At 37.9% G+C, this 144,179-nt stretch overlaps 1 protein-coding gene across 1 annotated transcript; it reads right to left on the bottom strand.

The window, feature by feature from the left end:
• Window positions 1-53,227: 53,227 nt before the first annotated feature.
• RSPO3 (R-spondin 3) lies at window positions 53,228-129,417 on the bottom strand. The gene is made up of 5 exons (XM_057739151.1): window positions 128,969-129,417; window positions 98,401-98,592; window positions 96,677-96,823; window positions 91,830-92,027; window positions 53,228-54,460 (listed from the first exon to the last, which is right to left on the bottom strand). Exons 1-5 carry the CDS (start codon window positions 129,063-129,065, stop codon window positions 54,273-54,275), a joined length of 822 nt encoding a protein of 273 aa, XP_057595134.1. The 5' UTR covers window positions 129,066-129,417; the 3' UTR covers window positions 53,228-54,272.
• Between the last annotated feature and the right edge of the window lie 14,762 nt (window positions 129,418-144,179).

Genomic DNA, 144,179 nt, shown 5'->3' with positions numbered 1-144,179 from the left:
TTTCCAAGACTAACTCAGGCTGTGTAAAGATGTCACATGTTCTTCAATTCTCTAATATATTTCTCTGTGCTTGTTAGGCTGGGTTGATTTTTGTTTCTTGCACCTAGAATTCTAAGTGATACACGTTCTACTCATGATTTCATTATGATGTAAGTGTGCTTTTTCTCTAGATTTCCTGTTACTCGTTGCATCTATCTACCAGGATACATTGATTTTACCAACACCAGTCACCGATCTGGTCTACTTTCTCATTCTCTTGAGGTTCTGGATCTATCCCAGGATGAGGCTAAGATCAGATCATGCCTGGAATGTGGTTATTGAGGTGAAATAACTGTCATGACTCATTTTCAAATGATAATACTTTCAATTTTACTTTTTCATCGCCTCAAATCAAACACACTCTTTGAGTCCCTGATGGAAAGAGAAAAAAATGAGTGAAAGTAATGACCAGTGATGTGGAGGGTCTCCTTACCCTTGTCCTTGCCACCCGGCAGGAATGAATGGACCAATGCAGGTATAATCAGGGCTGAGGTTTATGAGTTCTGGGTGAAAACTTGAGTTTATCTTTGGAAAAGACACGCCCTTTTTTTGTGTTAGACTTCTTAAAAATGGCTCTTTAAGTCTCTTTAATCTCTTTAACCAAGGTCTAAAGCAAAAACACACCTGTGAGACAATAGAAAAAAATTATGTATATGCATGTGTGTGTGTGTGTGTATGTGTATACCCTGGGTTCCTGGCACAAAGCTCCCCAAATTCTTATAATTTCCCAAGTGATAAAAGAACTAGGAGTGTCCTTTGTTCTAATATTTGGTGTCTGACCATATTCCTGACACAAAGTTCCTAAATTCCTTGGAATTTCCTGGGTGATAGCAGTGTCTTTTATTCTAATGCAGTGACTCTTGGTGGGCTCCTCAATGTGGGCTGGTCACTAGAAAGACTGAGACATGATTAGAAGTTTGGAACTTTCAGCCCCACCCCTATCTTCCAGGACGGGGAGAGGGGCTGGAATTGAGTTAATGATGATCATGTCTACATGATGAAGCCTTCATAAAAATCCCAAAGTTACCAGATTCAAGGAAATTCTGGATTGCTAAACAAAGTGGAGGTGTTGGGAAAGAGATGTGCCTGGAGAGAGCTTGGAAGCCCCATGCTCCTTCCCACACACCTTTCCTTATGCATCTCTTCCATCTGGCCATTCATCTGTATTCTTTGTCATATTCTTTTATAATAAACTGGTAAACAGTAACTAAACTGTTTTCCTGAATTCTGTGAACAGCTGTGGAAAATTAATTGAACCTGGGTAGGTGGTTATGGCAATTCCGATTTACAGCTGATCAGTCAGAAGTACAGGTAATAACCTGTACCCTAGACTTGCTATTGGCATCTGAGGATGGGGGCAGCCTTGTGAGACTGAGCCCTTAACCTGTGGCATAAGATGCTGTTTCTTAGTAGATAGCGTCAGAGTTGAGTTCAATTATAGGACAGCCATCTGGTGTCACAGAATTGCTTGGTGTGAGGAAACCGCCCCCATAGCTGGTGTCAGAAGTATTGTGAGTCTGATAGTAATGTGAGAGTAAAGGAGAAACACAGGGGTAGTATAGGTTTTCTTTGCATTACCCATTATTCTTGGAAAAACCATCTTTATATTTATATATTGCATGTTTTACTCTTCCATGTGATTTTTAGGATTATTTCTAAATTCCATAAAATCCTGTTGGGATTGTTTGGGATTATCCTGGGTGAATAGATGAATTTAGCATAAAATTATCCAATAAAATCCAAAATGCTAAGTTAAATTTGAAGTTCAGATAATCAACAGATATATATATATATATTTGTATAATTATTATATACATATAATTTTTTTTGGTGTGAGGGCATCCCCTACAATATTTGGGACATACTTACACAAAGCAGTTTTTTTATTATTTATTTAAAATTGAAGTTTAATTATTTTTATATTAATTTGATAACTCTGGCAACATAATTTAGGAAGAAATGACTTCTTTAAAATATTGTCATCCTTTTCACACTCTATCCTCTCCATCTATTTAGTGTTTATATCACTAAATCATTAGGGTTGTATATCTGCCTTATTTTGTTAGATTTATTCCTAAGTGACTAAATTTTTTAAGTTATTGTAAATGAAAAATTTGTTATTGCAGAGGAATCCTATTGATTTTTGTGTAGTGATCTCATATATAAAGTATCCTAAACTTTTCTATGTACAATAACATCACTTAAAAAGAATTTTTCTTTCTTTCTTTCTAATCCATATCCTTCTATTTCTTTCATTATTTTACTGCACAGTTAGGATCTCCAATGTAATGTTGAGTAGAAGTGGTAATAGCAGGTATTTTTATCTTGTTCCTAATTTTTAAAAAAAATCTATAGTTTTATCAAACTACTATGTTTATTGAAAGTTTTTAATAAGTAACTCTTATTATGTTAAAAATTTTCTATTTCTAGTTTGCTAAGAGTTTATTATTATCATGAATGGATATTTAAACTTATTAAAAATACTTTCTGTACCTATAGAGATCATCATATGGTATTTTTCTCCTTTAATTTGTCAGTGTGGCAAATATAGTAACTTTTCCTGATATCTCAACTTAGTCAAGGCACACACACAGACAAACACAGACAAGCATTGGTGGATTCCATTCGTTAACAGTTTATTTAGAGAGTGTTTATCCCATGTGACATTAGCTTATAATTTTTCTTTCTTGGCTTTATTGGCTTTATACTATGAAATCACTAGAGAGGAATTTCTGTTTTTACTGTCCTCTAAAATAGTTTGTATAATTTTAGGCTGATCTTTTCCTTGAAACAAAATTCTCAAACTTCAGCCTGCATCATGTACAGATTGATCAGCTCACACCCAGGATTGCTAATTTAGTGGGTATGAAGTGGAACTTGAGATTTTGCTGTTCTAACAAGTTCTCAGGTGATGTTGATGCTTATGTTCTGAGGGATTGACTTTAAAGACTACTACCTTAAGTAACTGGAAAATTTATTTATAAAATCTCATGGGCCAAGTTCTTTGTTTCATTTTGTTTTCTCAAGTAATCAGTGAATTTGAAACTATCAATATTAATTTGCTATCTTAATGATCTAATTCTAGTGTAGTTTCCTTTTGGGTTGATTTGGTAAGTTATAGTCCTCTAAGAAATTGTCCACATTTACACTATGTTGACAGATTTATTCAGGATATTCTCTTATAATGTTTTTTTTTTTAATTTAAAATGCAGTATTTAATTTTTTAAAGCTCTTTATTGGAATATAATTGCTTTACACTCTTGTACCAGCTTTTGAGGTACACCAAAGTGAATCAGCTGTATTTATACATATATCCCCATATCCCCTCCCTCCCGCGACTCCCTTCCACCCTCCCTGTCCCAGTCCTTTAAGGCATCACCCATCCTCGAGTTGATCGCCCTTTATTATACAGCAACTTCCCACTAGCTACCTATTTTACAGTTGGTAGTATATATATGGCTATGCTACTCTCTCACTTCGTCCCAGCTTCCCCTTCGGCCCCCGCCCCCTCAACCCCGTGTCCTCCAGTCCATTCTCTTCATCTGCATCCTTATTCTTGCCCTGTCACTGGGTTCATCGATACCATTTTTTTTTTTTTTTTTTTTTTAGATTCCGTATATATGAGTTAGCATACAATATTTGTTTTTCTCTTTCTGGCTGACTTCACTCTGTATGACAGACTCTAGTTCTATCCACCTCATTACATATAGCTCCACTTCATTCCTTTTTATGACTGAGTAATATTCCATTGTATATATGTGCCACATCTTCTTTATCCATTCATCTGTTGATGGGCATTTAGGTTGCTTCCATGTCCTGGCTATTGTAAATAGTGCTGCAATGAACATTGTGGTACATGTTTCTTTTTGGATTATGGTGTTCTCTGGGTATATGCCCAGGAGTGGGATTACTGGATCATATGGTAGTTCTATTTGTAGTTTTTTAAGGAACCTCCATACTGTTCTCCATAGTGGCTGTATCAATTTACATTCCCACCAACAGTGCAAGAATTCCCTTTTCTCCACACCCTCTCCAGCATTTAGATTTTCTGATGATGCCCATTCTAACCGGTGTGAGGTGATACCTCATTGTAGTTTGGATTTGCATTTCTCTAATAATTAGTGATGTTGAGCAGCTCTTCATGTGCCTCTTGGCCACCTGTATGTCTTCTTTGGAGGAACGCCTATTTAGGTCTTCTGCCCATTTTTTGATTGGGTTGTTTGTTTTTTTGATAGTGAGCTGCATGAAGTGTTTATACATTTTAGAGATTAATGCTTTGTCTGTTGATTCGTTTGCAAATATTTTCTCCCATTCTGAGGGTTGTCTTTTCGTCTTGCTTATGGTTTCCTTTGTTGTGCAGAAGCTTTTGTTTCATTAAGTCCCATTTATTTATTTTTGTTTTTATTTCCATTACTCTAGGAGGTGTATCATAAAAGATCTTGCTGTGATTTATGTTGAAGAATGTTTTCCTGTTTTCCTCTAGGAGTTTTATAGTGTCTGGTCTTACATTTAGGTCTTTAGTCCATTTTGAGTTTATATTTGTGTATGGTGTTAGGACATGTTCTAATTTCATTCTTTTACATGTAGCTCTCCAATTTCCCCAGCACCACTTATTGAAAAGGCTGTCTTTTTTCCATTATATATTCTTGCCTCCTTTGTCAAAGATAAGCTGCCCGTATGTGTGTGGGTTTATCTCTGGGCTCTCTGTTCTGTTCCATTGATCTATATTTCTGTTTTTGTGCCAGTACTATACTGTCTTGATCCCTGTAGCCTTGTAGTATAATTTAAAGTCAGGGAGCCTGATTCCTCCAGTTCCATCTTTCCTCCTCAAGATTGCATTGGCTATTTGGGGTCTTTTGCATTTCTGTACAAATCATAAAATTTCTTGTTCTAGTTCTGTGAAAAATGCCATTGGTAATTTGATCGGGATTGCATTGAATCTTTACATTGCTTTGGGTAGTATAGTCATTTTCACAGTATTGATTCTTCCAATCCAAGAACATGGTATGTCTTTCCATCTGTTTGTATCATGTTTGATTTCTTTCATCAGTGTCTTATAGTTTTCTGCATACAGGTCTTTTGCCTCCTTAGGCAAGTTTATTCCTAGGTATTTTATTCTTTTCGTTGCAATGGTAAATGGGAGTGTTTCCTTAATTTCTCTTTCTGATCTTTCATTGTTAGTGTATAGGAATGCTAGAGATTTCTGTGCATTAATTTTGTATCCTGCTACTTTACTAGATTCATCGATTAGTGCTAGCAGTTTTCTGGAAGCTTCTTTATTATACATAGCTTCTATGTATAATATCATGTCATCTGCAAAGAGTGACAACTTTACTTCTTTTCCAATTTGGATTCCTTTTATTTCCTTTTCTTCTCTGATTGCTGTGGCTAAAAATTCTAAAACTATGCTGAATAAAAGTGGTGAGAGTGGTCACCCTTGTCTTGTTCCTGTTCTTAGAGGGAATGCTTTCAGTTTTTCACCACTTAGAAGGATGTTGCTGTTGGTTTGTCATATGTGGCTTTTATTATGTTGCGGTAACTTCCTTCTACCCACTTTCTGGAAAGTTTTTATCATAAATGGATGTTGAATTTTGTCAAAAGCTTTTTCTGCATCTATTGAGATGATTATATGGTTATTGTCCTTCAATTTGTTAATATGATGTATCACATTGATTGATTTGCATATATTGAAGAATCCTTGCATTCCAGGGATAAACCCCACTTGATCATGGTGTATGATCTTTTTAATGTGCTGTTGGATTCTGTTAGCTAGTATTTTGTTGAGGATTTTTGCATCTATAGTCATCAGTGATATTGTTCTGTAATTTTCATTTTGTGACATCTTTGTCTGGTTTTGGTATCAGGGTGATGGTAGCCTTGTAGAATGAGTTTGGGAGTGTTCCTCCTTCTGCTCTATTTTGGAAGAGTTTGAGAAGGATAGGTGTTAGCTCTTCTCTAAATGTTTGACAGAATTCACCTGTGAAGCCATCTGGCCCTGAGCTTTTGCTTGTTGGGAGATTTTCGATCACAGTTTCCATTTCCATACTTGTGATTGGTCTGTTCATATTTTCTATTTCTTCCTGGTTCAGTCTTGGAAGCTTGTACTTTTCTAAGAATTTATCCATTTCTTCCAGGTTATCCAATTTATTGGCATATAGCCTCTCATGATCTTTTGTATTTCTGTAGTGTCAGTTGTTACTTCTCCTTTTTCATTTCTAATTCTGTTGATTTGCATCTTCTCCCTTTTTTTTCCTGATGAGCCTGGCTAGTGGTTTATCAACTTTATTTATCTTCTCAAAGAACCAGCTTTTAGTTTTATTGATCTTTGTTATTGTTGCCTTCATTTATTTTTCATTTATTTCTGATCCGATTTCTATCCTTCTGCTCACTTTGGGTTTTTTTTGTTCTTCTTTCTCTAATTGTTTTAGGTGTGAGGTTAGGTTGTTTACTCGAAATTTTTCTTGTTTCTTGAGGTAGGATTGTATTGCTGTAAACTTCCCTCTTAGAAATGCTTTTGCTGCATCCCATAGGTTTTGTGTCATTGTGTTTTCATTGTCATTTGTTTCTAGGTATTTTTTGATTTCCTCTTTGATGTCTGCAGTGACGTCTTGGTTGTTCAATAGTGTATTGTTTAGCCTCCAAGTGTTTGTATTTTTTTTCAGTTTTTTCTGTAATTGATATCTAATCTCATGGCGCTGTGGTCAGAGAAGATGCTTGATATGATTTCAGTTTTCTTGAATTTACTGAGGCTTGATTTGTGACCCAAGATGTGATCTATCCTGGAGAATGTTCCATGTGCACTTGATAAGGAGGTGTGTTCTGTAGTTTTTGGATAGAATGTCCTATAAATATCAATTAAGTCAAATGGTCTAATGTGTCATTTAAAGCTTGTGTGTCCTTATTTATTTTCTGTTTGGATGATCTGTCCATTGGTGTAAGTGGGGTGTTAATGTCTCCTACTATTATTGTGTTACTGTTGATGTCCCCTTTTATGGCTGCTAGCATTTGCCTTATGTATTGAGGTGCTCCTATGTTGGGTGCATAGATATTTACAATCGTTATATCTTCTTCTTGGATTGATTCCTTGGTCATTATGTCATTATGTAGTGTCCTTCCTTGTCTTTTGTAATAGTCTTTACTTTAAGGTCTAATTTGTCTGAGATGAGTATTGCTACTCCAGCTTTCTTTTGACTTCCATTTGCATGAAATATCTTTTTCCATCCCCTTACTTTCAGTCTATATGTGTCCCTAGGTCTGAAGTGGGTTTCTTGTAGACAGCATATATAAGGCTTGTTTTTGTATCCATTCAGCCAGTCTGTGTCTTTTGGTTGGAGCACTTAATCCATTTACCTTTAAGGTGATTATTGACATGTATGTTCCTATTACCATTTTCTTAATTGTTTTGGCTGTTTTTGTAGGTCTTTTCCTTTTCTTGTGTCTACTGCCTAGAGGAGTTCCTTTAGCAGTTGTTTTAAGACTGATTTGATGGTGCTGAATTCCCTTAACTTTTGCTTGTCTGTATAGCTTTTGATTTCTCTGTCAAATCTGAATAAGAGTCTTGCTGGGTAAAGTATTCTTGCCTGTAGGTTTTTTTCTTTCAAGACTTTGATTATCTCCTGCCACTCCCTTCTGGCCTGCAGAGTTTCTGCAGAGAGATCAGCTATTATCCTTATGGGTTTTCCCTTATATGTTATTTGTTGCTTTTCTCTTGCTGCTTTTAATACTTTTTCTTTGTGTTTAATTTTTGTCAGTTTGATTAATATGTGGCTCAGTGTGTTTCTTCTTGGGTTTATTTTGTATGGGACCCTCTGCACTTTTTGGACTTGGTTTACTATTTCCTTTCCCATATGGGGAAAGTTTTCCACCATAATCTCCTCAAATATTTTCTCAGACCTTTCTTTTTCTTCTTCTTCTGGGATGCCTATGATTTGAATATTGGTACACTTAATGTTATCCCCCATGTCTCTGAGACTGTCTTCCATTCTTTTTATTCTTTTTTCTTTTTCCTGCTCTGTGGCAGTTATTTCCCCCATTCTGTCTTCCAACTCACTTACTTGTTCTTCTGTCTCAGTTATTCTGCTGTTTATACCATCTAAATTATTTTTAATTTCAGTTATTGTGTTGTTCATTACTGTTTGTTTGGTCTTTAGTTCTTCCAGGTCCTTATTAAATGTTTCTTGTATTTTCTCTATTTTGTTTTCAAAATTTTGGATCATCTTTAGTATCATTACTCTGAATTCTTTTTCAGGCAATTTTCCTATTTCCTCTTCATTTATTTGCCCTTGTGGGTTTTTATCCTGCTCCTTTGCCTGCAAGGTGTTTCTTTGTTTTCTCATTTTGTCTAATTTATAGTGTTTGCTGTCTCCTTTCCCTATGTTGCCTAGTAGTAATTCCTCTTGTCTCTGTTTTGTTTGGCTTGAGGTATCAAGCACTGGAGCTTTCTGGCCTTTGGTTGGATTTGGAGCTTTGTGTTGAGAATGAGAACTGTGGGGGAGCACTTGCTGATTAATATTCCATGGGGTCAGGAGTTCTCTGGTGGTCCAATGTCCTGGACTATGCTCTCCTGTCTCAGAGGTCCAGGTTTGACCCCCAGCTGTGGCACCAAGACCCTAGAAGCTGCACAGCACGGATAAAAAGGAGGTAGAAGGAGAGAAAAGAAAGAAAAGGAAGGAAAAAGGGAAGAAGGAGAAATGACAGACAGATCCCCAAGACTGGTGGTAAAAACAACTCTAATCAGTCAAAATCACACAAGAAGATGTGCATACTTGCAATTGCAGAAAGAGTAGAGGAGGACTTACTTCCTAGGTGGCACAGTGGTTATGAATCTGCCTGCCAATGTAGGGGGCACGGGTTTGAGCCCTGCTATGGGAAGATTCCACATGCCGCAGAGCAACTAAGCTCGTGAGCCAGAACTATTGAGCCTGTGCCCTAGAGCCCGTGAGCCACAACTATTGAGCCCGTGTGCCACAACTATTGAAGCCTATGTGCCTAGAGCCTGTGCTCTACAATAAGAGAAGCCACTACAAAGAGCCCTCACACCACAATGAAGAGTAGCCCTGCTTGCAACAACTAGAGAAAGCCCGTGTACAGCAACAAAGACCCAACGAAGCCAATAAATAAAAATAAATAAATAAATTTATAAAAAAAATAAGTAGAGGAAAAGAAACCAAAGAGAAGAGAAAAAGAGAGAGCAAAGAAAAGAAAGAAAGGAGGGCTCATAGCAATTACAAGCAAATCCACATACAAATATATACAGTAAAGATTAAACTAGCAAATACCTAAGACCAGAAACAAGACAAACATACCAAAAAGTCCTCCAATACTTCTAGGTAGGGCTCTGCACCTGCTGTGGAGAGGACTGTGGAGCGCTCAGACTGTGATTAGTCCTGTGTGTATTTGTCCCCACAGTCCCCAGTTGCCCCCTATGTCTACAGTTTCTATTGTAGAAACACTCGTCTATTCAGGTGATCCACAGATGCAGGGTCTATCAAGCCTATTGTGAGTATTAAATCTGCTCCTCCTGTGGCTGTTTCCTTTTCTCTTCTTTGGTCCTGCAGTCCTTGGGGATCAGTTTTGGTTTTGGTCCCTTTTTTGCACGTGGGTTGCTCTCAGGAGTCAGTTCCCTGCCCAGGCAAGAGGGGACGAAAGAGGGTGATTGGGGCTCGCTTGCAACTTCAGGTTGGAGGCAGGGGGGATATGGCAATCTAATTGAAATCTGCAGAAGTGCTTGTAGCAGCAGAGGTCAGCGTGAGCCTGAGGTGTACCATGCATTCTTCCAGGGAAGTTGGTCCTGAACACGGGCTCCTTGGTGTTTGTGGGCTACACCTGCTGCTAGAAGGGCGTGGCCAATGACTTGCCTTACACACAGGACACTTGGCAGCAGCAGGTGGGGGCGGTGGGGCCCGGCGGTGCGTGGCGAGGTCGGGGAGTGAGGCAGCAGGCAGGCGGGCAGGCACGGGGTGGACGGGCGGTGTGGCCCGGCGGCGCAGGGCAGGGAGGGGGCTTGGGGTGGCAGGCAGCCTTTTTGATCCAGCAGCCATGGGTATCTCCACTTCACAGCCTGTGAGTTCGTAAAGAGGGAAGTTCCTCCCACGCACTCCAAAACAAAAGTCCCCTGCCTGTCTGTCTGGCCCAGGATTTCCCCCAAACTCACTCCTATCTTGCTGGTGCACCTGCCCCCTAGGCTGTTCTCATGCAGTCAGCCCCAGCTCTCTCCCTGGTGCCTGTTCGCCAAAGCCCAGTCCTCAGGGCCCAGCCCCACCACTGCCGCGGGTTAGCAGATTAACTTCTCTGGCTGGGGAGTGCTGCCTGAATCCTCCATGAGGGATCGCTCCACTCTGCCCTCTGCACACCTGCTGTTGCTCTCTTCTGGGGGCTCCGAGGCTGCCCCTGTCCTTCCCTGCCAGCGAGGGGGCTCCCCAGTGTGTGGGAGCCTTCCCCCTGCCACAGCTCCCTCCCAGAGGGGCCAGTCTCCTCAGGATTCCTTTGTCTCTTTTTTTCCCTTCTTTCCTTTGAGCTACCCAATTATGTGGGAATTCTCTTGCCTTTTTGGAGATCTGAGGTCTCCTGCTAGCATTCAGAAGGTGTTCTGGAGGAGCCACTCCACAAGTAGGTGTATTTTTGATGTATTTGTGGAAGGAAGGTGATCTCTACGTCTTACTCCTCTGCCATCTTTTTCAAGGTCTCTTATCATGTTTTAAACCTTTAGTGCATTGTGCTCTTTTTTTCAGTTCTAATATTATTTGTTTGTGACTTCTCTCCAGTGGTGTGCTGGAGCTGGCTTGTACCAGCTTCCCAGAGCCAACTCTATGTATCTCTTCCCAACATGTGTACAGTGACATCATGTCGGTATGTTGCAGAAAACCGATCCCATGAGAGACCAAGCATCACACTCAGAGGGCTGGAGAACTCGGGTTTATTGAGCCGGCGGCCCCAGAAGAGCTATAGCTCCAAAATTCTGGGCCCCGTTTCAGGGGAATCTTTTCCTTATATAGGTTAAGGTATATAGCTATAATTGGCACAGACTGATTGGTTGGTTTAAACAAGGCTCTAGTTGCATTTGGCACAAACTGATTAGTTACATAAGTACTATAGGTTACGGGCAGTTACAGAGCACGGGAGTTGCTATGGGTTACATGCAAGGCGGGGGCAGTTTTCAAACAGAAACTTGCATGAGAAGGGGCAGGACATTCCATACTTATCAGAACATCTTAAGGTTACAGTTGATTATTAGGTCATCTTGTTCTTATCTCAGCCCAGCAAGCAGATTTTACAGAAACAGAGCTAGCATAAAGTTATAAACTTAAAAATGCCCTCATCATTCCCCCCTCTTGATGTCCTTTAAAGTTTTTATAAGGCATCAATTTCTAAATCTTCTGGGCCCATGGGTTGATATCCTCTCAGAGCCAAGAGGTGAGTGATTGCTCTCCTATCTGCTACAGCCTCTGCCAGGCCAAAGTCTAGCTTCAAAAGTAGTGGCAGGAGGCAAGGTAAGAGGAGGCAGGTTCTGAAGAGGAGCAAAACTAGTCCCACAAGGGTTTTAAGTCCTCCCAGGTATGAGAACCAAACTCCAAATAGCCCTTTAGGATTCCACCCTTCCCATGTCTGGACTAGGACGTGAGCTATTTTGGTCATTTTGTCGGTTATTTCTTCTATGACTTTGCCTGTTTCATCTATTTGCAGGCAGCAGTTACTGAGATTGAATTTCCCATAGATGCTCCCCTTTGCAGCCAGTAAGTAATCTAGGGCCAGGCAATTCTGATAAATAGAATTACACATCTTGGTTTTTTTGTTTTGTCAATAAATTAAGAGCCTTGGCCTTTTCATTAGTAATGATTTCAACTACCGCCTGGAGCCGGATAATTCAGTTAAACATGTAAATTGGGGCTCGGAAGCCCCAGGACCCATCTTCCGCCCAAGCAGATGTCACCATGTAGGGATTTAGTGCTTTTCTAGATATGAGGAGATGCAAGGGTTGGGCTCATAAAATCAGCTCCTGAAAATATCTAACTATCTAAAGACCTGTTCCACCCATCCTCCAGAGCACAGAGTGCCTCATTTCTGGTCTCCACCCTGAATTCCCTTCAGGGGATGTGGAAGGTCAGCAGCTACAGCAGCACAAAGTGATTTAGTCCTTGTACAGGCAGAGGGCAAGTTCCAATTTATAGTTGACAGGGGCCCCTCACGGTCATAAATTCGACCATGCTTTGGGAGGCATTTCATGACCATTTTGTCCCACAGTGCTAGGAAGGCTCATTCCTAGGTCTGATGAAGATCTCGCCGATAGGCCACTCAGTGTGCCAGTACTGGGCTAGGTCTTTGTAACAAAAGCCAAAGCTCTCTGGACCACCTGTATTCCTAATCTGTTATGGTCCAGGAAAAATTCCCTCTTGTTGAATCTTCCCATATTCAGAGTTACACTATTACAATCATTGGTCACATACAGAACTATATATTTGATCAACTGCATCAAGTAGCCTAGTCATTGTTATTTTTGTTGGAGGTTCAGTCACACGTTTGGTAATACAAGAAGCAATAATCTTGAAAAGCAGGCAAAATACAAATAATATAGCTAGTAGCGTCAATAGAGTTACAAGTAAATACTTAAGCCATGAGCTTCCCACGCCAAACCAGTTTTTGAAGAGGTCAAGACTTCGGAGTGGGTTGCAGAAATCTGAACAGGTATTATTAATTGGCCAGGAGAGGGGATCCCCGAATAGGACTATAATTTTTTTCTTTTTTAGAGCAAATTTCCTAAGGGCCATCCAGTTAGAGCCTTGGAGGGGAGAAACCCACCAAGGCAACCCAAAAGTACTAGTCATAGGTAATTGGCCGCAAACCCAAAAATTGGATTGATTTTCAAAATTGCATAGCATTGTGCTCATGATAGAAAAACATTTGATTTATATGTAAAGGTCCAAGAAGTCAAGAAAATATAAATGCTCATACGAGTCAGGTCCAGCATCTTGCGCTAGCTGTCTACTTCTGATGTTGGCTTCTTCTTGTCCTAGTGTGAGTGTAGTTTCTCCTTCGATAAGTGTCCTTCAGTCTAAGTTGCAGGTTGTCCTTTAAATTACGTCCTTTTAGTATCCATAATCCCCTGGTTGCAGGTTATGGGGCATCTGGTTTTCATCCAAAGATAGATTACTGAGATAAGCTTCAGAAACAAACTTAATTAGAGTGTCCTTTTAAAAACATAGTTGGAATTTACTATAGCGCAACAGCAAGGAACTATCCAGGGAATGAATCTTAGTAAATACAGACCTCCATCAGCAAAACTGGCACTTAATATTTATTGAAACATAATCTTCTTCTCTCTAAAATTACCCTTATTTTTACCTAATATAACCAGATTAAGGTTAATTTGTTTGCAAAATAAGTCTGGTCTCAAAAGAAACCTGGCCTGATAATTTATGTAACTATAATTGATCATATAGGCTTTTGGCTTTGTTGAAACTTTTATAAGGAGCCTCAGACTGGACTTTTAAAAGAGCTTTCAGGGCTAGGAAAGCCATGCCAAGGGCTTGGGCTTATCACAGATTTTTGTCTAACAAATGTAGGTGAATTCCTCCCTTTTCAAGGTTCCCAAAATATCTTAAATTTTCTATACCTGTTAGTGAGGTAGCCTTTCTAATTTATCTGATAAAGCTGCTGGGAACCTAAGAGTTTCCAATGTCTAGAGGGAACAGATAGAGAGAAAAGATTAATGTTTCAATCCTGCTTACAAATGTACAATTTACCAAATTATTGTAAATCATAATTAGTTTGAAGGGAAGGTTTTCCTTATACCTGGAAAACAGATTTAAACCGGTAATATTTTTAGATAGAAACCATAAAATTTATAACCATATTCACCAGTTTACTCAGTCCTATGTAACATCCTTTTGTTAACAGCTTATGAAGCCATCAGGTTTTTCATTAGGATTCTTCCATTTTTTTACCCTGTTCAGCATTATGGTCTGAAAGTCAGAAACTTGTATTTATCCAAAAGTCCTTTTTATAAATCTTCTTGAAGAGGAAGTATTTTGCAAAGGCATCAGAATAAAACCAGAATCATCTTAAGACATAAGGCTTAAGAAGGCGTGTTTAAAATCTGATTGCAAGGTCAATCAATTTGATTATTATTGTGTCATACAATATTTTAAGATAGTAACTAGAATTATGACTGATAACATTTTACCAGGACATATCAGAATTTTAGGAACTCCATATAATTTCTAGAATATCTATATTAATAACAATTACCATGTACTAAAATCTAACATTTATTATTTATTTGACAATACTTTCTATGTAACTTAATGTACCAAATGAACCTAGTTTATATCTCTCTTTGGGATATTTCAGGGGCCCTTTGAAGCATCTCAAAGTTAGCTAGAGGTGAAAAGGTCTTCATCAGAATTTGTTTTAGGAAGTTTTGTCCAAAATACCCAAAAAGGGTTTAGAACACTCTGTCAGATAGGCTCACAGGTAACTGTGAAACAATAATTAGTCACTTAGCCAAAGAACAGATCACTTAAAAGGTAAGGAAACTTAAAATCTTTTATCAAAGGGTAGTTCAACATTTTAAGAAAACTTGTCCTCTTAACAGAGAGAAAAGCCAAATTCAAGTTTTGCACCAGCTTACTTTCCAAATTAATTTACTCAACTAAATTTATCTAAACTTAGTCAATCCTGATCATGCACAAAACTCTTTTCTCAGGGTCCACTTTCCACAAACCTTCTTATTTCCCATTCAGTCACCTGTTAAGTCAGACCTACTTTCTTTTCCCTTAATAAAATGTAATTCCATTCCTCAGGCCTTCTTTACTGAAAACACACATCCTACTTTCCTTAAGCAACCATGAACTGTCCCTTGTGCCAGCATTGTGTAGATTGGTGAACATAAATACCAGTGGTATTTTCTAAAAACATTTGCTTTCTTTACAGAATGTGGCACCAAGCATATTCATCAATAGTCCTAAATATCTTTTTGTCTCTCTGTAAGAGGAGGACAATGTCCAGTAATTTATGTTTCAGTATCTTATTTTATTTGGGAATGATCCAGCTAGTCAATAAACTTTCATCACTTAATTTAGGGCAACTACAGAATTTCAAGTTACCAGGATCTGGAGAGACTATTTTAGGTAGATATTCCTAAAGCATAATTCTTGACAGAGTTTATCTAAAAGCTCTTATCTCATTTACATTTTCTTTCCTCAAAAGTTTCTTTACATCAGGTCACTTTCCTTGCTGACAAATTTGTAACAGATATAACAAGACTTTAGCTTATATTATATCTAGGCACAATAAAAATTTATATAAAAATTATACTTAATGTTGATGACTCTGAAACATGTCTATATTAACCAAATCAACAAGCTTAAGCCATCTTCAATACCAGATATCAGTTTAGTACTGAATTTTCCAGATGTCATGAACCTGAAATTCATTCTGACCAGATTATTTTCTATTTCTGAGTATTTATAAGCACTTAATAATTTTTTAAAGCCAATTAGAGATCTTTTATGAATTCTTTTGGCAATACTATACACAGACAACGAACATATAGATACATATGAACACACAAACAAAATGCAGAGGTCTCATAATTCTCATTCTAAAATTTCAGTACTGAGTCAGGTACAACACAAAAACCATCAGTCACAAGGTGTTGGGTTTAAATTGGCTTCTAGCAGACGGAACAAATCGAGGTCACCTATCTAGAGGTCACCTATCTAGATGGCTAAACCCTTTTACTATTTGCAGAAAAGACACAGGATTTCTATTTATCTTTGACAAGTCAAGTTTTAAATTATTTTATTTTATTTTTTAATCTGCATTTAAAAAGATAGCAGAGATAAGTGTTCCTTAGATGACCAGATAAGACATTTACCTCTCAAAGGTACAAGCAAGTTCCTCCTAAGATGACTTTGTTTCCCCATTGTTGACAAGTGTAATTTACCTCTTTGACCAGGAAGGAGAGGGGCGTGCACGGAAAGGACCTTGTCTTAGGGCCTTATAACCCAGGTAGCACTGATGTCACCACTCCTGGGAAGCCCAGTATTCCCAGACAGCACGATTACGTGCCTCCTTGAAGATGGCCACGATCATTAAATGTCTCAGGGAGACGAGGCTGAAAGGAGGCGGTCCCTTGTAATGGGGTTCGCAGAAGAATAATTTCAGGTGGGGCTCCGGAGGGGGTCTGGGGTGATTGACCCTCTCAAGGGCACTGAGCAGGTGGAGGAGTAGTATGTGTACTCCTCACCTAAGTGAAGAGCCTGAAATCCTTGGGGAATCAGGGGATTATGAAGGAAAGGTGACGGAGGAAGGCAGCCTCGTAATGAATCCAAAAGTATACAAGAACACATCAGAGTGTGCAGCTCCACACAGACCAGCCCAGGGGACCTAGAGAGAGAGGTGCAGATCTGTCTGGCAAAAGGGGCAAGTCTTTTAAGGAAAACCTAATTTCTCAATAAGTCGGCTCAAAGAGTCCGCTGATGGAAGGGGAGAGTGTGCCTTAAAATTTTAAGAAAACTTTGGCGGAGGGCCCTAGGGCAAAAGGGCCGTTTGACACACACAATTGCTAAATCAAATCAGTAACCAATTCCCCCCCTCATGTCGATGACGCAAAGACAAACAAAGAAGCGTGTCCCCTCCGAAGAGGAGGCCACTCAGGTGCCTACCTGGCTGTGTCCCCGTGGGGAGATTAGGTGCCTCTTAGCTTTGGTGGGTGGTATAGAGTCCCACTTGAATCTGATTTGTAGAGAGGGACTGGGTGCCCCAGAGACAGATACTGCCCTGAGCCATATGAGGTCACCACGGAACCTCAGGTCAGGGCCAACTTGGACTCCATAGCCGTGAAGGCCGTGGAGCCACACAATCGCCCTGGAATGAGGACGAACCAGGTGCTCACTCACACACACGTTCACACCAGAGTTTACCACAGTGCCTCCCCTCTCTGGGAAGGCCCCTAACTGGTGGATACCTTCCCCCCTGGGAAGGCCCCGAGACCGTAGGAGGTGATCACGCTCCTCTTCCGTCCAGAGATGGGACCTGACCAGTTTCAGCACCCCGGGGTCTCACCTGATCCTGTGGCCATTCCTGGTGACCTGGTCCATCCCTCCAAAGAGTCTGGTTGGGGCCTGGCCATCCAGAGAGTCGGAGCACCAGTCCGAAAAAGAACTCAGAATACCATCGGGTGGCGCGCCTCCTCTTTCATCTAGGAGCTCCTTCACCCCGACTGGGCCGAGCCACTGGTCCGGCAGCTCAAGGGGCTGGCATGGTTGGAATCTCACTGGGGCCTCCAAAAATGTTGCAGAAAACCAATCCCACGAGAGAGCAAGCATCACGCTCAAAAGTTTGGAGAACTCGGGTTTATTGAGCCGGCGGCCCCAGATGAGCTAACGCTCCAAAATTCTGGGCCCCATTTCAGGGGAATCTTTTCCTTATATAGGTTAAGGCATATACCTATAATTGGCGCAGACTGATTAGTTGGTTTAAACAAGGCTCTAGTTGAGTTTGGCACAAACTGATTAGTTACATAATTACTATAGGTTACGGGCAGTTACAGAGCACGGGAGTTGCTATAGGTTACATGCAAGGTGTGGGGGTGGGGGGGGTGGGGGGGTGGTTTCCAAACAGAAACTTGCATGAGCAGGAGCAGGACATTCCATACTTATCAGAACATCTTAAGGTTACTTAACAGTTGATTATTAGGTCATCTTGTTCTTATCGCAGCCCAGCAAGCAGATTTTACAGAAACAGAGCTAGCATAAAGTTATAAACTTAAAAATTCCCTCATCAGGTAGATTAAAATTAGCCATAGTGGGAATATTTATACTATGGAAATCAGGAATCTGACAAATTAGAGCCTACCTCCATCTTCAGAGACAGCTGATTTACCAGCATAACTCCCTCCCTCTCTCTTTCTTTCTCTCCCCACTCCCTTCTCTCCCTGTTTCCCTCTTGTCCTCTCTTCCACCAAACTTGTTATATATTTTTCTATTTTTTATCAAAAAAATTTTTTTTGGTTTTATTTTTTATGGTTTTATTGAAAAATAATTTTTTGGATTATTTGATTCTCTGGTTTGTATCTTTGTTTCTTATATTAATAGATATTTGCTCTTAGTTTTACTATTCTCCTTATCTATTTCTAGGATTGATCCTGTTATTATTTTTCTAAGTTCTTGGATGGATAACTGGCTCATTAACTCTTAGTTTTTCTTGTTTTGTAATATATATATTTTCCTCTGAAAACTGTTTTGATTGCACAAGTTTTGCTATATGGGAGTCTAGTTGTAATTCATGACAATATTTAATAATAAACACTGTCTGTTATGATTCCTTCTTTGACTCATGACTTACCTAGAATTGTCCTCACTTAAATGTCCAGATATTTGTTACTATGATTTTGATTAGTTTGCTTATTTTTTAGGGTACACATTATTGGTTTTTCATTTTGTAGCAGAGTAGTTATGGAATGTGGTGTATGTTATTCACTTTGAGGGCATTTGTTGAGAATACTTTGTTGTCTGGAGCCCAATCAACCTTTGAAAATGTCTTACTTGAGCTTAAAAAGAATGTGCATTCCTTAATCTCTAAATTATTAATTTTGTTGCTCACATCTTTAAAAAATGTTTTAACATTAACTATCAGTAACTGTGCATCAACTGTCAGTTTCTGGGAGAAGGGTGTTAAAATTTTCCACTGTGCAGGTACTTTGTCACACTCCAACCTTTCTCTTTGCCTTCGAATCCCAGCCCCTACTGATATATCTGGCTGAATACTCCTTGGGCCAAGACCTAGCTTCACCTTCCCTCTCTAATATTGCTTTATTTCTGTGTTTATGGTTTCTGGAGTTTTCTCGTCTTCCTTTCAAGCTGAGAGTTGTACTAAGCCATTTAAAAAATATTTCATTCAGAATTTTCTTTATAGTCAGAGGGAAGCCATCTATACCAGTTCACTTCACAGTGTTTGTTCACGCTCTTCTTCTGCTTTCCAATTCTGCCTTGAATTTCTTTTAACTAAGATAAAAATTCCAACTTTCAGCTTTATCAATTCCTTTTACCTGTATCTCTCTTATTTTCATTTACTATATTCTTTTTTCTAGTCTCTTGGATTGGACTGCATATTTTCTTGTCATTATTTTGTACTAATTTTGTAAAAGCACTCAAGATTTTGCTTGTCCAAAATTAATTCAACCAAAACAACTTTTCTTATTACACAGATGGTTAAAAAGGCCATATAATTTCTGCAGATTAGTCAATACATAGCTATTACATAAATCTTATTAGTGAAATTATTCAGTTATACCCTATATTTATAATTTTTTTTAATCTAATTGGCCTTTCATCGCTGAGAATGACATATTATGTTTAGGCTTCTGAAAATTTTTTCTTTAACAATTTTGTGTTATACTTCTAATGGTATTTAAGTAAATGGTATTTATTCAAATAGTAGTTAAATAAATTAGTTTAAACAGTGGTGTGATATGTAAGAGATCAATGATATGTAAAGTCGCATGACTATTAAATAGTCATTATGGCTTTTACTTTTTATTACTATATTTCACTATTTTCCTATGTATAATTTTTTCACTTGAATAGTAATTTGTTTTTTCAAGATACTACAAATAAAAATTTCAATCTTTTTATTTCCTACATTTTCCGTTTATCTATATGGTTTATTTAAGATGATATATATTTATGTAAGATGATCAATTTTGAAAACAGACCATATATACATATCAGGTCTGTAATACACTCAACTGTGTATCTTTTGTCTATTTCCTCAACTGTAAAATTAAGATAGGTGTAGAATCTATAAGGTTGTTTTAAATATAAATACTGTATTATATGTGCAGTGCTTAGCCATTGTATTATGTATAAACCCTATATTATCTATCATCTATTTATGTGTGTATCAACCATGTGCAATATAGCACTTGAAAAATAGTGAACATTCAATAACTGTCAGAGCAAAAAATGAGGAAAATATTCCTAAAACAAATATTGACAAATTAAAAAAAGAAAACAAAAACCTAAATAGATCCCAGTTTAATACCTTTGAGTCTGTCTCATACTATTAGTGGAAATAAGTTAAGGGTTTTAAAATTTAGGCAGAATATAATTCTATTAATAATAACATTTGTTTTGTGTCATAGTTTATAAGATAGATCAAATTTTTAAAGTTTTAAGTATATAAGCATTAGAAAGCTATCTTTCAGTTTTGAGCAGGATAATATGGTGAAGATAGTGGTAGAGAATAATCTATATGGCGCTGATGGGCAAGTGATCTGGGTTTGTTTTAATCTAGAGTTATATGATAACAAGAGAGCTGCAAGACAGAATTGAGAAAAAATGGGAAACACCACCAAGAAATATCACACACATCTTTATTTTTTAAATTTTTTTAAAAAAGTTTTGATTACCTTTTTATTTTATTTTATTTTATTTCATTTATATTTTTGACTGCATTGGGTCTTCATTGCAGTGCATGGGCTTCTCATTGCAGTGGCTTCGCTTATTATGGAGCACAGGCTCAAGGCATGCAGGCTTCAGTAGTTGTGGCACACAGGGCTCAGTAGTTGTGGCTTGCGGGCTCTAGAGCATAGGCTCAGTAGTTGTGGCGCATGGGCTTAGTTGCTCCAAGGCATGTGGTATCTTCCCAGACCAGGGACTGAACCTGTGTCCCCTGCATTGTCAGGTGGATTCTTAACAAATGTGCCACCAGGGAAGTCCCACATGCATCTTTTTTTAAAAAAAAAAATTATAGGGATATAGTAGATTTACAATATTGTGTTAGTTTCAGGTGTACAGCAAAGTGAATCTGTTATACATATACATCTTTTTTTTTTTTTTTAAATTATAGGGATATAGTAGATTTACAATATTGTGTTAGTTTCAGGTGTACAGCAAAGTGAATCTGTTATACATATACATATATATACATCTTTTTTAGCTTCTTTTCCCATATACGCCATTACAAAGTATTGAGTAGAGTTCCCTATGCTATACAGTAGGTCCTTATTAGTTATCTGTTTTACATGTAGTAGTGTGTATGTGTCAATCCCAATCTTCCAATTTACCCCTCCCTCCCTTACCCCCCGATAACCATAAATTTATTTTCTACATCTGTAATTCTACTTCTGTTTTGTAGGTAAGTTTATTTGTCGCCTTTTGTTTTAGATTCCACATATAAGTGATATCATATGTTATTCGTCTTTGTTTGACTTACTTTACTTAGTATGACAATCTCTAGATCCATCCATGTTTCTGCAAATGGCATTATTTTGTCTGAGTAATATTCCATTTTTTATGTCTGAGTAATATTCCATTGTATGTATGTATCACATCTTCTTTATCCATTCCTTTGCTGATGGACAGTTAAGTTGCTTCCATGTCCTGGCTATTGTAAATAATGCAGCAATGAACATTGGGGTGCATGTATCTTTTCAAATCATGGTTTTCTCTAGATATATGCCCAGGAGTGGGATTGCTGGATCATAGGGTAGCATTTTTTAGTTTTTTAAGGAACCTCCATACTCTTTTCCATAGTGGCTGTACCAGTTTACATTTCCACCAACAGAGTGGTAGGGTTCCCTTTTCTCCACACATTTATTGTTTGTAGATTTTTTGATGATGGCCATTCTGACCAGTGTGAGGTGATATCTCATCGCAGTTTTAATTTACATTTCTCTAATAATTAATGATGTCAAGCAACTTTTCATGTGTTTGTTTTTTTTTTTTTTTGATTTGTTTGTTTGTTCTTTTGATATTGAGCTGCATAAGTTGTTTGTATATTTGGAGATTAATCCCTTGTAGTTTGCTTTGTTTGCAAATGAAATATCACATACATCTTGGTGAAAATTAACAGTTTTCAGAGTTCCAAGGTAAACTTTAAAAACTAAGTCCTTCATATATCTATAAATTCTCAGAATTTTAAAAGGGGACATTAACTTTTATTTACATTTTAAAAATTTTATGAGTACATAATTATTTGTTTAAAAATACACTTTAAAATTTTTAACTAGAACTTCCTCTTCTAGTCAAGATAAAGTAAAAGAGACCAGATTTTAGCCATGTCTATTGTCTTAAACAACTACAAAAAGAGACACACAGGAAATATAAGTTTTTGGACACTGGACAGCAAATAGCACAAGACTATGACCCCTGAGAGAAGGGAAATAAACAGTGCAAGGCTTAAATTTTTACCAGTTTATTACCCAGAGACAGTTTTCATGCTTCAATACAGTTATAGGAACCTGAACAGCCCAAGAGTCTTGCTAAATTGAAGAGAAAAAGAAGGAAGAGTTTAGGGGGCTGAGTTGGCTAGAAGTTGCTGGTGAAATTTCTAAAGAGAAAAACTTCATAAAGAGTTCCAGAGATTTTCAAAGGGATTTCTTGAGTCTTTAGCTGAGAAGTGACCTACACATAAATAAGAGAAAAATTATCTGAGAATAATAGAAAGAATCACCAAGAAGGAGTAGGCAGAATAATTTCTGGAAATCACTCAGGGTTGGGAATTGTTCATATTCCTATCAACAAACATGTAACGGTCATACGATACAAAGTTCATCAGATAGAATTCTCAAAAGAGTATCACCTTAGTGGGACCACATTTGCTCTAGACTGAAGGCTGCTTTGGAGACGGTTCTGATGACCTCCTACTCAACCTGTTGATGAAGGAGGGTATCCTTCACCCTAAATAGTATGAGGTGGCCAAACACATGCACTCAACAATGGGCAGAGGAGATTGGCAGAGGTTTATTGGCCACATATACTCACAGCTTGGGAGTGAATACCGCATGGTCATGCAGGTTCACGTGGAGGCTGAGCTTGGGGGACAAAGTAACCCCAAAGGGCCAGGAGGAGCAGTTTTCAGGCCATGAAGAAAGGAGGAAATTGTTAAATTGATAAACATTAACCACAAAGCTCACTCAAGCAGGAATAGATAATTTGAATACCCCTGTATCTGTTAAAGAGATAAACATTGTAATTATAACACTTCCCACAAAAATAGTTGCAGGCTTACCTTGCTTACCTGGTGAGGGAAAAACAACATTAATTTACACAAACTATTCCAAAAATTAATGAGTAAGGAATACTTTCCAACTTGTTCATTAAAGTGATACCAAAACCAGACAAGTCATTCCAAGAAACAAAACAAAGCAAATGAATAAGAAAAACTACAGATCAATATGCCTCACAAGCATCTATACAAAAATTCCAAGTAAAATTTTAGCATATTGGGCCCCTAAATATATTAAATGGATAATACATCATAATCAAGTAGGCTTTATCCCAGGAATATAAAGCTGGTTTAACAGAAAATAAATCAATGTATTCACTAAATTACAAGCTAAAACAGAAAAATCATATCAAAACATCTCAACAAATGGAAAAAACACTTGACAAAATGCTACATCTATTCCTGATAAAAATACTCAGCAAAGAAATAACATAAGCTTACTCCCACAACCTGAAAAAGGAAATCCATAAAAACCTACAGCTGACATGACACTCAATGGTAAAAGAACAAATGTTCTCCCTCTAAGGTCAAGAACAAGACATAAATGTTGGCTCTTCCTAAATGCATCACTGCAAGGAAGGGCTACATCATGATGGAGTTGCATATCTGGAGTGAAATTTCCCTTGTTTATAACTGTGAGAGTACATGCAAGTGCCTGATTGTTTATTGCTCAGTGATAGAATGAATAGAAAGGTCACATACTGCAGGATTCCTTCCCAGCAGCCCAAAGAACACAACCTTTCCATGCTTCTTTTTATTCAATAACTTTTGGTTAACTTGACAATTTGTAACAAATGACGGCTATATTTTGTATCTCAATTTCTACCTAGCATTGATTCAAATTCTATATAGTATCAGCTCAAACCCTTTTTGTTTTGTTTTAGGAGAAAATGGTTTTTTTAAGGAGATTACAGTGAAAAAAATGATAAAACACTGGTCTGGAATCAAAAGTTCTGATTGTGATTTTGATTCTGCCTTTTAAGCAATTACCTTATCCCTTCTTGACCTCAATTTCTCATCCAATAAATAAGTAAAGGGCTAGACTAAAAGACTCGCTAATTCTCTTCCAGGTTAGAATTGGATTTTTTTAAAAAAAATAAGTACTTAGAACAGTGTCTCTCATACTTTAGCATGCATCAAAATCACCCAGTGAATCTGTTAAAACACAGATTCCTGATTCCTGCATCCAGTGATTCTGATTAAGTAGATCTGTGGGATAGCCAGATACTTTGTATTTCTGACAAGTTCTGAGGTCATGATGCTATTGCTGGTCTTCAGACTACACTTGGAGTAACACTGGTCTAAACTCTAGAAATTATATATACTAGTTGCAATTCTGTTTCAAGACACTTGATGATATATTTTTGGATTAAAACTAGTCAGAAATATTCCACTAAAGATATGTGTGTTAAATAGTCCATCATAAAAAAAATTTCTGTTGCTATCAAAAGCCAGTATTTATTGTTTTATATTATCATCTGGTTTTGGTTGGTTAATGAAGTATATGATTGGCTTATTTGTACATGTTAGCAAATTAATATCTTTTATTGAATAACTTTTACGTACCAAGTCTTTTGATTTGTATTTTTGTTTGTATTTTGAACATAGGTTAAGAGCCTTCTATCTTTCATGAACTCATTAGCAAGTGGGGAAGGCAGGCAAAAGCACAAACAACTTTACATAAAGCGTCAAATTAAGATGTTAAAGTAGTTCTTAAAGAAAACACAACATATCCCTCCTTAAAAACAAGGGAGAATGAAGGAGACATGAATTCTAACTGGAGGATACAGAGAAGAGGAAACAAATATGTTATGACCTGGTGACCAGATTCTGCTAATAAAGAAAATAGAAAATGCCAGACTAAGGGAACATATAAAATAGATATGGGGACCTATTTTAAATTCTCTTCTATATTAGAAGACAGCTAACCTATTGGGAACTTTCGTTTGCAGTACTACATGCATTTTTCAAGTATATTACTTTCTACACTAGGAATAATTAAGAAATAACACCAAACACTCATTGTGGTCATAAAAAGTCATTTTAAAATCTATTACATCCCATTACAGTAATATTTTCTAAATTTTCGTATTCATGAAGAATGGATAAGCAAACATAATTAGTCAAATCAGACACTGGTCAAATCAAATTTACAATAGAATGAATGACATTTCTAAAAATAAATTTTGGTAAAAGCCACAATGTAACATATTTTCTGATTTAATGACAAAACATAATCATATGAGTTATACATACAAACTATTTGCATAATATTTGTGTGATTATGTGAGTCACACACATAAAGAAAATATTTAGAAATTAAGGTTCCAGAGGCAAAGAGGTTTAACCAGATCCTAGGGCTGCACCTATGGATTTTACTCTTTTATTCTAGCTCCCTACTTGCATTATGATATTGAGTTGTTATGATATTCATAACAATTGCTACAATTTGTTGAATAACTATTATGTACTATCCACATAATATACATTTTCTTGAATAATCCCAACAATCCTAGAAAATAAGTAGTACTAACTTTATGTTAATTATGGAATAAATAAGTCACCTTTCAAATGGTATGTTAGGTTTATACTTGACACCAGAGTGAGTACTTCGCCCACATCAATTACTTCGTTTCGAACTACTCTGTTTTTGCCTTGGAAGAAGAAAATTCTGCTAATTTAATTATTTCTCTATCAGTCCTGTTACCAGGCACGTATCCACTCCTTCCTTCGTGTCTTCTGATTAGCAAATCAAACAGGAGCGTTGTCCTGATGGGGCTGTATACTATTAATGAATCGCGTGTGCCCAGATATATTTACAGAATGAAGACATATCAGAAACACAGAGGACAATGAAACATACCAGAACTGACAATCTTAAAGACATGGCTGTAGAGTCTGAACCAGAAAGCCATGTAGGAAGTCAAGCCAATAGGCACGATGTGAATTTGTGATCTAGGACATGAAGACAACCTTTTGGGCCAAGTAACGTAGCATGTTTAGTTAGTTCTAAATGAAGTGTAGGACTATAACCACACAGTGTGTCATTTTTTTTCTTTCTTTTTCCATAAGTATGCAACCCTCAGCTTTACTAGATGCCTCAGAGACATTTTCTGCTCTTAAACTCTAGCTTCCCATGACACTTCCTTCTGGAAAATGTCCAAGGCTTGAGCCTTTGCTGGTTTCTCAGACATCTGTGCGTTAGTAGCCTGTTTCTGCTTGAATGGTGTGACAGATGAATGGCAGCCACAAAATTTTTGACGCTCCTTCTCTCAGGAGGTAGGGTCTACTTGCCCTCTTCTTGAATCTGGGCTGGCATGAGCTTATTTTGACTAATAGAGTTCAGGGAGAGAGACCATGGCAGTTCTATACTTTGTTTTTAGGAGACTGGTAGCATCTGCTTTGATCTCTTGAGGCCCCAAACCACAAAATAAGAAGTCAGGCTACACTGCCGGAGAGACCGCATGGGAAAGCCTGTGAATGCATGGAGAAGGATGGGGTGGTCTAGGTGAGCCCAGCCCTCCGGTTGACTATGGCAAGATGCTAAGAATGACAGTGAAGCTACCTTAGACCTTCCAGCCCGGCCTAACCCAGTCCAGCCCAGCATGAGGGGAAAACCAGTGAGTCAGCACCCTCTGGAGCAAAACAATTGCTCAGTTGAGTGTACGCAAATTCCTGACTCACAAAAAGATGACATATAATACCATGGTTATTGTTTAAGCCATTAAGTTTCAGAGTCATTTTAGCGGTAGATAATGGATATTCTGAATCTTGGACTTAATTTTCCCTTTTAGGATAGTTAATGTCAGTTCTCCTCCTCCCTCTATCCAGGAAGATGGATGATTCCCTTCAAATCATACCAACAAAGCCATTCCTGCAATAGGTAAAGGCCTGTCTGCCTGAATTCTAGTTCTGTCTGCTTTAGCTGGCCCATCCCATTCTTCCTGAGTCCTGCTTATTTACATGTATGCCCTTTCCTGCCTTGGCTTGTATATTGGTCTGTCTTTATAAAGCCTGCATGCTTTTTTTGTGTGTATGGATCTCTCTCTGTGATTGTGTTACAGTACATCAATTTCCCATTGCCTCTGTGGGGTGTGTGTGTGTTTCCCTCTGCTGGTACCTTTCTGACCATCCTTTATCTTTACGTATGGGTCAGTTTTTACATGCTTAATTAACTTTCCATTTTTCCTTTTCTGTCTCTGCCACTTTCTACTTATTTCTCTCACTCTCACCCGGGACAGGTAATACAGTATAGCAGATTAGAGTACAGACATTGGAGCCAGATTGCCTGGGACCAGCCTCAGCTCTGCCACATATTGTGTGATGATCCTGGACAAATATCTTCACATCTCAGAGTTGTAGTTTGCCCATTTGAAGTATGAAGATGATAATAGTGCCCAATCATGGAACTGTTGGGTGGATACACATGTACCTACACACATGCATGTGTATAGGTATATGTACATGTGTGTCTATGTACACATACACATGTGCATATTCAAATGATAATTTGTCCACAAGAAGCCTCTCTAAGCATAGGCAGCATCGTCAGTTTTGCTTCTCATTGTGTCTCCTTGTCTGCATTCCCTGCGTTCTTCTCTTTTCCTCCTGTTTTTCACCTTTCCCTGGAAAGTAACTGAAGTGGCAATTTAATTATTTTCAGAATAAATCCATGGAATTCAACATTCCCATTAATAGCTTTAAAAGATGAGAAAATTGTGACACATTTCTCTTCAAAATTTCAAAAATTCAATTGATATATGAATTGTTAAGCTGACTGACTCTTTTTCTCTCTTCTGAGGCACAAAGACTGAATATATAAAAAAGATTCCTCATCCGGGCTTAGTCTGTGGTGGGATTTCAACCCTCTTTTTTCTGAGTGACACATCTGACAGATGGCATTCCTCTGAAGGACAGTTCTGTGGGTGAACTTGGAACCCTGTGCAGTTTCTGACAGCCCATCTCCATGTTTGTCATTTTCTCTTCTCTTCAAGACAGCATATTGTCTTAGGCCAGGTTTCTCAGAAGCATAGCAGCCTCAGACATGGGATTTGTAAAGGAAGTGCTCAGGAGACACTGGGAAGAGAGTCAGCTTAGCGCAGCAGGGAAGCAAAAGAAGCCTGGGAGGAGCTCAGCCTGAACTGGGGGAATGTCAAATTCTCTGGAAGGTAAAATTCTCCTTAAGGTTTGTCCTGACTGGAGGGGGAAAGAGCTGGGCCTTCAGAGTTCTGTGTCAGTAAGTAAATGGCCAAAAGCTGGGGCCGTGGGAGGAACATAAGCTCTCAAGCATCTGCAGCTCCTTTGCTCCAAGTCTGGGGGCAAAACAGCTTCAGTTGGCCTTAGGCAGTTTTCAAAAGAGTCTGAGGTACAGGCAGGAAACTGGCAGAAGGCCACTCAGGGAGCGTAATGTGGATCCAAGGAGCTCTGGGCAGAACACTGAGAACGTCCCCAGCCCCACACATATCCAAATGCAGGAAATGGGAGTGAAAACATTTTAGGAATACAATTAGAATTGGTTCAAATTTACATTTAAATTTTAGCCCCTCATAAGTGTTGGCATTTTCCATATCTGGTTGCTCTACTTCTTATGTCATGACAACACAGTTTATATCTAACTAGATTAGATACTAGTTCTATTTTTTTAAGAATACTAACTATAGTCCATCTGAAACTTAATTCGAATTAATTTTTCTTATATTATGATTATACTTACAAGTTGGCACAGGAAATAATGATGTAAGAAAGAGAAGAGGTTTTCCACATCACAGGCTCATTAACACCTTCAGGTCAAGAAGACTTCAGGCAATAGCTAACTTCTTTGGACTGTGTTGGGCTTTCTGACGTGACCCAAGCCACCATGAAATAAAGTTAAGGGAGATGCCATCTCTTAGTAATTCCCTGATTTCAAAGGTACGAAATGGACCATTAAATTCACCCCAGGCACTGCAAAGCCTTTCCCCGACTCATTCCTAAGGCCCAGAAAAATCCAAGTAATAAGGCAGTAGAGTTGTACTCGGCAGCCTCAGTCTCTCTTTCCTGAGCCTCTTTTTGCCACTGCTGGGGCTCCGTAAATCTATCACTTTCTGTTTATCCTCAATCAATAGAGAAGGAAACTGAGTATTAACTGTGTTTAACCTTTCTGGTGTTGTGTGTGAAATTTTAAATAGACACATCCTCAGCTGCTGTAGTCAGTGTTGACATGGGACATGTCATATATGATATGCATGTTTTCGTCAATATCAAAGTTGTTATCAGCCTATCTGGAGATAACCCTTCTTACCGATGTCTGTGGAACATATCAGTGTTCTCCGAGAACTTTCTTTTCCTTTGTTTCTTTTCTCCCTTCCTTCCTTCCTTCTCTCTCTCTCTCTTTCTTTCTTTCTTCTTTCTCTCTCCCTCTTCCTCTCTCCCTCCTTCCTTCCCTCACTTCCTTCCAATCCATCCTAGCCATCCACACATCCATCCATTCATCCAAAAAAGAAACAGATGGCGGGGGGTGAGGTGGGGGTGAGAGAAGGAGAGAGAGAGAGAGAGAGCACTTCAAGGTTAAGAAGTAAAGCAGGCTGAAAGTATTTTATGGAACAAATTAGAGGAACCAACACTCCATAGAAATCAACTGGTAGTAAAATTTGAGCACGTAGGTATAAAAAAATTAAGATACTCTGAAAATAGTAATGAGGGCTTTTAAATAAGGAAGACATAATTCCCAAGGTAGGTGGCCTGATAAAAACTATCACAGCCATAGAAGAGAATATAAGAGGATTGCAGATTGAAGCAGTGCATATACTACATATTCTCATCTACACTGGCTAAAGGGCTCTTATAAGCTCCTTAGGAACAAACGTCTAGTTTAGAAATTTACTATATTAGTACATCAGAATCCCATATGTATGTATATATATATAGTTGTAAAAAGGTACATGAATGTGTAAGTGTGCATCTATATATGTGTGAACTGCAACTGACTTTTATGGAAAGAGATAAGGTTAGCCAGGACAGAGCATCCCAAGCACTTTGATTCTATTCTTAACAGGTACCCATACTCACAAAAACAACAACAAAAAAAGAAAACAGAAACAGAAACAAAACACCCAAAAAACAAAAAACACCAAACCCAACCCCAAAAAACAACAACAAAAAACAACCACAGAAACAAACAAACAAACAAACAAAGGAACAGTTTATTGCTGTTTAGTGTTGGTTCCAAACTCCCATGGAGAACTTCAGTCGCTGGGCTAGCCTAGACCATACACTAACTCTTTTGACTTGGCTAATTGGTCCTAAGTGGCCTAGGACCAAGTCCAGTGGAAGACCTACTTACTTTCTTTGCTTCTACTCCAAAGTTTGAATCTGAATTCTGAATGTCAGCATTCTAAGTCAAAGAAAGCACACCATCCAGCAACAAACAGGAAGAAAGCACAAAAACCAAGAAAGTGTTTGGCCCAAGGCATAGGGCAGAGCTGCTTGGATTCCCTCCCTCTGCATTTTTTGGGTTGGTTGGGAGAGGCAATCAAGGGAGATCCCTTGGCTCTTCTTATGCAGCTGGGTGGACGAACTAACCAGGGTTATGCAATATACACCAGGTAAAAGCCTAATTCATTTATATGAGGCCAGAAATATAAAGTGTCTGAAAATTGCTCTCTTTCTATAAAACTAAGCAAAATGAATCTCCTCTCTTAATCAAGAACACCTTTTGTTCCCACAGAGAAATGAAAAGTCCCTTAAATGGGTCTTACTCTAACATTATTCCCGAAGAGATATTAAAATTCTAAAATACATACAGAAACATCTATTCTATTTTCTCCTCTCACTCTACTGTTGAAACTGATGTTCAGGACGTCCAAAGTTTTAGTGTATCAGCTCCAAGTCTAGCAGACCTTTGTTGAGTTTATTTGCTCTGTTGCTTTCCTCCTTCTTCATGTATAGCACCCATTCAGTCCTGTTTTCATCTACCTGGTTCACTTGGGGGCTGACGGTGATTGGTCCATGGATGGGAACATTTCCCAAACTGGGCAAATCAGAGTCTCTTTCCAGGAATTTAATTTCTTTCTATCTCCTTTCTGGTCAGAAACTGTAGGACGTGACTGAATAGTCAGGATGCATTCTACATATTGACCATAATGAGAAATCCAGGGAAATAAAGCTAATTCCCATCCTCCAAAATAGAAGTGAGATGTAGGGAGAATGTCTTGAGAATATTACCATATATAGAAGCGTCCTTCAGTATCTGGTTTATTCCTGAGGCTAGTTCAACACCTGTTCTTCCAAAGTCTTGGTTGTTTGGCATTGTTCTAAGTTCTGAACATTAGACAAATATCTTTACAATAAAACTTCCCCTTTTGCTTAAGCTAGTTCAAGGTGGGTTTCTGTCACTTATATGTGATAGAATCCTGACTAATACATCAAGACTTTCAATTGTTCTTTTTTTTTTTTTAACATAAAAATTGCTCTATCAGTCCTAGTTGGGGCTTCAACTTCAAATTCTATGTTGAGAATGCTAGTTGATGGGGCTGGCCCAGGTGGAGCACCCCTTCTGTCTAGACTGAGTTAGCCTGAGTGCCCCAAAACAAAACTGGCCAAAAGTGGAGGACTTTGCCTATTCCACACAAATTCATTTCTTGGCTTAGACCACATAGCAGAGACTGCTAGTTTCCTACTCCAGTTTTGACTCCCCTTTTCTTCCTTGTAATGGAAATCCTGGATTTTAGTTGGAAATATGACTGCCTGAAAAAAAGGCTCCATGTTCTAATCTTCCCTGCATCTAGGTATGGCATGCGATCGAGGTGAATGATATGTCAGCAGAAGGTTTTTTGGTTTGTTTCTGTTTTTACAGCTTCTCTAAAAACCTTCTTTCATAATCAGTTGGCATGTGCTCTTTGACCCCTTTCTTCTCCTTCAAGCCTCCTTCTTTCCAACTGGCTGTTCCTTTGCACCACTTCCCAGAGAATGTGACCCGTTCCCTTGGAACATGAGGTGGAAGACATGAACTGAGGTTGATGAAATCTGGGTCTATGATATCATGGAGCTCCATATCAGCCCTGGAACACATATCTTCAGGCTTTTTTTTCTATATGAGATAGAAATAAGCGTATTTCTTGTTAAAGTCAATATTATTTTGTTATATGCAGCCAAACTAATCCTAAATGAGGAGCCATTCCAGTTGGAGAAAATTCTAATTGAGATCACATCTACTGGCAAAAATATGCAAAGAGTAAAGTAGGGACTTGAGTGACTAGACTGGGGCAGACACATCTTAATCCCCCACTAGGACTGTGGCCCAAACTCAGTGCTCTGAGGTTTGAATTAAATTAGACTAGAGTTATTTTTCATTGCCAGTAGAATTTAAGGTAGGCTTATGAAAGAGCTTGAGTTCTCCCTAAGGCCAACATATTTATGTTTATGTGTGGTCTAAAGTCCCAAATTCTCATTTCATGAATGGGTCAATTCAGTCTCAACAGATATTAATCTCTTAATAATGTTCAGTGTCATTTTCTAAAAATACCATCTGAATAATGTCACTATTCTGCTAAAAACCCTTTAATGACTGAAAATTCTTACCATAATTAGCAAAGATTGTATCTGTTTCCTTATTTGTTTGGTTTTTTGGTTGTTGTTGTTTTTATATTTGTTTGTTTTTTTCTCTCAGGACCAACAATAAGCTAAGGCTTATAGCTTAGCTTGAAGGCTAAGACTATGCCTATCTTATTATGTCACCAGTGCCTAGCACTGTGCATAGCATACAATGGATAGTCAACAAATATTTGCTAAATGAATGACAGAATGAAGAAAGTAAAAGATTCATGAATTTGAGAAATCCTTAAGATAATATTTTTCTATAATGGTACCCAGACTGAACCAGTCAACATCTGGTGTGCCAAAAAGATTAAACCAAGTTGTACTTTTTATAAAATCTTGTTTCAATTGTTTTATATGTGGGCAGTGGGTGTTATATATGGTACATACAACAGGCAGAATTCTAGGCTAATTCCCAATGACCCATGAACTTGTATAGCTCCCACCACATGAGTGTGGGTGAAACTGTGAATATGATGGGGTATCGCTTTTATGATTAGGTGGCTAATCTCAAATGGAGATTATCCTCAGTGAGCTTGACCTAATTGAGTGAGCTCTTAAAAGAGATAAGAAGCATCAGCAGACGGCCTAGAAGAAAGTAAACTTCTATGTTGTGAACTGACTATGGGTGCCACCTGGCAAGGAACTTGGAGTGGCTTTTGATCACCAGCCAATAGCTAGAAAGAAAATGGGTACCTCAGTCCTACAACTGCAAGGAGCTGAATTCTCTCATCAATGACTTAGCTTGGAAGAGAACCCTGAGCTCCAAATGAGAACAGCATCATGACCAGCACCTTGACTGCAGTTTTATGAGACCCTGAGCAGTGGATCCAGTTAAGCTATGTCTAGACACTTCACCCTGGTGAACCTGAGATAATAAATTTGGGTTATTTTAAGCCTCTAAGTTTGTGACAGTATTGTTATACAGTTATAGAGAACTGTTACAAACAGTTCACATATATTACTTCATTCCTGTAGAAATGAACAGATTTATGTTTTTATTTTAGTGTTTATAGATAATGAAAACTGATTTCAGAGACGTTAAACAACTTGTCAATGTTTATGGACCTTGTAAGTGTATGGAAGGATAGGGAGAGTTTTTAGAAAGAACGTATTAGGAGCGGAAGTACTGACATCATGTGCACAAGTGATGAAGTAGACTGAGAACTGAGGCTGCAAAACCTCCATAAAGTGGTGTAATTCCTTCTATCCAGCTGATAGTATTGATTGAATTTCTTTATTCTAATCAAAGCATAGTAACCTAAGCTAAATCTTTTCAACTTTTAATTGCTTAGAGATCAAATATTACAGCTCTGTCGGTGCTTTTTAGGTTACTTATGTGTACTCTTGGCTTCCTATTCCTATTTTCATTTTTCTGTTTTTTTTATTGGCCATGTTTTTATTGCAATCTCTCTCAAATTCTATATGGCATGAAGTATAATAGGCAGAAAGGAAGGAGGAAAAGAAGATAGAAAGAAGGTAAGAAGGAAGGTAGGAAGGAAGGGAAAGAGAGAGAAGAGGTGGAGGGAGGAAGTAAAAGGAAGTAAAGATGAATGGAAGAAAAAACATAAGATACATAGCAAGGAAAAAAAGACAAAAACTACAGAGGAAGTTATGACTTAGGTTAAATGACTTACCCAAAGTCAGCTTACAAGATATAATGTGTAGTTCCCAAGTCTTCTGGCTTCAAAATTTATGCTTTTTCTTTCCAGACTGACATAAATATTTGATTATCCTCATCCTGGGACCTTCTATTTTTAAAGCAGTGTGTGTATTTTGCTCGAGCAAATAATAAGGCAAGTACCTATTCCACCTACTCTCAATGAAAAAAATCATCAGTGCCCCTCTGTTACCAGTTAGGCTTTGTAGTAGATTTGGGTCTTTTTGTATTGCTAATAGAAAGAGGCTGATGAAAATAAAACACAATGAATTTGGATGAGCTCTAATCCACACATGCTTTAGAAGTCACATTTTAACTTAAGGATAAAACCAATGGCTTGAAAATTTAATAGATCAAAGAGAAACCAAGAAAAAAATGCAATTTTAGAAAGGAGAAAAGAATAAGAAAGTAGATGGTAGTAGAAGAGAGGATGAAGAGGAAAAAGAAGGTTATAAAACAAAACTAAAGAAAGGTAGATTTTTCACAATGTCTTAAAATCCACTCTGGTATTTATATTGGTTTTTTCCCCCAAGTCTTAAACAGTTCCTGTTTGTGATTCATTCATTATGGATGCCATTTGGATTGTACTGTGCTTTAGACCATATGGAATATCAGAGCATCGAGAACACACTGATCCATCCAACTTGTCATTATTTCACTGTACAATTTGAGATGGGATTGCTTGGTTTGGATTATTTCTTTCTCCGGGGATCAAGGTATGTTTTTAAAGTTTTGATATACAATAATAATTACCATTCATTGAGGAGAAAGTTTAAACTTGAAGAGGAAGAATAAATGCTAAGACCTTACCTGAAGTCTTCCCCATCACAGTTAATGGCCACTCCATCCTTCTAGATGCTAAGAACAAAATATATTGGAGTCATTCTAAACTCCTTTGTTTCTTTCACATTTTACTTATAACCTATGAACACATCTGGTAGCTCTGCTTTCAAAATACTCCAGGATCTGTCCTTCTATCACCAGCTCCACTGCTATCACCGTATTCCAGGACACCATCTTTTCTCAGCTTCTTCCCTTGTTCTTTGTCCTGTGAAATTTATTCTCAACCTAGAAACTAGAGTGATTCTGTTGAAATATTGGTCACTTCATGGCACTTCTTACTCAATCCCTCCAATGAATGATTGTTGACTTGAGCCTCTGAGGAATACAACATGAACAGTTAATTAACCTTTTATTAACTTTGGTTGATTTAAATTTTTCTACTGATATTTGTGTATTATTTTATTATCCAATAAAGAAGCTATCATAGGACAAACATGAGACAGAATATGGCCATTTGAGGAAATGCAATCAATAAGGTACTGTTGGATTGTAGCAGGTACAAAGAAAAGTATCTGCAAGAAGTGAGGATGGAGAAACAGATCAGATGTTGAATTCTCTGATATGTTCCGCTAAAAAGATTGGGTTTTATCCTGAAAGAAGTATAGTAAGGCCGTTGCCCAGGTTAAATGGACTTGGGGATCATCAAGGTAAAAAATATGCCCAAGAGAGACAGTAACACTGGGCCAGTGTTATTGGGCAGGGCTTGGATAGAGCTGCACGAGAGGGGAAGTCTCTCACACTGAGACTCTCCAGAGGCGTCTGGGCAAAGGGGCCCATAAGTACTTACTTACAAAAGTAAGAAGGAATAAATAGCAGTATTTATTTGAATATAGCTCCTGTGACTTTTGGCAGACACAATGAGGAACATCTTATAGAAAACCAAGGCCAGGTCTTCGACAGTGATCGTGGAATAATAACAACAACAAAGTTATGGAATTAAGAAATATTAAGGAAAAATTGAGAGGAGTTAATCATCAGATAAATGTGAAAGCTGAATGCAGTTTCTGATTTGAGAAAATGGATAGGAAGCGGCAGTTTGCCAAGATAGGAGAAAAAAAAAGAGGTGAGTAAATTTAAAGGTAAGAGGAAGATAGTGAATTCAGTTTGGAACATAATAAATTTGAGATGCTATAGGACATCCAAGTCAAGAGATCTGGTTTGTTTGCTTGTTTGTTTTTCTTGAATTATCCATTAGCTAATACATGGATCTGGAGTAGACCAGGGTTGGAGATTTAGATGTTGGGGTATTAATGTTAAATGTGGTTAAAATCCTGTAAGTGAATGAACTTTTCTCTATGGAAGACAAAGGAGGAAAACCAAGAGTAGGTGATGTTGTAACAATCTTATGAGGAAAGAATTTCAAGAAGAAAGATGATAAATATGTCAGGAGTAGTAGAGAGGTCCTGGTAGGTAAGGACTGAAATGTCTATTGTTTTTAGTACCTAGAAGGACATTTGTAAGATTGAATTAAGTGGAGATAAAGGAAGCATTGATGCAGTGGTTGAGACAGTCCTAGGAAGTGGGGAAGTGGTGGTAGGTACATATTGATCTTTGGAGAAATATGGCTCTAAGATGAAACAGAAAAGGTGATCACTTGAAGGAGAAAAAGAGACAAGATGGGAGGTGTTGGAAGAAAAAGAGAAGTTAAAGGTACAGAAGAGAGCAAATACAGTTGATTTAAATAAGGTTCCCAAAGAAATGGAAAGATGTGATTCAAAGAACAGATGGGACGATTCACATTTGAAATGCAGAAGGACAATCCCTTGGCTAAATTATAAAGAAAAGGGGTAAGGGTGGCTCTAACTATATGTACATTTGATTGTGTTTTGGGGAGACGCACAGAGTGGAGAATGGTCTTGTGTGATGGTCTCTATTTTTCTCTCTAAAGGAGAGTTCATTTACTCAGAGTGATGGAGGTTTGAAAATATTGTTGTGGGAAATGAGAGAGGAAGTGGACTAGGGGTAGAGGTTTTACTGTGTAGTGTTAATAGCTAGACTGATGTGGCAGACCATGAATTTGTAGTGGCATCAATCCATATGGTTGTGGCATTTGTTTTTAGCAGTGCTCAGCTGCCAGATATGAGACTAGAAAAGGAGTGACTGGTTGATCCTGGGCTAGAGTTTTGCTAATTAGGTGCAGAAGAAGGATAAAGGGTAAGGCACTGATGGTTTTGGGAATAGTTTTTTAAGTAATAAGTTATGAAGTTTAGGTGGATCGAAGTTGATAATGATCATGTAATGCGTACACTTAGCAAGGAGCCATGTTATGTGCTTTACATAATTTACCTCTAATCTTCACATCAAATGTGTGAGATGGGTATCACTACTCTCATTTACCAATGAGGAAAATGAAGCTCAGCTGAATAATTTAATGAAGCCAGGAGGAGGATTAAAGATTAAGATAAATTAAGGGACAAAGGATTAGAGTCCCTAATGAGATGGAAGAATATTTTTTTGTGGAGCAACAGGTTGAGGGAGCAGAAAATGTAAGAGATCACTATAGAGTGTGGAGAGCCAGAAATTATAAATTCAGAGTTGGAAGAATTCTGGATGTTGTATGGTTCAGGGTGTCCATATAGAGATATATAGACAGCGAGGTTGAAGTGTTGGGTATGCTGTCTGCACAGAAGTGGCAATCATCCAAGATGCAGTAGAAATAGGGGTGAAAATCTGACCTTATGAACGATATACTCAAGCCTTTGATAGGCATGTGAGGAGTGAGTAAGACATCAGAAAATGGCAATTGCTTGTAAGTGTGAAGCTTGATTCTGCTGGAGGTCCTGAGTTTTAAGGAGAAGTTAAGGCTTAAAAACAGTGACAGGAACTCTCATTCTTCTGGCTTTTCTTCCTTCATGCATATCCCTCTTATCCTTGGTCACCTCCCCCAGATTGGATCCTTTCTCTGTTTAATCTGTGTTGCTTCAAGTCTGAATTATCCTCTCCTCCCTTTCATCTCTCCCAAGCCCATACTTAAAATCCAACACATTATCGAATTCTTCTTAAACTGAGCTCTCCATTTCTTTGCTTTAGCTGAAATCTGACTAATTTTTTCAAAGACAGGGCTGGACTGGAGAGAGAGAGTTGGTATTTAATCAGGCAAACATGAATCCTCTTCCCTCCTGAGAAAATCCCACCTATGTTCTGGGATTCACTGACCTCCCATTTCCCCACGGATCTTAGGCGTGAACTTGAGCAGGTAGTGGCTTGAGAAGGTAGAGTGAAATGTCACTTTTCATGATTCTAACATAACTGATAAGAGGATTTTATCATGAGTCTCTGAAGACATTCTAATCCAGGTATGCAGACACTCAGATTAGCTAATTCCCGGGACCTGCCCTTAAGGTGGAAATAGCAGCAGCCCTGAGGTATGGCTGGTTCACGGCGCCATCCTTCATTAGTTCTTTACATACCTCATCAGACTTTTAGCCCCTATGAAGCTTGTGGTCAGCTAGAATCTCTATGGGGTGATTTTTTCCATGCCAATGGCTATTAATTCCCTTGCTCCTTTGTAGTTTGTTGTACTTTAATGTAGGTCTATGCTTTCTTTTCTTCTTGATTTTTATCATTTTGGTCCCAGCCTGACATTCCAGTTTATTTGGCTGTTTTACAATTTTTATTTTCTCATCCAAAGCATTAGTTATTTCTCCCAGCACTCTCTCTCTCTCTCTTTTTTTTTTTTTTTTCACATTTAGAGAAGCATGCTTTCTTTAGCTTCATTCAAGCTATTGAGATGAAATAACAGTAAAGGATGAAGGACAAAGACTTTGGTGCATCATCATAGAAACTGCAGGCTGACACAGAGAATTTTATCAATATTCCTTCCATAAGGCTGCTCAGCTAGATGTGGATCCATCTAATTTTGGCCACTTCTGTAAATTTATTCATGAAAATATCGAGAAAAACTCTGTTGAAATCTAAGATAGTATATGAAATTTCCCTAATTATTACTTTTAAAAACTCTAAAAGCAAAACAAAACAAAAGCCCCCAAAATCTCCTCCACCATAAAACATGACAGGAAAGGGAAAGTGGGATTTGTAAGGCAGAGCCTGATGTCTGAGAGCTGTGGTGACTCCACGGTGGCCTGTACTGTCTCCCCTGAGGGTAACATCTGATCTTCTTGCTTCGGCATCAATAACTTAATATTAGTTTTAGAATTTTGTCAGATATAAATGCACGACTTTGGTGTAGTCTTCATAATCTGCATTTTTCCCTCTAGGCAGGCCCTGTTATTTAGGCAAAAGAAAATATGTTTTGAAAATAAAGTAATTTTAAAAAATGAGTAGTTTTGAGGAGGTGACAAAAAACATAATTGATATTGTTTTTCAAAAGAATGTACAACAGATTTAAGAAATTTCTTAAAATCTGACTTGAAAGCAAGTTTTTCTCTTTTTTATTTGGGCGGTATTGTAAAGATATGTGGTTTTTACTGGCTATCTGAGTTTCTATCAGGCAGAAAACTAGAATTCTATATTTATCATTGGGTCTATACAATAAACATTTCATTAGGTTTTTGTTTTTAGACATCAAATAAGTTAATGGAGACAACTTAGCCTAATTTTTTGCTAAATATGCTAGGCACAAGATGCTTCCTATCAGCAACTAAACATTAATAAAACATCTAATTTTTAATTGAAGAGATGAAAATGTGCCAATATGTGAAAGACAGAGTTACAAAGTGCAACAAAATATAACTGGTTTCATTAAACAGGATTGCACACATTGGACTGCTGCTGCATGGTTTTGAAAAAAGGGAAGCAAATATGGAGCCAAAAATTTATGCTTCATAGACTATATATTATACCTATTAGGTTTAAACTTTTCTTTGTAAAAATTTTCTACTGGGTAGTGATAAGTTGACTTGAACAGTTTTCCTTCTTGTCAATGACTTGTACTCATGATTCAAAAACTGACTTACAACTTGATTGAGGAGGAGATAAGGCATCCTTAAAGTGATACTAATAATATATTATACTTTATATTTTTTATACTTTATTATACTTTATATTTTGCAGTTGTTTATATTTTTGAAAGGACTCGCATCCATTTTTTATTTTACTTGTAATTCATTTATAAAATAATATACAAAAAAGTAGAAATTAGCATAGTATATACAAGTTTTGGGCAAAAAGTTGAGTAGGCACTATTGCCTCAAAGTTGAGAAACCTGACCTTGGTGTTAAGGAGGGCAGTAATGTAGGCTGATTTTGGATAGAAAAATCAGTTAAGGTGAAATAGCATTACTGAATGCATTTTTTGGGAAAAAGAGACAAATAAAGGAGAAGACCAAAAAAAAAAAGATCTTGCTGAGAACTACGAAGTGATATGGGGATTTAAGAGAGAGTTGGAAGAGGCATTGGGAGAAGGATGTTAGAATGGAAATACTGTTTATATTGCTATTTCTCCACCATGCTTATTACAATATTTTTAGTTGCACCTTTACTTTTATTACAGGTTAGCAAAATTCTACTCCTTGTCTGTTAAGCCAGGAAATTCCTTTTTCTCCTTTGCTTTACAGGTGAACATGCTCTAGTCTAATTTCTTTCTTTGAAAGCAGACCCAAGTAAAGGATAACCTGACTCTGTGCGGGCTCTGCTCTGAGATCCCTTTCTCATCCACCAAGAGGAGAACTTCTCCATTGCCTTGCCTCTATTCCACATCTGCAGTTCCCTACCTCCCATTCTGTTCTCAACACACTGAGATCTGAATTCTGTCCGCACAACTTCGAGGAAACAAGTTCTGAAAGATTACCAGATTGGCAAATTCTGGCAGCATGTGGTCTTTAGATTAATTGATTTTGTTGTAGCATTTGATATCATCACACCTTTTGATTCCCACCCCTAAAGTTTCTGTGTTGTCACCTTCTTTGTTCTTTATTTACCTCTCAGTCTGACTTTTGAAGTTTCCATAACTCCCTTTTCCTCTCTTTACTCTTTAAATATTGCTAAGTGTGTTCAATCTTTTTTCTTTTTTTTAGTATATTCTGCTCAGATCCACTCACCCAGGCCCTCTGGTTTATTTATTAGTTGATTACTCCTAATTCGATATGTCTACACTTTACACATTTTAATAGGGACAGACCTGTATTTCAGACTCCCTTGAGTTCATCCCCACTGAACGTCTCACATATCTCACAATCAACAAACAGGCAATCCACTTTTGCCTGTTGTCAATTCCCTGGGTAGCGACACCTCTATCCTCAGACACACCAAGAGAAACATGGGATTCACTTCATTCACCAGCTTCCTCCTACCGGTCACCACTTTTTGTGGCTGCTACTTCCAAATGATGTCTGATATCTATTCCCTACTCTCCTTCACCTTTCTCTCTGCATTAATTCAGGCTCTTATTTATTTATGAGGTCAGTAATATAATTTTATACCCCATAGTTAAAACTGCTGCTCATCTGAGTCTTCTTTTGTTCATTCTTTTAAAAATTCCATCCTTTGTCACCAAAGACATCTTTGTAAGGCAAATAGAATCATCCCCTTGCCCTTCCTACAATCCTTCCCAGACTCATCACTCTTTTCAAGATGAAGTGCTAAGTCTCTTCCACATAGCATATAAGGCCATTTGTCATCTGTTCGCTGCCCACTCACCCACCAACGCTTTTGCCAGAGAACACAAAAGCTACTTGAAGTTCCGCAAACAGCATATGTATGCTCTTTTATGCCAGACTCTTCTCATGGCCTGTGACTCCAACACTCCTCTCCTACCTTGTTTTACTGGCAAAGAGCTACAGTAGTCTCCCCGTATTCACAGGGGATGCGTTTCAAGACCCCCAGTGGATGCCTGAAACCGCAGATAGCACCAAACCTTATATCTACTATGTTTTTTCCCTATACATACATACCTATGATAAAGTTTAATTTATCAATTAGGCACAGTAAGAGATTAACGACAACTTATAATAAAATCAAATAATTATAACAACATACTGTAATAAAAGTTAAATGAATGTGATCACTCTCTCTCTGAATGTCTTATTGTATAAACTTAATGCCTTTTTTATCTTAACTAAGCACGTATCACCCATGGTGCCTGTAACGTTGCAGTTTGAGGTGCGACAGCAAAACTAGCACAAATTTCTTGTTCCTTCTTCACAATTTCACAGACAGAAGATTTGTTCTTACCACAGACTTTAGCAATCTCAGCATACAATTTTTTTTCTTCCCGTGTTAAGACCTGCCACCTTGTCACCTAAAGCCAGCAATTGACGGCCTCTCTTTGGCGTATGGGAATTGCTAGCATCACTGCTCTTGGGCTGTGGGGCTGTTATCAAGTACAAAAAGGGTCGGACTTGAACACAAGAACTGTGATGCCAAGACAGAGAAAGACAAACATCACAGGATATTGCTTATATGTGGAATCCAAAAAAATTATACAATGAACTTATATACAAAACAGAAATAGACCCACAGACATAGGGAACAAACATGGTTACCAAAGAGGAAAGAGGGGAAGGGATAAATTAGGAGTTTGGGATTAGCAGATACACACTACTATCTATAAAACAGATAACCAACAAGGACCTACTGTATAGCACAAGGAACTATACTCAATATTTTGTAATAACCTATAAGGGAAAAGAACCTGAAAGAGAATATATATATGAACCACTGTGCTGTACACCTGAAACTAACACAATATTGCAAATCAACTATACTGCAATAAAAAAATAAAATTAAAAGGAGAATATTTACAAATACATTGCTGATATCTACAAAACAAAACAAAACAAGACTATCTTATTACTAAAAAATGCTAACGGTCATCTGACAGAGCAGGGTTGTCACAAACCTTGTTTGTCAAAAACACAATATCTGTGAAGTGCAGTGAAGCAAAGCGCAATAAACATGCCTGTAGATATAAGAACTTCTGTTTCAGAGTTATTTGGAAATACTAAATATTTTAAACAAAGCACATATAAGATCTTATGATGACAGCAATAATTTATAACCCACTATGTGCCTGACAAGTCATATACTTTTTAAAAATTTTATTTCAATTAATTAATTAATTTTGGAAGCCATATACTTTGTTTCCTTTAATTCTCACAACAACTCTGTACAGTCTGGAATAATATATTCATTTTATACAAGAGGATACTGAGAATCAAAGAACTTAAATTACTTTTCCAAGACTGCACAGTTAGTCTGAGGTAGAGGGATTTTCCAATCTCTGAAGACTGTGCCCTTTCCACTAAATTTCACTCAATGAGGTAACCCCAGACTTGTTTCCTAGTGTCCACCAATGATTCCATCCAACTATTCACCTTGGCTTTTTCTGCTGAAGCACATTTGGATTGTTTCGTGATGCCACCAGATGAGGGTCTACTGATTGGGAGAGAAACAGGAGCCTGGTGTCACTGAAAAGGGCAGTCATGGGGACTGGAGGAGAGAGATGGAAAAATGGTGAGCACTGTGCCCTGCATGTTTATACTTCCTCTTCCTTTCTGTTGGCTATGGGATATTTGTTTTTGTTTAAATATGTTTTACTTTGTGACATTTAAAAATTTGCAGAATGAAAAGCAAATGCTCTCTTTGAAACTTGCAATATGAATGCACTTTTATTTTTGTTTGCTGAGGTTTTGTTTGTTGAAAGAGAAGAAATGGTTAATCATCAAAGCTGAGGAAGAGTCTTTTAAATTTATTACAACTTGTATGTAGCCTGGGTAAATTTGACTTACTGCCAACATTTACAGTTCCTGATAGAAGAGACTGAAATTTAAAACATCCTTTATGCAGCCTGGCTAAAACTGGCATTTTGGTTAATCAGAATAAAAAAGAAAGAAAAAAATGAAATGTCTGATGACTTATTTCCCAGTGTTCTCCAGCGAGTCCATCTAGCTATCCATCTTGGCTGTTTCTTCTGAAGTGCGTTTGGGTTGTTTTGTGATGCAGTCAAGTGGGATCTTTTTTTTTTTTTTAAATAGGAAACTGAGTTCCCCATTTTGCTGATATAGTTTAGGCCACATGTGAAAAATAGATTAAATATGTGTCATCAGGAACAGACTGCTAGCAGATGAGGCGATACCTCAGACCGTATCTCAGAAACATCCTCTGCCAAACTCTACTCCCTATGGAAATAGAAACAAGTGCACTTTTTAAAAACACTTATATGAGATTAAATATCTTTATATATTTATTTGACTAATGAGAAACATTTATTATCCTACTAGTAGTGAACAGGTTTGTTCCATTATTTTAAAAAAAATCAAGATTTATGAACTATGAGGAAGAAATAACTGAGGATATATGTGTTTGGAATAATTAAGGTGATTATTATTGACTATAAATTAGGTATGAAGATTTTTTTGGAGGTATTACAATTTATTTATAAAATTACATAAGTTTCTAATGCTTTTCTTTCTTTGGCATTGGACATACAATGCTTACTATGTCACCTAGAAAAATTTTATGAGAGCCTTACACAAAATAAGCCAAGTAACTATGAAGCAAATATCCATGCAACAATCCTTAAATTCACTAGGAGATACTCCAGCATTCCTTGTAATTATTTTGCATATGAAGAGTGTCTGACCAGTTGCTGTCTCTATAAATTTTAATCGAATGGGATCACTACCCACAAGCTGGATGCATATGAGAAGCAGATGGAACATGGTCTTTTTGCTTGTCATTGCAAGGAGAAATAATTTAATGTAATAATAACTATTGTATTCTCTTAGGATGGAAATGTTGCATCTTCCTAGAGCATTGCTTTGGAGATTTTAGTTTCCCAAGGCAAAAAGGGGTATTTTTCTTCTCTACCAGTACCAATAATGATTAGCCCTAAATACAAACCATTTTCATATCTAAATGAAGTGGCTTAGTAACTGAACACTTAGTTTCAAATAGCAGGAAACTAGAGAGTTAAAATATTGCTAAGATTAGCTCAAAGATGTAATTACAGATTGTATTACATTATTTGGGATTTTAAAGTAAAATCGGTACATCTTTCGTTTGTGTTTGGTTAATAATGGAAAGCATGTCCTAAATTAAAAAAATGAAGTCCATACTTTAGTAACAGAACTAAGAAAAGTAGCACTTTCTCTCACCCCATCCCCTCCAACGCTTTGCCTCCAGATGTTATTTCGTATTTATTTTGCAATGTTTATTATGGCAGTCCAAGCTGTTTATGTTTTAAAGATACATTGGTCAGTTTATTTATAGAGAGACAGCTTCTTGAAGTCAAGACAATTGACGTGGGTGTGGGTTAAAGCTACCCAGCATTAGAAAGAAAGGGGGCGGCTCGTTTCCTCCAGTATGTTCTCTGTCATTCCTTTCACTTCCTTCCGTTATGGGGACTGGATTTTTCTTTTTTCCCTTCTATTCCTTATTTTTTTCAGTCCTGTAAGGTTTTACATGACTTACCCTGGGAGGAAAAGCTGAGCTCCTGGATCTGTTTTCTGCACAGGAAACGAAAGAAACACAAGGCAGAAGGGGTGACTGTGCCTTCGCACATTTGCTTACAAATCTGGCTCTTGTCCAGGCTTGGAATAGCTGGAGATTTTCCTGACGCACCCAGAATGAAGAGCAATTCCTCATGTTTGGATAGCATCACTGGTGCTTCTGAAACCAGGCTTACGACTGGGGCAGGCAGGCAGTAGGTGATTATGACTAGGTAGTAGGGCTGGATCACGCTTGTGGAGGCTTTCTGTGCTGAATGATGCTGTTATCCCTTTCCTTCAGGTGTTGCAAAGTAAAACAATATTAAACTGTAAAACCGGTGTGAGAAAGCTCAACAAAGTTTTCATTTTTCTCATTGTGACTACTATGCTGCCGCTTTGGTAATACTGAATAGCATTATTTTTCCCCAAAATTGTTTTTCCTTACCTCTGCTTTGCCAAGTACCTTAGACTTTCTATTGGGAAATCTAGCACTGAGTTTGTGGGAGTACAGGCTGAGGGCAGTGCAAGGTAGAAGTTGGGAATGTGGTATCCAATGAAAGCTGGGGAAATGCTGAGGACGGTTACAGATTAGGGCTGGTGTGGTGTCTTTAGAACCATAATGCAGCACTTTGTAGTAAGATAGAAGCTTATTTTGCAAATTAGACGGTACAGGGGATTACAATTTTAATTATTTTCCTCTTTCCAAACTTTGAGTGATTTGGGAATGAATTTGTCTTCTCAATTCACCTTTAACTTAATATTTGAGTTTTGTGTAGTGTTTCAAGTGACGCAAGGAAAAGCAGGACAATATGCTTCTTTTCTTTGAGGGTCTGAAATACTAACGCAGCTATTTCTCCAATTGAAATGTTACTCAAAGGTGTATATACTTTTCAATCCTTTGAAGTACTGCTTGGATAATGTTTAGTTTTGCCAGCTAGTTCAGTAGTTCAGTCGTGATTGTTTTTACACATAAAACAATAATAATTAAACTGATAATTAAATTGATAATTAAATCACTTTCTTTGCGAAGTTAGACTTCTGTATTTTCAAATTTTCTGGAGTTGTTTTTGGCATCAAAACATAAAGTTATACAACTACAAAAGCAATAACATGTTTTCTTATCATTTTTACAGCCTGCAAAACATTAATATTTACTATAGACCCCAGGGATGGTAGAACAATTATTATAAAATAATATAAGGCTTTAACCTCTACCTAGAGACCTGATAAAAATTTTTAAGAGAATATGTAACCTATACACATGGAAATACTAAATCTAGTTAGGTAGTTCTCTTGGCCCCTCTAAACACTGTTGCTAATTAGCTATACAATAAGGATGGCAGAATCTATAATTCCATTATTTATTCTTTTAAATGATACCTCATTAGTTGATGGCACTATGTCCCCCTCCAAATTCATATCTTGAAATCCTAATGCCTGTTGTAATGGTATTAGGAGGAAGGGTTATTAGGTCATGTGGATGGAACCCTCATGATTGGGATTAGTGCCCTTGTAAAAAAGGCTCCAGAGAGATCCCTAGCTTGCTTGCAAGGATGCTGCAAGAAGCTGCCATCTTTTAATCAGAAAACAGGCCCTCACTAGACACCAAGTCTACCAGTGCCTTCATCTTGAACTTCTAGTCTCTAGAATTGCTATCTATAAGCTACTAGCCCTGCTATTTTGTTATAGCAGTCCAAATGGACTAAGACAGATAGGAACAGACTAGTTTTATATTACTCTCCCATAGTGACAACATTAAACCTGAAACAATTGATGCTTTTCTACAGTAATTTCTTTTTAAACTTATTTTTAATTATTCTTTGTTAACTTAGTCTTATTTATTATCTAATTGACTGGTTGTTTTGGAAGATGGAAAGGGTGGAGGCAAAGAAATTGATACCGGTCCTGAATTTCTAATTGCTTCAGGCTGCAGAAATTGCTATGACCATACAATCTATTTTGATGATTGTGGAAAGGGTAATTTTCATAATAAATTTGAAAAATCTGGAGACCTGGAACAGCACATCCTAATGATCTCTTCCTTTCTATAAATAGTAGCATTTTGGATTTGATTGGATCATATGGGTACAAATTAAGCTCTTTTCTCTTGACCCTTTCATATGTTGCATATTAAGCGATGCTTTAAATATTTCAGTCAAGTGGAAATATTGGTTTACCACAATAATTCATTTCCCCCCCTCACACTAAAAACTTCAACATTTAAAAGGAGACTAGGAATGCAGGTTTGGATAAAACTATACCTAAAATGAGTCATAACAATTTTTTTACTATGGGAAAAAGATCAGTAGGGGCAAACAGTGATAAATAGGGTCTGCTTCTAAATAGTTACCACATGAGGAAAATCCCTAGGATGTTAAATACCAAGTGTTTTTATTTTTGTTTTCCTAGTTTTCATTTTTTTTTCTTTTGGCCTCACTGCGTGGGATCTTCCCCAACCAGGGATCCAACCCGTGCCCGCCTGCAGCGGAAGCTGAGTCTTAACACCTGGACCACCAGAGAAGTCCTAGTTTCCTTTTATTTTGATTTTATTAAACTACTGCTTTAATAAGTGTAAAATAATGTCTCTCCTTAGTTTTATATTTCATAGAGGAACTTACTAAACTATTTCTTCTCCAACTTAAATTCCAAGATTAATTTTTAAATCATTAGGTCATTTTTTTTTCTTCCCAAACTAGCCAACCAAAAAAAACAACTAAGCAACGTCCAGGACCAAAGCAAGGGAAGAGGCTACAGGCTAGGATGATTGACACTGCCATCATGGAGAGTGCAGTGATGCCCCAAATCTAGAGATGTGGCTTTCTTTTTCCTTTTTTTTACATAACATTTCGGGGGAGAGGCAGTGAGGCAGTACATGGTTGTCACTGAGCAACTAAGGGCCCATATTCTTTTGGGGTCACACGTTTTCTTTTATTTTCTTTTTTTTAAACCTTGAGACTGTCATGGCCAGGTGGCTGAATGATCTGTTACAGAACTTTCTACCTCGTGGGAGGTTGGGACTCACCAAGAGTGTGCATGATGTGGGGACAGGGAGCACACATAGTAGCATCAATTGACTCAAAAATGTCTCTGGTATAAAATCGAGATTTAGTGGTAGCTTATGTTATTGTGTTGGGGCACCACCAAACTTACACCTTGGCTGTAAATAGCTCCAATGATAGCAGCTACAGAAACAGAAGCCAGAAGGAAAGACTGCATGCTGCATTCTCAAATATGGCGTCAACTCAGGAATTAGTGCTTCTATTAACCCCTTCTTGGGAAGGATATGGATAATTTCCTCTAAGAATAAAGTTTCTAGTGAGATCAACAGTGTGAGGAATGGAGAAAGAAAAGGCAATCTGTTGCTTTAATTAGTGTCTGGCTAGCGACAATAGTAGCTTATATATTTATTGTGCTTTATAACTTCAAAGCACTTATAAATGTATTGTATTCTTTCAGATTTTATTATAAAAGTAGGTGCCTCTGTAAAATTTTTAATGGGTTGTTAAGTTGGTTGAAAAAATTTATCTCTTGCTTAAAATCTATTTGTGATGGAAATTTGATAGGGATAATTAAAAGAGTAACTGATACCAATGGTACAAAAACTAGCATACCAGTTAAACCTCAATTAGCCGGAAACCTTTTGTAGTTAAAGTTATTATTCACCTTTGTTTAAAAACTTTTCTAACATGTATTTACTAAATTTTCTATTTTTAAAAGAAAAGCTTAATCTTCAGTGATGATTCAATATCTTGGATTGTCTCAATATCATTTTGAAGAATTTTTTTTATTGCAAAAACTGTAGATATAAAAGTGTAAGATATTTTTCAAACTGTTTATATATCAGATTATTTTATGGTCATGTAATTCTGTCTTCTGAAATTATCCTGTTGCCAATTTTCCAGCTAATGGAATATTCTTACTAGTTGAGGCTCTCTTACAACCGTATTTTAAGGACTATGAATAGAGTTATGGGTATTATTTTTTGCCTTCCCTCCATCTCTTTCTTCTTCCTTTCCTTCATTTTTAAAAACCTGTTTATATGATGGACATGCTACATTTGAGAGACAAGATGGGTAAGAAAAGGTGTGTAACAATCGATATGTTGATATTGAATGTTTGAAGTAGCTGGGAGAAAGTGAGGCATTATCTAAAGGAAGTTCCAATAGTGAAAAAGATCTGTTGATGTTTCTTCTTGTATTATTTTGACTCTGAACAAGGACTCAGGGAAAAGATGAAAGAGTTGGCCAATATCCTGCTTCTACTGAAAGAGAACTGAATTGAGAGTCATTCCACAGTCATGAAGGGCTACGGCAATCCAGGGCCTTCCCAAGGAGCCATTCTGGCTGTTCCTTTTTTTGCCTGAATGTTGGTCTTTCTCTGACGGCACATAATTCTCATTTCTCCTTTTCCCTCTGAGCACACGTGCCTCTTCCCATCAACTTTCCTACTAGCCAGCCCACAGGCCCTCTGACACACACACACAAACACACACACACACACATACACTCACATACACTCACACACACGTAGTCACATTTGAGTTCAGATTCAGAGTCGAGTCCTACCCTGGGCGAAGGCCTCTGTGATTTGACGTCTCAGCTTCTTCTTTATCAGGTACTAGTTCAGATCACAAGAAAATAATGTGTCCATGGACATCTTGGAGCTAAGAATAAATAGGATTTTAAGAGCTATGAGGCAGAGCTGGAGTGACTTCCAGGCTTCCTGGTTGCTGGTTCTGTGACTTTGGGTGCTTCTCTGTGCCTCAGTTTCCTCATTTTAAAAGCAAAGATATCAATAACCTGCTCAGGGGGCTTTGGGGATAATTACATAATGTAACTTAGTCAAAGGGTAAGTGGCTAGCACAAAGGAGGTAGACAATTTTGGGGTTTTGTTTCTTTTTCTAGTAAATCTAGAAGTAGGAGTATAATAAAAAATGATAATATAACTACTAAGTTAGTGAGATGAAATGTTATTGTTATTGTTTGCAACAGGAGAAGTCTCAGTTGATCCAACCACCAGCTTTATGTAATCTTATGCTTTCACTGGAGGATGAATTTATATTGGCTTCCAGACCAACTCTGTGTTACAAGAAATAACAAAGCAGCCTTAGAAAGAGGACTTGTCTTCAACTAATTTGCCCAGAAATAGCTGCAGTTGGACTGAGACAAAGTCTAGTAAATTCCTCTATTAAAATATATTTATGGGAAAGTCTGTGTCTTTATGCCCATTTATAAAAAAATGCATACTTTAAAGAGTAAGTGATTTCTTAATTTTAAGAAGATCCAAGACAAAACTGGTATTTACATTTTTGGTTACTATTATTCATTTCATTTCCATGATTCTCACACATATACTTATTCCTTGAAATTTTTATGGGTGCACTTATATGGATAATATCACATATTAATCAAGAGAAAGTTGATTTATATGTGTGACTTGTGGTATTTGTTGTTATTTTTATTGTCATTTATTTATATATAGAATAATGATTGTATTGAGTGGTGAACCTTTTAATTCTCATCTAAGAGCCTATACATTTCCGCTTTTTGGAAAAGCAGGGTTGGGGACACTGTCTCCAATGAAGAGTCCTTAGGGATATCACCCTGAACTAACAGAAAGGTTACATGCTTCCCTGCCAATGATCATCTCTAGTCCACCTCTTTCGTGCTGCACATAGGAAATGGAGACCTGGAGCAGTTAAGTAACTTGCCAGTGGTTAACACCTATGACTGGGTAGAAGAGAGACCTCCTCTCTATTATAAAGTAGAATTTGGAGACCAGAACAGGATCGTGGATCAGACATAGACAGATTTATGTTGTTGCACTCCCTCAGTTTTCTTTGTATCAAGAATTTACCAGCCATCTGTTACCATTAATAGCTTACCAGATCTTAGAGGCAGAAGCAGAGCAGAAAGTTAACAAATATTATATATTAAAGCACATATGTGGAATTTAGAAAAATGGTATAGAGGAACCTGTTTGCAGGGCAAGAATAGAGACATAGATGCAGAGAATGGACATGTGGACACGGAGAGGGGAGGGGAGGGTGGGATGGACTGGAAGATTGAGGTTGACATATATACACTGCCATGCGTAGAAGAGATAGCTAGCGGGAACATGCTAAAAAGCACAGGGAGGCAACCTAGATGGGTGGTTTGAGGGGGTGGGGTGGGAAGGAGGTCCAAGAGGGAGGGGATATATGTATACATATAGCTGATTCACTTCATTGTACAGCAGAAACTAACACAACATTGTAAAGCAATTATACTAAAAAAACAAACAAACAAAAAAAAACCCCCACAAAAGTTAATGCCTTCTGTGACTACAGTGAGAGTTTTATCAGAAGTTAAACAGGAGATTTTGCTCAAAGCTGAGTAGGCTGCTAGTTTGAAGATGATAATGATCCCATGTGCCTAAAGATCTATGACACGTGGATTGAGAGCTGCAGCTAAAATTGATGTTATCTTTGCCTTCGCTTACATTTCACCCAACATGTGACTGTTAACACTAGTTTTCATTTCTTTTTCTTTTGTAATAATTCTACTTGTAATTATGTGCTGCCTCAAGGATTTAGATTATCTGCCATTGTCTGGGGGATCACAGGGTAAAAGTCTTGAGTCAATACACCTGGGAAGACAGGATAGTCACTTGTTACAGTTGTTGTGTCCTGGTTTCTTTAACCTTTTTCCAGCACTGCATATACAGGCATAGACCTTCCCAGTAATTGCTTATTGAAAGAATAAAGACAATGACAAACATGGAAAATACACAAAAATAATATGGCCACATATGCTTCACTAGATAAGATTGAGGACAAAGATGGTGTTAGAAACCACTCCAAAGTTCTAGAAGATGGGAATATACCTCCACCTAATATATTAGCTCAGTAGGAAAAGGTTTGTTTCTCCTTGGTGACATAAATTGTAATTGATGATAGAATTATTTTTATACATTGGGAATAGATCTAGTTAGTTGAAACACATTTTATGTGGACAAGAAAAAAGAACACCAGAGTAAGAAACAGGAACACATCACTCAAAAATTTTATATCTTGGAAGAGGAAAAGAGAATTAAGCCCAACAGTCCACATGAACAGTACAGTTGGTGGAGAAAGAATTGGCAGAAATAGGCAGCCAGAAGTCAGATTTATTGCCAGCTCTTCAGAAAGCAGTGATCGTTAGAATACTAGGAAGCTTGGTGGACAGAGTAGCTGTGCGTCCTCCCATGACAACAGGAGGGTTATGGGGGGTCATGAGATTCTGTGGCATGTGCCTCCTTCTGCCCTGGGCTGACTGTGTCCTCTGTGAAATACTGGCGAGGCCTCCAGCTAGGGTGACTTCAATCCCCAAAAGAGATCCACAGACTGAGAAAATTTAGAGAGGAAAAGGCCAAATGTTCAAGATGCAGGAGGAACCGACGTACAAGAAATGATGCTAATTTCAAAGCAATGAAGGGGGATAGTGAAATCATTTAGAGAGGCCCCTGCATCTATAACTCAAGTTTTTTGGTCAAAATAAGAAAAAAATTGAAAAAAATATCTCCTAATACTTTAGAAGTAAATCTCCATCGGCTCAGATAAAGATGGATTCCAAAAGCAAACACTGAGAAATGTAGTATGTGCTGAATTACATCGGATACAAAATCCTCTTTTCTAATTCAGGAGTCTCTAAGAGTAACAATTTTCTAACAAAACGAGCAATGAACAAAACTTTAAAAACTATCAACAAATATATTTATTGTGGTGGCTTTCCCCCCTATTAGATACACTTTGTTAGAAAGTAGTATCCCTTTTAGTTCCAGGTGGACCATTAAGCAGGTAATAAGATTGTTTTTCCCCCAGTTAAGAGAGAAAGAAAACACATGACTTTGCAAACATGTTATATTTTCCTTGCTCTAGTTTTTGTTTTCTATGAAATCAAAATTTTCTTCTACTTATTAAGTATGATTTTGTTTTTGGAAGTAAGTTACAGGTACATGTTTACAGACTTATATAACCCAAGGGGTAGCAGAGGCTGAACCACACAGTGCTGACATAGACTGGAGACCTGTTCCAGGTAATCACAACCCTTCACGGTTTTGTAAAGCACAAAAGTCATCTCCAACTCTATGGTTTCTTCCACATTTTGCCTTTCTCCAATCCCATACAGTCTATTTAATTCTGAAAATATGTGCACGCTCATGCTTCTTGCAGAAGGACAAATGAGGGCAAGAGAACCAAGCTTCAGCCAGTTGTTTCTGTGGTGATAATTCCTATGATTCCAAATGCCAGGCCCTAATATCTGAGCACTCTCTAGATTTCCTGCACAAAACAACACTGTCCTTTGAAAGATGTTTCTCTCCTCTGATCTCCCGTTTCTTCTGAAGGGACACTGCATCTTTGAATTTGCAGAACTACGGTTCACTTCTTTAAACAATAGCTTGAAAAAATAGTTTTATAGGGAAAAGATGTTGCTTCTCCAGATGTCATCATTATGTTGTTACATCTTATAGCCTATTGATGATGGTGTACAAAATTTCTTGTCTCTTAAAAATGCGCAGAAGCACGTAAGATAACCATTCAAAAGCATCCCTTCTTTGAACTTTTGGCTTTTTGTTGTTAACTATGTTTGTATGAAGAATATAGCAACTATCTGGAATGTTGTTTAGACTGAGCAGTAACTGACACGTTGTCCATTGGTGGTCCTAACGGCTAGAGCACCTGTCCTGGGCATCTGGTGGAGATAGCAGCATCACGAGTTTACGGCAATCTCATGGGACCCTCTAGTGTACAGTGCTGACTGATACCGACTTCTGCTGTTTGTCTTGGACCTTTCGCTTCTTCTGCTGCTGTTTGTTTTCTCGTTGTTCTGGAGTTTCTCTGCTGGGCTCCAGACCTTTGTTATCAGGTATTGCATCCTTACTTTCTTCTTTATTAAGTTTTTTTCTTTTTCTCTCCCTTCCTTTTTTTCCTGAAATGAAAGGATACACCTTTAAAAAAAAACATTCAATCATGTTCAGTTTGGTTAGTCTAAGTTTTTAAAAACTAGTTAAATTTCTCTTGATTTGCATACCATGCCTCTAGATACCAAATATCTACTATTTAAACCATTCATTCAACTAGTCTTTATTAAGGCTGTGCTATATTTCAATGGAAACATGAAACACATACAACAGATAATAAAGCAAGTAATATATGATAGTTCTGAATTCCAGAGGATTCTATTGCTATAAGTTTGGTATGAGTATTATTTTACATGATAGCTATTTATGGATATTTAATAGAAATTTTTGAATAGATTTTTTGCCACCTAAGAAATTTATTAATGTGTATGTTATCTGGCTCTTACATAAGGCACTGTTTTGTTTTCAAAATTTTCGAAGTAGCAGTTACATACTTGCAATCTGCCCATATATCTGCATGCCATCTACTAGAAGATAATCAATTTGCATAGCAAATATACAAACAAAGGTTCATGAGGAATACCAGGATAATTATATTTTAATACAAGTATTTATATGTTGAAATTGATTTCCATCACAAATTCTCCACATGCAGGGGTAGCTGTGCCTATAACTTATCAATAAACCTATGGTATTAGCTATGAGGGCAGGGACTTTGTGTCTCTATCAACCAAATGAGTAGATATCTATTGGAATATACTGGATTCCATGGAGGACCTTGATCTTGAACTGGGTTTGAAGCACAGATTTATTCAGATTCACACTTTGAGGCATTTTAAAAAGTGGAATCAACACGACTTGAAAGGTTTTGATGCAGGAAAGCATATTGCAAGAAAGACTGGAGCCAGGGTGAAGAAATGAATTTCCTTCTATTGGCCTTGGGGAACTGTTAACAGTTTTAGGAGACAGTAATTTGATCAAAGTGTATGAGTCTGGCACCAAATTAGATGAATCACTGTTTCAAACTTCAAATTAGTGAATTAACTAGATATTTTATATCACATTAACATTTCACATATACAACCTACAGTGTAAAATAATTTTTGAGGGCACGGTTTTAGCAACCTCCATTAATACACATATCCCAGTGAGAAATTACTAATTCAAATCAATATAGTAAATGAAAAGTAGGAACCAATTTTCCTTGACGTGGAAGAATTCTGATTGGGTGTATCCCTACATATGGAGCCATGTAAAATCTGAAATTAGTTTCAGTCCACAAAAAGTCACTTTGGACAAAAGTATTCTGGAGAAATTATTTGCATGAGAGAACCAAAATATTTTCATGTCCTGAAATAGGCTGCAAATATTGAATTCAGTGGTTTGGCTTTCCTTTTCTTGAGCTCTGGTTATGGAATTCTAGGAACCAATATTATTACTACTGCATATGTAAACTCAGCCAACACAGTCTCCTTAGATTTTTTTTTTGCCACAACTAGCTTTGTCTGAGACTATATTTATAAAACCTTCCAGCTACTTTATGAAAACTTGCCTTGTTGGGCTCAACACAGCTCCAAATTTTGGACTCTAAAAGGACAGTTAATGCTACTCTCTCACTTCATCCCAGCTTCCCCTTTGCCTCCCGCCCTGTGTCCTCAAGTCCGCTCTTTACATCTGCATCTTTATTCTTGCCCTGTCACTGGGTTCATCAGTACCATTTTTTTAGCATCGACATATATATACTACTAAATGTAAAATAGATAGGTAGTGGGAAGCTGCTGCATAACACAGGGAGATTAACTTGATGATGGGTGATGACTTAGAGGGCTGGGATAGAGAGGGTGGGAAGGAGTTGCGGGAGGGAGGGGATATGGGGATATATGTATAAATACAGCTGATTCACTTTGTTGTACAGCAGAAACTGGCACAACAATGTAAAGCAATTATACTCCAATAAAGAGCTTAAAAAAAAGGGCAGTTAACAAAAATGAGACTTCAGACCACGAAACACAAGTATCAGTGAAATTATTTTGGATATGTAGAGACAAGCAAAAAATATTAGAGTTGACTATTATGTCTAGGGCTGACTAGCTGTATATTGATTCACCAGTTCCATTATTTTCTTCACTTAAAAGAATATTGCTGAATTGATAAGATTTTTACAGAAGAAATTCAGGGTGGGTTTTTCTTTTTTTTCATGCTGGCTTTACACATTTGAAGAGATGACACGAACTTAGTAACTAAATAGATAAAACTGAAGAGTTAATTTACTTTCTCAAATATGTACCATAATTTACTTTTCATAAATCTTCACAAACTGAAAGAGAGAAATGCTGGTTTTTGTGGTAAATGCTTGATTTTCCGAAGGACATGGCTACAAAGGTTAGATTACATAATATTTCCATTTTGAAGAGCATTTTGGAGGTGTTCGAGTTCAACTCTATCAATATTGTCAGTGAAAATCATTCCAAAGTTCCATAAAAACTACTGACCCCAAACAAACTGTTATTTTTATGGAAATCATCCAAAAGTTTGGTGTTTGACATTGTTCTCTTGATGATGGTCCAACATCTTACAGCTGTGATCCCAACCATAATGTTTTGGACACATAAAAAATATATTGTTTCTTTCTTGGTCACAGATTGATTTATATGTTTTCTAGCTGCATGTGACAAAATACTCAACTTATATAGTGCATTTCTGCTTATTAGCAAACTGATATGATTATTTCTTAATACAGGCAGAAACATTCTTGGAAGTAGCTTGAAACCCAGTATTATAGTTTTATTATCCAAGGCATAACTATTTAGTCTGGGCGGTGAGTGAAAGGGGAGGCTCTACTAAAGTAACAGGAAACTAGCACATTGTACATTGTTGTTGCCCAACAGAGGGCTATTGCACAAGAGAAAAATGGGATTATTATTTTTTATAGGCCATGTGTTAGCGGTTGGAAATGCTAACTACCCTTTCGTATAAGCAATATATTTTCCTGTTGTCCAAGAAATAGAAATGTGGAAGAGTGGCTCTAGTCCATTAAAAGATCACATGCAATTTGGGAAATTTTGTAAGGTTTTCATTACAGGGGATTTCTTTTTCTATTCCTGTGACTTTTCATTGATGTGGTCAATCGTTATTTTTATACTTTTTTTGGGTAATTTTGCAAACTAAGCATGCCAGTTATCACAATCCTACACGTCTGCTTTGTCATTCACTGACTGTGTGTGTGCATGCCAGAACTGGGTTGTAGAGTGTTCCAATGATTAAAAGAATGTTCATCTTCCCTCGATGTTCCAGCTATGAGAGTGGTGTTTGGATAGAAACTATCAAAAAGAAATTGCTACTAGCAATCAAGTACAATCTTAGCTTTGCATAGAAGTGTAATGCTTAAGAACACTGTCTTTAGAGTCAGAAAAACATGGTGTTAAATTCTAGGTCTGCCACCAGCTAGTTGTGTAACTTTTGGCAAGTTGTTGATATCTCTCAGGATTAACACTCTGATATTTAAAATGTGGATAATCATTACTACTCGCTAAACTTTTTAAGGATGGCATGAGATGCTTGTAAAGCACTTAGTGTAGTGCATGGCACACATTAATCATGGGAGAAATGAAAGCTAATGTTATTAACTCATTACACAAATATGAATTAAGCCTCTATCTCATGCCAAAGAGTGTGCTAAAACCTGGGGATATGAGTGAAATATGGAGACAGGCACAATAAATATAGTCACATATTAATGCAAAAATAGAACCGTGCACAAGATCTATTGTTTGCAGAGCAAGGGAAGCATTGAACTCTGCCAATGGAGATCTAAAAAGACTCTCTGAATGGGGTGATGTTTGAGCTGAGCTTTAAAGAATTAGAGTTTGCCAGGCTGATGAGGCAAAAAGGGCACAGCAGGCAGTGAATAATGTGTCGATGGCATGATGGCATGCAAGGACATGGTGAATCTGGGGAGCTGAAGTAGACTTCGTTGGTTTGATCAGAATCTATATATAGTATATTACCTAGAGAAGCTGGAACGATAGACAGGACTCTATTACCATTTTGGGAGTTGGTCCTGAGGGCAGTGGTACTGAAAACTGGGGAAGGGCAAGTATCAGAAACTGAGAGCAAAGCAGAGTTTGGGTGTTTCTGTGACTAGTTTAGAAAAGACCAATAAGATATTTTAACATGTGACCTTATTTTCTATCTCAGAAACACTTCTGTAAGCAATAAGAACCTATGAAGTGAGTATAGGTGATGACTGGTATTTATTTTTGAGCCTTAACTTTTAAAAGAGTAGCTAAAATCTCTGTGAAGACCATACAGGTGCATATTATTTAAGATTTTTTTGGAAATCAGTGTCACATAACTGAGTATGTGATTGACATTTTTGAGATTCTGAAGTTATTTTCTATTAATACAATAGTATATAGTCATTTATGTAAACACCTCCTAGGGCCTTCTGCAGACCAGGTTTCCAAGAACAGTTGACTTTGAAAAATACAGATTCCTAGTGCCACTCCTGGAGATTATGATTCAGTAGTTTTCATGATGGGCCCAGGAACCTGTAGTTAATAACATGTTCACCCCCAGTTTATTCTTATGTGCAGCCACATTTAAGAACCATAGCTGTAGATCAATAGAAGATCCAATTGTCTTAAACATATACTCTCAAAATGTTTATTTTATACCACACGGCTTATCATTTAATTTCTTATATTTTTTTCCATGGATATCAAATATTTCTTTTGACTTTCTGTAGCTACTAATTTTTAAGTTTTCTGCTTAGGTACATTTGAAATAGACACGTAGATACAAAACAAAAATCAGTTGCGGATTATCATTTTAAAATATGTTTAAAAGGAAATATGAGCTGAAAAGAATAAACATATTAAAAAGAACAAAGAGAGAAGGAAATGATCCTGAATTATATTTCCTAAATTATATATTACATATTTTAAGTTCCAAGTAAAAATAAAAACCACAGGAAATGCTCAATCACCCTTTTAAATATAATGGGGTTATAAATAAAAGAGTTGTTCTCCTTAGAATCATAAATAGAATTTATTTATTGAGAATTATTCAAGTTATGAATATCAGTTCACAGTTTTCTGGATGTTTATAAATATCTGTGTAAAGGTCTTTATAAAAGCTGCTTCTTGGTGAATTTCTTGAAAGATACCACTAAGGGGAGCTATTGAACTTTAAGCAGCTCCACTTCCAAGACTAAGTTTTCTCAAAAAGCTAAAAATGTATCCCATACTCTAAACTGAGGACTAAATATCACTGAATCTATGATTCAAACCAATTAAATAAATATCCCATCAAAAGTACAAAATTTATTGCTAGGTATTTTCTCTTGGGTGTGGAAGGAAATTCAATTGGAAAGCCCAGGCTTTATACCTTCAAAAGAGCACCAATGGTGTGAAAATGGGGTTAATTGATGAATTTTGGATCTAGAGTTGGACCTGATTTTTACGTATAGAAGATGATTCTAACTTTTTTTTCCTTTATGTTAAGACATCACTGAAGAAATTTTTCAAAGGAGGGGAAATTGCTACAGTATAACTTCTTCAGCAAATATGATCTACTGTGTAAATACATATTTATAGGCCTTTGAATTGTGGGCACAGGACAGGACAGCTTGACCCAGTGGTGAACAACAGAGCTGAAAGTCGGCAAGGCCAAATTCCTTCTCAGCTATATTATTACCAAGTATTGGGTTGGCCAAAAAGTTCATTCAGGTTTTTCTGTAACATCTTTCCAACCCAATAGAATTGATTTGAGAAACGCATTAATATCTTTGTTTGTTTGTTTGTTTTAATAAAATAGAAATACTTATTTCCTTGCTATTATTTTAACCTAGGAATTTATTTCAAATACTGTGAAAATATGAAAGAATGGATAGGTTTGTTTGTTTTAATAGGCAGACAATTTCTCCAAATGGAAATTTAAGCTACCTGATTTATCTACTCTGTACAGTTGATCCTTAAACAACACAGGTTTGAACTGCTCAGATCCACTTATACATGGATATTTTTCAACAGTAATACTACGGTGCTGTAGCTTTTGGCTGGTTAAATCCCCAGATGCAAAGAACCATGGATACAGAGGACGACTATAAATTATACTTGGATTAACCCTCTGGAGTTGTTTAAGGGTCAACCATAGTTTAATACATGAATTAGTTCAATTGTGTTTCCATTTAACTTCCAAGATGCTTCTGAGTAATTATTGGTAGAAAAGTGATTTGACGTATCGTTAAATGCTCTGCTAAGTGCTGTAATTTGGGAAGTTACCTTGAGCCCATTTTTGCAAAGATATCGAGATTGAAATAACACTTTGCCACCAATAGAAAACAGTTAATATAAGAGATGTTAATCTATTTGTGTCACATTCTTTTGGGGATTCTGAAACAAGACTGCCCTGACTGAAGGTGCTGAGTGTAAATTTTCGGAGGTGAAAGAAGATAAACTCAAGCTTCTTACCATGGCGCCCAGGGTGCTTGTCCTCTGTGACTCGGCCCCTGCTTATGTAGTCATCCACCTCGAAGACCTCATCCTTCTCTTCCTAGTTACCCCTGCACCTCACTCACCACAATCCATAGTGTTTACAAATCCCCCATGTTTGACACATTTCCCTAGAATGCATTCTCTATTACCCCTTGCTCCCACTCACACTTAAGTACTCATGTGCCTCCCCTTCAGGGAAATCTTCCTCACTCCTCTAACTTTTTCCTAGGCTGGATTACTTATGTTTCTCCTCTGTTTGCTCCTGAAACTCCCAGGTAGTAATCCCGTTGCAATAATCAAGGAGAAGATGACTTGGGCTGTCTGTTTGTAAAACAGTAAGAGTAATGATGGATAACTAAAATTTAATGAACACTTCCATGAGCCAGGCATACTTCTAAGAGCGAGCACTGTGTCTACAAGCTCTATTATAACCTCCACGGAAAGAAGAGGAAAAGAGGGCTCTTTACCACTGTGTTCCTTTGCCTCCACATTACATCTTCATAGAGCACAATGTAACATGTGCTCCCTGTATCCTTGTTTTATTGCACACTTAAACTACTGAGTACAAAAAAAAACAAAACAAAACAAAAGAGAGACAGAGAGAAAAGACAGTGTCCAGGTGTGGACTAACATATGAAAACATAGAAGTTTTGTAAAACTGAGAACATACTTACTTGACCTCTTGCGATTTCAGTTCCCTGAGCAGCCAGTTGCTCCTCAGAAACTAAGAGCACTCGGCAATAGGTGTCTTGTGTCAATACCATTCAGTTACCTCATGCTCTACGCTCTTCTGTTTCATTACTACAAGTCTATTTAGTTTTCACTATTTCCACTCCTCTCCCAATCGTATAGGGGCAGGATATTGTATACATGTAATTTAGACATTATTTATATATTTTATCACTCATATCTAACTTAGAGACTTGACCTTTAGAACTACCACTATTACATTTTTGAAATTCTAATAAAATTATCAGAGATTTTTGTATTTTGTTACATTTAATATCAGAAAAAGAGAGGGAACAACTATATGAATTTGAATTTCAAAATCTCACTGAGGTTTTTAAAATTAATTAATTAATTAATTAATTAATTTTTGACTGTGTTGGGTCTTAGTTGCTGCGCGCAGGCTTTGTCTAGTTGCGGCGAGTGGGGGCTACTCTTCGTTGCGACGTGAGGGCTTCTCCCTGCGGTGACTTCTCTTGTGGAGCACAGGCTCTACGCATGCAGGCTTCAGTAGTTGTGGCTTGCGGGCTCTAGAGCACAGGCTCAGTAGTTGTGGCACACGGGCTTAGTTGCTCCACGGCATGTAGGATCTTCCCGGACCAGGGCTCGAACCCATGTCCCCTGCATTGGCAGGTGGATTCTTAACCACTGTGCCACCAGGGACGCCCATCCCACTGAGGTTTGAAGGCAGTCCCATTATAAATAATTTCATTTTGTGGCAGACATGATAAATACCAATAATAACTTTTTAGAATCTATATTTCCATAATACACTTAAGCATAATAAACTTGCCTTTGCCAAACCAAATACTTTCCTTATGAATTGATTGTTGTCAATAGGCCTTTATAGATTTTTTTCTCTTCTGTTGTTTAAATAATCTTATTACTCACTGAAGATTCAGGATCTGAAATTTTGAATTCAGACTCCATGTCCTAACAGAACTTTCCATGGGCCTTTCACCCAACGTAACTCCAGTCCATCTTATGCTTCTGCTGTCCAGAACACTACCCTGGACCTCTTGCACTCTAAAGGAATATTAGCTAGAGTTCAAAGGGAAGTGTTAAAGATATTGGCTATTGTATACTACAGTGCCTTCTTGTTGTAAGTCATCAATATTAAAAGAAAAAAGAACTCCAAGATGCTTTACGATTTGCATTATCTACAATCCACTCATTACGAAAGTAAAGGGTACCTTGTATTTTATTTTACAATATTTAAAAAATATAACAGGGCATTACAATTTATATTGCATAACTATTTTAAGTTTAGTATTCTTTTGCGGGCTAATTTCTTTTGAATTAACTACCTTTTGTTTGGAAGTTTACCTGAAATGAGTAATTTCAGTGTTTTTTGTTTTTTTTTTTTCCAGTGCAAAATTTCTTAACTAGACCTTTGAAATTCTACCCAGCACATTAGGTAGATTACAAAATTCTTGGAAACTAAATCACATACAATTTATGTGTTGAAAATTTCTTAATCTAGGCATGTTCGCATAGTGTGCTTTGAACTACATCTTGGGTGTTATACAATTTTATCTATTGGATAAGCAGGTAAATTTATTCTGACTTTTACTTGCTATCAAGGAACATGTTGGTAAATTTCACCTATGAAATCAGTCAAATTTTGTTCATTACTTTTGCCACGAAATTCGTGACTAGCTTGTGAAATGACTGTTACTGCTCTCTTCAGAAAAAAAAAAATGACTGTATATGATATTTTCATTGTTTTGCATACTGTTTATGAATTTATGTGGATATGTGTATATTGCTTATCTTCAGAAACTTAGGGACTTCCTAGGTGGCGCAGTGGTTAAGAATCCAGTTGCCAATGCAGGGGACACGGGTTCAATCCCTGCTCCAGGAAGATCCCACATGCTACGCAGCAACTAAGCCTGTGCACCACAACTTAAAAAAAAAAAAAAAAAAAAAGACAGACGGTGATGTGGCTGGCACCGCTATTTCAAAACCATTGAAACCTGCCTAGTAGCCTCCCCAAAAGTGTCCTCCCCAAAAGTTTCAGTTGAGACCAGTCTTCTCGAAGTATTAATGACTATCTCAGAAGTGAATTGATGTGTTTACCTTTGTTTGCTGTGCCATTCATTCTCTACCTTGTCTCCCTCCTCATGGCCCACCCTCAACTCATGCTGGCTGCTGCTATAGGCTACCATCTTATATATCAAGGTAGGGAATATGTATGAGTCTACGGAATGTCTATATCAAATATTTTTTCATATCATCCTTTAAAAAATCTATTGCAGCAATTTCAATATTAAAAAAAAAAAACACCCAGTGGAATAGCCTGTTTGAAAATTCCTGTCATATGCATTTTTTAAATGAAAACAAAAGGTTGATTTTAAAATTTATTTTACCTAAAGAATTTTACCTAAAATTAATTTTAGGTAAAAAAAAAATTTCCTTGCAATTAAAGTATTTATTTTTTTAAGCTAAGATGAATGGGTGAAGATTAAGTTAAAGACCATACGTATGGTACAATAAGATAACTGAATATAATGTAATAAGATATTTCATATGCATATTGCCAGACTTGAAATATGTAAGATAGTATTATGGATAGGATTTACTACAAAATTATTTTAAGGCAGAATACACAATTGTCAGACGATCTTTTGAGTGATTCCTTTAAGAAGTATTGGACAACGATTTCTTTAATACTTCATTATATAATGTTTAAAAAAACATTTCACATTTTTGTGATAAATTAGTTTTCCTATTTTTGTGTCAATTAAATTTTTCTTTCACTTGGCTCACTGCGTGGTACGTGGGATCTGAGTTCCCTGACAGGGTATCGAACCCGTGCCCCCTGCAGTGGCAGCGCAGAGTCTTAACCACTGGACCACCAGGCAAGTCTTCAATTTAAATTTTAAGTGTAATAACTTTAATATATCATTAGTCAACAATAAGTTGAAAGTATTGCCCAAAGAGTAGACTGCTTTGAAAATCTGAGTCTTAAAAATGTGTTTTCCTGGTAGATCTTCATTTTCTTGCTCTAAATCTTTCTGAGTTGACAGTCATGCTACCCCAGCCCCAATAACACATGTTTAAGTAACACAATAAAGAACGCTTAAGTTTGTTGACTTACCCAATTCATTTACCTCAGAAAACCAACAACCTCAGTTATATCAATATTTGATTCTGAAAACTAAAATTTGATATTTTAAAACTTTTTTCATCCTTACATATTCCTCTCATGAAAGAACACAGTGACAGCACATTTTCTTGTAGAGCTTAGAATAACACTGGTACAGCATTTGAATATTTCCATTTTTCTTCAGTTAGGTGTTTAGGCTCACAGTTCAGTCTCTCATACTTGAAATACAGGTTCAGGAATCTGTTTAGGGTAAATATCCAACAAAAGTTTTTTTGTTTGTTTGTTTGTTTTTAGAGAATCACTAAGCCAAGAGCACTGTCTTCATCTTTGATGAAATATAGCTTTCCAATTAACAGGAAAGTCCTTCATTTCAAAAGGCTGAGCGGAATGCTACTTGAAAATTCATTCCAGCTGGTTAAATTGAAGAACTGAAAGAATTCCAAAGAAAGAATATTCTCTTGGCATTTATCACTTGATTTTCATTTGGATAAACTTCCATTTGCTCCAAGAACTTGTCTCAGAATTTTGTTCTTCTGAGATAAAAAAAGAAGTGTTGATAGGCATGTTTGACTCTGCTGTACTTCCTCCCTTACCCGAACTGTCTACTCAGTTGTATTGACAGGAGGAGATGGCCTCATACTTGCTGACACGTTTGCAGTGACTGATTATACAAGAAACGTAGATATTATTACTAGTCTCTTTCATCATTTCATGCACCAGTTGACTGCGCTCTCTAATTCTCATTCTACCACATCCCACTTTCTTTCCTTTGAAGCTTTTTACTGCTCTGTGGGGGAAGAATGTAACTCTAACCTGGAATTACATCACAGTGAAAAACAACTACCAAGTATCTTATTTAGCATGTGCTACTCCACATTTTTAGTAAAGATGTTACACTCTTTTATAGTTATAATTTAGTATTTTCAGCAATTTATTTACTACTTATGTAAAGCTAATTTTTTTAATGCACCATCAGTACATTCTCAAGTGTTTTCCCTCAGTTTCAGTATATTGTTTCTTCTTTTTCATCACAGACTCTATCTCAAACTATTGACTTCTTAACCAGCTTGGGAAACACAGAAAACCCCATGTAGCCTCTACTGTATAAAAATTTGTAAGAAATAAAGTTTCTTCATTAATGTAAATAAGATCATAAGGGGCATATTTCACCTATAGATAACACAAGCTGTTTTAAGTACTTTTCCCTCTCACTTTGTTGGTGCAAATATCTGTTCTTAACTAGAAATACTTTTCACATGGATTTCCGGAACCGACAAGATAACCCCTTGTAATTATTTCATCAACAGCGATTACATATACTTGAATGGCACACAAACGATTTAATTTCTTTACAGTTTCTGGCAGTTGACTGTTCCCTAATCTAGAAATATCGACCCTATAACTGAGATGCGCAATAATTTACCATAACTCACTTTACAACTTTTCATTGTACTTCCTTTTTCATTGTATTGATGCATGTTAGGGTCGGGGAGGAGTTGGGAGGGTAGACACATGTGCAACAAATGTCTGTGTATGTTGTGTATATATATAAATGTATATGTACATATTTACTTATAGGTCCCTTCCCACCACAGATGGAAAAGTTCTATTTTCCTGATGAATTTAAAAATATCAATTCAAAGACAGAAAGCCCGTTCTCCAATTTAGTTTTCAGTAAGTTTGAAAGGAGATTTAGCCAATTACAGGAGTTCTTCAGAAACCCAAATCTTTAAAAGTAAGAGACTCTGCTAGGTTATGTGACTTCTAGCTTTTTCTTATCAAACATATTTATGTTAAATTTAACTTTAATTAACTTGCACCCTTTCTTTTTTTCTTTGCAAACTTTCAAGATGTTGTGGGAAAAGTAGAATAAGTTGCTCTAACAAGCATCTGATTAATGCAGAAGAATTTAAAGAATTACATTCATTCTTTGGATACTCAACCTTTTACATGCAGACTTCCCCTAGTAATGCTGACGTTATCATAAGAAGTCCAATTTCCTTCTTCTTTCTTTGCTACTAATTCGTTCATTTCCTTCCACTGTTTTGACTGAGTCCCTAGTGTATATGATATGTATTATCTACATACATTATCTACTGAATTTTGATCTATATTTCTAGGCCTTTTTGTAATATGTCATAATGACACTGAATTGTTTCGACTTTTTTGTAAAAATAGGAAGAACGATGTAGTAATAACTGCAAATATGATGGACTTGTTGTGGAAACTCAACCTTAATTTTGTTTCCCTATAAAAGTATTTAAAAATGAAATACAATTCACATGATGGCTTATTTCAGGTGGGGTGGATAAGGCTGGGGCTTCCAGCAGTGGGGTCCTGATTATTTGCATAATTTTGTGCAGGCATAGGAGGCCTCCGTACCGGGTGCACAGGGAAGCATTACTACCATTGCTCCAAAGAATGTGGTAGCTTTGCCTTTCTCCTTGGCACAAGTCTGTACACAGTAGCGACTCAATAAATATTTGTTGAAGAAATTCCATGAAGAGATGAATAATGCTCTTTTTTCCGGATTTAATGCTTGTCATTCTATTTGAGGGACAGATGTGGAAGGACAGGCATAGAGAGAGAGATGCTTTTGGTGTTATTCTCAAATACACAAGCATGCTGTGATTACCCAGTATTCTGAACAACTTGTCTTAATGAATGGCATTTATCATTATGGAGTCCTCTGCCAATTAGCCACTTCCGTGACAACACTGGTTTCAAGTGATTCAACCCACTCCAGAGAGCCTACACCATGGTCGCAGGGAAATAATTTTGACTTGTCATGCTCTAGAAGATCATCTTTGGAACCAAACCAATGATGAATAACTAGAGTGTCCCTAAGACTGCTTCAAGAAGAGACCTTAGAAGTCCAGGTTGCAACAGAGAGGTTACACAGGATCCTACTCTCTTCTATTGTGAGAAGGAACTTAAATTCTATAACAGTTTTAGGGATTTGAAGGCTTTAAGTTTTCCCTAAGGCTGGGAATGTGGACCACCCCTCAGCCCAAAGGTGGGAAACAGTGGCCTAAAAAAATTTTTCTGAGACTGGAGAATAAGAGGTGGTTAGGGAGAGGGACAGAGAGGGGAAATGGAAGAGGAGTGGAAGGGACTTGAATAATTGTGAAAAGTTGAAAGATGGCAAAATAACTTTTTCTTCCTTAAATTATTGTCTACAGCAGGCATAAGTGATGCTTTATTTAGTGGAGTCAGGAACGTAGTCTTCTTTTAAAATAATGAAATATGACCCTGGCTCATCTTGCCCCAATCTTGGGGCTTTTAAAGTGGTACTACACAGTCTCAGAAGCCTGATTTCCCCTTGAGTTTTGACTCATTGTGGCTTTTGTTGTAATCCATTGAATTTTGCATTCAGTGGAATTCCACCAAAATGAAGGGCCATAGGATAATATGATGAAACTGTCAATTTAAAAGGGTGTAGCAAAGGTAGCAAATGGCGTGTGTAATGCAATTAATGAGAGAAAGTCTTAGGAAAGACTTAAGCAAATGAGCTGAAAATGAAAGAAACTGACAGTTTCTGAAGGAATGAACTGTCAATCTCCACAAAAATGAATATTTATTAATTGAGTATTTAAGAAGCAAGTAAGATGATCTTCGAGATGAAAGGGCCAAATGAAATAGAAAAAACTGTTTTAAAGGAATAAATAGTTTTTAATATCCCATGTTGTGATTTTTTTATCTTCTAAGCAAACAGCACAATCTTCCTGTGTCCCTGAAGACCATATGAAGGTAGAAAGGGGAATATATATGACCAATGATTGATATAAACCCTTCTCTTATCTCCAGGGGATTTTTAGGAAAAAAAAAAGTAGTATTCAGGAGGTGATTAAAAATGCTGAGGAGTAAAAATATTTAAGGCAGGCAGGAGTAAGATTGGCAGATTCCTCTCTCTGTTGTGCTGGGGGTTGGGCAGATGGGAAAAAGAATCCTTTCTTCTCCATTACACCTTGGCCACCCTTAATCAAGTACATTTTGGGGCCCTGCAAACTCCGTTGGTACTTTTTAGCTGCAGAGACCTTGAGGATCAAAGCACAAAAGGCTGTCTCCTGGGCAGCATTCCCTGAGTATGAACAGGTCTGGGTGTGGGTGATGAATCTGTCTTAACAGAAAATATCAGTGACTTCTAAAAATCAGCAAATATTTCAGAGATCACCGAGTGCTCTAATAGATGATTTTCATTACTGCTTACAACACATTAGCACTGGTATTCTTTATGTATGTTAATATATTTAGTATTTTTGATTCATACATGGATTAATATATTAATATATTTTGCTGTACTAGTTGTTAAATGTTTTGAAAATCACTCCTTGCCTACATACATCCTTCAAGATATATTTCAAAGGTTGCTTTCTCCATGACGTTTTCCTCAGTCTCCACCAGGTGAGTAGGGACGCAGTAAAGCATAGCTTCTATGGCCTTGGACTTTGAAGTTAGAAAGATCTGAGTCTGATTCTCTGCCAAACCATTTAATTATTGGCTGTCTTTGGGGATGTTGATTAAACTCTCAAGACCTCATTTAAACAAATACGTGCTTAAAAATATGTGTCATTAAGTTAAATGTCAAACATCTGAAATGGGTATCAGAAAATGCGTATTTTAGACTTGCCTATATTACTTGGCAGCAATGTGACCTTCAGTGAAGCACTTTCTGTGATTCAGTTGCCTCATTTATGAACATGAACAGATAATTCCTATTTTTCTTACTATCTGGGATAGGTGTGAGGAACAAATGATATGTAAGTACTTAGAAAACTGAAAAAATTATGAAATTATGAAATAATGATGATGATGATGATGGTGGTCTCCATGAAAATACAAAACAGTTTAGTAAATTGTCACCTTTGAAAACAGAACAGTCCTAATTTGACTAAAGCAAAACCTCAGGGGCACTTAATTTTTTAACACTTACCCACTCAAGTCCATCTGCTTCAATAAAATTTTAGAAATCTTACTTCTTATATATTTCTCAAAGATGTTATTGTCTCTTCATTCTCATTTAGTTCAAGCCTCTTACCATCTCTAGAGTGTAATTTTGCAAAACTAGGGACATTGCATTTTTTTGCTTCCAAATATTTTCCACCTTGCTGTCAGATTACCTCCTTACAGCACAGAGGGCTGCTCTGTTATTCCTGTTGATCTCCTGTTTTTTTTTAATCTCCCCAGTGCCTGCACTTCCAGAGTTGGGAATACATGGCTTAAAAGGCCCTGCAGAATCTGACTCCAGTGTATTTTATAGAGTGTTATTTCTTTCTCTAATTTGCCTCTGCTTCTGCTACACCCCATGTCTCATGATTATCTGATCACATCATATTCTTTCTTGCTTTGTGCCTTTGATGCTGGTCCTTAATGGAAAGCTTCTTTAGCTGGAAAAATTCTACTTGCTCTTCAAGAGCCAATAACCCTACCTCCTCTGTTTCTAGAACACTGTGCGCATTCGTCTATTTTGGCATTGTTTATAACTAACTCTCACATGAAATTGTGAACTCTCAAGTGAATCTCACACAGATTTGTGTATCTTCCTTGTCATTTTCACTTCTTGCATCTAGCATGGTTCCTGGCATAGTTACTCAACACATAAAGTCAAATGAAAAGATGAACAGACAGAGTAGAGTGTTCAATGCCAGAATCATGCAAAGCTAGACAAGTGGTGATATCACAAGGCTTAAAGAGTTTAACGATAATTCTATTCATAAAAACAAATTTTCTAGTAGGACATCAAGTTATTTATTAGACTTACTTTTCCTCTGTCACAATTATATTGCTTTGTCAGTTTCTTTATGTTCTTCTTAGTAAAGGAATCTTTGCTTTCGGTGATGATGTGATCCAGTGAATAAAACTGTTCTATATGAGGCATGGTATCATTATGTCACCCCAGCTGGAAGCAGTGAGGATACAAGGCTTATTCACGGTACCATTACATCCAGCTTCCAGTTTTCTAGGCTTTAGTTTGTCTGCTGATTAATACGCACAACACACGCATGATGAGTTAGGTAGGATGGATTTAGTCGTATTTTCTACAGTCTGTTTATGAGAAGGATTAACTTTCCTTTTTAAATCAGTGAGTGACAGTCAGAGGGGACACACAGAGTAATGAAAGAACTGGACAGACTTAGCTGAATCTGTCAACAATCTCTTATGGAGGAAATCATCACTGTAAGTGTTCACTTCATAAAAAGGAGCAATGCCAGTTGATGTTTGGTCCTTGGCTTGGTAATCATTTACCCAGGGCCATTCAGAGAGCATTATGTAAACTGGGGACCCTTCAAATTTCTAAGAAGCACGACCTGTTTTGCTGGAACAGCCCTGTGGCCGGCAGAATAACAGTCTCCCAAAGATGTCCACGTCCTAATGCTGGAACCCATGAATGTGCTACTTTCCATGACGGATGGGAATTAAGGTTGCAGATGGAATTAAGGTTGCTAATCAGCTGACTTTGAGAGGGATAGAATATCTGGGGTTATCCAGGTAGGCCCAGTCTAATTTCATGAGTCCTTAAAAGAACTTAAAAGGAAGATGTAGCAGAAGAGAGGGCCAGAGAGATACTATGTGCAAAAGACTCACCCTGCCATTTGTAGCTCTGAAGATGGAGGAAGAGGCCATGAGCCAAGGAATGTGGGCAGTCTATACAAGCTGGAAAAGGCAAGGAAGCGAATTCTCCCCTAGTGCTTCTAGAAAGAAACACTGCCCTATGGACACCGTGATTTTAACCTGATTAGGTATGTGTTGATTTTCTGACATACAGAACTGTAAGATGATAAATCTGTGTTAAGACACTAAATTTTGGGTAATTTATGGCAGCAATAGAAAACTAACATGAGTCCAAACTTCATAATGGTTTTCTTATATTTCATTTCATAAATATATGCCAAAATTGTTTTGGAGACCACCACCCTACTGTTCAAATGCTCTAGGTAACCTGAATGAATCATCTTGGTTCTGAACGGCATCTAATTTGTCCACACAGACTGTTAGAACACAAGGGCTGTAATTTTCTTTCTGGCAACTTCATTCCTGGAAATTTGGAGAAACTGAATTTATTGGTGACCAAGTGCAAAACAATGGATTAAAAGCAGCCGTGCCAGAAATACTAATTTTTTAAACATTAATACCTCTAATATTTATCCAATTCTTGCGAGAACCAAAAATTTGCTTTTCCTAAAAATGATCTGATTAGTTATAGGACAAATTGTAAAATAAGATGGGTCCTTCCCATCTTATTTTTGTGTGTATGGTGAATACATTTTCAGTGTCAATTTCTGAACAGGGATTCCTATTAAGCAGAATTTCATCTGGAGTATATCATCCGCAAGATCAGCTTTAAGAGAAATGAAAGAATGTGAAAACAGGGAGATTCTTTAAGAATGAAATTATGCCTTCCACCATGAGCCCACACCAATGTGGTTACAGGACTTTGGGAATTTATTTCAATGTTTTCTGTACTCACGGTGTTCATTGCTTCAGTTCCTCCTATCAGAACCTCCTGAGGTCAGAAAGTTTTGCCCTTTTCAGAGAATTTTTTCAGCCAGTGAAGGCTTCTGAGCTAACCAGAAATCAAAATGGGATGCTGCATTTTGTCAGAACTGCATGTTTAGTCTGCTTTCTTAGAAATAATCAAGAAAAGTTATATGTGAAAAGACACAGATGTTCCTTTCTCAGCAATATTTTCATACTTTTGAAGTATGATATGAAAAAAAATCCAGTTGAAATCTAGAACAATATGTATTTTGTATATCCACATATTTTATTGATTTATATAAGTTCACAAAAGAGAAATATCTTTTGGACATGCCTAAGATTTTATATATATATATAATAATATTATTATATTATATATAATATGTAATACAAAGCAATAAATATTGTATCATGGTGATGCTGGCCCTTAGCCCAGCATGTGTTTCTTTGAAATTCATAGTAAACAGAATTTCTACTATTTATTCTGACATAATTGAGCATATTTATAGCATGGAGAATATTTTTAAGTTATCAGACTTCCAATCATTTTAGGAACATCTTTGAAGATGTACCTAAAAGCCAAGTTGCCCCAAATTTAATCATATTACTTATCTTTCATTTTTACTAATACGTGAAAAAAATAGGGCTCAAAGTAAAGCTGCCTTTGGACATATATTCTGTTATGAGTTTAGTAACTAAGAAGCACGTGTGTGTATATCTTACAGAATCTCAAGGAGTTGTTTGTAACATTTAGAGTTGTTGTCCAACCCAAATTCTATAAAATGTTACTACTTGTCAACTATAATACACAATTTACTGCTTCAAAATCTAGTCAGTGAAATAGAATTAGTTAACATTTCAATATTTGGATTAAAGATAACTATAGACTCTCTCATAGGATGTAAAACCCTAGAAGAGCAGCTAAGTAAATACTTATTAATATTGTATGAGTACCAGTTTCATCTCACACTCCATTTCTATTTCAGAAATGAGTCAAAGGACCGTATCCAACAGATTGAGACTAATACTAGCGAAATAAAATGTATTATTCAATTCCATCATTGAAAAAACCCAGCAAAACCCCAATAACAAAAACAAAACTTTAAGACCACTATTTGGCCCTCTCTGACTCCCTTCCCTGGACAGCCATTAAATAATTGACTTTTGAGGAAAAACAAACACATTTGTAAAAAGTTTGGCTTCTTGTGAGTCCCTTCTCCCTTTGTCTTTCATCTCTTTTACTCAAGTTATAAAAAAAGAGAAAGTAGATGCAAATCTTTTTAATTTACAATTTTTAGAACTTCTTTTCAGTTCCTGTTTCACCAGTTTAGTTTTTATCCAGCTCTGATTATTCATCTTCATAGCTCCTGACTTACTATGTTCACACCTTATCAAAAATTCTAATAGAATATTGAGTTAAGTTCTTGTGATCAGAACTTATTACTGGCATGGAACATGTGGTGCCAACCTCAAACTAATTTCAGATTACACTTGTATCCACGACCTCTTTTTGACAGGGCACTATCTTCTGCTGTCTCTGGGCAAATACACAGGTCCTGCCTGCTGGATGGCCAGCTGGGTTTAAGAAGGAAGCAGACCCTCATGGCTGACAGCTACCAGATGAATGTGCCTCTTCCGTACCGCTGAGATATGGAATTGTCATTGGTGCGTGTTTGGTACAATTTGGTAGCTTAAAAGGCTGGGAATTCACATTTGTGATATTTAAGCAGATTTTAGTCTCAATGGCTTATTCCCAAGAATTGGGTAACATGTTACAGTTTTTAATGATTTGTTGGTTATTTGTTATTTTTCTAAATTCCCAAAGAATGAGCAAAATATCCAGTGGGAACACTGACGTGAGCAGCAGACTTAGCAGTCACTTTTGTGAGCCATCAGCCGTGGCGCATCACATGAAAAACCCCAAACGCAGGCCAACCTTGGCTCGGAATTCTCCCCAGTTGGAGGAAGGCTCTACCATTAAGGAAAGAGCAAGTTCAAAAAGAGTCTTGGCTTAAAATGTAAGGTTTGAGAATCTTAGTAGAGTGGAGGAGGGTGGAAACAGGTAGTATTGATTAGAAATAAACGTTTGCTGCCACTGAGAATCATAGGGATTATCAAGCGTATAGTATTTCAGCTCCAAGGAATTCATATCTTGTAACAGGTGTCACCTGAGTTAAATGAAGATGAACTTTGACTTTTATTTGAAATTAAATAAATATATAAACCCTAGAGTAAAATATTTCTTCTTTAAAATGTGTCTTGAGGTTGTTCATTGTCCAAACCCTGGATGATCATAAATTCATCCAAAATTACTTTCTGGTGACTCCTAAGATAAAGTGTTTTTTTCCCCTTCCTAGACATTAAAACACATTGTGCTCTTTTAAAGGCTTATTCCTTCCATCTGTTTGACCATATTTAGAATAGTCATGAAAAATGGCTGACCTACAACAAATCAATATTTTAGGATCCAAAGAAGCTGAGGGTAAGGAGTGAGTATTTGATCTATTCACACACACACACACACAAAGGAAATAACAAGTTCCTTGACATTGGAGCTTCAATTCCTTTTGTTACAGGCTTGTACTTCAGCTTCATTTTCTGCTTAGTCATTGCTTTAACTCCCACTCTGAGATTAATTGCGTGACCCTTAGAGATGAATGATTCTCCACTTAATCTTAGCCAATGCAATCTGGACAACCTCAGGGTTGGTGAAGCTCCTCTTGGGTGGTTTTCATTTGTTTTAAGAACATTAAAGTATCTAATAAATCTATATTTATTATATTGATGAGTAATCTACTATAATTAAATATGAAATGCTGAAGACAATGTTAAGGTAACACTGGGGTCACAAACGTCTTTTTTTTATGGTGGTTTCATGGCTACAAAAATACTCTGGAATTTGCTTTTGTCTTTATGTCTGCATCTGTTTAACATTATGAAGCATCCAACAGCATATCATTTTCAAATGGGCACTTTATAAATGTTTTAAAATAATAGTCATGTTTTTTGATTATAAATACACACTGCTTATAACAAAAAAATTTAAGATGAATCTTGGAGAGAATATGGCTAACAGTACCCTCATTCAACATAAAATGTCTTCACTCACAAGTATCAGAAAATTTGGTGAGCCAGTTTTAATACAATATTTAAGAATATTCAGGGTTTAAAACTAGAGCTGTTCCTACTAGTTTTCAGATTGAGACCAGTATGGAGATAACAGAAATCAGGCTAAGTAATAAAAAAATCAGTTCAAGTCCATGAAATTGAAATCTATGATTTAGAGTAGACTACGATAAATGTGCTAAAATTGACCTTTGTAATATCATCAGGGAGAAAAAGGATTTGTTAAGCAAATTAATACTGGAACAAACAGTTGTTTTTAGAGGTATTTAAATTATCAAAAAGTATAAAGTTTTCCAACCCTTTATATCATTTATGAAAAAAAACAGTTACCAAAAGTATTATTTGATAACTGAAGCAGTCACCTAAGCAATTTTCCACTTGACTGCAATAGATTAATCATATGCAATTGAGGAAAGTATCACAATTGCAGGTCTTTCAAACATATTCTACAAACACTAGCAAAGCTATTTCTTTGGATTTTCTGAGTTTTCAATATTAAGCAAGATTCCTCCCCCCAACCCCAACAAAAACTAAATACTATGCTTTGGGACTTCGTCTTCAATAAAGGAACTCAATTTTCTAAGTTAGATGAACAAAATAAAACAAATGGGCATCCCCAAGATAAGAGACACTAAGTGTCAATTACAGGGATGAAACCACAAATCAGTAAATAACTCATACTAGGAAAATACATATGTTAGGGGACAAATGAATTATAGAACATAAAAAGTGTGAGATGATCACTGAGTGTTTTCAATAAGCTGGGAAAATCACTTCTTTTTGTATTGAAATGTGCTACAAAATCTATTCACTAAAAAGTTTTAAAATTGAATAAATTTTCATGCATTTATACCTAAATTCAGGGATACAAATGAAAGAGTTACTCACTCATATGATTCCATGGCTAGTTTAAAGAGTTAAGATAAAGCTGCCCAAAGGGTAGGAAGATTCTCCGTAAATCTAAACACTATTTCTATCAGACACCCTTGCAAACTGGCTTAGGAAAATTTTACTGAGTATTTCAAATGGAAATCTATTGTATGGCTGAGAATAAATACAAATAGATCATAAAATGGGCTTTGTTAAAGAAAATTGTGTTGGTGAATATGTTCCCATGTCTCTGACTCCATATGTATCACTTTTAATTACTGTGTAGCACACACACTTAAATTTTGAGGAGAATGAAGTTAGAATAGTTACATTCTTTCTAATGGCGCTAGAGAATATGGTGGCAGTGAGGTCAGCTTGTAAAGCCATGGTCCTCATGTTCCCATAGGATAGCAGCAACAAAATAAAATTAAGCATAGAAGCAATTTCATAATGTATCCATTACCCTGATTTCTTAACAGCCTATGTTTCTTTTGCTCTCTTCACACCTCTTGGTCTTTTCCTGATGGGAGCATATCCATTATTCAAAAATGAGATTAAATGAAGCGTTTGTAAAAACACACAGGCAATGCCAAAATGGCAACCACCAATTTGTTCTTATTTCCATTAGGCCATCCTTGAATTTGAAAATCTCTAATTATGTTTCAAGTGCTTTAGAAGGCTTAATAGATCACTAGTAGGTTTTACCACATCTTAATTCTGAAAATCTGTATATAATTTAAAGAAAACATATCCATGTGTTTCTGACTAACTTGCCATTAAGCTTATTTTGTGAGTTCAATTTCATGTCTAAAAAATATTTAAAAGCCTCTTTAAATTGTTAAGCTTTTGCCAAGAGCAAGGTATCACAAACACGCACACCATTAGAAATGGGCTGGTCTTTGACAGCCCCAACTAAACTAAAGTCTGTAAATAGATATCTAATAATACCACTAGAGGAAATACATGCTCCCATCTTTTTGCAAACAAATAGCTTCCTGCCCTCTCTTTGCCTATTTGGAGGAACATGCTATATATTTATAATATTATAATGAAACATTCCGCTAACAGTTTCCCTTGTTTTCAAAGTTAAGCTACTATATTCTAGGAGGAATTTTGCACCATCACCCTAGCCTCAATCTCACGTGCCTTCAGCAGATGTCTACAGCAATTGAGAGCAGCATGTGATTTTTCCATATAGTCGTGAGTTCCCAAAGAACAAACCAAAAGTCATGCTGCATCTGCTTTATTCGTACATGCACATTGTGTTCTCTCTTGGAACTCTATCCTCTTACAGCTTGCTTCAGGCTTGGAAGCCTCCTGGGTTGGGAACTTTGCTCCACGTCTGACATATCCCCTGATTCACACGACACTTAGGAGACTATATATACTTCGTAAACGGAGTTGAAAATCTGAACCTCTGAAATACATGTTTTTTAGTGAATTTCATTTTATGTCTTCATTGTTATTTTATAGTAGTTGGATGGGGTATTAATTTTCATAACCCTTTAAAAAGCCAAACAAGGATCTTTATTAGGTTCCATATTTAAACATAACCCTGTGAAAATTGCATGAGGCACTTAGAGCTGGAAGGTCACTGACTCTATTGACTGACAGTGTCTTTGTTTAGACAGCATGATACTGCTAACATAACCGTTTACACCATTTGAATATGATGTTAGCAATTTGTGAAAACCATTTGGCTTTAAAACAGCAGTGTGATTTGAGGCAAAAGGCCAATTTGCTCATTAAATTCAAGTTTGTTCTCTGAACAACAGAATGATTGTAAAACAGAAAGAAAGGTTTAGCAGATTTCGTGGTAGAAATGAAAGATTCTCAATTTTATCAGCAACAAAATGACAATAATAAGAAATAATGGCTAATGCCAACCACATGTGTGGTGTGTATAATTAAAAAGATCAGAAAAAGAGAAATAGTCATCTTGAACACGTGGAAAAGTGTTGAAAGAGACAGCATGGAAAGAAGATTGGATTAATAGACAAAAGATCCACGTTCTAGTCCTAATTCATCTATTCACTAGCTAACACTCTTAAGGTTGTTATAAACTTTTTTCAGCCTCAGTTACTTGAAATCTCACTGGACTTGGAGTCAGGTCTGGGTTTGAGTCCTGTGTCTGTTGCTTCCTATGTGTGATTTAAGGTCAACTATTTACACTCAAAGCCTCAATTTCCTCATTTATAAAATGGAATTGATAACAACAATGCAAAGATGCCCGAAATATTTAAAGAACGACATGAGATAATTATGCAAAACTGCCAAGATTTAGACAAATCATATTGTTAAATCACAGCCCAATCAGAAAGAATTTATGTCAATGGATACAGTTACTGGGTTTGAATACGGATATACAACCCAAGTAAATTATTTTCTTTGGCTTTTTGTAAGGTGAGGTAGGGCCCATGAAAATTACCCTGGAAAACCATTTTTACTTCTTCTTTAATAACTAGAAGTCTCATCTCCATTTTAATCACCTTGTCAAGTTCCCAGGAATAATATAACTAGGTAACTGAACTACTCTAGCCTTAGGGTCCAGTGGTGAGAAAATCCCCTTCCAGTTGTTGCACTATTTAGTGGGGCTCCATGGACTATAAGGATTTAAGTCAACTCAGAATTTGGATTTTTTTTTAATTTCACTATAAAAACTCTAAATGTTAAACAATTTGGTTTTAGACAGTAAGATCAATAGTTAAGGGCTTATTAATGATTCATAAGCCTGCTTTCCAGAGAAATGTAAGCTTGTGAAAGTCCTTTTAGTTTAAAGGAATAGAGTTTCATGGCAAATCCAATACTTCATATCATGAATTAAAAACAGTTTTATGTTTCCTATGGAACTTTGGGTTTTTGCAGTTAGAAGATTCTGGATCACATGTTGGTAGTTTTATTCTTTTCAATATTCCAAATACATATATTCAAGTCCTTTGGGTCTTAAAGTAACTTATTTTTTAAAAATTTAGTATTGCACACACATTTTTAGTTAAGCAATAAACATCTGTCATCTGCCATTTATTAATATTAATTATAAATGGTCAGTGGCTCATGGGATCCAAGTTAAGCAGCTGAGATTTTTCTAAATCTGACCTCCTTAGAGTTTATATAAAAAGCATTCAGAGTCGTTCTCCTAAGCTCCTAGCCAATTTAAGGCTGGTTTGCAACCTAGTGTTTTAGATTCTGCATCTAGCAATCAAAAAAGGAGAGATAAATGACAAAAATCCCGAAAAAAACACTGTGCCGGGGATTAGGCGGGACAAACAGCAAAAAAAGATGTTCAAAATGATAAGGTGCCATGCACGAGCTCTTACTACAAGTTACAGGTTACATGTACAGTGTATGTGTTGGGAACATTAAAAAAGTCACATCCCCTTTCCATAGTTTTGTTGCTTCAGATGACAAATATGGAAGTGACACTTCCATAAATTAGTATGAGAATACAAATTTGAGGAGAAAGCCATGAAACAAACAAATACAAAGCCAGGCATATTAGTGTCTCCCAAGAGAGCTAGTAGTGTTCACAGCTACTTATTTGTTGTCACCCTAAATATCCTACAGCTACAGCATATACTCTAAGACAACTGACATGACCTCTGCACAATGCCTTGGGGGCAGGGCACACTGACATAGTTTTCCTTTTTGAGATTGAAGCAATTTTCCAAAGGAAAAATATGGTGCTTTACTGTAGCAAAGGGTTCATAGAAATGTCAAGTTCAGGTTTTACCTGAGTCTAATTGAAAAACATAAAAGATTTTATAAACCATCTTATTTAATGGTTTCAAATAAAGTACTCTAGCACAGGGGTATTGGTTGGTTAGCCCTTACTTCAATACCAGCACTTCTATTTTCTTTTATTATTTTAAATTGTGGTAAAATGCACATAACATAAAGCTTACCTTCTTAACCATGCTTAAGTGCACAGATTAGTGGCGTTAAGTACATTCACATTTTTGGTGCAAGCATCACCCCCATCGCTCTCCAGAAATCTTTTCCTCTTGTAAAATTGAAACTCTGTACCCATTAAATAACAATTCCCACTCCCCCTCCCCACAGCCCCTGGCAACCACCATTCTACTTTCTATCTCTATGAATTTGACTATTGTGGGTACCTCATACAGGTGGAATCATATAGTATAGCATTCGTCTTTGTGATAGGCTTATTTCACTTATTCTTAAGGTTCATTCATGTTGTAGCATGTGACAGAATTTCCTTCCTTTTCAAGGCTGAATAATATTCCACTGTGTGCCTAAACACCACTTTTGTATCCATTCATCTATTAATGGACATTTGGACTGCTCCAACCTTTTGGCTATTGTGACTAATGCTGCTATGAACATGGATGTACAAATATCTGTCTGAGACCCTGCCTTCAATTATGCTGGGTATATGTCTACATAGTTGAAATTGGTGGATCATATGGTAATTCTGCTTTTAATTTTTCTGCCAAACCACCATAGCAGCTCTATCATTTTACATGATCAGCCTTACAAGTAGTCAGAAAAATGCCAATAAGAAAAACAAAAGGATACCATTGTTCATCCATCAGATTGTCAGGTCTTCAAAGGATGGGTAACATCCGGTTTTGGCAAAGATATAAGGAAACAGGCATTTCTGATACACTGCAAATGTGAACTGTTCAAACCTTTTTGAAAAGTAATCTGGTAGAACACATTAATATTCAAAACATGCACATCCTTTGGTTTTTCCATCCAATGTTTGGGACTCTATTTTATATTAGATCTCACAACTATTGAGCACCTACCCGATGCCAGACACCAGTCTCAAGAGTTTTACACACACAGTAACTTCTTGCTACATCACTTCTTCACTACAACTCTGTGAGGTAGTCACTGTTATCAACCCCACTTTACAGATGAGGAAAATGGGATATACAAAGACTAAGTAATTTGCTTAAAGTCATAGAGATAATTAAAAGCACAATTAAGATTTGAAAACAGCTACTCTGTGTTTTAAATACTACGATGTATTACCTCTTTAACCTCTGATAGAAAGTGAGTGCATCAGTTCATTAACATTATAGAGATTTTTACTGTAGTACTAAGAGCAAAAAGGAGGAAAAAATTTTGCTATCCATGTATACCATTACGTTACATTGGTAGCATGCCATTATGGTGTCCATATGTACCATATCATGTATACCATTACTGACAATAAAAATAACGTTTTTTGAAAATTAAACAAAGAAAAAGATAAACAGCAAATCCAGAGGTGAACTGAGATGGTTTTGGTTTTAGAACTAGTTCAGTACTCTTTTACTTAACTAGGCTGACACTGCAATATTAAACTATTTTGAAGACTGGGAACACAAGAAGAAACAATGATTCTATGAACATATAATCCTTTGAAAATGGAGGAAACCTGCAGGAATGGGAGTAAAGGGTGTTAAGGCAGGAAACAAAGCAGGAGGAGGGGCACCAAGGGCATAAAACATGGTAGGAAGCCAGGGGGCTGACGTTAGAGGGAGAGACATTAAATAGAAAAACTCCCTCTCCTACACATTCCAAAGCAGGACGAGAAAAACTGAACAAGCGTGAACCCACCACAAGTTTGCCCAAGAAAAAAGTTAGTAAACTGTGTCTTAGCTATTGAAACAAACCAGTTTGAAACAGAAAATTCCTTTATAATTTTGGAGTTGGTTGGAAACCACAGGAGCATGACATCAGAGGTTAACAGTTTGTACTTACTATTTTGAGGAATATTTCACTATTTCATATGTCCATAGTCCATAAGAAAGTAATTAGCATTCTACTATAAATTAGGATAATAATTTTTGTCCACAGGTTGTAATTAATTAGATATTTAACGACTGATCCTGAGTATGCATACATTTCTATGACTCATTTTTGGAATTAACCATTATTCATATTTTCCAAGTGTGAATTCAGTATGTTGATATTTCCTTGCCCAAAATTTGATATTATTCAAAAATCAGTGAAAAATAAGTGAAAAATTAGTGGAATTCTTATCTCCCAGACATTAGATTTCACATAATACAAAAGTAAAAGGGATCTCTTATTTAAAAAAATACATCTTGCATTGAGCTATAAAACATAATTGGACTCTGTTCATAAACTATTTCCTAAATCTGATCTCTTGCAAAAATAAGAAAAGCAGGCTTTTCCAGCAGAAACAACAAATAAACAAAACAAGCCTTTACAAGACACATTTTTCAATTATGGCAGCTTGGGCTCACAGAGGCTAGAGTTATGACCGGGTGGTGTACACACAGTATAAACACAAGAGTTCAGTAATTAGGTTTGAGTTAATTTTAAAGTTCCAGTGGCCTGATGCATAATCAAGTAAAAGGTCATTACCCACACTGGTACATTTCACACAGAACACGCAGCAGCTCGAAATGGAAACGGACATGTCTTTACTTAAACTTGCACAAATGAAACCCAGAAACTGTTCATATGAGTGGTGGATTCTTTTCCTATTCATTTCAGAGCCAGTTTACCATCCCCCGCGCCACCCCCCCCCCCCCCCCCCCACAAAAAGTTTCTAGCAAACCAGGGAAATCAGAAAAAAGATTAGTTAAAATAGTATGAGCATTATGCTGGACATGCATCTTGAGTCTAAAACAGATGGAGTAACACTTTGGTTACACTTTCTCACTTAAATGTTACTTTCTATAAATAATATTGGACAGGGATTACCCTACAGAAGAGTACAAGCTTCTAAATTTTGAGCTTTTTTTTTTTTTGGAAGAGGATCATTTACATCTGTTGTTTTGTCAGCCTAACACTCATTTCTACGTAGAACTGCCACTCAAGATGGCCCATGTGTCCCTTGGCTTCAACAGTGGGCATGTGACTGAGGCAGGCCAATCAGAGTACTCCATTTCCTCTGACACAGTGATGGGTTCAAGGGTAGACATGGAGCCAAGCAGGGTCACTTCGCATCTTCCATGAGATTGGATGAAGGGACCCTGAAAGACTGAGACCCTTTTGGACTGAGAGCAGTGTGACTCTGTCCTGTAGACAGGGCTTCCTAGAGCCAGCTTTCTCTGTGAGTAGAGACAGACTCACTGCAGCAGGGGAGAACAATGCCAATAGACAAACAGAAACAGAGGCAGGATGAGTTGAAATGGCAGGAAAGAGAGAGGATAGAAGATGGATCCACTGGCATCGTCTGAGTACTTAGAGCAAACTGTGTCTTTAGCCAATAGTTTTCTTTTTCCTTAAGGTAATTTGAAATCTGTCATTTTCAAATATCCTGATGAATACACAGAGGGTAACAGTGAGCTTGGTGAAAAAGCACAATGAAGGATAAATACTCAGATATTGTTTTTTGGTTAAAATAATAATTACATACATTTGCAAATAATTTTTTAGAGAAACTAAAAAACAGTAAGACAAATGATAGAAAAGCATTTCCAATTTAGGACATGTGAGATGAGATGCTTTAAACAAAAGGAAAAGGAAACTGAATAAAAAGTTAAATGGAAAGTGAAGTACATGTGGAAGAGAGCGGCAGCTTAGGGCAATAACAGGTTTTGAAGAAATTCTCATTTACACCCATTTTGCACATGTTAATAACAGTAGCCCACTGGTGCTAGCCACTGTGCTAGAAACTTTATGCTTGGATTTGTCCATTAGTACAAAAATATACCACATTCTATTTGGGGTCTGCTTTGACAGCAATGTACAAGAATTAAACCACTCAAGTGGCCTTTCGCTTTCATGGTGCTAAAAAATGATAGGGTTTTAGTGTAAACAAATTTGAGAATGTTTCTGTTTCAATGAGGGCAGGGAATTTAACTGTAACCTGGTTGTATTTGCTTGGTCACACCTCTTGGGAGGCCTGTGGACAGGTAACCAGTCTTTTCTGTCAGGCTATAACAATCTACAAAGTTCGTCTGTAACGCTTCTAGGAGGAAGTTACTGGAGTAGATAAAAAGAGAACAAGATAATGATCTATGGAAAGAATAATTCTTTTGTGCCTTCAAATGTGGGGTGTCTTCTTTGCCAAAAAGGTTTCAGCAACACCAGCAGTTTCAAGGAGTGACCGTGTTAGGGAGGTAGGAAGGAGGACAGGAGCATGAAAGGAGGAAGTGTCTTTTTTGCTGGAGAAATGTTTACTTAGTAATTAGCAAAGGACAAGAAGGCCCTTTTGGAAACTATACTTGGGGGTCCAGAATTTAAATTTATGCTGATGCTCTCCTAGGCTCTCTCTAGGGAACCCTCCTAATTGGCAGGGATCTCAGTTGGCTAGAACAGGCTGTACATGAAGCCAAGGTCTCAGGGTCATTCCTCCAAAGGGCCCGTTAACTCAGCTCTGTTCCACAGCCACAAGCTGTACCTTTAACCCTACTTAGCCATCTCACAAACACATATTAGCATATCAACATGGTGGTCACAGAAAAATAAATTTGCCTTGAGACCAAAACAAAAAGTAGTCAGAGGTATTTTGTTTTTGCCAGCATAAACCAATGTCTTTGTAAATGTATTAGCAAACTAATGAAACAGCAGCTATTGACGGAACAAACCGCAAAGATGAAAACTGTCCACACAAAACTGTCCACACAAGTATATGCTACAAGTGAGCTAATCATAGGTGGTCTTTACTTTGTGGACCAATCTAAATCATGACACCAATATCTAGTGTAAGATATTCATGATGGCAGGGACTTTTGTCTTTCTTGTCCACTGCTAGATCTTTGGCACCTTTAAGTGCCTAGCACACAGCTAGTGCTTTAATAAATACGTGTTGAGTGAATGAAGGTATCTTGGCCTGGCCTTTTATTTATTCTTCCCATTCTGCCCTTTTCAAATTGGAAGATACAATAGAAGTAATCTCCTATATACCATCTCCTGTATCAACCATTGAGTGTGTTTTTACAAAGGAAGAGACACTACATTAGCTAGGAAGAGAAGGCTGAACAAATGAGCAATCACACTCATCTAACTGCCACAGAGAACGACCTCTATGGCAGATGGAAAAAAATGGTTACAGTTCTCCACTCATCCCTGTATGTGCATGCCAAGTTGCATAGTAGCTTTGGGGCGTCTCCCCCAAGAGGTGAAATCTATTTCTTTAACTCTTGAATCAGGACTGGCCTTGTAACTTGCACAGAATAAAAGAACATGGTGGAAGTAAAACTGTGCCAGTTCTGAGCCCAGACTCAAGAGGCACTGCTTCGTCTCACCCTCTTAGAGCCTTGTAGAACCTCCAGCCACCTTGAGGATGATAGAAACAGCAGTTTCCTCCGTTCTCAACCAATCCACCAAACTAGGGAGCCAGCCAGAACTGCACAGTGGATCCCAGTCCATACTGCCTACCCACATTTATTGTTAAATAAATGGTGGTGGTTGTTGTAAGCCTGTATGTTTTGGGGTTATTTCTTATGCAGCAAAAGCTAACTGAAAAAGCTTCACTCTGATGGACAGTAGCTAAACAATGGCAAGATCATTGTTTGGTTAAGGGCTCAAGTATGCTTTGTATGCTACAGCTACTACTCTATTCAACATCCTGACCAGTGTGTGTTACCTTCCACATACCAATGCACTGAAAAGCATTAGATACTTATAAAAAATCACAAAAAGGAAATCTTTAGAAAATATAGGCATTTGCAAGAATAATTTACCATAAAGATTGTTTTAGACTAGACATGCTGCAGTATACACACCAACACAGTGGAGAAGCCTATAAATGATTTTTCTACCACCAAAGCGAAATAGGCACTACACAGATAATAGTAACGCTTAAGTATCTCCCACAGTGAATAATGTCCACCATGAGTTTTGACCACTAGGAATGTCCCCGAAATCTTAGAGAGCTTACCAAAATGGCATGGTACAAACTTGGTATTAATTATAAAAAGATAATAACTGCTGGTTGAATTCTAAATAATTGGTATAGTACCTGGGACTGCAAAACATGAAATAAAAGGCTTCTTACTTTCTGCAGAACTTCTTCATTAACACTGAGAAGTTTAAGAATATACAAAGGAATTGTAAAATGTGCTCAGGCAAGAAACCTAATCACTGTTGTGTTAGTTTTTTCAAAATCTATATAGGTGCTGGATGTGATCCTTCAGCTCCACTATTACAGAGGGGAGTAAACTGTATCTTAGCATTGTCTTCAACCCACAAACCTGGGCAACAGAGAATGCTTGCAAAGATCCTGCCACTGTAATGTCAATGTTAGAGGAATCAATGAGAGAAGTTGGGGCCTGTCACAGAGGCGATAACACTCTTTTAACTATATGGATAATAAATTCGGACACATAGCTGTGGAATTTGCAAGCTGATTTGATGCTTCAAGAATTAAGTTGGAATTGGTGGGAAAGAGACAGGAGTAAGAGTTGAGTAATATAGCGAGGGAGAAAATATGTAATCAAGTAAATCAGTGCGTAGGCCGTGAGTGAACATGACTGAAAAGGACCCAAAGATGAACCATGTTTTTATGGGGATCTTCAGAGATCAGTAGTGCCTACATCCTTCAAAAACAACAGCATACCTATATTAATATTAAAAGTGTAATATTTAAATTAAGTTGTGGCATATACAAACTGTAATCTTTTGGTCAGTAACAATGGTACTCTAGGTCTAGTTCTAATATTTACAAAATTCAGAGAGATAAAATTTTGAAGTACTAGGTTGAACCCTATGAAACTGCTACTATTTGACCATTTATAATCAACAAAAATGACAGTTTCATATGGTTTAACCTAATAGATAGGAGAGCATTAAAGAACAAGAGATGATTGTAGCCACATAATTAGGCTCCGTGGAAAGAGAGCTAAATAGTGATTAAACAAATGACAGGCCTCGCCATGGGGGACATTAAATGAAAAACTGGGCTTAGCCTTTAAGAGAAAGTCCATACATTTGTATTAGAGACTATCGCTCCGAGCAAAAGGCATTATTTATTTTCAAAAGACTACCTTTCTTGGAGGTTCTAAACATCGCTAAGTACTGGAGTATTTTCAATTCAAAGAACAATAATTTTTAATAAAATTGATCATTACCTTTGTAATGATTGGGGGGCAAAAATTTCCCCTCTTCCACCAAAGTGTTCTTGTTACCAAAGGTTTGCACCATGTGCAGGTTTCCATTGGTGGCAATGAAAGGTTTTCATTGGTCCTTCCCAGAATCTAAACAAAAAACCTATCTGGGTAAGGACTGACTAGGCCTCAAAGAGGGATAACAAAGAGAGACTGTTGAGTTTATGCCAGGGTTCCTCATCTTTGGCACGACTGGCAGATCATTTTTGATGTGTGGGGCTGTCCTGCTCATTGTAAGATATTTAGCAGCCTCTCCCCACTTGAGGCCTGTAGCATCCCCCTCCTCCAAGTGTGACAGTGAGAAGTGTGCCCTGGGGAGCAAAGTCATGCCTGGTTGGAAACTACAGTCTTTAATGCCTCAGCTCTGTACTTTGTCGAATTTTCTCTGACCTGTGTCAGAGGGCTAGTGTCCTGATTGGCTGCAGGGAAAGAGCAGAAAGCTCCCATCCTCCAGTGCTTACACAGGATGAGTGTCTGTAGGCCAGCTGGTCCTCCTCCATGAGGTGAAGGTGGTGAGAGGACATCACTGAAATTCTCTAAGCCAGTTGGCATCCTACAATTTTGAGCTAATGAATCCTTCTACTTGGATTTTGAGAACTGTTCTGAAAATCTTGGCTAAATGTCTTGTTTTGATTTGACTGAATATTTAATATGAATCCTTCCTGTAGAAAAAACTTCATCACTGGAGTAGTTGTTATAAAGATTTTATGAAGTAAACTAAAAGACAGAGGCACAAACCTGGGAACAAAGCAGACTCATTTTTTAATTTGTTTCCCTTTTTAAAAACGAATTTTACTGTAACTTTAAATATAATACTCATGACAAATATAATGTATATTTATAATATTGGTGTTTGAAAACATGATTAATAGCAATTTGTAAGTTAACATATAACACTTGTCTTCTGTGTAAAACCTAGTAGAATTTTACAACTGTACTTTTTAATTTTGGAACGGTGCATGATGTTCAAATAATGCAATAATTCCCACACTTGTTTCTTGCTTGGAAATGTCTCTGGACATTTCATTTATTTATATTTCAATGGATTCCTTTTCTCCTCCTCTGCTAGGAAGAATGCTGTTTCTTCTTTACACCAAGATAGTAGACCCTGCCCCATTTCTTCCATGACTGTTCTCTCTCCTTTCTATCCCAAGATCATGTACCACATGTAATTAATTAGGATCTTATTCATGCAATTTACCAAAGAACAAAATTTCTTTCATTCTTTGTGAATTATCTCAAAACCCAGTATCTATAGGAAATTCTCTTCAGTTAATTAGAGGAATGTACAGATGAATGAGAAACATTTTGGTGATCTTCCTTTCTCTGCACCCTGCCTTCCACCCCAAACAAAAAAATTCACTCTTTTGCATCAAATACAGACACATATATACTTCCCTGTTCTGTTTCACTTTCCTTTATCTGAGATTACACCCAATATATCAAGAGTTAATAAGTATAAGTTGGCAGCCATTAGAAGTACATTTTCTCCCTGTTTACTTCTATTTCAAGTATGTTGTTTTAAGGCATACATGATACTAGCATATGTTAGCTTTCATAACCTCTTAAAATACATGTTACATATCTTTGACAGTTCAGATATATAATTCAGTTGAGACAGGCTCAAGCTAGAAACTACTGCCATGGTAATAACTTCTTACTAAAGCTAGAAATTGATGAAGTTAAGACTAATTAAAACCCAGCATGTCAGGTAAAGGGAAATAATCCTAAACGTGCAAAGAAGTAGTACACCAGATAAAAGCTTAGATTTGGGGCTACAGAAATGACATTTATCTCCTCGGGTTAACTTTATTCTAAGCATGAGAAGAATATTAGTAAAGAAAAATGTGTGTATGTGTAAGATTTTGCAACCAAGTTTTTATTTATATGTGAACATTTCATCTATATAAATATGCGTCTCACAACTAGAATAATCCACTCTGTTACTAAAAACTAGTTCCTCCCATTCAACTTCTTTGTGTACATTTTGGAAAGTCATTTCTGGATCTTATCATTCTTCCCTGGAGACCCTGCCTTTGGCAATTACAACACAGCAGAAGAAACCCTGAACACATGCTCCATACCTTTTCCAAATATGAGTTATCTACCTCTGTCTATTGTTAACCTCTTAGGCAGAGATGATAGATGTAAGTTTAAATTCAAGATTTGCAGGCTATATTTTGTTTTAAAAAACCTTATCTTTTAGCTTACTCATCTGGAAATGCTTACCCATGAACCTAAAAGATGTTATTTTATGAATCTACAAGCATTTAGGCACAACTCAAGTAACAGCTATTCTAGTGGTAGGAAAAATCATGTCTTCATCACCTTATTGTGTTTGTATCTATCACTTTATTGCATAGCTCTGAGATATACAATATAAATGAGAAGACTCTGAGTAGTGTTATTATTTTGATGTGATTTGATAGAGTGGCATGTCCAGGGGTCATAATTACTTTTCTATTTGGTTTCTTCATATCAAATAAATATTTATTTGATATGTGAGTTACTCTTAAGAGAAAGTAAGAAAGCCAAAAGGTTAGAGAAGTAAGGAATGAAGGAAGAAGTAGTTTCTTTCCTACCTTAAATTTCTAGGCCACTTGAGAAAACGTTTTTGACAGACATATAAAAAGATGAATGAAAATTAAATAAAAATGGAACTAAATCTTGAATTTAATTATGCATGTAATTCATATTTTTTGGTTGGTAGTCTATGGATCCTTAAACTTGAAAAAGAATAAAGCATCTAAAATTTGCTAGTTGTATAAAGTCCTCTTTGTAAACATAAAACATCACTGAATCCTACTCAGAGGGGAGGTAAAAAGACCAGAAAGAAACTTTTAAGTCAAGCTTATCTTACAGGTTACTATTTTAAACTTCTTATGGAATTATTGATCTTCTTTGTTGCTAATTTAAAAACTAACATTCTCAATGTTAATGTCTGTCAGGGGTAGCAAAATATTAGAAGACCACATTCTCAAATAAAAGAAATAAAATGTAATTATCATAATTTAATTTTTCTATTGGATGAGATTTTCTTCACATATTTTGCAAGCAAAGTATACTAAATACTGATTAGTAACGTAGACTCTGTGGAAAGAGTAATATGAACAAAGACCACCTGTAACTCATTAAATTTCAAGAAAATTTAGTAAACATAAGTAAATGTACGGCTATGGGAGCTTACCAACAAGTAGAGTGATGAAATATTTGATTTCCAAATCCAACTTTTAAAATCTAAGATGTTTTAAATTAATTGGTAACAAATGCCAGAAAGACCTTTTTCACTAGCCAACTTTCATTCCTTAAACCTAATTTTAAGCAAAACCTCTTACGAATTTACAAAAGCTTGAAGTTCCCTTTAAGATAACCCACGTATTCAAGAAGTGTATCACAGTAACTAGTTGATCACTAATGGCAATGGCAGGCTGTACCCATCCTGCTGATGGTCCATTTGGTCTTTTGGTACAGTGAAAGGCACTGCAAAGTATGGGGGACCCAAGTTCTTGCTTGTATGAGCGGAGTTCAAATTTTCACAGCACCCTCTTCTGTGTTTCCGTCCAACTTTTCCACACACCAAATCTCCCTTACTATGTGATATTGTGATTATCTGCTTAAACATCTTCACCCTCACTGGACTCTGAGTGTAACTTCAGGATAGAGATGGTACCTTATTCAGTTGTGAATCCCCAGGGCTTAGCACTATGTGTGGCCATAAAGTAAAAATTCAATAAAATGATGAATGAATGAATGAAATAAGCAAAGGAAGTTCAACTACAGAGCCAAGCTGCAATTAATTGAGAGGATCATTTATAGGCTCAGCAGATAACTACCAATAGTTACATAACATATTTGTAGGCAGTGGTGCTGAGGATTAGTGAGAAAGATGGAAAAATTATATTTTAAAAGTCAACAACTGCAGATCTTCTATATGGAAGTTTAATCACCTTAAAGCATCATATTAAATGATATGTTTTTCCTTGGCACTCATAAGACTTCAGAACAAGCTCTTAAACAGAGTTATTTAATGTCGATTTGGTAGGTTCTATAGTCTCGCATACAAAGTTAGTGTAATATGAAAAAAAAAACTGGGGATAAAGTATCATTGATGCTTGTATTATACTTACAAAATAAAATATGTAACCTTTAAAATATGTTTAGCTACAAATTGCACTACTTTGGTTTGTAGGCAATGAAGAAAGGAATAAATTGATGGCTGGTATTCACCATGCTCGTGTACCAAATGGTATTAGACCTTATGTTTCTGAGGCTTCCTGTAAGTTTTCCAGGTGCTAGGAAGGTGGATGATAAGAAAGATAATGGCCCAAAAGGAAGATATAGGCATAAATGTTTATAATGCAGCCCCCTTCCCCAGGATTCAATTAGCACACTTTTACGTAGTTTAAAGTTCTGATATTAAGCGCCTTTAAAAAAATTACCATATCAATATTCTGTAATTTACAGCCAACGTATTCTTTGTTTGGTACACATTTCAGACATGAGTGATAATGCTAAATGTTTCCTAAGAAATAAAGTGAAATTTGCATCAAATCATGAGGATTCAAACAAGCACATGTTGTTAGTATGATTGTACCTCGTTCTCCCTTCTGACACTTCTTTCTTTGCACTGTACACTTTCTTGCCTCACTGGTGGGGGGACACAGGTTGCCCTTTGCTGATGGATGCTGTATTATTTCTCGGACCCGTGTTTCAGTCCCTCTTTTGAAGCCACATGTTTTTCCTTTCTTTGTGCATGGACTCCAAGGGCTCCACTCACTGGCCTCACAGTGCACTGAAACAGAACACCAGAAACAGCCTCAGTTTGTTCACACATAGTTTCACAATTGTTAAATAAACAAGAAGGCTTGCTTCCATCAATACTTGCCCAAGTTCTGAACAGAAATCCTGCAGAACGAAGTTGGGTAAGATGACTTAAAGATAAAACAAAGAGAAAGGGAAAGCAGGAATAGAATGTTTTCCATTTTTTAGTCCTCATATTATCAGGTAAACTCACTCTTGCATTGGGTTTACTTTTCACTGTAGATTTGATTAACCCGGGCATTAATGTAATTACTCACAACTGACCAATGCTTTACAATTTCTAGAGCACTGCTACAATTATTGACTGATCCTGACCATAGGTTAGTCATTATTACATACTTGAGAATTGATTCTCAAAGTTTAGTGTGCAACAGAATCACCTGCAGAGAGGACTTGCTAAAACAAAGAATGCTGGACCTCTCCCCAGTCAGAGTTTCTGATTCAGTTATCTGGGGTGGGGCCTGAGAATCTGCATTTCTAATGATACATGTGATGCAGGTTTGCAGGTACTGAGAAGACACTTTGAGAACGTCTGTGCTAGAGAATGGTTAAGCAAAAAATGAATCCATGTCCTTGGTCTACAACTCACTGCCTTTTCTACTTCATGTGCCTTTTCTTGAGTACTTAAATATTGTCATTTATTAATGGGTGTAGATCAGGCATAGTAGAACTATTTTAAGTGAATTCTGGGTCAACTGCAGCTGATAAACTGCTTCTAGAATTCACCTGACTGGCTGATTTCTAGGATGAACTGATATACCTTTTCTAAAACTTCTTTTGTAGATTTTTCCCTTTTTCTGTATGTTATCAATCTTTTCCCTTGGCTTTCCAAGGTCTTATGACAGATTTTTGCACTTCTAATAAAAATAAATACGTGCAAGGTGATATTTTTATATTTATGTTCATAAAACTTCCTGACTTACAACAACTGAAGTGGCTTGCAACAGTAACTCTTTCAGATCATATAAGACTCTCTTTCCACAAAAACAAATTCCCAGAAATCTTTCTTGCTGCCTTCTGACTTAAAGAATCTTTATTTTAAAGCAGAATATTATTTTCCATTCCAACCTCAAGAAATATAAGCTAAATGTTTCAGAAATTTAAAACCATTCACGATACATTTTTTTCACATGCTCTTTCAGTCACTTTCAGGTATCTGAATGCAACACAGAGTTGAATGGAAATGATTAGATAAGTGAATTTAAGTTTCTATGAAATTAAATTAACTTTATTGAACCTCTTTCGAAAGAGTCTTCACGCTCAGTTGGTTAAAGAATAGAGCAACCAAATCATTTAATGATATCATAATCCCTTGCCAATTAAGGTCACATCTCTGATCCCAATATTATTCATTATAAAAAGTAGCAGAGCTTTAGCACATACAAATAAAAACACCTCCAAGAAAGCAAATGGAAAAATAAATAAATAAAATCCAAGTTTGTGAGCTGTAACTTTGTCCAGTATTCATTTAATGCCAGAACTACAAGGACTAAATTAGAAAAAAATTATATGATGTGGAAATGACCCAAACTTTGGTGCTTTTTCACAAGAGCAAAGGCGGTCTAGGCAAACGTATACCTAGACTTCAGAAAAACAGATTTAAAAAGTTACAACATAGGTAGCTGTGAGTCTTTAGTCAGATGATGAATGGTTCTAAAAATGAAATTTTAGTGATAATCTTAGATTATTCCATTGCAGAAGAAGGAGGAAAAATATTCAAAACTAAAGACTTCTGATATAAAGAGCTCTAATACGATGGGACAGTTAAAAAGCCTTGAGAGGAGAAGAAATTTTCTTAGCTAAGTACTGTTGAACAAACCTTTAATATTAGCATCCAAAAAATATTTTTGGGAAAAATGGAAACTTTGTTGAACATTGTAAAGACAACAAAAAGAGTGATTTCATTAATATTCGGGTCATTCAATGAATAATGTAGACCTGGGGCACTATTTGGTTAAGAGGTAATTAAGAAAAAAACAGAACGGCTCAACTTCTGCATTTCTCCTATTTTCTGTATTAAGAACAATCTCAACATTGGAACATTTAACGGTTCGCTACTGAAACAAGTGTCTCACACATGTAATTAGCTCTTTGTCCCTGGAAGTGGTCATGGCGTGGTTGATCATCAGCCTGGAATGCTGTAACAGCGATTCTTGAATTGGGCGAAAAGTTGAATTGGATGTTTCACCAGCATCCAGTGTTACAACAACATTATTCATTTGTTCTCATTCTTGCTGCCTGACTCTATGGTGCCAGAGAGAACATAGCATAAGGCCATGTACTCTGCTACTCACTGTTTGGAGCTACATATCTTCCCTCTGTGACTAGCTGAACAACACCAACTCTCCAAGAAGAGCCATGAAGATGGCAGAATGACAGTGCAGAAAGGAAGCAAATATCGGGAGCACAAAGTGGAAGAAATGTATTCTCCTATCAAATTGGGTTCAGTCAACATTTTTGCTTAGTTTGACCTGCAAACCATGGGGAGTGGGTATGTTGTGACATAAGTCTTTCACCCTAGCTCTGTAGGAGGACAGTGTTTTCTCTGTTTAGGACATGTTCTCTCAATTTAAAATCTGGGTAAGAAACAAGTCATGCAGTATAGATTTTAGCAACGGGAGGACACATTCTTCAACCTCTGCCCTAGAGAGCTAGAGTTGAGGTACTAATTATAGCACTGACAATAACTCCAGTTGTGTCCTTGGGATCAGCATTTCAGTTCTCTGGGTCCTGGTTTTCATGTTTGTTAAAGGAACAGCTCTTAATGGTCTTTAGGGATAATCAAGCAGGTTGTCTTTTTTTGTGAAATTCTGAGGCAAACCCACGGGCATGGCCCACACAGTACTTGTAGGCCAGACACTATATGATGGGAGACATCCCTTATGGAGCAAGGAACAAGAGTCAGCCCGGAACCAAAGTTGTTGCTTTGCTATTTCTATGTCCTAGGTCATTTATACCTACCTGTTCAATGAGCTAGATTCACTAAATGGCTTTTAGATTGCTAACCCTTATTCCAAAATATATAAATTTCTTAAATTTAATTGTGTTATCAAATAATCTTTGTCTAAACAGTAGCATAAATTACTAGGAAGCTTTAATAGCTAATACAACAGTGCCAGGTGTTGAATGCTCTCTCTGATAGGAAAGCATTAACACATTTAAGATAAATGGCCTTTGAAGGACTGATGCTGCTCCTTCAACAACTAAGAAAATCTAAACACTCGCCCCTTTCCTGGGTAGAGCAATACCACAAACTTTCCACAACTCATCCTGAATTTCTGTCCTTGAATATTCCACAGAACTGTTTCCTATTTTCTCCACAGCTTGGAATTTATTACCTCTAATCATCAGCCCTCAGGACCTACAAACAGATGAACTTGAAGTGCTTTCTCATGTACCTTTTACCCTATTTCTAAGTTATTTTCCGTGTTTTTATTGACTAGAGGAGAAAATAAAAGAGTGAACCAAATTGAGCCATAAGCTATTTCAGGAAAGTTGTTTTCCAGATGCTTCTGAAATTATCTTTAAAATATCATCTATTTGTTTCATTCTCACAAAAACTTTGTTTAGAAGTAAATGCCTCATGCGGACCTGAAATGGTTAAATCACCACTTCAGAGTTATTACTCCAGTATTTTAGATTCTAATGGATCTCTCTGCGGGGACCCCAGGGGCGTCCTGGAGACTATCTTGTACTGAATCAAGGGGACAATTGTGTGCATATGCCAACATCGCTGCAGCATCAAAAGGTTCTTGCAGCTCTTGCCCAGGGGATTTTGAGATTTACTTGCTGTTTCCCCACGTGGTTTAGCATCTGCTCCCCAACTGTTCATCAAACTCGTAGCTGTAGTAGCTGCACACTATTTAAAAGAGGGAAAATATAGCCTGACAGTGATCCGTTATTCAGACAAACAACTTGTTTGAGGAACCTCCCCTCCAGGAAACTCAGCCTGCAATTAATCAGACTCTGGGACTGTGTCCTTCTGTCAGTTTGAGTAACTCCAAAATCCTCTGCTTGTCTCTGAATACCTGTGCAAGCAGGACATTTTAGCAAAGCAGAGTGAGAAAAAAAGTAAGATTTTTTTTTAACCATATTAGATCCAGTTCTCTAAGTCTTTGATCCATTTACTGAGTATTAATGGGCTGTACCCAGAGAATATGTTTCCTCCTTTTGGAAAATAACTTTGGTCACTGGTTGACATTAGACCTAGGTGGAAACTCTTAACCTAAGGTGGAAATTTAGTTCAAGATTAAATTTTGTGCGTGTGGAAAAAAAAAATATATATATATATCTCGAAGTGTGGGTATACTTATCAATTAGTATAAGTAAAACTTCATTAAGTAATGATACAAAATAAATCTATAATGATCACAATAGTTGAAATGGTTATTGACAGTCCCTAAGAAATAATGGTGCACCCACAGGGTGTTAAATTTACTGTGATACAGGCTGAGTAAGGTCCATTAGAATGGTATCTTTGTAAAGAAGGATGGACTGAGCCTCTTAGAGACAGTCCCTCAGGCTCTTGTGAGACAGGACTTTGAGCAGCACTTCCATGGAGACTGACATTATCATCTGTGGTGTTTCTCATCCCTCCTAAGTCTCAGAGCTCCTCCTCACCAATACTGACGCACTCCATGGTATGGTTATTGGCTTCCAACCCTTCTGGGCAATTGTCAAGGCACTTTCCAAGGTGTAAGTAAAATCCACTTTTACACTTTGTGCAGAAATTTTTGTTGAAACAGGTATCACAGTCAGCTTTGCATTCTGAAAATGAAAAAAGAAAAGAGAAATGTGCTTCCATTAGCGTCAGCTATTTATTGTTGGTCCAGTTCTGTATACTTACAACACAGGCATATGCAACTTGTATGTCAGACAAACACTTAGGCTCAAAATTATTTTGCCAAACCGAATTAAAGTTTCCTCCATAGTCATTAGGCTGATGTGCATCAGTTATTGATTTCAAAATTACTGTATTTATTGCCTTATGAAAAAAAATCTTTGACAAGAATGTTTATAAGACCAAGTGTCTGATTATATTAAATGATAGTGAAATTGTTTCATTAGAACTTTAATGAATGTACTAGGATATTGCCTTTGTTCTGCTCTTGAGGTCTATTTGTTAATTCAACAAATATTTGACTGCACCTTGTCTGCCAAGCCCTACTCTAGGTACAGGTTGACAGCAGCATACAAAAGAGAGATAAGGCCCATACTCTACAAAGCTTACATTCTAGGAGGGGAGATACAATAAAGCAGTAATGATAGCTGATCCTTATATGGTGATTACTGTAGGTCATACACTGCTACAAGTATTTTACAATATTAAGTCATTTAAACCTTACGATAACCTAGTGAGGTAGGCTCTATTATGATTCTCATTTTATGAATAAGAAAACGGTGGCTCTGAAAGAAGATTATGTAATTAGCTCAGGACCACATAGGAGAGTGGTCTTGGAATCTAGGCAGTCTGGTTCCAGAGTGATAAGTGCTCTGGAAAAAATAATGATAAAAACAAAAGGTAGGAAAAAGACATAAAAAATGACTGATAAGGGGAAAAGGTTGATTATTTTGGATAAGATGGTCATGGAATGCCTCTCTGAGAAGGTGACATCTGAGTAGAATCTTGAATGAAAGGAGAGAGCCGGCCAAGCCAAGGTATGGGGAAAGAGCTTCCCAAACTGCCATGACAGTGAGTGTACGGCAGTCATTGCAAAAGCCTTGAAATGGGAAGATCTTGCAAGAAGGCCAGTGAGGTTAGTGCAGCATGGTTGAGGGGCAGTCGTAGGAGCTGAGTGTGGAGAGGAAGGCAGGGCCACATGTGGCATATGCTGTAAATGTCCTAATTTACAGTTTGAAAGGTTACTGGGGCTACAGTGCGGAGAGTAGACTTCCAGGGTCCAGATGAGAAGTGATCTGAGAGTGTTTCCAACATTTAATTCCAACTGATAAATAAATGTTTCAGTTGCTATATTGGAATCCTTCTTGAAATGAAAATAGCTGAATTACTTCTTTCAGTCATGAAATACTTGGATTTTGTAATGAGGGTGGGAACTCAGATGGCATTGGTGCTTGCAGTACTTTTCTACAGGTTCAACGAATAATAACCACATTCTCAGTTTTTGTTTTTACGATGAAAAAACACCCCTCAAACCTGGAGAATTTTTTATAGTGGTGAAAGTTTTCCTGCCCTAAGGGCTAAGTTCAAGTATGGTTTGGCCTCATTGTCAGGTAAATATTATTATTTACTGAATATTGACTATTACAAATATGCCAGAGGCCATTTCAAATCTGGAAAGTCCCCCAAGGATGAGATAAAAACATACTTTTGTGTAGGCACTTACTTGTACACTTATTTATATCTGGATATCGAGTTCCATAATATCCACTTGGACACGAAGAGAGACACACTCCAATCTGCTTCATGCCAATTCTTTCCAGAACAAAAAATAGTTTGGGCTTACATGACAAACATCCATTGTAATCTGAACACGTTGCACAGCCTCCTTGGCAGCCTTGACTGACATTAGGATGCACTGGGGGGACAAATGTAGAAAGACAAAAATAAAAGTTAAATCATAAATATAGAAGTTCAATGACATTCTCTGGGCAGGATACATATTTTCTATTATTAGCTTTCAATTTGGTGGTAATGGGTGAATTAGTTGGGAGTTTTCCCCTCTCTTTTCTGTGCTGGTATTTCCCTTTTATATATATATAAAAGGCAAATTTATATCTTGAACTTTGAAATTAAAACTATATGTAGTTTTAATTTCATATATATATAATTTTAATTTCAAAGTTCTTAAAATTAAAGCGTTTGAAAAATAAGAATATATTGCCTTAAAATATTTATAGATAGTATATACCTAGTGGAAATATCCTCACTGAACTAGTACCCTGGCAGATTAGAGAGGGGTATTTTGTGTTCACTCATTGAAATCAATACATATTCGTTTTGCTTTTCATTTAAGTGGTGAATGTCTCTAGTATCTTCAAATAAGCATGACAACATAGACTGGGGCTTGATTTGAGTAATGACACTACTTTCTAAGAGATCTGTTTTCAACTCTGGTCTATTAGAGGACACAATTTTACTCTTTGATTCAATGCAAATTGACTCTGCAGCTGTGTAGCTCTTTAGCACCTCACTCCCTGACAATGCTTTCCGCAAACATTTCTTCTCACGTGAGTTTAATTCTTATCAGTTCAAATTGATATAATGGTGAAAATGTGATTTAGCTTACCAGCAGTTCCATGTGGATCATATTAAGTATTTATAATAATACTTATTATAAGTTATGTTTAATATTGGATCTTTTGGGAGAGAAATCTTACAGTTTTTGTGCTCTCATCTTTCATTTACTTAAGTAAAATATGTATTTGGTGAAGACCAGTCCATTCTAAGGGCTACTACCACACATATTCCTGAGAATTCCAAGGTTTCCAAGAGTCACCAGTACATGTGGTGAGACTATTCATTAGCAAGTCTAAACAAATACAAACAAACATTTGGAAGATTCATGTTTAGTTGAGATCTTTACAACTTTAAACCTTTTTAAACGAGTATTAACTATTAATATAACTATTAACCTATGTGTGAGCTGACGGAACATTGCTGACTGAGGTGCATCTCTCACGTACCTGGTGTTTGGGAAGATTTCTTCTCCTAATGTATTTATTCTCTATTCAAATACAATATTAATAGCTTTACTGTCCCTTCAGGAAGTCAGAAGGGAATAATCCTGACCCTATGAGAAGCAAGGTTGAGGCCCGAGAGTGCAAAGGCATCCCATGTTTCTCTGACTACTTTTGGTGGCGGGAGAGACCTTGCTATTATTGTCTGTCTTCACAGGGATGTTTGATTATTGCTAAATTCTTTACTGCAAAAGCGAAACCCCCCAGTCTTAGTTAGAAGGGGTACTCATAAGCTCAATCAGCCTTACCACAGGGGTGCGCGGAGTGGCTGCAGAGAGGTCATTCGGTTGACCAGCAACCTCTGCCTGGAGGAAACTATCTCTGAATCAGCCACAGGAACCACAAGCAGCTCGTTCTCATTCCAAGACATTTTGTAAATAAACTGAGGAAATGTGTGGGGGAAAGGACGTCTGCTTTTCCTGTACATGCTCCTCTGTGGGGTGGGGTGGACATCTAAAGTGGCACAGGAGGTTTAGACATTACAGGACCTGGGGGACTTGTAAGTGAATACTGCCTTCCAAGGAACAGGGTCATGTTTCATGCCAGTAACTCTAGCATTGGAGACTTACAGAAAATGTGTACATATTTTAATCGGGGAAAGACCCTAAAAAAAAAAGAGAGGGGTGAAGAGAGCGCCACGTGTTTGGAATCTAATCGACCCATTTCAAAAAGTGAGAGGCGTAGGTCAAAACCTGTAAAACCTTTTTCATAAGAATTATTGATGGAAAAATGGACCTCAGTTTGAAAGAAAATCACTCCAAGCTCAGGGAAGTAAGTGACTGAATTTAAACAAAGATGGACTGCATTGGTCCACATCGATCTGTCTCTGAAACACAGCTGCTCAAAGGAACACAATTATAAGTTTAAGCCCCTTGAAACTTCTGTCAATTATAACTTTAAATAGATCAGTTATGAAAATAAATATGATTTACATGTTCTGAACCTCAAAAACTGATATACCTTGAAATAAAGTTTATTTAAAAATTTGAGTTTTGAATGTCTGGAAACTTCTGCAAGAGACACCTCTGTATGGCTCCCAGGATTAGTAACAATTTTGTCCCAAATTATGAGACGTGCCAAAGTGTCTTGCTCAATTCCCTCTTTAAAACTTTCGCTGATGAACTGTAGCACACTCAACTCATACACTGTACTACAATCACTCTTTTTCCCCCATATTCTGCCTTTTTAGACAAAAGTTTTGACAATATAGAGTTTTGAAAAATTGAAGAAGACATAATTGTCCTAACTGGCAAAGAAAATTTCTGTTTTCACTCAGGGAATTTTGAATCTGGGCAGGTACAAATAATGGCAAACTTTATTTCTTCAGAAAGGGTTAAGTATTATGCTGTGGGAAGTAAGAAAAATTGAGACTACTAAGCTCAGATTCTATGATTCTAGATTCTTTTACAGTTGAGTAGCATGACAGTTTGCTTTCCTGAACCCTGTATAAGGATTACTCAAATTATGCAGTTGGTATTACACAACTAGATACAAATTTCCCAAACTTCATCTTAAGGCAAGAGTTTTTACTTTTTATATGGAAACCACAGAAAACTTTGGTCTGGACTGACAGTAACAGCCCTTTCAGCCTTAAAAATCTTATAATTCTAAGAGAGAAAATAGAATTCTACTTTGTCATGTTGCTTCTTTTTTCCCACCCTAGTTATACCTTTATTTTCAATTTCCGAATCATTTTTTTTCAATGTTTCATACTACTATTTTATATGAGCATTGGGGGGGTTGGTGGTGGGGAGGTTTCATAGAATATCTAATGTTTGAACTTAATCTTACAAAATGTGTTGAAGTTATCTGTATGTAAGTGGCCATGGCAGGGCTGGAGGTGGGAACACCATAATTACCCCATCAAGAAGGAGACTGGCACAAGTTCCATGCAACTGATGCTTAAGTAGTGGTGAATGGAAGTACGAGGCATATCAAGAAAATTGGAAGCACAGGATAGATCTAGATTATGAAAGCCCTGGTGGGCTCTGCCAAGGAATTTATTCTGTAGATTTGGGGGACTTCAATCTGGTGAGTAATATGATCACATCTGTGTTAGAAAGGCAATTTCCCTGGTAGCATGGCAGGCATGGAAACTAGGAGAAGACTAACATAAGGATCAAGGTAAAAAGACTAAGAGCTTAAAATATAGTAGAGGCAGTGTAATGTGGTGAGAAAAGGATGCATATTCCAAGGATATTTAGAGGTGGACTCAATCAAATATGTTGACGAACAGAATGTGCACTGAATAAGTAAGAGGATTTTTGTTTTGTGTTCTGGCCGATGAATAGAAAGGAAATGGATGGTTGAATAAAAGCCCGCAGTTGGAGGGCTGGGGCAAGGTAAGTAGAATAAGAAGGAAGGTCTACAAATATAAACATGGGCTGGTATCACTGATTTTGTAGATTTTGTGAAATATCCAAAAAAGTGATGCTTAGTAGATGAAGCTTAATATTGTGATGTTGTTAGAGATGTGAGTCTTTTACTTAGAGAAGACATTCTGAAAGGGGGAAGGTGCCGAAGATGCCATAAGAAGGAACAGTAGTCCAAATATGGAAGAGAAAAAGATATATCATCAGTTAATTTTAGTAACGCTTGGTATTTCTATACCACTTTTGCTTTCAATTTTTACCACTTTTGCACGTATCTCATAGCTAAATTAACCATGGAAACTGCTGTTAGTAAGTGTAGAAGCTATCACAATTATTTATTTTGAAACCCCAAACTAGGATTCAAAGAAATGCTGTAAACTACTGGACAAATAATGAGCTTAGATCAAAGGTTAGAACCTAGATCTTTAATACCTGGTACCAATCTCTTTATATATAAGTAAACTTAAGATGTGTAACATGGGTAAATATAAAATGAAGAAAAAGGGCAGAATTCATGGGAACTTTAAATTGGGAACTTCTGACTACAAATGCATCAAATACATGGTCAAATCTGTATGTCTTTTTCTAAAGTTGGGAAAGAGGAAAGTATATTTTCTTAACTTGTATACAAAAGTTAAGTATGAGGAGTATATCTTGGGATTTCCTTGGTTGATGCAGTGGTAAAGATTCCGTGATTCCGGGACTTCCTAGGTGGCACAGTGGTTAAGAATCCACCTGCCAATGCAGGGGACATGGGTCCAATCCCTGCTCCAGGAAGATCCCACGTGCTGCGGAGTAACTAAGCCCATGCGCCACAACTACTGAGCCTGTGCTCTAGGGGCCTTGAGCCACAACTATTGAGTCCATGTGCCGCAACTACTGAAGCCTGTGGGCCTAGAGCTCGTGCTCCACAATGAGAGAAGCCACTGCAATGAGGAGCCCTCGCACCACAACAAAGAGTAGCCCCCGCTCTCAGCAACTAGAGAAAGCTCATGTGCAGCAACGAAGACCCCACACAGCCAATAAATGTTAACTAATTAATTAATTAATTAAAAAAAAAAAAGACTCTGTGGTCCCAATGCAGGGGACCTGGGTTCGATCCCTGGTCAGGGAACTAGATCCCACATGCATGCTGCAACTATGAGTTTGCATGCCATAACTAAGAAGCAAGTGAGTTGCAAGTAAGGAGCCCACCTGCTGCAACTAAGGATCCCACCTGCCACAACTAAGACCCAGTGAAAACAAATAATAAATAAATAAATAATAATAAAAGGAAAAAAAAAGAGTATGTCTTAATGCATAATTTAAATCAATTTTCAGTGTCCCAACTGTCGACCCTCCCTGTGTAAGGGACTTCAATTTCTCTAGCTGTTAAGCAAGGCTTCCTACTATTTCTCTGTTTGATAATCTTGTGATGTGTAATTGATGCAACTGTTCCCAAAGGCTATTGCCATGAGAGCTAATTCAAATTTTTTGATAAAATATGCAGAACATAGAGTTTTAAATGGTACTAGAGCATTTGGAAAATATAGAATCTTTGTTATCTTCAGTGTTTATGATGTACCAAACCAACTGCAGCATTGGAATCTACGTTCTGTTTCTATAACAATTTAAGTGTAAACATCAAGGATTTGCCTTACTTTAATCCCCTTCAAAGCCCAACTGCAAATACTAACATCTACTGTAAACTGCTATGCAGAAGAAATCCATTATTGCATGCTGCCAATTACCTCTGATAGCCATTTATTTGTGGCTAGAGAATTTCCAGAAGTACAAAATTTAACAGACTTTAGGTTTATAAAATAGGCTTGACTAAGTTCAAAGTTAGTGCTAAACGCATGAAGGTAACATTGATTTTATAATTCAGATAATCAAAAGTTAATAAATTAACCAATTTGATAAATTTATTTTTAACCAATGAAACATACAGATTCTCCCTAAAGCCTTCTTGTCTTCACAACATTCACTGTCTGTTCTTCTCTATGTAGTGGCTTTAGGAGACAGGATAGGGAGAAGAGACCAGTGAAATTCTGTAATCAAAGGTATTTTTACATCTGTCCTTTATTCCACGTCCTCACCATTTACAAGGATGTTCACATTGACTGGAAGCTTCTTGAAGGCAGAAATATATTCAGTCTTGATAATTTCTTCATAATTTTCCTGATAATTCTCTGCTTCTACACAGGGTAGCCGCTAGGGATCGAACCCATACCCCCGTGAGGGGGAAACATCAAGTCTTAAGCACTGGACTGCCAGGGAAGTCCCCTCATTAAAGAGTTTGTGATCATTGAATAGAGGAAGGCAATAAATATAAAATATAAACAATTTGTGTTTTTAAAAAATAATAAAGATGTCAAAGCAGTAAATACTTAAAAGAAAGTACCTATAATAATTGATTTTAAGGGACCTGTATCTATGAACACATAGTAAAGAAATCAAGTTTAAATCACATACATTTTGAGGATGCTTAATTATGAAATAAATCATTCAAAATAGCGTAATGAAAGCTTTTCTAGGTGCCATTTACTTCACTTATCCATTCACCTAGAGAAAATGTAGACTTTTTTCTTGCCTAAGTCAGGACAGCATGTTTTTATCATATTGTGAGACTTGATTGTTATAGAATAATTTTTAAGTTTAATGTAATGTTTTGGTCACAAAAAGAGATGTTTCACGGTTCCTCTGGAATGTTTGGCCATATTCACTTTAAGAAAAATCTAATGTTAAAAATTTGAATAACTTGGCAGTCTCTTTCAAATTCTATTGAATTAACCCCAGAAGATATTGAGAGTCAATGTTTCTTATTTATCCACAAGTTAAAGCTTCTCAAGCAGAACTGACAATGGCTAAGATCTCTAGAACCATCTGGGCAACTAGGGAGTATTAGGTATAGACAGCAAAATATCAAAAGCTGTTTAAATAAATATAATCACTTATTGGTATACAATACTCCTTTACATTCTTAAACAATGATACCTGGATGAACAGAGGTCTGTCACAGTCCTCTATTATTATTTTTGAAGAATAATGTTAAAAGAGCAACATGTTTATGTATACACATATACAGATCTTGCTATTTTTGAAATACTATGTATCATCTGATGATTTTAATGTCTTCATACACCACTGTTTCAATCATTAAATGACAAAATTCACCTATGCTATTTAAATATATAAATGTACATGTATGTGTGTGTGTATTAGACACATGACACCCACACGTTCTATTTGGTCTTTTGTCAAATCAATAGTACAGACATTAATTGCCCTGAAGCAGTTAAAATCATTGAGTCTGCCACATCTTTTGTCCCAGTGAATCAACTTCTGATACTCTGAAAGTCTGTGCCCAGACCAATGGGTTCACAAAATTCCTAACAGTCTCAGAGAGGAATGTATTCACCAGCTGCTGAATACAGCCCAGTTAGGGCTCCACCATTATTATGTGGGAAACATGCTGTTTTTAATGGAAACTATTTCTTTGAAAACTTGGAAAATCTTTCTCTTTCTCTTACTGAATAATAATTTCCTGAAGGGAGTCTAATATTTATATTCTATAAATACTTTAAAATAAAACCACAGCAATAAAACAGACCTAACATTAAGTAGCAATTAGCTAGACTTTCCACTAAAATCAAGCCAGCTCAAAATATTAAGAACATGGCTAGCAAATGATGGCAGATATAGAATTCCCGAAATCTAAGATATGATGAATATTTGGAGCTAGATGCCAAGTTGGTGGCCAATGGCTGTGCTTTGTCTATCCACAGGCTATAGAATCAGAATTAGAAGTGAAAGATGAAAGTGGGTTGCATTATGTGTATATATATTATACATATAATATTATATACAGTATATACAATATCATATGTAGTGTATATATATTATATACATTACATATTATATACACATATAATATATCTATATTATTATATATATATGCTATTACATACACACATATATAGTGGAGACTAGTATTAATGTTTTTAACAAAAATTTCTGATAACTACTATGTGCCCAACACTACACATGGTGCAGAAGACGTAGGAGTGAATAAGACATCTGGCTCCTGATCTCATGATATTAATCAGTTAACGTGCAAGTAAACAAAAAAATTACATGATTAAAGACTGTGATGAGTGTTGTGAAGGAAATAAACAGGTGGGTAAAGCAGAGAATAACTCTGGGAAGCTATTTTAAATACTGTGGTCAGGAAAGGCCCCTTTAAGAAGTTTACCCTTTAGCAGAGACCTGGAGGATGTAAAGGACTCAGCCATGAAAACCTGAGGGAGAGTTCCAGGTGGAGCATCAGCTGAAAAAAGACTGTGGGAAGGAACAGGGCATGAGGAACAGCACAAAGGGAACAAGTGAGGCTGCAGTTCTGTGACTGGCATGAGATGAGGTTCAAACAAGAGATTAGAGTCAGATCCTATAGACCCTTGTGGTCCAAAGTAAAGAGTGAGATTATCTACCAAGTACTTTTAGACTCTGCATTGCTAAGCAGATATCAGAAGGCAAGGGAAGAACATATTTTGCCTGATTTAGTTATTCACTTTAATTTTTGTTAATTTTATGGGTCACGGAACAGAACCAGCATCTTGTACTCCACGAAAACATGTTTTCCTATTAATTTTTTTTTTCTGTTGTGTACCTAATTTGTGTCACTCAGAACATTTCTGTGATGGCTATTTCTTCCTTTTCTTCCTTAAACATTGCCTATTAATTTTTATATTGGAGGATAATGTTCTAACGACATAACTTGGGAATTTACATTCAGATTCCAATCTTTGAAGAGACTGTACATTGATCTACCTGTACTTTGCTCTTGGGAACACATTATTTCTCTTTTGGTCCACCCATCTCCCTCTAGCAGTAACTTTAGTTTGCTTTGGGGTTTTAAATTTTCCTGCTTTAGTACTGGAGTGTGTGTGTGTGGAGGGGAGGGGGTGTTGGTGGTGGTGAGAGGAAACAGGAAAGTTATGAAATATATAAGACGTCAGAAGAATAAATGAAAAGAGTAAATAAGTAAAACATTTTGCAATCTTGCATATAATTCTTTTTGTATCTTTCTGAATTCTTGCCATTAGTGACATATACTGACACAGTCTAAATAATTTAGGGCAACAAACTTAGAGTCTTCACTTCTAATATAACCTTCCTTTTAGAATCCCACTATTATGCTCTTTTTTTTCCATTATATTGATTAAATAACGTAAGGGCTAATTTCAAAGTTGATTCTTCAAAAGTAGTGAAAACCATATTAGTTTTCCTGTGACCCACCAGATAGCTATAGTTGATACTACTGCTGAAACTGCAACAAAAAGTATTTGTAGAACTAAAAATAGTGGTTTTTTTCCTAACTACAAGTAGAAAACCTATCATAAAGTTAATGCACTCTGCTACGGGTGTAAAACGTAAGGTACTGAATCAGCATCTCCAGCTGTTGCTAAGCGGGGAGAGCTTCCCCTTCTCCAAGTGGCCATGTTCCCAAGTGGAGGTGAATAGAGGACAAGAAGGCGTGGACAGGGGTGACAGAGACCCAGATTCTGTAGAGGGCCAGGACCTGTTGATGAGTTAGTGGGTGGTAATAACAGCGTTTTTCATGAGACAGATCCAACAGTGTTCATCCAACAGTGGGAATCATTATGTGCTCTGGTCTGGCTGAGAGAGCTGTTCCCTTTTTTTTTTTTTAAGAAGAGAATTAATTAGAAATCAACATAAACAGAAAATGTGATATTTAATGGTAATGAATCTGCATGGGTGTGATTCTATAACTACTAAGTTCACATTCTTGAATGAAACAAACTTCAGTTTGTGCTAAAAACAAACTCCACTTTGTTATGCTTTGAATAAACTTAAATCTTCTCACCACATAGCATGCTAAAGTGGCATATCTGATGGCTGAAGTCTTAGCATAAGCAAACAGCAGGCAAGGGACTTGTGGTATTTTAACAGGCAAGAAGATGTGCAAATAGTGGGTTTACCATCAAATAAATCCAGCTTTATGTGCGACATCTAAAGTCCTGAGCAGAAAAAATAGGTGGATTTTTCTCCTAGACTCACAAAATTGCTGACAGAACAGAAGGTGCTGACACGCACCTTGTGAGTATGATGCATTTTTGTACTTGTGTGCACGCCTAACTGAACCTCATTCAGAAACAGGCCTTGCACACTTCCTAGAGGAGGGCAGGGACTGTGCAGTGGAGAATCGGCTTTGGACTCAAACCGAGTTCTGACATTTACTAACTGAAAAACCAGAATGTACCTCTTCATCTAGCTATGTATTTAAACAATTAAGTTTTCTAACATCCAGACACTAGGCTAGTTGGTGAACATCCAAAGATGAAAAAAAACCAATAATCTGTGTCGAAGAGTTCACAGTCTCATTATTTATTTAAATAGTTGCTTAACCTCTTTGAGCCTAAGATTTCTCATCTGCAACCTAAGAATATCTACCTGATAGACACTAGGAGGATTAAGGGAGACCATGTGTAAGCACCTAGCACTCTTACAGGCACTCATCACAAATCAGTAAGTGTAAGATATTTTGTTTTACCCAAGAAGTACCAATCATATCCTTGTACTATTTCCACTCTTATTCAAGGCAGTTGGAAGCTTTAGTCAATAATAACTCCTCAAAGCCTCCAAGCAAGGAGACAGGAGAGAGGGCAGATGCTGAAGCTTCTTTCTAACACAGATTTGGGGAACCTCAAGGAGCCAAGGATTTACTAGCAGTCATAGGAAGGGGCTAGTTTTTAAGGACTGCAGACACAGCTTTTAGTGGGTATCAATGGTGGTCTCACACAACATGCTGAGCAAGAAGTCCTCTGGGACTCTAGCAACCCACTGAAGACAAGAACCTGCTTGAACAGACTGAAAGAGGACAGGCATGCCATGGAAATGGTACTGGAATGGTATAGAGAACCTGAAGGTCTATGCCTACGGTTCTAAAACTTTACTATATGTGAAAATGACCTGGGGTAGTTGTTAATGAGGCAAATGCACAGGTTTCACTCCAAAAGGTTTTGATTTAGGAATGAAGAGGCGGGCCTAGGTAGCTGCATTTGTAAGAAGTACCCCAGGTGAATGTGATGCAAGCCATACAAATGCCACACTCTCAGTATCACATCATGCCCATCCTCACAACTAAGCATTTATTCAGTGATTACTGGAAATTCTCTACTAGGGACTGAGAGACAAAACACCATCCCTGGCTCAAGAATTCTACAATACAGTTAGTAAAATAGTCTGTTTATATTTAGGCTACAATTTAGGCTGCTATAGTTGGGCTACAAATACGTAGTTTAGAAATTTGCAACAGAAATTAAAAGGTAGGTGCAATTACTGATGGCTGAGGTATCTGAAGACTATAGAGAACCATTAGGAATAGTTATGGGACTTGAAGGAAGAGAAGAACTTAGACAAATGGAAAGAGAGGGAATGATAAGAACAGGAATGTTTATGTAGGAATCTATAAGGAAGATTTGGGACAAAGGTGAATACAAAACTGTGGAATTTTAAGGGATCTTAGAGCTCTTCCTTCTCTCTTAAATTTCAGATGAGAACACTGATATCCACACAGTTAGCTTCCAGCTGATAGAATCATAAACCTTTGAACTTCAGAGGGATTTAGTTCAAACAGCTTCCCCAGAACAGTCTATTTAATCATGTTCAGTAAAACAAATCTTATGATATTTGGGAGCAGCCAATATAATTATTTTACTGCATCCCCTCATATCGAACATCTTAAAACATCTCCCCATTGTGAATGTTAATCTGTCTTTCAGAAAGCTCTACTACCAAAGAGCACACCCAATACGCTTTCTGTTTTCCTTAAGACAGTTTGTCAAACAATACTTGGTGCTTTGGATGAAAGGATGGATAAGACCTAGGAGTTCCAAGTATGGCTGGAGACTATAAATAAGGTCAAGCCAGCGTGGTAAACACTGGGTCCAAGTCTAGGCAGAAAGGACACAACTAACCACCTGGAAACACATACTTGGGAGACCTGACATTTGAGCTGGAGTTTGAGAAATAATGAGAAATGGGTAGGGGTTTGAATTTAATCTTACATGTAATTTGGATGAACTGTTTATGGACAAATCAGTGACATGATCTAATCTGGTTTTAAGTAAATCCTCTCTGATGGTGGCAAAAAGAACCACTGGGGAGGAGAGACTAAAAGTTGAGTCAATAGGATGTTATGTTTTGTAGTTGGCATTGCTGTTAGCTGAATTAGAATAGCATTAACAGGATGCAAAAAGAGCATGGATTTTAGAGTTATTTTCAAAGAAGACTAGGCAGGATTGGCAGGATTTGACAATTTTCAATGGGCAAATGAAAGAGTAATAAATGTTGAGTTGGGGGTTTCTAACTTGGGAGCCCAGACATAAAATGATGTGGTTAACTGAGATGAGGGAATTCAGATATCTAACTAGAAGGATAGGTGATTGAGGGAGGGAGAAAAGCAGGTAAAAATGATTGTTTTATTTTGAGGTCCTGGGGGTTGGACTTGTCTTATTTCCCTTTTATATCCCCAAAACATAGCCCAGGACAAGGCACATTAACAGGTTCATAATACATCATAAAGAGTAAAACCCTCAATCCCTTCATTTTATCAAAAAACAAAAACAAAAACAAACAAAAAAACCCAAACCCCATAAAACAAAAGCTGAGACTTAAGGAGTTTTGCTGCCTTGACAAGGATCACTTAGCATTAGTGGCACTCTTCAGGTGTTTTTTTGTTTTTTGTTTTTTTTCCAGGTTTGACTGGAATGTGAAATTTATGGAGAGAAATAGAGAAGAGAGGAAGTTAAGACTAAACCTAAGGAGCATGAATAGCAGGACAAGGAGTTGACTGTGACAATAACAAGGAAATGTCATGGTTCTGAAAGGTGATGGGACTTTAGGAAAAGCTGTTCATGCATAATAGGAGTTCAGAAAACAAAGCTTGTAACCGGGCAGTTCAATCACTACACCTGAGCATGCACGAATTTAGGCATGGAATCTAAGAGTTCTCCAAAACCAAAGAGAACTAAAATGCTGAAGCTAAGAGTAATTTCTTACAGCATCAATATCCCATTACATTTTCCAGTGTTTGAGATCATTCCCTGATGTTCATTTCTGCGTGATTAGTCATTGTGGAGACAGGTCCTGGAAAGTTAGTCACGAATATTGTCCAGAGTGGGAGCACAGACACCTGACTGTTATTCCTCTGATCTTCCATCCTCCTCACTGGATGACATAAATGTTCCTGTGGTCCATGATAATGATCACTCTACATTGAGTCTATAGAGACAAAATCTTCGGTAAAAGAAGAGAGCCAACTGGGTTCATTTTCCATCATACCCTCTACAGCCATGTTAGTTTAGATACTGTATCACCAGAAGGTTCTTGATCAATTTTAACTAGGGAGCTAATTTCAAGCTCCTAATTCATTACCCTATATATAACAAAAATAAATGATTATAGACAGTGAAATAGCAAAATGGGAAAGTTTTTTTCTTTAATAATTTTATAAAATAGTGTCACTATGAATCTTTATTTTTAACTTCTTTTAGCTTATAAGGACTACCAGGGGAGTCATGGGTTTACAACTTTATTCTTAGATTTGAAAGCATTTTTGTTTAGCCTTTAAAATAGCTTATTTGGTACACTTTCCCTTGGAATTTCCTCCCACTTCACCTTCCAGGATGAGTTCGCACAAGGGTATTCAAATGGGAAAGAACCTTAAAGAGCCACCAATTCACCTTGTCAGCCAATGAGAATAATCTCATCCATAACAAAGATTTCCCTAATTTACATGCCTTTATTGTCAAACTCAAAGAAATTATACTAATAGTAGGAATTTCACAGGAGAGGAATGGGGATTCTGGCAATGCAGGAAAGGCCATGAACTTGCAGTAAAATAAAACGCATATACCCCTATAAGAAATTTGAGGCAGAGTTTTGCCACTTACTACGGTTGTGATATTATACAGGTCACTTACCATCTTTGGGCTTTATCTGTAAAAGGAGAATGGTAAAACCTGCTCTGCTCATTTCACAGGGGTATTGAAAAAATCAAATAAGACAAATACGCAAAAGTGTTTATAAGCTGTACAAAATTATATTGATATGTTATTATTAATAATGGGCATAATGGTACTTTACCATCTCAGGGCCAGATTTGAACCTAACCATTCCTAGGAATAGAATAAGAATACATGTGATGAGAAAACTGACAACTGTATTTGATAAGAATATGTATAATTGGTTTGTTTTTTAAAATTGTGCCCTATTGTGAGACTTGTTAGACTAGGGCAACAGGTTATAGAAACTTTTTCATGTTTAGATCTCATGGAGTAAGAAAATGAAGAGATTGTGAAATAAGTATCCAGTGAACAGATAATTCTCTTTGAAATGACCATTAATTAAACAAATAACAAATCAGATTGCCAGAAGATCCACAGAGCACTGCTCTGGAATGTCAGTCCTTGGAACCATCTGCTGCGAGGCATTTGGTGTTACAGAATGGCCACAGGCGTTGTTTCCACTCTTGGCTCCACTGCAAAGTGACTTCAGTCAAGTATTGTTAATTCACTTCTCTGGCCTCTCTTTTTCCTCTTTAGTTATCTGACAAAATTATGCTGCATACATTATTCTCCACCCAGTCTTCCTAGCTATTAAAACATGCTGGACACCGAATCTACGCGGCTCTTTCTCTAGTATTTTCGATTTCAGTAAATGGCACCATCCATTGGCTAAAGCTGGAGAGCCAGGCACCCTCCCCACCCTCATCTCCAAGCACCCTTTCCCATGAGCAGAGCTCACATCTTCCCATTTCCTACCACTACTTTTGCGCCCATTGAGCAATTACAGTGAACGTTTAAGAACGGGTAGTTGTGATCTTATCAGACTCCTGCTTTAACAACTGTTTAAAGGCTTCTCATTATACTTCCCAACTAACCACTTCTGTCAATTAGCCCACTTTACTCTCTCACCCACACTCTGTCTAAGGAGGCATCAGTAGCTCTGTCTCAGTAGCAGAATGAGAATTTCCCTCATTTAAACCTCCTCTGGCCTTCTCCGTTCACGGGCTTAATGAAAAGCAGAGTGTAATGGGGAAAGCTGTGCTTTAGGCCAGAAGATCTGGGTATACACTTAGTTTTACCCTTTCTGACTATGTCATTTTGATCTGTTTCCTAAGTGGTTTAAGCCTCAGTTTCTTGATTTCTTCATTCATACTAAATCACGAGATTGGTGTGAAGGCGACATAACACGTATAAAAACACCTGACAGTCACCTCACTTTCCTCAGAATCCTTCACAAGTTAGTAATAACAAACAGAAAAGAACTGGATCATGTTATTTTCAAGACTCTGAATTCTCGCAACTGACATTGAAAGCTATCAATGGATATTAGGAAGGATCCCTAACGGACTTACATAAGAAATTCAAATAACTTGTTGACATGCATTTGCCAAACTGGTGCTTTAAGTAGATCGGATTGTATGTTCCATGTGGTGGTCAAGAGTTTCCATAAAAGGTTTGAAAAATGCCTCTGAGAGATGGACAAAAATGCACTATGTTTAAACATACAATATTTTAATGTTTGGTAAAAACAGTGTGAAAGTTCAACTATAGAAATTATTCAGTGCCAAAAAAGGAAATTCGCTCAGCTAAAGCACGCCATTCCATTACAAGCTTTACCTAACAATGCCAACCACGTTTACAGTTTGCATAGCAAACTTCCTATGATTGTCACAAACGTCATGCTAAATGATGACTCCTATTCATCGGTCATAAATTTTCAAACGAGAAAATACTGGGAGGCCCAATAAATTCCAATGTTTTCAGCTGATCTTTCCTCTACCTTCCTGCGTCTTCCCCACATGATGTCTAGTATCCTTGTTTTCCAAAGAAAAATCTGGGTGTTCATTAGGCTTATTTGTAAACAATCTGATCTCCAGTTCTATTTAAATGAGCCTTAAAAAGAAAAGTTATACAGCTTAGAAAGAGTGTCCAACAGTTCTCATTTATCTTAAGCCAAATACTGTTTAATTCTGGTTTCATGTTTTATTTTTTCCTCAACCACTGTGACATGCTACAAGGGCAAGTTTCACGTGTGTTTTTTTTGCTCACTTTTGTAATCTCAGCACATACTTAATGTTCAAAAAATAGCTGTTGAATGAATGGATGAATTTATGTTATTTTAATTAGGCCTAAGTTTAATTTCAATTTTCCCTGTACTTTTCCCTCAACAGAACTTGTTTTTCATTTGTTAGCTTTTTAAAAATATGATCTAAAAAACTCCATGAAAGTACAAAGAGAACCTCATGCTTTTCAATTCAAGCCCTAACTCCACATTCTTGAAGTTTTGACAGATAGTCGTCTAAGGTTAGAGCATGCTACAAGAAGGAAAGGGAAAGCTCTTTGATCTTACTGTTGCAGGGGCTTCAAGATCAGTTGCCTGCTTTCAAATAAATGAAAGATTAAGAGTCAGATTTTACAGTGGATGCGACTGAGTCACAGACTAAATGATTTGTCTGAATTATACAGCAGATTGTTAATTAGCAATCAATCCACCTACCCTCTAACATGGCATTTCTCTAAGTATAGTCCAAACTCACAAAGATCAAGATTTTTAAAAGGCAATGAGAAAGATATTATTCTCCTGCAATGAAGTTTATGAAGTTTCCGTGTCATCTCCCTTAAATCTCTTTTTATTTTCTTCGCTAAATCATCAACAAATACAGGATTCAAGCGGGATCCAATTGGAGACTCAGCAGTGAATGACTGTCATTATAAGTTAGAAGCAAAACAAGGAGGAGTAAAATCCCATTGTAGATATTTTAACAACTTTATATAGCATCTTTTTTCTCAAGTGCTTTTCAGCAGAAAAAAATTTATGTAAAGTAAAAGGAAAAATCCTACACCTGTAAAGAAGGAAAAATTACATACGCTAATGACAAATCTTAGAATGTGACTTAGTAAAGAGACTGATTAAAATTCTTGGCTTTTTATATTTTAGTGTAGGCTTTAAATCATCAAGGGAAGCAGGAAACAGTGAGTATTGTAAAGGATATGTATGTGCTAGCCAAGTATCAGAGCAGTCATCGATACAGAAGAATTAATTTGAAATTCAGTCAGTGAAGCCTCCAATGCTTAAAATTACTTAGCTGTGTAATCCTGTAGAATATAAAACACTTGAAAATGCCATGCAAACAGGAAAGCACAGAAGTGGAGCACTGGTGTGCTTCCACCCCTTGAGGCTAGGGTACCACCCTGTTTTAACAAGTGATATTTGATATATGCATTAGAGCCTAGACATTATCCCTTTTAATAGTTCTTGAATAATCACATAGAAACCAGAACTTACATCAGATAGGATCTCAGATGTATTACTTCATTTTGTTGGGAATTTGGAGAAATAGCTAAGAACTGCATTTGAATTTGCAGGGCAATAGAAAAATCTGTAACTGCCCCTCACTTTTTATTAAACCATTAAAACACCAGTAGCCAATTTTTACTCTTTTCAATCTAATTTAACTCATTTCCCCTATTTTCTGTGCACATTAAAACATGTCATCTCTCTGGTGATAACTTAATACTTTGCAGTTCAGGTTACATAGAGTTCAATCTAATTCCTGTCTTGATTCTTTTTTCCTTTAGTCTTTTTGCCAGTGTACTGTATTGGAATCTGTGCATCAGATAGCATAAGGCCTGTTGTTGCAAACATTAATAAGATCTATCTTTTGGGAACAGTTACTTACACTTTGTTTCATCTCTAATGGAAAGGATTTCTCTAAATATTTACACAGAACAGTTGTCAGAATGAATCCTGCAAAATTGCTGGCATACTCCCAGAAGCAGGGGGCTGGTGTGGGGGGAAGGGGAGATTCCTGGTCCCTGGTCGTATAATTTTAAGCAGCCCTAGATTTTCAGGAAGCTGCTTGCTAGAATATGAAGGGTTTGTATTAACAAAAAGGTACTTCAGTGTGTAGGCCAATTCAAGTAAAGTATCTGAACAGCCACTTTCGTTTATTGCTCTTGTAAAAACGGCTCTCCGTTTGCTTCAGGTTTTAAAGTAAAGGGATGGATTAGGTTTCAGAGACCCAGCAAATAAATTGTATATGAGGAAAGAAACCTGTACAGGAAGTGTGAAGAAACACCAAAGTCCTTCTATGCAATGGCCCTCAAGGTGCTTAATACGTAGAAATGACTTGTTCCGCCCATGAACTGCGGAGCGAGAGAGTCAGCATGCACGACTTAGACAGGAGAGAAGTGAAGTCTGCCAAGATAAATGCAGCCGTGTTTTACAAATTAACTCGGCTGTCTGTGTGTTTGTTTTTTCTTGGAAGAGTCTACAATTAAGGCTGTTCGACTCATCTTAGTAGTGGTTTAGAATTTGAGGAGTGGATGAGGAAGGTAAGTCTGGGCTAGGAAGAGTAGAGAAAATATCCTGCGTTGGAAAATCTTGGCAATTTTCATTTGAAATGTGTTCTTATCTGATGAACGATAGTACTTCTGCCCCAAAGTCTGTGAATTAAGTAGTTTGGTTAAAAGATGATTACGCAAAGGTTTCTGGGTTTGTAAGCTCTCCATTTATAGTACGGGCAATACACTGAGGTCAGAGGTAAACAGTTTATAACGAATTCCTGGAATGTCAATGAGGTGTCCACATGGGTACAGAAAATGGCAGAAATAGCCTGAAACGGTCTGGAGCTACCCTTGCGGAAAATCTCCCTTATTCTATTAGAAATTAAATGTTGAGGTATGGGCACATAACGCCCACAAGTCTGAAAACACACATGAATCAGGGCTGGGTCCTGGAGGCTCCGAGCTGGGGAGAATGCCACATACTATTGATTGTACTGGGGCCAAGTATGCATCGACATGATCCTGCAAGTCTAACTGGCTTCCAAGGGGATCCCACTGATCTATGTTAAAAGCTTGGATTTACATCAAGCTCTGGACAGAACTGGAATGTTGGATGGATGTCTTAGAAATATACTATAGGAGAGACTGCCCCTTTTAAGTTATATTAGTCTTTGTGGACAGGGCTAAGAGTTAACATCTTGAGGGTGGCATGAAATGAGTGTGTGAACTGTGGCCGGAGGGGCTAAGGATGCTACCTTTGGCCTTGTTTCTTATCACCAAACAAGAAAATGAGGGTCCTTTTAAATTTAGATCAACAAATTGGTCATAAATTGGAAAACAAGATGGAATTCTGTAAGAAACAAATCTTCAACGGCTCAATACGTGTTCATTTAGTTTGTGGCCAAGCAGCATTTGTCTATATCTTTTGTATTTCATGGCAGAAACTACATGCCATCAAAAGATAGTGATACAAGTAAACGAAAGGTCACCGTTTTGCGGCTACATTTCTAAAATTAAGATTCTTCCATTCTTAAGTCAGCTCATGGGCAAATTTAAGACCAAGGAAAACCAAATGTATGATTCCACTAAACTGGTAATATCATATTGATAGCAGATCAATTTAACTCTTTGGTGTACACAGGGCACGAGGTCAGGGTTTATTTGCCCCGTGTTACCTGGAGATTGCCAGTTGCCACAGAAGGCTGGCCAGAATAAGAACCTGACTGCATGCCTTTCTGTGGATTTATAATAAGCAATATCACCCATGCACATGTTTAAACAAAGAGAGCGTAAGGTCACAGGAGTCTAAGGTCTAAGGTCATAGGAGTATTGAAACATACTGACGTCATTCTGGATCATAAGAGAATGTGAAACTTACTACATTAAGGGCAATGATCAGTGGGAACTCTGTATCTTTGTTCAATTCAAGATCCAGCACATGAGGTGACAAAGCAAACTTTATGGGTATTTGAGGCAATGCCAATAGTTTCAAAGGTAAACTTTCACTGAGGTTATTAAGATAAATTCGTGCTACTTGAATATTTTCCTATAGACAGGTTTAACAATCTTCTAATTTCTAACATATTGAAAGCTTAAAATCAGAGCACCACTTAGTTCCTAATAATTTTGGCCTAGCTACTTACAGCACCTAAGTATTGTTTTCAGTAAAAGAAATCCTAAGCTTGCTCTTGGCCAAATTTTCCTAGCTCTAGAGGTTTTAGAGCTGCTGTCTCATGTAATGTGCTACTATTCTCTTATTTCCAAATGTTACTTCAGTAATATTATATCTAAATTGACCTTAGGATGTTTACAAAGATCCTTTCCCTTCCCTTCCCATCCTAATCAGACACCTCTTGCACAAAGACTCAGGCTACATTCCTTGGGTTCTTTTTATCTACTCAGGAAGGGAGGAGGAGAACTTGCAGTGATGACAGCAGGAGTTCTGTATGCGTGCGTTTGCCCTCATGCAGGCAGACAAGGTGGTTTATAAGATGATGGTGATTGGCACTGCGCACGTATACTGGCGGCACATTTCCATCTCTTGCATGCTTGGGGTGAATAACCTATTGAGGAAAAAAATTGGTGGAAAAGCATTGTTTTCTGGTGGGTTTCCTGCTCTCTGTAACTCATGATTGCTCCCAATCCCTAGGGACAAGTAACTAGGTCTGATCACGGAGCAGTGGCTCAAGCATGCTGTGATGACCCTCTGCCTCCAAAACCTGGCTTTCCTCAGTCTAATTACTTTTGGCAATTGTGGTTATTGGGATTTGGCCTAGTGACTCACTGGAACCCAAATTCTCCCAAGGAGCCCCCTTAACAAACAGAATTAACTCTCACAGGAAGCACAGACTTCCACCTCACTTTTACACGGAGCTTTCCCTGGTTTATGGCTAGGTTTGAGCATCGTTCGTGGACTAGACAAGAATCATAAACAAGATATAATGAAGATAACCACTTAAAGAAGAGCACATTAGGAGAGAAGTAAGAACAGTAAGTTCAAGAATAAACAACCCACCGCAAAACTTAATCCATTAAGATAGAGTTAAAACTATGCTATTTATAGTAGTTTTACTGATCACCAGTAGTCAATCTGAAGTTAGTTAGGAACTGCAGAAACAATTCAAAAAAAAAAAAAATGTTGATTTCTTATTAGAGGCCGTTCTCTAACCATTTTGTTTTTCCTGAAAACGAAGAGGACTCTAGGGTGCAATCATCTGGTAAGACATGAAAACAGTTGTTTATGATTATGCAGCTTTGAAAAAAAATTGGTATGGCTGATACCTCATCTTCCATCCTATTTACTGCCTCCCTCATGCCTGGTAAAGTTCAGCAGCAAGCACCCTCACTTCTGATTGCACCTCTCCTGGCAGCAGGGTTCTTATCTGTGAAACCAGCAGCAGTATCTGTTAAACTGACCATCACGTCCTACTGTGTGCACTCAGCTATCTCTTCTTAGACTCTCTGGCTGAGACAATTCTCAATCAGATGGTCTTGTCTACACCAATCCGTGCCACAAGTTAAATAGTACTCAACCGATAAACAGTCTGGGGCTATCAGACTGCTTTATATTTTAAACTACTATTTGTTCAAATGACATACATCATCTTTTATCACACTCCACACAAGTCTATTTTGTCTAGCTCTCATGAAACTGGCATTGTTTTCAACAGTTGCTTAGCTGTAAGAGTTATCCTTGAATTAAGGGTCCAACAAGGAATTCTCTCTCTTGGCTGCACCTTAGAAGCACCAGGACTACTTTTGAAAATGCAGATGCCCAGGCCCCATCCCCAGAGATTGTTTCACTTGGTTCTAGGATGGAATCTGGCTTTTTTTTTAAGATCCCCAGGTGATTCTAATTTGAAATCAGGGTTGGAAATCACTGGCCAAGGCCCATAAAGCAAGAATTTGGAGTGGAGGTTACTGTTAATGCTCATGGTAAAAGTAATATAAATAAGAGATTTTATGAAGCACCATAAAGATAACTTTTCTGGATAACAAAAACTAGCCAGTGAAATATCTACTGTGGTTGTAAATTACACAGAAGGATTTTGATATCTAACTGCAAAATTACAGACTTTGCCCACATTCTCATGCCTTAGTTAGTCTTCTCTTGGAATTGCACACCATAGCTAGGAAGAATAATCCTAGAGTATTCCATGTAAACTGTGCTGTTCTATTGCTTCTAATGAAAAAAAAAATCAACAACTTTCTATGTTTAAAAACCATCAATAGGGTAGGTTTAAAGAAAGAAAGGAAAAAGGACAGAGAAAAGAAAGAAATGTGGGAAAGGGTATTAGAATACCAGAAGCAACCTCTAGAGTAAATGTTTGAAGAAGACGTGTGGTTTGTTAAATGAGGAGGAAGAGATAATAAGCAAAGAGAGTAAAGGAAAGAAAAAGTAGGTTAGGGGTTGAGAAAACACCCCCGTGATTGCTTCAAGTACCAATCCCAATAGTTGAAGTGATATGAAAAAATCAAGGAAGGACATGGGTTTTGGAGTCAGTCCTGGGCTTGAATCTCAGGTCCACCACATCTTTGTTGAGTGACCTCAGACAACTGATATGGGACTATTGGCACCTGCCTTACAAGGTAAGTGTGAGGACTAAATGAGATCATATTTGCAAAAACATCAAGGATGGAGTCAGGCACTCACAGGTGATTAAAACATGGCAGCTATTTAAATAATAATCGTTACCACAATACTCACTTTAACAAATAAACAAAAATGCATATTAAGATAGAAGGTATGTGAATATAACAGTGGTTCTGAGAACTATGGTACCTCTTTCTTATCATCTAAATGTGACTGATACTGCCTCTTCTTACATGATAGCCTTTATCGAGATGACAGTGTTCACATGTGTGAGGTCCCACTGTATGAGAGTACATAACAATGAGAAACTAGATGCTCTTTTTCTTACCAGCTTATCAAGCATATGTTAAGAAAATAGTGTTCTAAAATAAGCATTTCACAAATTCTGTTATTTTATATCATGTGGTGGTGGTTTGTATTATGTGGTTGTATAATGGGGCTGCTTCACCACTTACTCTCAGGAATGTGCTTTGTATTGGGGTATAATTATAAATATGCTTACCAGCTAGTTTTCTAAGGACAATTTCTGGGAGTGAATATAGTGCATTGAATTACTGTGTATTCTTTTTAGAGAGATGTTTTAAGGTAACTGTATCTAATCCCAGGCCCGTGCCAAGTGCCCAGAGAGAAGTAGGAAAACAGACACACTAGAAAATAGAACCTGCTTCCTCATACAAAAAGACCCAACTTGACTAGGAGAAGTAAGAGAGGGTGTGGAACCTGGTTGTTACTAAGGCTAGACAATTACTCAGTGGGGGTGTTGCAGAAGTAGTTCACGTACTATATAGATGGACTGAATTCCTTCCAGTTTCATTCCATCCTGAGAATTTCTTATTTTAAGAGAGCACACTTTGTTGAGAAATCTGCTTGAAAGTAGAATGCTATGAGTAGATGCTGGATCCTAGTGGAATGACATAAAAAATCATTTTTATACTTTAAGGAAACTAATCTTTCCTTATAAAGTTTTTCAGGTCTCCTAAGATCTGTGGCAAAGTAATATAGTTCCACAGGTGATAAGACTTCCTTCCGTATGATCTTCAACTGGAAGACTTGGCAACTTAAAATTACCACCCTTGATACCAGTGATCATTCTCTTATGTAGCACAAAAGGGCTATAAAAATGAGAACCCACGGTTGAAAATGATACATTAGACTCTTTAAAATAGACAAAGTACCTTAGTGTAATTAATTTTATTTTGATACTACCATTAAGAGTGAGTCTCAATGTCAGCACTGCAAACATTTTAAGAACAATAAACAAGACACTGCCAGATTTTTATCTCATGCATTCAACTATCCCCTTTATGGAAGTGACTCAAAAATACTTTCAGCTCCTGAAACTCTCTGAAACTTTGATTCAGAGTTACTAAATGCCCTGCTGGCCCTCAAAGTAAAGATAGCGCAAAAGGAAAATAAGTTTCCCACCAAATCTGCTTCTCCTACTTTCCAGTTCGTTTTTTATTTTCTCTACTGTTTTTCACCCAGACATGAGTCCTTATATGCCAAAGTTTAGTGCCAAATATGGCTCTCTTCCTCTTTTCCCTTCATATGCACTATCCCGCTCAATCAGTTGCTGTCATAGCACAGGGTCTTAAAACCTTAAACCTGGGCCATTGTAATTGTCGCTTCAATCCCAGCACAGGGCCACTTTTAGAACCGTCATGGTAAGGGAGTTCTGATGCATCTCTCTAGTTGGGATTCCAAACCAGCTCCCTGTGACTCTAAGCCCAAGGACACAAGGGACTTGCTGAAGCTGGAATATGTGGATTGACACTATGGCTATGGTTTTCGGGCACTAGAAATTGTGAGGGATGGGGAATATCATAATTAATTCAGTCTCTATGCTGATGAGTTAGTTATTAATCTTTATATGATGGAGTTACTTATAATAAATGCTTATATTTGTTTGCATTCTTAATCTTCATCCACTAAACTTAGTTGAATAAAACAACTAAGTTTAGACGAACTAACTCCCTACTCATGGTTCATGTTCTTATACCAAAAGATTAAAAGCTGAAGAGACTATAAGAATTTTAGATCTAAATTTTGAACCAACCATCTCACTTCACAGATGAGGAACTGCAGCTTAGTGTGGTAAAGGGACTTGTCTGGGTTATTCAGATATTACTAGCAGTGCTGGATCTAGAACTCAGGTCTTCTACTTCTCAGCCTACTTTTCTCAAGGTACACTGGAAATTCTCCATCAATGACTTCTTAGGTCTCAGTCTCTACCATGAACTTATGATATTTGCTGCTACTCATCAAATTCTTAAAGGTCAGATGGAAGCCTAATGAGGTAGTACTTTGAAGACTGGGTTAGATACTTGCATAACGCATAAAGCATAAAGGCGGTTAAAGACTATCAAATATATATATTTAATTGGGCAATCATATCCTTTAGTACTATTGGATTTTCTCTAAAAACTTCCAGAAGAATTTTAGTGACAGCAGATGGTAACCAGATCCCTTGCCAAGATTATAAATAAGGCAGAAATATTCTCATCAGATAAGAGGCACCTGCAGCCATGTTTTTTTTTAATGAGTTTTTGAAATTATTCAAACTTTTTATATATAAAAAGAATTTAGGTATTTTGCTTAAAAATTTCATGTTGTTGAAACATCTTTGGAGCAGAAAATGGGATTTCTTAGCACTCAATGGCATGCTCAGCACCCCCACAATCCTTGAGAATGGAACATTCCATTCTTTCCAGCATTGCTGGATAAGCACTTGAATCAGAATGCTAGTAATAGTCCTGAATGGAATGATCTGATGGACAGAATTAAATAAATAGAAAAAATGGGCAGCATCTTTTACGGATGTGTATTTTATACTTTATATAGTTTATTAAGGTACAACTGCAAACCATTTCAAACTTACTAGTCTGGCCAACAAATGGTAAATGTTAAGATAATCCCATCATTTTAAACCTTAAGAAAAAAATCACAATCAAGAAAGCAACCCATATTTTCCCTCAAAAATCAAAAGCAAGGTAAAAAAATCTATATAACTTATGATGCAACACTTTTTCAAATGGTCATTCTCAAAAGAATGCCAGTGTACAATGCACAGTTCAGAGAAGAAATAGTCCTAACCAAGTAAAACATATAATTTCAACACACTGTCTTACATGATCCTTACCATGCTCTCAAAACTGAATGATGTTTTCCTAATGGTAACCAAAGTTGATTCTTACATTTCATGAAACATAATACCCACTCTGATGGCATTTCAAGAATTCACTACTTGGAAAAGGATGTTTTGGGGGCTGGGGAGAGTGAATAGTGAGGAAGTGGGAAGAGGGGTTAGGACAATGTCCAAAATGAAGCATTTGGATAGAGATAAAGGGGGGAAAGATGATTTAGAAAATTGCTGTATGTGGAATAGTTTTATTTTTTGATAGTGCATTCTTATAATTGCAGAGGGATCATGTGGTCTTAACTCTACACAGTGTTCTGACAACAGATATGACTCTATCAATAATATATAGAATTCAAAAGAGCTATTGCATTTAAAAAAAAGATTAACCATTTAACTAGAAAATACTTGAGATACTCAGTAGCAATCTGGAGATCTCTGTCCAGATTAAAATAGCCTAAAATGATCAGATGACTAATAAACTTGTTTTGTAGTAGTGTGGCAAGAGTTTCCTCATGATAACTTGAAAATCAAATTTAACTACATGCTGTAATTTCCCATTCATCACTTTCTGGGGACCTAATTTGTAGACTATTAAATTCCAGGAAATATTTAATGGAGAAATGACTCAATAAAACTTATCTACTTGCAAGTTAAAATACTGTTCATATTTCATGCTTAAAAATATTGAAGTAATGACAGTAAGTCAATTTTATGCTTATATTCTCAGTTACTTTGCATAGTATAACTTAGGACTAAAAAAGACAATATTCAAAAATTATCATTCTCAATGTTCTTAGTAAAATCCTCTTATTAAAGTAATAAAGAATTAAAATAGTATAACAAAGAGCTATTTTGAGAAAGAATTTTGATAGTGTAATGCTGATTAAATTAGAATTCACAAAAATAACTGTCTTTTGCTTATATTTAGAGGTTGCCATCACTGCCTAAGAGTTTGAATTTGGGTCTTTGATTCATACAGATATCACATGATATATTGCAGAATATACTTTCTCTAGCGAATTTACTCATATCTCCATCTATTAAACAGCGTATCACTCAAAAACAAGGTAGACTGGTGATAAAAGTGGACAGGTGAAAAAATGCATTGTAGCCCATATCCAAACCATACACTTTCATTCAAAATTAATATTACAAAATGCATAGTAGAATGAAAGATTTTTCTGTCTTATAGTTAACCTATTATTTTCCAGGTTGTGTAATCATCAAGAGTGTATCAGAATCTCAGAGAATGGCTTAACATCCAAAACAATATCATGAACATTGGCCACTGTACTCTAATAAATCAGTTTTCATTTTATCACCATTAACATGATTTCTCTTGTGTTCTTACTCCTTTATTTCAAATATCTTTATGAAAGATTTTTTAAAGTTTTATAGATTGTGCAATGGGTGCTTGGTAATTATTATGCATACAATGACTTTTGAAAACTCTGATCTATCTTGAATCTAATCAATTAAAAACCAATTAATAGATGGCATCAAATAAAAAGGATACTACAATAGCATCTGATGCTTCTCACAATAGTCTTCTGGCATAATATGATTCTACAATGTCTTCTCAGTAACCAAATAACATTATATTTAGCAAGCTTCACTATTACTATCAGGTATTTAACTCTTTGACATTGGTCATTAATGTATCATACATATAAATATCAGATCAAAAATTTCCAGTCAACCAGAACAGCTTATTCTCCAAACACAGGATAAATGATGGTTTGGAGACCATCAGATTTATTATTTAACACGCCTGACATCTTCTCTCTGACATTGATCAGCCTATAGCATAAATAGGACAGAAGTTCCATTTAGTAGCTGTATGGCTTTGAATAGGTTACTTAGCCTCTGATTCTTGGGTTCTTTCCCTGTAAAATGGGAATATTAATACCTGCCTCTATGCTTCAAGTGGCTATTTAGGGACCCAAGTGAATTACTCAGGTTAAAGTGTGGTGCAATTGTAAGGTACTGTGGTTATTATGGCAAATATAATCTTTACTTTTATTAGCAGATAAGCTAGAATTCAGAAGCTGACTATACCAAATAGCAAAGGCTAAGCTGGAAATGAGTTTAAAACTGGGTTCGGGATTTTTTATTTAACATCCTCTGAAAACATTTCTGGCTGAGGATTTTTAAATAAGGATTGTCTTTCATTTTAATCTTGACTAAATTCAACTTAGTCAACTCTATGAGCTGTATATGAATTAAGTAGGTAAAAAAGTTATTGGGTATTTATTCATCTATAACTTAATAGATATTTTTTAAGGTACGGAACTCCTGTTTTAAATGTTGTTTCTTTTGAAAGCGGAAACATGATCACTAGTTTGCTACAAAGTAGAGATAAACGGCATAGCAGTTACTTGAGGGAAACAGGAGAGTACTGATATAGCTTTATCTGCTTTATCTAAGGATTAGCCATGGTTCCTTAGACTTGATAATATTTAACACTGCAAATGGATATTTTTTTGCAAGAAACTTTTCTACCAACACATTCAAGAGACCGCTTCAAAAACTTGAAATCATTAGTTAAGATTTAAAAGTTTAGAAGAGTGAAACTATTTAAATACAGGCCTTAAATACTTTGTCTCTTGAGGAAAAAATACGAAAGGCTGTTTCTTTCTAGAATACCCTTGACTACTACCTTATTTTTCATTTAAACGACTTTTTCCCAGTCCCTATTTGAGAAAACGTTTTTTTCAGAATTTCCAAAGAAACAGGTATGTACACATGCAATTTGACCTTGAATTTCCGAACCTTTAACAAATCTCTCTCCTTACGCTTTACCCCTACCCTATCCTCAAAAAACAAAAAATCAAACCCCCACCACCCTCACGAAACCCCATGCTGCACCTGCCAAGAGAGTCTCGTCTGTCTCCTCGGAGAACGCAAGGGGTCGCCCCTCTCCCAGGATTGCACCAGCAAACCCCAGGAGCAAAGGCCGACTCCAGTGTGAAGGAGCAAGGAGCATCCCCGGCTAGGGGAGCTCTCTCTGGGCCCCACACCCACAGAACAATCGGAATTTCAAAACAATTCCACCCACTCCCTCCCTCATCCCCGCTACACAACAAGAGGGCGCCTCTGACTTGACCTTGAGACGATTAAGGCATATCAAAAAGCAGCTCGCCTTTGGACTCTCTAGTCCTCTCCAGTCCCAGCCTAGAGGTGCCCCATCCCCCTCTGCTCCCAGAAGACTTGGGGCAGCACCACTAAACAGCTTCTTGCACCGCTGTCCTCGCTGGGGGAAGTGAGAACGAAGAGGTGGCCAGCTTTCTTTCCGGTGTCTTCCATCAGAAGCAGGGGCCCCCAGATTGCAATCGGAGACAATTCTAACACCGACACGCAGGACCCTGTCCCTCCCCTGCGACTGTGTGGCTCCTGGCTCTGGGATCCTCAGTGGGGTGAAGAAGGGTGTGAGCCACGGGCGCCGGGTGGCTACCGGCTGGAAGAGGGATGTAAAGCAGGAGGCTGCGCTTGTGCCCCGCATCTCTCTCTCTCCCCAACGACCTGCGATCCAGTTCCCCCGGCCCGACTCTGCGAGAAGGGGACCTGGGGACAGCCAGGAACGAGGGCAGGCTCGAGCCCCAAACTTTTTTTTTTGTGAGGCGGCCGCAAAGCTCGTGTGAAAGGGTGGGTGGAGGAGTTTCGAAGAATACAACCATTCAGAGGCCAAGAATAACAAATCGGATGCCCTGACGTGTTTAGATTAGGCCCTCCTGCCCCCTGCTACGCGATCCTAGAGGCATCGAGACCTGGCGGGAGCCCCTAGCGCTTTGGCCCAGCTACATTTTTTAAAGGCAATTTTCAGGTGAATCAAACCTTGTCTGCCCTACGCAAGAGGCACAAAGGCAGCTTTCAGGGGACCTTCACGTCTAGGGACAGGGCACAGACAAACAGTGGCGGAGAAGCGATGACTAAACCTCCGTCTCACACAAGCCTGTGCTGTGTCCTCTGCACTGTACCCGCGCTTGGCCTGAGGGTCTTCGTCGGCCAGCGATCCAAGCTGGCTCTGTGCGCGGAACCATGCGCCGCCAAGCGTCATTGGCTCCTGGACCGCGGAGGTTCGAGTTGGTCAAGGCAACAGCATCGCTCTCTGAGCCCCGGGAAGTTTTCTCCCTCCCGGTCCCCGCCAGTGCCCCTCATGCTGGAGCCAGGGTCGCCCCCCGGTTCTATTCGCGAAGGGACTCCCCATGCCTGCACAGACGCCAGAGCGGCCAGCGCACCGGGCTACCCGGGAGCAAGGAGAGGTGCCCTTCTCGGGTCCGACTCCTCATCTATGAAAGCCTCCACCTTGAAACAGACCAACCGCGGTTGAGGGTGCCCTTGGGGAGTGGTGGTGCCCGTTTCATCCCAGCGAGGGCACTGTCGTAGGAAGCCTTCACAAGCCTACCTTCCAAGTAACTGGAATCAGGATAAGGGGCAGAGAGAAGGCGAGCCTGAGTCTTTAGGGGAACCCCACACTCAGTGTGTGCTGCCCCAGGGGACCCACTTGAAAGGGCCTGAGACGGTAAAAGCGCTCACGCGTGACAGGCAAGATTGTAACTGGAAACCTGGCACCTCCGGCTCCCAGCGGCCGGTTTGGCAGCCCTCACTTTCCTCGGAGTGGGACCCCGAGCGGCTCCGCAAGCGCAAAGGCGCGCGGAGCCCCAGCGCCCAGCGCGCCCTTCTGTTCCACTCGTGCGTGGCTGGGGGCAGCGGCCGCGCAGGCGCTCGCTCGCCATTTCCCAAGTGGCTGGAAAGCTCTTCGCGACCCCAGCGCCGCGCGAGGACCCTGCGAGGTCTCCCCACCCGAGGTGGCGACACAAGGTGAGCGGGCGCCGCGGCCGCGCCTCCCACTGCGGAAACTCACCAGTCAGGGGCATCCTGCCCGCGGGGCGTACGCGATCCCTGGGGGCTCGAGGCCCCCGTCCGCGTGTCGGGAGGAAAGCACAAATCCCTAGAGCTAGTCTAAGGAAGGACCGAACTTTTCCGCGAACCTGAAGTTATGAGGGCGCGGGAGCCACATTAGCGCGGGGTCCGCCAGACTCCGGCACCCAGGAGGATGCGGGGGAAGAGACCGGCGCGGAGAGGAAGGCGTTTAAGACGCCAACATCGGAGCCTAAACTTGTTACCTCCTCTCGAGGCGTGGGGTGCTGGGTGGGAGGACCGCTGCCGCTGGGAGCCGACTCAGGAAGGCAAAGCGACCCGACAGGTGAACGCGGCGGGAGGGAGCAAATGCGTAAAAAAGCCTGCACTTACTTCTTCGCTGGCGCCTTCCCCGCGAGGCGTTTTGGCTGCCGATGTATTCCATAAAGTTCAAAATGATAAAAAACCAAGAAATCAGTCGCAAGTGCATAGTAACCCAGTAATATTTCCCTTCCTTTTCTCCTTTTCCTTTTGATTGTTAATTAATATTGACTGTTTTAGAAATAGACGTAGGTGTTAAGCGTATACAGAGAGCGAGCGAGAACCCAAGCAGCGGACAACTTCTCCACTCAGATCCGGTAGGCGAGCTGGGATGGCAAACGAAGCGGGTCGGGTGGTCAGGGTAAACCAACTATTGTACTTTCAAACTGTCCGAGCCCTGAGCTGCGGGGGCTCCGGTACGGTGGCTGTCAATGCCGCAAGTGAGGGTTCCAGAAGCAGCTAGCGGCCTCGCCAGGGCGGCCGCAGGTAGCATGGTGCGCGGCGGCGGCGGCCGCGGGCGGGATCCGGGTGGGCGGTGGCGACGGTGGCGGCCCCTTGGGTTTAGAGGTTGCGGCGGCAGCGGCGGGGGCCCCGGGAGCGGAGGGGAGCGGGCGCCGTCGGCACCGCGGCCATGGCCAAGGGGCGGCGGAGAGACCCCGAGCTGCTTCTGCTGTTCGCGAGCAGGAGCCGCTCCAGTGGTGGAGGGAGGGAGGGAGGGAGGAGGGACCGGGCGAGGGAGGGGGAGGGGGGATGGCTGCGGGGGGCGGGGGGAGCTCGGGGGCGGGGAAGGAAACTGCTGGAGCAACAACCCTGAGCGACCTCAATAACTTTCAATTTCAAGAGGGAAAGAGGGAGCTGGAAAAGTACAGGCGTCGCGATTTGGCAGAGAGACGGGAAGAGGCGCCTAAGGGGTCCCGGGTCTGCGGCGGAGCATCTCCGGACACTGGGAAGAAGGCGGGAGAACGGGAGCCGCAGGGAGTGCGGGAGGCACTGCGTGCCCACAAGAGCCCCAAAGAGGGGTGCTCTCGCGGGGAGAGGTGGGCGCGCTCCGGCTGGGAGCGTGGAGGTGGAAGGTCCAGTGGCTGCGAGACCACCCCCCACCCCACCCCACCCCTGCCCCCGACTCCAGAGTCTGGCCGGTCTCAACCGCCTCAGGCTGGGCGCCCCCGGCTCCCGGGGGCCGAGCGTCCCGGCTCCCTCGCGTCTCCACGCCCGGCGCGGGCGCGCAACCACTGCTCCACGGCAGCTCGCTTCTCGCCCTCTTGGCAGGTCGCTGGAGGATTTCTGGCTGCGGACTCCTTCCCAGTTCTCTTGAGCCCCTCCTCTGTTGCTTTTCTCCTTTCTTTACTTTCTTTAATAAAAGTAGCTGCTGTTGGGCGCCTGGCTGTTGGTCCGGGGGGAAGCTCAGTGGGCACTGGTGGTTAGGTTGGCAGCCTGTTACCTGCCTAAGGGTTTAGGACTCGGAGGTGTGTGCGCTCACACACCCTTTGGAAATTCAATTGTGCTGCGACTTTCTCCAAACGGAATCTTTGCTGAGGCTCTGGAAGATTCCTCCTCCCCTCAGGCAGTTCCCTCCGCAGTCAGCTTGCCCTCGCTCAGTGCCGCTCTCTCTTCACCCTCCGTCTCTCAGTCTTCTCGAGGAGATCTCTTGTGCAATTTGGTTTCTCATCTGGGAGACTGGAATGATATTTGGAAAGATTTGTCCGGGCTTGGGGGGAGGAGGAGAGGGTCCACTACTTCCTTCTGTTCCCAGTGCAGGTAGGGGCCCTTGGCAGCGGAAAATAAACTTCCTGGGTCCACCGAGGGGTGGGAGAGCCGAGGGCTGGCCCTTCAGAGCGGGGTACACGCTGGCTCTTATTAGTCAGTGGTAGCTTCACACCTCTTTTCTCCAGTAGCACAAGTCGAAGAGCTTCCAGTAGTTGCTAAAGAAGTATTTAGTTGAAAGTCACAAGCTCCCAAAGTGATTTTAACATAAATCTGCCCTATGTGTTGTATTACACAGACTAGCTCAAGGACTGCACTCTATATAGCATTACAGTTTTACACAGCCCCAGACTTCCGAGAGGTGGCTTTGAAAAGTTTCCTGATTCAAAAATATCTTGCTAATTCTTATGCTCAAATAATTTAGGTTTAGAAAATAGCTAAAGCCTTGCAGGAAAACAATTAAGGTGTATTTTTCTCCCTCTTATTCATTTGTAATCCCTATTATTGGGTTGCCTTAATTTATACTTTGATAAATCAGTGGGGAAAAAAGGTGATTGCTTCTATGCATTCCATTTTGCAAGTTTGCAATGCTTCAAATTGTTGTGTACCTATGAAGACTTCAGTGGTGTAGCTGTAGCTGTTATACATCCCAAAAGTGAGGACTGAGGAGGTGAAATGGCCGGGAAGCAAAAGGAAGGGAACATGAAATAGGCATTCCTGTCAAGGTGCTAAAAATTAGAATCTGACAGATTGGCCTTTCCATGTGAATTCCTTAATAATGCATCATTTATTACTCTGCATACCTGTATTGGAATTTTGAAGGGAGGAATAGTTTCCTTTAGGTTTTTCATTATGGGGACGAGAACAACCCCTCAAGATTATGATTTGGGCCTTATTTTAAAAGTTCCCATTTGCAACATTTCTCTTTCTGTGGTTGAACTGTATTTTCCATACATCACACGCACACTCCCTCCCTTTATCTGTTGCATAATGCCCAGTTGTGAATGACTGAGTTTATTACTTTCAACCAGAAAAGTTGCAGATAACAGGACAATTCCAACAACGATTATACGAGAAAGAAGCTACTCTATTTTTCTGTGCCCTTTTCAGTCAGCTTTGCTTTCCTTCTTACTTAATACCTCAGATCCTGAATATCTGCACCATAAAACGTGGGGGATTTAAAGGCTGTGGGAGGCTCCCTTTGAAAAGGACTCCAGAGAGGGCCTTTCTAATCCAGGATACTTGAGCCGGATGGGATGAGATTGCAAAAGGGGATGTAAAAAAGCAATTTGGTGAACAAGTTCAGGGAAATAAACACGAAGAAAGACATTTACTTTTCACTGTGTGTTGTGCAGACATATGTTAGCTTGGATGAGGACAGGAATGGCTGTGTAAATAAATAAACACACACAGTGAGAAGCTGCAGTTCTTGAGCCATCCCAGAAAAGAAGTACTAGATGCAGTGGGCAGGAAAAGCTTGTCAAGCAATAAGTGCTTCTCTGAGGAAACATAAGGAAAACATTAAATAAACGGCGAGTGTATTCTTTCTCTCTTGACGCTATGCTTTAGAATAACTTTTTCCTGATCCATGTTACTATACTATTAAATGTGTATTTACTTGCTTGGTTGAGTCTTACGTCCCTCAACTGTCCTTACAGCTTATGGAAAGCTTGCCATGGCCTATTTTGTGCAACATAGTACTTTTTTTTTTTTTTTTTAATCAAGAAAACAATGCTCACAGAAGCCTGTGACTGCCAATGGATTCCAGGGCCCAAGCCTAAAGCAAGTTAAAAGCCATAGGCTCAGCATAGAAGTCAACATTTGATTGCTGTTTTTCTCCAGAAAACATTAAAGTCCCAGGGAGTTTAGAATACCAGGAGTTTGAGTCGGGCCAGGAGAACAGACTAGTTTTGGACAAAGAAAGAGGGTTAAACACATCCAGACTAGTTACTGCAACTTTTCATCTCTCCTTTACTACCTCCCCCGCCAGGCAGTGACAACAGTAACACATTATTTTTGTCCCTTGCAGCAGTGGCACTTTAAGGAAAGAAAATGATTGTCATATTGTCGAATCTATGCTACAAATATGTGAAAGGGGGCTGTGCTCCAGAAAGAGAGAGCAAACCCAATAGTTTGGAATGGGACATAACTGGCAGTGATGAGAGATGTTTGGCAAAGTTTGGGCTGACATCAGTCATTATACCACAGAGCTAACATGCAGATCCTGAAAATGCTCAACTCTCCAGTTACTCAGACCTGGAGGCATCTGAGTAAGTCAAGCAGGGTACTGTGGGCGGGGTCTGTGTAACTGATGCAGCTAGAAGTCATCCCTGAAACAGAGAGCAGACAGCAGTATTTAAAAGTCATTGAAATGAGTAGATGAAGGAAACTACTATTTTTAGAGAAAGAAATAAAGGAGACAGAATTATTATAGCAACTTGAAGAATGATTAAATGGTTATATAGCATTAAGAACATAAGAAAATCAAGACCCATGATGAATTACTTTCTGTCAACAAGAAAGAATGTTCTTCCTCCCAGATGAAGTTATGAGACACTTATAAAATTGTGGTGAGCACTGTCTGGTGTGCGTGTTTTTAAAAACTTTCACAAATCAGTTCATTGCTGGGCTCATCTAAAAAGTGGATATCTGGTAGTACTTAATATAAATAATTTACTACCTCAGAAAATTTTGTTTGACTACAGAGCTTTAACAGAAACAGGCTGTGTGTTGTAGCAAGAAGGGCAAGAAATCTAGGGATCAAAGTGAGTGAGTCCTTGTTCTGAATTTGTTGTTGTGTTTCAGGTTTCTTTATCTGAAAAAATGAGAGAATTCAATTAAATCCTCTCCAAAGTCCCTTTTAGCTCTGAAAACAATGGCAATATATCTAAAAAAGAAAGACAGACTTGTAATTGCAAATGTCAACGCTATTTCTAGTTATGTGACATCACAGCTTTCACTTGCAGAATTATGTTTAACTGAATAGGTCCAGATTTAGAAATCTGCCTGTAAATGCGTTGATTTTCTGGAAATGCCTAAACCCTTACAAGAATCCTAGATGACTCTGGCCTGGCAAATTAGGTCCAGGACGAGTTTAATCTGTCTAGATGTCTCTAGACTTTGGGACAAGGAGGAACACATTTTAAACCTTAGATTCTGGGCAGATGCCCAGAGAGATTAGTGAAAAGCACTTTTGCACATCATGGAGATGCTACTCAATCTCCTTTTGGTTTTAGGACTTGTGAGTGAGGAAGGAACATGGATTTCACTGTGCGGCCTTTCTTTTTTACGCTGTGTTATTCCTTTCTTTTTCCTACCCATATCTTTGGATGAGGATATCCACGTCTCCTTTGTCCCAGGAAACGCTTCAGAAAGTCAACGGTGAAGCTTGAGTGGCCATAGTCCCAGATTTGGGTTGAAGGATTACTGTCAATGGCATACAAATCCTATAAGATGTCATGGGCAAGGCTACATGAGGGATAATTTCAATGAGCAACTTTTTTGTAATTGCTCTTGCACTCTTGCCTGCGTTGTCTCAAAACGCATTGTTTCATAGATGAGACGTCGTAAGCCAGAAAGATAAAGTTCCTTGCCTAAACTTGTATAGAAACTATTCTGGCTATAGTGCCCCAACACCGATTTTCTCTGCCCTCCCTGACCCCCAGGATGTTGATTTCTATGGACTAATCGCCAGAGCTTTCTTCCTCTGGTTGAGTTCAGTCGGTGGGGGGTGGGGGTGGGGGGCACCAGCAGGAGATCAGGGTATAAGAGGAAAGAGTGATTCTACTCCCTCCCTGCTTGGGCATCATTCTGAAAGTGGCTGTATCTCTAAGGGTGACCACAGCTCTGTCAAGCAGCCCCTTTTCTGTGGCCCTAGTTCTTAACCAGTTTTCAATAACACCATTGACTGTCCCTGCCTCTTTACCTAGGAGTGGAAATGGCTAGTTCCTGGGTACCTTAGCACCTCCTGTTGTTTCCCTTCACTTTGTGCTATTATAAGTAGTCCTTTTGTAAAAGTATCTTCCAAAAGTTCTTGCAGGGTCCCTAAGTGATACACAAGTGTCAGAGCTGGGTTTTGAAACCAAGTTGTCTGACTTAAAGCCAGCGCTTTTTCTACCGTGTCATCTGGCCTTTCCAGAGGAATGCACTCTGATTAAAACTGAGTTGGGTGAAGGGGAGGGAAACAGTGGAGGCATCAGGGTTACAAGCCAGGAAGGCTTCTCAAGTAAAGAATCAGGCATAAAGAGACATCAGAGCAAGGCTATGGGCTAACCCAGACTGAGTCACTAGAATCAGAATGGCAAGGAACAAAGTGAAGTTCATGTTCAAAATTGTAGCCAGGCATCAGAGACAAGGTGATACACAGGAAAGGAAGGCGCAAGGCAGTCAGGATACAGCAGCAGCAAAAGATAACATTGATTTTAAGGCTGTTTTGTATGTCATTTTTTATTTATTGTTTCCTGCTAGGTCTAAAACCAGTCTTTCACAATCCATAGGTGAGTGAGGGTACTTTATTGGAAAGGGTAGTGAAGGGTGGCAACTACGGTTAAATCAGTCATCCATTCATTCCACAAATGTACATGGACAGTGCCTGCTGTGAGTGACTTCAGGCTGGACAAAGAAGCAGAGATTTATGCACAGTTTTTAAGACAAGACTATGGAAGGGATGACTTTATAGGTTGCATGGGTGCTCTGGTTAAAAACAACGTTATGGTTTATGACAGAAATAAAATGGCATGTAGAGGCACGTGAGGGCATGTTCAACAACAAGCTTTAAGGAAACAGCTCATCAAAGCAGCTCTATTAAAAAACAAAACAAAACAAAACAACCTCTCTCCATCTATATATTTACTTATTCCTGGTTTACATTTGTTATTATTGATGTATTTGGGTAGCTGCTTTTGGTCAGCTGGTTATCCTTCTTTCAGCATTCACTGAACATGTGGCAAGCACCGTGCGAGGCTCTAAAGATACAAAACTATGAAGACTAGGGCCTTGTCCTCAAGTAGAACACCCTCAGTGAGGGAGACAACCACATAAACCATTAAAGCTTCCATGAGATAAATGCTCTGTGATAAGGCTGGTGGTATGTTGTGGGAAGAGGAAAAAGGAACAATGCTTTGGGGAAAGGTGGGGGGAGATAAATTCGATGTTTAAGATGGGCCGCATTTAAAGGACTAATGGCGAGTCTTAAAATGCGGATAAGGAAGGATTCCTTCCCTTGCCTAGACTGGCCCTAATTCAGAGGTGGAGGCATAAGCTTTCCTTCTATCTTGTTTTGTGAAGGTCAGTGGTCAAGGTTGGCTGCCTGCTTGCTCGGGAGGCAGACATACTCCTGGAGTGGTATCTGGCCTCCTCCTCCTCCAGCAATTCAATGTGGCTCAATATTGACTATGTGGGAGTGTTGTTAATGGCTGATACCTATGCAGGGGGTTTTGTGGGTTAATGATTTGACCAATTTACTGTAGCTGCACTGTGGGTAGAGTCCTCTCATGGGAGAAAAATGACGTTTCATTTCCCCAATTTCTTATAAGTGTTTGAGTATATTTAGAGTAACCAACAAAAAAATGAAGGTCAGCCTTCCTAGGTGCCTGGCTGCTCTCATTCTCCGCCCTACCCCCAACGCTCCACCATTTGCTACACATTCTAGTGTTTCCTTGCAACGTGTTCTCCCAGGCAGTGTTTTGGTCACCCAACCTTACCCAAATGTCCCCTGCAGAGTCCACGCGTTGGGCAATCTAGTCTTTCCCCCTTTAGACGCACCCTACTCTGAAACTTAACCCTAGCTCACACATTCGTGATAAAGGATTGGCTTAGCTCTGCCATTCTTTCTTTCTTCTCTTCCCTTATATAAACCTTTCTTTCTAGAAACATATTTTGATTTCATGTTGACCTAGGGGGGTATGCCCCAAATGTAGGGAATTTTAAGCCTGTATGAGGAATAGAAAAGTTTCTGGTTTGCTGGTGGTTCTGACATTTGGATGCTAGCCTGCTTTTGACTTTTTCTCATTTGGCAGGTGGTATTCTATATTTATAGGTGAGATTGCCTCAGTGAGACACATTCTGCAAGAAGATGGAGGGAAACAAAGGACTTTCCTCCCAGGGAGCTTGTTTCTGTTCCGTATTTCTGTATAACAAACTACCCCTGAGCTCAGTGACTTAAAATGTCAACTACACATGGCTTCTCACAGTTTTGTGGGTTGACTGAGTCTCCTTCTCATCTCCCCCCATATGCTCATATGCTCATATGCTTCACTCATAAGCTAGATTCAGCTGTCTGCTCACTGGGCCCAGGCTCAATTGAGATAACAGAGAAGTTAGGTTTCTTTCCCTGGTTAGTTTTTCATCCTCTGATCATGGAGCACTCTGGATTCTAGATGCATGAAAGGGGAAGCTGCAAGGCCCTTTGGAAATCCTCCAGTGTCATTTTCACCATATTCGGTTGGTTAAAGCAAACCCCGATTCCAGGGTTTACCCAACAGATTCCATCTTTTGATATGTGGAGCTGGAAAGCATCATTGGCTGTTTTTAATCCATTGTAGAGCTAATGATCAGTTGCTGGCCTCTGTATAAAGTCAAGCTTTTGAACCCTTTGTGGGAAGGGTGGGTGGATCAGAAACTGACAGTGAATGAAACAAGGAAGCAAAATGGAGGTTTACCATGTACTCTGTCTGTAAAGAATATTCTAGTTCTGTATTAGTTCTTTCTCTAGATTGAGTTTCAATTCTAGTGTTGAGGTCTCAGAATATCAAATCAGTGCAGAGTTCCAGGAAACTTTGCGGACAAAATTTTGGACTTAAGTCCATAAGTAGAGAGCTGTTATTGTTTGGAACTCATGGAGAACTCATGACTTCTTAGGGGAAGTCATAAGAGCTTCCCTTATATAGAGGTAACTTCAGCCTGTTATTTTCCTTCGTTTCTCTCTTCTCAAGGGCTAAGATAAGCATTAAGATTTGTGAATACAAAATAGAGGGCTCCTCATTAAAAAGAACTACTGCATAAATGCCTTCTTCCTGAGAGGCCTTCCTTTTGCCTACAAAAACTGACAGATTTATCATTTAAGAGCACAGGAAAACTAAGGAATTTAATAAGGTGAAGCCACTATTTTATTAAATTTCATAATATTAAGATTTAATAAAATAGGTATGATCATTTTGCCCTACAAAATAGATTTAGCTTTAAAGTTTAGGAAAGAAGGCAAGTAAACTAATAGATTTACTCCCTCGGTGTTCATTGACTCTCTGACTTACTTAAGAATAGCACATTGATTTTGCATGACTTTATGGTGAATTTTCATTATTTGTGGTCATAAGAATTCATACTTATTTTGGTAGCATTGTAACTTATATAAAGTATGGTGTCTTTCATGTTTTTGTTAAGATACGTGGTATAGTAGTTAGAAAGTCAAGGCCAGCTTGGCTTTTAGCAGACATGTAATAACTTGAGGATATCTCCTCCAAATAATTATATTTATATAAATAGCTTGCTTTGCTATTTCTCTATGTGTGCATATGACTATATATATTTTTCATCTGTCTAGTCCCATTGCTGATATTGTTCACATCATCATGTATACTACTTGAAGTCATCATAATTAAAAATCTATTTAAATGCAAACACTCCCAAGAAAATTATTTTAATTAGATTGTTTTTTTCTTAACAGATCTCTGACATGTGGCAAGGGGAGAAGGTCCAATATGTGCAGGGCATTGTGAAATGTGAGTGCGTGGGAGATTTGTGTCTAATAAGGATGCTCAGTGACTATTGGAGGTTGAAAAGTAAGGGCCGAAACAGAAGCTGCAAGAAAAAGCAGCAGCAGGAGGGGAGGTGTGACTGTTTCAAGGATGAATTAGTTTTCTAGGGATGACCCAGTGAAGCATTAATAAAAATGTAATAAAAATTGGACACCTCTTTGCAATTCCCTTGCCATAGGAGGAGATTATGTCAAAGATTAAACAATGGATTGTTCTAAAAATAATTTAAAATTCCCTGATATAGATTCACCTGAGAGTAGGTATGTGCTATGACTTAGGAAAGAAGAAAAAGTATCCAGAAAGTGCTTCGAAGATTGAAAATAGATGAGTATATACTCTTGAATACAAAAAAATGAGGCAAAACATACTATGCCATTTTTACTTATTATCCATTTTTAAAAAATTAATTGTTATCAAAATTACTGCCATTATTGATACTTCTTAGTGAGAATTATATGAAAGGATTTTCTCTGATATGACCAACTTTTAAATGCTTAATTGGGTGAACCCTCAATGACAACACAGATATTTCTGATTGTATATTAGGACCTGTGCTACATTTTAAATAAAGACTGTACCAGCTAATAAAAACATTTTAATTTATAGTCCTGAAGTTTAATATTCTACATTGCTTAATTTGAAGATAATAATTGTGAAAATGTTAAGCACATGAATTTTTCATTCTCTGAAAATTATGTTGCCCTACATCTACTCTATCTATTGAATCAAGGACGTTTATTATTTGTGGATTAGGGCAGATATCACCTAGACCACAATTTCATTGTTCTGCTTTGAGTCTCAGTGCTGCCTTTCCTGAATTTCCAGTAATGTTCACCTTGCCATGGATTTTCTGAGAGACAAGATATTTCTAAACTTTAAAACTTTCCTTTATGTATACAAGCAAAGTTGGAAATCCAAATATAGGGTTCCAGGGAAAGTCACAGTGTAGTCACTAAAGATAAGGAAGAGGATGTGGAGAATTCTTCTGGAACTGAAAGAAATACAGTAGGAGAGTAGGATAAAGAAATTATAGTGTAGTCTCCTCTTGACAAGCAATCATTCGTGTCTCTTTTCATATAGGAGGGATACAGTTGTTACCCTTATCGAGGGCCTTGTGTAAAATGTCCATAAGGAACTTATAATCAAAGATCAGAGGATGAACTAAAATTCCTCCCTATGCTGGTGGGACCTAACCTAATAGTTCAAGGACAGATCTTCTTGGGGGCCGGAGACATCTTGTACAGCATTCAAGTATGGGTTGAAAGTGACCACAGGAGTTTCCCTGTAATAATTATAATGCTAGCCCTGGCATGGCTTCATGTGGTAGGCACGTGACTGTTCAGCAAATAGTCTATCTCTCTTCTCTATGCTTTCTGGACACATGTAGAGATTTCACATCCTTGCCCCTCCCTCTCTTTAAAGTTAGGCATAGACTATATACGTGGAGAGAAATGAGAGCAGAAGTCACACTAAGTCACTTCCAGATAAAAGCTTTAAGAAGCAGAGTCAGGTTTACCACATTTTCTTTCTAGTGCTGTGATGTTCATGGAAGCACATGATGAAATGAAGCCTTCATCAGACTAGGTCCCTGGGGGACTAGGGTGAAGCACCCTCTCACTCCCTAGCCCCTGACTGTGTTGGACATACAACATGAGTGAGAAACACAGCTTTGTAGTTATCGCGCTACTGAGATTTCCTTTAAGTCAGATTCTGATTCCTTCAGTCAACATAGATCCTAGTATATGTAAATCAAGACGTGTGAAGGAGAATAAATAAGAGAATTAAAATAAACAATTTCCATCAAAATAAAAATAATGGATAATTTACAGGGTAAGATTCAACAGTTTCTTACTGATAATGGGCAACATTGACTGAAAGATGACACAGCTGAAACCCCTGGAGTAAGATATGTTTGCTATCACTGAATTTATACACACACACACACACACACACACACACACACACGTCTTTTAGAGAACTAGAAGGATTTTGTAGTTAATTTAATTTTCTTGGCAAATATTTCCGTCTGGTGCTACAGCTCCCTCCCTCTGAAGTGCACGTTTTTGCTGTGATTGCCGCAGTCTGGAACACCAAGTCCTAAGGGGCTTCAGGGTGCTTTACATACAGGGCTCCATGCTGTGACCACCATTAGATGGAAGCTGGAATACAATACAGAAATCTGTTTGCCACTTGAACTTGAGCCAGAAGAACACTTAAAGCATCCTTGAGACACGAAAGTCTGCACTGTTTTTAAAGACCTTGAGAGGGGACCTTCTCTGGTGGCACAGTGGTTAAGAATCCGCCTGCTAATGCAGGGGACACGGTTTCGAGCCCTGGTCCAGGAAGATCCCACATGCCACGGAACAACTAAGCCCGTGGCCACAACGACTGAGCCTGTGTTCTAGAGCCCGCGAGCCACAACTATGAGCCCATGTGCCACAATTATTGAAGCCTGTGCGCCTAGAGCCTGTGCTATGCAACAAGGAAAGCCACTGCGACTGGAAGCCCATGCACTGCAACAAGGAGTAGCCCCTACTCTCCGCAACTAAAGAGGGCCCGCATGCAGCAGTGAAGACCCAATGCAGCCAATAAATAAATTAAAAAAAAAAAAAAAAGACCTCGGGGGGAAGGATTTTCAATCTGCTTTGCAAGCTTTAAAAAATACAGAACAAATCTTATTTCACTCTAGTGCAGCTTATGCCAGCATAAAGTTTCTGTGCTGAACTGAAATTTCAAAAGCAAACTAGAATCTTTGCCCAGAAACTGGTAAAACTTCTGATTCTTAATGAAAGTTTTAGTTTAATTTGACTTGCAAAATTCTTGGAATTCTAGAACTGGAAGGGCTCATAGAGATCACCTAATATATTTTATTTTGTTTTGTAGATGAGGAAACTGAGACCTGAAAGATTAGATGACCTGCCCAAGGTCACACTGGAAAAGCTGAGACTGAAGCCTAGTCCCTGTCATTACTAGAGTATTTTTGACCACACCAAGACTCTGAATGCAGTTTCATTTAGCATTCAGTGTTTCATCATTCATGCTATTTTAGTAATCTGCATCCTTTTGTTTCACATCAGTAGAGTCTGAGAACGTTCATTCACTAGTTCATTCTTTCATTTACTCATATTTATTCAACATTCCTTTACTACCTTCTTTGGGCGTTGTCCCTGATCTTCATTACCATTTTCAAAGGAAGATCTCTTCATACAGTTTAAAATATTATGAATTTACCCATTTCCTTGGGTTAAACACTGTGATTCTGGTTCTTTCAATAACTCCTCATAAATTTTCATTTACTTGTATTTGCAAAGTCTAGGCTCAGATGAATTCTGAATATAATAGAAGGAAGATTTAAAATTTTTGTATTTACTTTCCTAACTGAAGTCCATATTTGTTTTTATAATAGACAATTCCAGTAAGAATCTGCTATACAATTGGCCCTGTTTTTTTTTTCTTTTAGTTATACTTAAGGAAAAAAAATTGTAACCTCCTCAATTAAATAAGGAATGTGTTTGTTCCATGTATTACCCTATACTTGTACTGTTGAAATTGTCATTTATTTTCAGATTACTTCAATGTATAAAAATCACTTGGATTCTGCTTCCATACTAACGATTAGTGAGAACGCTGAATGTCTGCTATGTGGGCAATAAGCATAACTTTATTAACTGTTGTGAAAATTATACCAAAGAGGTGATGGACCCAGGTCTCCAGGAGCTCATAATTTAGTTGTGAAGCAGACATAAAGAAATATATCAACAATGAAAATGTTATGCTATATATACACTCATCTCTAGAAAAATGTTACTCTTTAGACTATAGACAAGTGAGCAGAACTAGGTCAGTTCAGTCAGGGTATCAGTCTATGAAGACTTGGGTGTTAAGCCAGATTTTGAAGCAAATCTGATGAAGATATAGGGAAAGGGTATCTCAGGTGTTGAAGTTCTTACTGTTCAGTGAAATGACCCAGTCTGTGCATCTGCCCCTTCAGAACGTTCCGATTCCCTTTCAGCGGCAGTTCCTGAGAGCTCAAGTTCCAGCATCCACACAAGGCACCATGGAGTGTTGTCGCATTTGTTCACCTAATTGTTTTTGCATCAAGGTAGATTGGCAGGTTATTCTCAGTCTTCCCCTCCATGCTATTAGTCTTACTCTCCACTGGAATCTAAAATATATAAGTAATGAATGTGGGGAGAGGGAGAGGGGAAGGGAAGATGGGTGAGTAAGTACTAGCTATAACTGGCTCCATTCCCAAAGATGTCAGTTTAATAGGCCTTGCTGTTCGCATGTGGTCCACAGAGCAGCACCCCAGAGATTACCTTATTAGAAATGCAGAGTCTCAGGCTTCACCCTAGACCCGCTGAATCAATCTACTGAATCATTTCAACAATTTTCCTGGGTAATTTGCATGCACAGTAAGGTTTGAGAAGCAGCTTCACAACAGAATCATTTGAGGGAACTTTTCCAAGTACTGGTGAATGAGCTCTATTTCAACACAATTAAATCAGAATCTGTGGTGACTGGGCAACTGTATGATTTAAACATCTCCCAGGAGGTTCTAGTCAGTGCCCCATATCCTTTTACCAGATGACGAGAGGGAATAGACCCACAAAGCAGGGAGGTAAACATGGAAAGGAGAGAATGTGGATGAGATATACATTCCAAAATATCCGATAGGGTCTAAGCAGAGGTGGAGGTGGGTGGAGCTCAAATCAGTCTGTGTCCCCTTATCTTTATCAAGAGCCATTGCTGCACCTAGATCAGTGAATGATTTTCAACAACTCCAAATCTCTTTGTTTGGGAAAGGGGTGGTACTAAAAGGGAACATTTCAGAGAAGATAACCAGAGTATTTAGGGGAAGACAGAGAGCAAATCAGAATGGTTAACATGGCTGAGGATCTTAGGGTTCAATACAAAGGGAATGAGTAGGTATTCTTCAGTACTGTGGAAAGCTATCCTCTGGATTTCCTTTGCTCTTATTTAACCCCCAAATTGAGGATTACTGATTTCAAGAATGTGTAGTCTATTTGTTGGTATATGTGACACAAAGGTCAACAACACATTTCTAATACTGGTGTGGATTATGCTAATTGCATCTGTTCGGGGTATGTCTGCCGTCTTGACCCAGAATACCAAGTTGGTTTGACAGATTAATCCTTCATAAAATTGTTAGTTGTAATTCAAGACCTTGTTCTTTCTAAGACCTTGCATTGGTTTACATATTATTTAGTTTTTTATTTGTGATATCTTTGTAGTAGGAAAATACTGTGTATTTTAAATACCTACATAGAGAAAGGTGTGGAGCACTCTGCTAGGTGCTAAAGATTGAAAAAAAAAAAAAAGAATTTTGAAGAATACAGCCCCTGCCTCTGAAGGGCTTAAAATTTATTGGAGGTGGAGGGATGGTTAAAACTTGTATACACAAAAAAATAAACAACAATGAAGCAGAGCACATACTGAAAGCCAAATTAGAGATTCAGACAATAAGTGCTAAAGAAGTTGGGAGTGCTATTATGCCTGCGGGTATGGTGCTTTGGGCTTCTCCCTCTAAAAGCTGCGTATGTGAACTAGGAGAGTGTATTCTATTTCATCACTTTTTCTCACTCAGAGCTTTAACAATCATTTAACTTCTCTTAATATTAGTTAGCTGAATGCAAAGGCTTCCTGGATTTCGCCTGTTGCTAAACTGAAATGTACTTCAGAGACACAGTGAGTTATCTTACCAAGTTTGAATATCTAGGGAAATTACAAGACCTTAAGATAATTAGCCTTTGTAATATGCTTCCAAACTGGACATTTGGCAGATAACTATTGTCCTGCCTTCT

The sequence above is a fragment of the Hippopotamus amphibius genome, chromosome 6 (assembly GCF_030028045.1).
Source record: "Hippopotamus amphibius kiboko isolate mHipAmp2 chromosome 6, mHipAmp2.hap2, whole genome shotgun sequence".
In the NCBI taxonomy this organism is placed as follows: domain Eukaryota; kingdom Metazoa; phylum Chordata; class Mammalia; order Artiodactyla; family Hippopotamidae; genus Hippopotamus; species Hippopotamus amphibius.
The sequence above is the reverse complement of the archived record's forward strand: the minus strand, read 5'-3'. Positions and strand labels throughout refer to the sequence as shown.

Coding starts and splice junctions, on each gene's coding strand:
- RSPO3 (XM_057739151.1), bottom strand. CDS start 129,065: ATGCACTTGCGACTGATTTCTTGGTTTTTTATCATTTTGAACTTTATG. Junction 98,593..128,968: donor GGGAAGGCGCCAGCGAAGAA/GTAAGTGCAGGC, acceptor TTGTCCCCCCAG/TGCATCCTAATGTCAGTCAA. Junction 96,824..98,400: donor AGATATAAATAAGTGTACAA/GTAAGTGCCTAC, acceptor TTTCATTTTCAG/AATGCAAAGCTGACTGTGAT.